This window comes from Vanellus vanellus (assembly GCF_965231255.1).
Source record: "Vanellus vanellus genome assembly, chromosome: 2".
Classification (NCBI taxonomy): domain Eukaryota; kingdom Metazoa; phylum Chordata; class Aves; order Charadriiformes; family Charadriidae; genus Vanellus; species Vanellus vanellus.
The window spans coordinates 4,625,439-4,769,617 of record NC_138906.1 but is presented as its reverse complement, the minus strand read 5'-3'; the positions used below and the strand labels follow the sequence as shown (position 1 = coordinate 4,769,617).

Sequence of the window (144,179 nt, the reverse complement as noted above, 5' to 3'; positions counted from 1 at the left end):
AGTCAAATGAGATCTACCTATTTCATCTAAATTGTCCAGACTGAAAAGAATATGCAGGCATGTCTGACTGCACGTCCAAGCTAATCCGTATCACTCTCTTTAGCAGCATGTTCAAACTTGCATTTTTTAAGTCAGCTTTGAGAGCTTTAACCCAAAATGTTACAGTTTGTGATTCATGGGCTGGTTCCAACCTGCAAAATTTTTCTACGCTTTCCTCTGTGTCCTTGCCGTTTCCAAAATGCGTCACCCCAGCGTGCCACTACTTCTGTGTGACTCTGAAAAATCTCCTGTTGTAGTGCCTCAGTATTTACATTTAGCCTGCAACAGGTAAAAGATCAGACCAGAGATCATAACATGTACTACAGAAAACAATGTGCATTTGAATCAGGAATGATAAAGATAGATGACAGACTTGAAGATGGCTGAGCCTATCTTGCTGTTTCACATCTCTGCAGCTGCCCTCAACACATAAAAAATTCCATCTTTCCTTAAAATGCATCTCAAGATTTAGCTTCCTTGGCCGGTGGAGCAACTTAGATCAGAATGTTGTCCCATCATTCCTCTGCCCTGACTTCCAGCACTTCTAAACATTACGTTAACCTTTGTGGCAAATTTTTCTCCTCTAAGATTAAGAAGGCTAAGAAAAGCGACTGATGCAAGGCAACGTGAAGAAAGAAAAAAAAAATTAACATGCTCTAATTTGAGTCGGTAGTAGTGGCATCATCTCAAGCTGACCTTAGCCTTCAGCAAAGAGCTAGTCTCCAAGAAGAGTTAGTCTCTTAGAAAGACTCCTCCATACTCAGCGAAATGACCATACTGATTTTCCAGCCCATTCAGTAATCAATCAAATGAGCAAAAAAGTAAACAAATGCACATTCCTCCAAGTACTTCCCGCTCCCCTGTGGGAGCCGTGGGCCGTGGGCCATGCTTGTTCAGTGCCCTTTTTGCATTGTGTCCTATTTGTTCAATTGGGATTCAGCCTCTTCTTGCCAATGCCATGACTTCAGCCAACGTTAAGATGAGATCCATGGCTGGTGGCTCTGTATTTTCATGCCCGGCATTACAAAATGTTCTATATGACTCCACATCTTATTCTTTATCGTCTATATCAGCAGACTGTTGTCTTTTGTGACCGATAAGTAATAATACAAAGCAGGTGAAGTACGCCGTGACTTATACTTTGCTCCACCTGTTGTTTTGAGGTTTCCCCTCTTAGCTTCCTGTGAGCAGCTTTGGAAGAGCTCCTACGTAATGTTTCGCAATGAGCTAAGGAACGAACCACTGTTATTAATGTCAGCAATGTTGACATATTTGTCAGATAGATTCTTCCTACTTGTTGCAACTTGGCCTCACTACAATACCATTGAATCAACAAGGGATGACCCGGATTTCTTAATATGTGTCTCGGCAAATATTCTACCTATGTTCTCTGAATTCTTTTAAAATAAATCATTTAAATTAATCACTCTCTATATTGAAACTTGTTTGTTCATCTTGGGATTTCTTCAACACTTTGCTCCAATAGCAACGGGGCTCTGTTGCAAAAACACAACACCCTGCATGAGACACCTGGAGAACGTACAGTTTAAACAGATTTCCACAATATAACTGTATCTGAGATACACCTAAGGAGAGTAAGAATATAAGATTCAATTCTTTTTTTCCCAAAGCAGTAATTTCAAATAAAACAGAAGACTTGTGCCCCCAAATGGCCTTTTTTCTCCATTGTCCATTAAGGGAGTCTGGGATGACTTAGTTATCTATAAATATCCACAAAGTATATGTCTGAAGTTACTGGAGGGAAATCCACTTTGATTTGCATAAAGTTATGTAGAAAATTTGAAGAAAAGTCGACAAATGAGTACAATTTCTCTGAGGTTTCATATACTGTTGCTATCACAACACTCTTCTAACTCTCCTCATGAATTTACAAAACAAAGACCTTCCATGTCAAGCGTGGGACACTAAGGTCAATAGATTTAAAGTAAAAAAGAATATAAAAATATTTCCTTCATAGGTTTACAGAATTTAAAAGTGAATACTTACTCTTCTTCTCCCAAAGGATTTCTTAAAAGTATCACTGTCATTATCCTAAATTGGTAGTTAATGAGGAATGATCTGAGGAAAACTCACAACCTCAGAGAGCTTGTGTGCTCAGAGGAGCACAGGTTCATCATCAAACATTTAACAATTGCTTAGCTTTTGCAATGCACCTTTTTATTTTTATGATATGTAATGACAGAAAATTCTGTTGTCTTTTTGAGATAAAATAAATCTTCCTTGATGTGGAAGAAACTGTTTTCAGTAAGATCTGTTCGGCAACGGTGCATTCGCTTGACTCAGCACTGGCATGAATACCAATTAGGCTGGAAATGGTTAGGAAAACAGATATTCTTTTACACTGCTTTAATAGGAGAAAAACAGGAAGAATTTGCAGTAACCCAGGAGAATGTGATTTCCAAATAAGTTGCTCTCTACACAACATTTAATAAATAAGATATCTAACAAATAAAGGCCAACACCACAATTACAAACACTGCTGAGGGAAAATCATGGCCCGGAGACTGTTTCCACAGGCAGTTTGATGAGGCCATTTTCATTTGCGGTAAAGCAGTTTAGCAGAGTGGGTCAAAGTGATGACTTGCTACTTGCCCTCAAGGCCAAGGAAGGGTCCCAGACCTGACGTATTTAGCAATGTAGTTGTAACGTTAATGTCCATTTCTTTTCCTCGCCCCTGCTATGAAACCACCATTGGTGGTTGTCGGGTGCTCAGTTCGCTTCCTTATGCTCCTTCGTATTCACAAACAAGCTGACGAAACACTTCTGATACAAAGGTGGGTGATGAATTTACCGTCAAAGCAAACCCTCCCGGCTGGCTGGCTGGACAGATTTTTACCTTGATAGAGGATTGCTCAGTGGTTATTGAATTGTTGCCATTGACAGATGGATTCACTGTGGTCCAGCTGTTTACTTGCACAGAACAGCTTTGCTTTTAGACCTTTTAAGCATTTTTTTTTTGTCTACAGGCCACACAAAGGAGAGTTACAGAGAGCCAGATTACACTTTTACACAAGGGGAAGGGAAATAGAAGACTAGAGACTGTAAGCAGCTAGGGACACAGCAGAAGTAAACTTGTCTTTGGGGAGATGTTCTGGTTCTCAGATAAAGATCATAGAATCATAGAATGATTTAGGTGGGAAAGGACCTTGAAGATCATCAAGTTCCAACCCCCCTGCCATAGGCAGGGACACCTCCCACCAGACCAGGTTGCCCAAGGCCACGTCCAGCCTGGCCTTGAACACCTCCAGGGATGGGATCTCAACAACCTCTCTGGGCAACCTGTTCCAGTGCCTCACCACCCTCACAGTGAAAAAATTCTTCCTAATGTTCAATCTGAACCTGCCCTCTTCCGGTTTAAAGCCATTCCCCCTCGTCCTATCGCTACATGCCCAAGTAAAAAGTCCTTCCCCAGCTCTCCTGTAGGCCCTTTGACACTGCCAAGGAACCTTAGAAAGTAAGATCTGACATGGACACCTGTCAGTGGTAACGAGAAAGCATTTGTAAAGCTCAGATGCTCTGAAATGAATTTATGTTAGTGGAGTCTTTCCACGTGTTCCACTTGGCCTGTTGTCTCTAAGTCTCGCCTGAGTCCTCCATGATTAAAACAAATAATCCTGTTCCCTAGTTGCTGCCTGTTATAAGTGATGTCTCTTTTCAATGAATTTAGCCATGATTTGCTTCTTAGACTATAGCAGAAGTGGTGACAAAGGGTATATTCATGCATGCTCCTGTTTGAATGTATTTCAGCGGAATATGCCATTCTTTGGGATAAAAGGTACTCTACAACAGTGGAACACATTGGCTGTGCTGATGCTGAGAAATTAAAGACCACCAGTGAATATCCTGGACCTCTGGAATTCGCTTACTAAACTGTTATTAAATTATTACTAAATTAATGCAAATTATTTGCATGGCACGTTGAATGGGTTTGCAGACAGGTCAACTGTAATTCTTATTTACAACGCTTGGTCACAGTTCAGAGATTATCAAAGTTCATCATTCCCTCTTGGCAGTTTGCAGAAGGCCACTGTATTTGAAGCGCTAAAGCGGTTGAACAACATATACGTGCCCTGTTTGCCCCGATGCAAAAAAAGCATACATCTGAACTCTTGTAGGGGAGGTGGGGGAAGGGAAGGGGAGGTGAAGTATGGGTGAAAACACCATCACAAGAGAACAGACAAAAATTTCTGTCCTGTGCCTCCCACATTCCCTAGCTCCTGTTCTATTCTAGGTCTCCTGGCAGTGCTGTTAGGGGAGTATCCTAAGGCAAAATCCCTTAGCTTAGTCTTGGCACTATGCTTTGATGTCTCCTGTTGTGGCAAGTCTGGACTATGGCTTTTCCGGAGCATCAGAGTTCAATCTCCGCATGAAATAAGGATTCAGCTGAGATAGAGCAGGAGAGAGCTCCTTTGGTGGGCAGACCTGATTTTCCAGAGTTGGGAAGTGTGTTGGAAGAGAGTGTTGGCTGCACATCAAAGAGTCTGTATACTCAACTTGCAGATTCCTAGGAAGTCGTTTCCTTAGTGACAATAACAAGAAGAACAATTTTAGAGTATTTTCTTCATGTCTGTTTTTAGTGTTTCAGATACGTTCAGAAGTCAAAAAGTACAACTGGCACTTCCCTGCAGAAAGCGAGGTTTTTGGTTGTTTTTCTTTTCTCTTCTCTTTTGTAGCTCCCACCGACACATAGGAATTCTTGCTTATAACAGGGATCTGTCCGTCTTAGTCCATTGGCATTTTTAAATCCACAGACACCGTGGCAGCTGAAAGAACAGATCTTGCAACATTCTTAGTGCGTCTTGTAAACGGTAGCAAGTTGGGAAGTTATCTCTGCAATGTGAGTGCTGTGGGCCATGTAGGGTAGACACACCTTAAAGCCCACCCAGCTCCAGTGAGAAGGTACTCACCAACTCTCAAACCCAGGCTTGTAACAGGAAGGAGTAGGAAAACGAAACAGAGAAAACAGCAGTAAATTGTGTTTGAGAAACAAATCTTGACATAAGCCAGCAACCTCCGTATTTAACACGAATTATGCAATCTGATTTGGGGAAAAAAAGGAATTAGTTGCAGAATGGGACTTCTCTAGCAACAAGACTGGTGTTTTGGTTTAGGGTTTGCTGAAGAAACCCTGTAGGATGAACACCCACTCTGCCTCCTGACAATTTAAGACCCTGAGTACAATCAGCGGGGTTTAGCTTTTCTTTTTCCAAGAAAACAAGACTGACTGAAACCAGCACAAAAACGTACAGATTGGAAGCAGGGAGAAGTTTTAGAGGTCACCAGGTGCTAGTGAAACAGAGGTATAACAAGGAAAAAAGTGAAAGGACTTATGAGCTATGGCAGAAGGAAGTCCTAAGAAGTGAAAGCATAAAGATGTAGAGAAAACTCTATTATCATGCCTGAATTAAGAGTGCAGTTAGTATAGGCTTCCCGGCTTCCTCTTTAACTAAAGAGAACTAGACATCTGCCAAGAGTGACCAAAGTCAAAATATGATTCATGCAATGGTGGTGTCTGGCTCTTTTTATTAGCAGTAGAAAAAGCTTGAAATATCTCTGCTTGTAATTTAAATTTTAATAATTAACTGGGGAGAACTCAAGCCCTGGTGACCAGAAGTGGTGTCATCAGTTCACTAACACCATATGATACTTTCTTTGTTCAGGACATCATATAATTATAAATAAAATACAATGTCACGAGGAACTTTATTTTTCCTTCCACAGGCAGGGAAGTGGGGCTTAAAACATTGTGTGTATGTGCATTTCCAAATGTGTTTCTAATTTCTGTTCAATTCTGACACAGTAAATCATGATTAAATTATGAAGTGTTATAAAGTAAATTATATGCTGTTGTCTAAAATAGCAGAATGGATTTAAGATAGTAATTAAAAATATACATCCACATAAAGTCTTTCTTAAATACCTTCCCCAGTTATCAAAAAGAATTTCCAAACTATGTGTCCCGAATCAGTTATAACCAACATTTTTTGGGGGGGAAAAAAAAATATCTAAAAGTGTAAATGACAAACCGAAATAGTACTTATGATTAAAATATAGATTGCCCATTTGCTATTTTAACAGTTTGATTTGAACCATTAATTTAAATGGAAATCCCTGATAACTGAGCAGCAAGGTTAATTAAACTCAAAGTCCCGCTTTGGACTCAGTCAACTGATATCTACATTTCCCTCCCCTGCCGATTTGGAGCCAAATTTCAGTCTTTCTAGTGAACTTTTCCTTGTCCTTATGCAACTACTTTTTTTCAATAACTCACCACTGTTCAGTGGTTCCAGCCTAGACTTGAATCTTTATCCTTTCATCAAAACGCTGATCAGGATTGACTCAGCTCTGAAATGCCGGGATGATAAAATCTAAGATCACAAACTGTGCACTGCATGTGTATTTTACATTAAACCACTCAGTAGTATCTAAGAAAATGGAAAAGATTTTTCTTAGCTTCAGCCTTCCAGGCCCTTTCATGGCTGAATGTATTAAAGCAGAATGCCAAATTAGGAATTAAAAGATTTACTAGGTTAAATCAGAGAAATCCCACATGGATGCAAGTGATATGTTGGTTATGTACTGAGGGAGGGGGAAGTAAGGGGGCTGAAAAAAGAACCACAATAAGAGTCTAACAGATTAAACTGACAATGTGCCATTTAATGCGCATGATGAGAATACATCCATTAAATGGCAAATGAAATAGCAGGAGAATTTGCTGCATATTTTCTTACTGAAAAATGTTTCTCATCACAAAATCAGAATATATGCATTACTAAGATCCATTTTCACCTGCTTCGTCAAGAGTGGTGGAATTAATCTGTCAGTTGATAGTTAAAATTATGCGCGTCCAGAGTGAGGAGCAGTACATACAAGAAAAAGGAAAAAAAAAAAAAAAACAACAGTTGTGTCATAAGGAGATGTCGGGTTTATGAGTTCTGCAGTCTGAAGTCTACACAACTGCTGTGAAGTCCTGTAGCTGTCTGAAGACACCACCACCTCCAGCCAACTCCACCATCTTGTCACCACCTCTTGAAGCTGCCGGCAGAGCTGCTTGCGAGAGAGCTCTCTAACCTGATTGTATCACATTGACCTTGGTCAGCAAAGCCTTATTATTTAAGCTAACCCAATTTATTTGGAGTCAATTGGGTTAGGCAATGCTCGTACGATCTGCTCGGTGGGCAGATCGGAGGCACAGATTAGCATCTCTAAGCTGACCGGGAGTAATGTTCTTTTCAGCATGGCTACAGCTGGAGAGAGATGTCCACAGCCTCATGCAGATGTCAAGAGCTGGCAGCCGTTCGTAGCTCTCCAATGGGATTTATACACAATGGTGGGCATTTCACGTCTACAGAGGATAGGCAGAAGGAGAGAATTCATGTATTTTCATGAAGAAATCTCGAATACCCTTCGGCTAATGCAAACAAGGTATATTAACTTGCTGGAAACAAGTTAAAAAGGAAAACACTGTGAAAAAATAATAAAGATAATTTGGTTGGTTTGGTTGGTTCCCTGCGTTGGTGATCAGAGGAGATGGAGCTGGTACTCGGAGCTAAATTAATCCTATGTATGTCTGTAATATTGGAGCTATTGATACGAAGTACTGAATGCCCTCATTTCTCCCTCAAGTCACTCAGAGCAGAAGCTGCTACTTATGTCTTCAGAAATGTGGGCCCTTCATTAGCTTTATGGCTTCATTGGTATGCAAAATAGGAGTGGTAACCCTACTGCAAATATGCGTTATATCTTGAGCAGATGTTTCTTTGCAGGTAGAATAATCCTAAATGATTAAGATTGCCTTCAGGATGTCTTTACGTATGTGAGCAAACTGGGGCATTTGGTTTGCTTTGGAAAGCAGATTAAAAAGACAGAGGAGAAAAAAACCAAAACACATTAATTTCTATTTTAGAGACATGCTGATTTGTTTTAGAAGACAGGGAGGATGCTGGCCTTTTGGATTGGAGCTGGATGGCTGACACTGAATAATGTATTACTGTACTTAGGGTTTATTCACTTATTTATGACTTGTAAGGCCTAACGTCCTGGTTCGGTTTTGTGGTTTTGTTTTTTTGCTTTGTTTTTTTTCATGTTTAAAAATCCTGATTTAAAATTATGATTATTTTCATTACTGGCTTGAAGATAACACAGAATACCACCACTCCTTTGCAGAACGTGAGCCAGAATTATTTCTGTGAAACCTGTGATTATTGCCCATCAAGGAAGATTTTGTCATCAATTAGAGCCAAGCAATGCCGGATGAAATTAAACAATACAAAGGACATCTAAATCCATGACACAAAATTTTGGTTTCATCTAAGTGGGAGACATGCACACACCCAAAATGTGCAAAATATTATTGGGAAAATTATTCTCTGCCTCACACGACGTTTTCATTTCATGGCTGTTCCTGAACAAAGCATTCCTCAATAAAATATCCAATTCTTGGAGCATGTCTAATGGCAGCCAAGCTGTGCCCTGGAGAGTCCTCTAATTCACTGCACGGTGACCGTGCGCCACCCTATCGAGACTCCATCACAAAATTGATTCTGTTTGCCCGAAACAGCCTCACACTGTGCTGACTTCAGGTTATCAGACTTTTCATTTTATTTGCCGAGAGAGGATCGTTGTCTTCCTTTCCCTCATGTGTCCCCACCCCGGGTTCCCCAGTGAGTTACACATTTCAGAACAACATCCAAACTCATCCCATGCTTCATTTACTCCAGCTGGCAGCAAACTCCAGGGACAGAAGTGAACTCTGGGACATGAGGAAAGAAATGCCATAAAATGTGGACTCACCTTTTCTACTGCATGTGGAGGATTTTTTTTATTGTTGTTTTTGGTGTTTTTTTTTGTGTGTTGTTTTTTTTTTTTTTTTTTTATTGCCGGGTGCCTCAAATGAAATGCCGGTCTTTGCTGCAGAATGCGCTCCCAGGGGACAGACAGCAACAAAAGACCCCGAGATGTCAGTTCACCAGACTGGGCAGAGCCAGAAAATAAATGTAAAGGTAACTCAGAGTTATTCTGTGCTACCGCTAACTAGTTCCTGAGATTGTTTAAAAGCACAGATGTCTCAGAGTTTATCAGGCTATCAGCCAATGCACAGATAAACCGTCAAACTTTGTCCCATGTTTTGCTAGCTGACCCTCACATACCACTGGTGGTCTCTCCTTTATTTTGTTGTCCTTTAATTCTCTCTCTTACCAGGGATGAGAAAACCCAAGGAGGCTACTTGCATGTAGCTCGCTCTTTGCCATCTGCAGGCATGAGGGTTATTAATAATGCAGCCCGCAGAAACGAGGGCTTTGGGACATCTTTATTTCTCTTCTTAATAAATTGCATCCTTCGGAGGCTGCCGAAGTGGATCTCCCAGTGCTGGAGATCAATAAAGCTTTCTCTTTCTTAGGTTGCTTTTCTTTTTAGAATGTTTTGGCCAAATGCTGGCTAGGATGGGCAGGTACTGTGTTTCTGTCAGAAGCCAACCTGTGAAGCCGTGCCTGCCTACAGCAATGTTATTGTAGCTATTTGAAGAGACAAGAAGAAATCCTCTCCACAGAGCCTACAAGGAAATAGCGGAATAGGGGATTAATGGAGAACTGCTGTATTATACACTACAGTGAAACTGGGAAATCTTTGGCCAAAATCCTTTGACCTGATGAGTTTTCAAAGGGTCAAAGTTTCATCCCCAAAGTGCTGGAAAGGCACATGATGATGATCATCGTGATAGAACCATACCAGTGCTTTAAGGCCACAGATTTTAGTTAGCTTGCTTTTTTTTCAGCAACTAACCTAAATAATCTTTACTTTGCATGACTGCTCCACCTGCTTCTCAAGCCAATGTTTCTTCGGTGTCATTTCTGCTGAGCTTAAATTACATATTAAACTAAAGGCGGGTGCAAATGAAGATGTGAACAGAATTTAGACTTGATCTAATGTGAGGAAAGTAAAGGCAGGAGGTTGGAGCCACAAGAAAATGCTTCTGTTACTGAAAATTTCACGTTTATTTGACTTTAATTTGCTGCCTAATGTAAGATGCTACTGATCAGCTGAGTGTAGCTTTGGCAAACTTTTACCATTTGGGCTAAAAGTTTTTATGCTGTGTCTGTCTCAAATTTTCTCTTCCTTTCTCTCGTTCCCTCCCTCCTTCTTGACAGAAACTATAAAGAAATAGGGTGCAATTCATCTGATGCTTTGAGACACATAATTTAGGATGATTGAACTTGTGCTCTGAACTCTACTGGCTATGCTTGCTATGTCTCACAGACTATGCAAGTAATCTGTGGAAATTAGCTCGGTTTTAGAGGTATACATTTTAATGAAATGACTTTCACCCAAGGTCCTGAAAGACCACCCGTGGGGACGAGGCATTTTCACTGTCTCTTTGAAACATGAGTCAACCTGTTTAAAACTGAGCAGTGGGCATTTTGGAGATGAGGGATATTTCAGCCTGGTTGAATTTACATCCTTATATCCTAGGTTTTACTGGTATGCATGACAATAAAATGTCAAAGTTATTCAATGGAATGGAATAATATTTCGGGTGTCTTCTGGACCACATGGAATATTCCAGTTCCACATAATTTCTAAAGGAAAATGTGAACCATACCAAGTTCAGTTGCATCTGAGCTCATGACCATACTGCCAATTTATAAACTTAATCATCACGCATCTTAACATCCATAATCAGGGTTTTCAGCTTTCACCGCAACATCCACATTCAACATAGTACATTAACCCACTTTTTTATAGATCCCATTGACTCCTGTTCACACAAGTTCTGTATATCAGAATTCTGTTGTAGTAAATTTGAGTTCCACACAAATAAACCCAATGCTATAATGGATACAACGAATCTCTCCTAGTTGTGTTTTGATGGGTTTGGTTTGGTTTTTGACACCTCTTGAACTAATAAAAGAAGAGAATATATCATATCTCAGCCAACAAATTTTGCATGTATGTTTACGCGTGTATGTATATTAAACTGGTTTGATCCTGTATAGTTCACACCTTCCCAGGTATTCAATTAAGGCCATATTCTCCCACCTTGTAGGGCTACTATAGGGCCACCTAATAGGGCACCATAGGGCCAGCTTATCTTCTAGATATTTAGATATTATCTTCTAGATAGATATTATCTATCTAGATATTATCTTCTAGAATTGTCACGTGGAAATCCATGAGCAGATCAGGAAGATGAATACAGAAATCATTGGCTTTAATCACAGGCTGAGAAAGTGACTACACGGGAACTATTCACTTCCATTCATTTATATTTACTTTTTTTTCCTAGAAACACAGTGGTAGTGCTGGTTTATTCCGAATAATCATGAAGCAGACTTGAGTGAATCAAGCTGAGTATTTACACTGTCTGGATTGTAGTTTTTAAAAAGTAATGCCCATAAGAAGCTTCAGTGTTGTAAGCCATGGCTATCCATACCTTTTTAAGGCATTGGGCACTCTGAAATGTGACCTCAACTAAGACACCGTGAGTGCTCTGAACCATGGCTGGGGAATTCAGTTTTATAGCATGGAATAATTTCGCAAGGCCCCCCAAGATGTTAGGACTTCCAGCTTTTTCAAAAAATGGACTATCTAGAGACAAGCTAAGGCAAAGGGATGAAAAGGTTGGGGTTACCTGCAACTTTCTCATCATTGTGTCATCTGATGTGTCCTTGCTTCACGAGACAGAGTGCAAAGGCCTTTGGGACCTGCCAAAATAAAGTGCATAAAAAAAAAAAAAAAGAATCCCACAACATCTTCTCTAGACTCAGTTTCATTTCCTGCTATGCCAGACCAAAGGAAACAGGCTTGGACTGCCCTTTGCGTGAATAGAAGTTGTTCTTCTGAGGCCTGAATGCCTCCTGCCTGTCCCCGTCTGTCTAAGCTACCATCACTCTCACCACCCACTACCAGGAAAAGCTCAGCTGCCTTCACTGCTTCTGGGTCAGTGGGAGCAGAAAAGGCCAAGAAAACATTGCAGTTCTCTCCCTGCTCTTTCCTCCTGAGACACGAGTTCACTCCATGCTTTGAGGTGACTGGATGGCAGTCAGCTCTGAGCCGGAGGCCATGGGGTCGGGAACTTCCGTCTATTTGCACCGCAAAAATCCATGCGTCAGAGAAAGTGATTTGCAAAATATTCACATTATAGAGAGCGCTTTTAAAATTGTAACATTTTTTGACTATCCTCCTGTTACTGGAAGGCACTTCCAGGGCCTCTGTCTGTGGATGGCAGAAAGCTTTCTTCTAATTCCCATCTTACGATCTTCTCGTCCCAAACCTGACTTTAACTTCAATTGCTTTTCTTTCTCCTTTGTTTATATTTCTGTTATGCTCAGGGCTTTCCTTACTCAACACAGATTCTTCTGAGCTAATCAAACTGGTTCTCTGCTTTATTAGCTCTCTCTTTACCAAGATGAGCCACACATTGTCCCAGAGCAAGGCAAACCCATGTGCTGCTGAGGTAAATTGTTCATCTTCTGTTCACTATGAAGGGAGCTGAGGGAAACTAGCTTGGATAGAGATATTTCACTTTTAGACAGTTAAATTTATGTGACATGAATTCCATCCCTGGTGTTGCAAGAAAATGTGATGTGGAAAGTCGTAACACTGTCCAAATGTAATGAGTAACGTCTTGTAACCCCAAGTTGGGACACAGCTGGGTGAACTTAGGCTGCTCAAGGCGCAATAGAAAAAGAGGACAATAAGAAATGTGGGTGGAAAAATAATTATGCAACTTTCTAGTGCTTATGGAGTGACTTAATCTTATCTTTCAGTGTAGGAATGAAACTGTTCCAAAAAAAAAATGTTTTCGTCTCTCTAAGGACAGAAGAAACATCATTGTAGTCCCAGGCCTGTTCCGGGATACATTTCCCCGAGAACTGAACAATATGCACTTGAGGAATCACAAAAGTAGGGGAATAATTTTCCTACTCAGTAAGGAATCAGGAAACATATTATTTCTGTTCTTTTTTTTTCATCAAGATGGGCTGAACTTTGGTCCATGAAAGATTTCTATGTTGTTTTTTAGAATTGTGGAGGAGGCCAATGGATATTCATCTGGGACATCACCATAGTTTGCCAAGTCAAAGTGCTCAGTGAAGTACAAGCTGTTATACTCAGAACAGCTCTGCCGTTTGCGTTGGAAAATAACAAGGAATTGTACAAGTAAGGCAAAGAAAGATAATTTTGTCGTCCTCTCTGAACACCTCGGCAATTTTTCTACACTTCCAAGCACCCTTCTGTTAATGCCAAGGTTATGTCAGACAGTTTTCTGCACACCGTCAAATTTATTAATTTGGCATCAGGCGATTGCTCATTGTATTTACCACCTTCCAAAGCAACAGATAACTCCCTTTCATTGCTTATTTTATTGCTTTAGTTCGGCCTTCTGTTGGGAAGGGTAGCCCCGTTTCTCAGCGACGCTATGAGATTGGTGTGCTGTTGCTGGAGTTCAGAAACTGTGTGTTGCCCGTGGGTCCATCACCAGCTGCGGGGCCACTCCTCTGGAGCCTGCCTGTGCTAGATTATGGAATGCCTTGCTAAAGATACTCCTGGTACTTCCTCACAGCTGAGAGCATGCAGCACCTTGCACAGAGGCAAGCTTGGGTCTAGGGAGCAATGATAGCTACACAATGACAGCTAGATCTCAAGATATTCAGTTCAGCACACCAACAGAGTTAATGAAGGGTGTTAAGAGTGGCATCGCATTCCAGTAAATTTATTTTTTTGAGTTAAGGAGTTGGTTTGGGTGTATTGTACAAGTACTGTACTTGAGATGATCTTCAGACACAATGGGAATAAAGGGCTCCGGTCCAGAGCTGTGTTTTTCTGCTCTTACTCTTTCCTCTGGCTGTGATGGATGTCTGCTCAACAGTGATGCTGTTTAGTAGTGATATATCCAGCCAGATGGGTTCAAAGCAGAGACCGATGGCAATGTTGATGGATAGGTAACAGAGTCCTTACGAGCTCCGGTGTAAACAGCAGTTACAGCTATAGCCGGAGCAGGAAATGCAGACCACCAACCAGTCAAGGAAAGAAAATTAATCAAGCAGCTCTTGTAAAACTTTCTTATGCCAGATAGAGAACGCAGTTTACTGTTTGTGGAGTAATGATTTTGAAGGACCTCACCAAGCAGCACTTAAAGCTCTGCTGGAATGGAGCCGCACATAGTTATCTTTATGATCCCATATTAGTTGCATATTAGCTATGAAGTACCGTATAGATCACAGGTGCTTCAAAATGGTAATTGACCTGCCTGTGAAGATAAAAACTTCTCACATCACTTTTTACTTTGCCTACTAATGCTTCTTAAATGCACGGTAGTTTATAAATATTTCCCTGCAACTGAATATCCATGGTCTATAGTTAAAGAAGTCATGCCATTTCACCAGGTCTCTGGGGAAGTCAACAACGTAAGGGCACAATAAATCTGATAGATAGAAAATCGTGCCAATCAAGGCAAGCCTTGCTGGATGAATTTTATGGGTGACTTTATATGGGAAATCTGCCAAGAATAACAGCCCTGTGCACAAGGAGTTACGAATTGTATTCCATAGTCTCTGCTTTCATAAGTCTATAACTCCTATAGTAGCAAAGATAAGCTAGAAAATCTTGACCTGTAGATGAATGTTCCACTCACATCCCCCTAAATTTTCAGAGCGCCTGAAGCAACAGTTCCAACACACATGCTTCCAAAGTTGCCATAATGTCAAATACTCAGATATCCACAACGATCCTTTGGATGTCAGACACCTTCAAAGTTTAATCATACCTATAGGGGTGAAGCAGCATAACATGAAGGAGAATAATTGTTATATCGTGAAAAAAAATATTACTTATAAAACCCAGGCATTTTAACTGGAGTTTGAAAAATCAAGTGTTGGTTAGTTTTATACACAGTGTCCTGAAAGGGCATAAACTTTCAAAGCTCAGGAAAGGCTGGGTTTATTAATGGATGGGAAATAGTGGATTTCGATTTTCAAAACTTTTTTGATAATGTCCTTACTGACGAAAGATTCTACCTTGAAGGAAATCAGGCATCAGCTGAGGTCAGAAGAGCTGAGTGGCTCAGACATGACTGATTTACCTTAATTTAACAGGTTTTCACACATCTGCTGGCCTATGGTAACTCCTTTTGTGTATTCTTTTCCTACAGTGAACGCAGGGCAATGAAACTTAGCTTGCCGACAATGAAAGAGAACCGAAACAAAATTATACTGCCTTGAATTTGGCATGAACCAAGAGAGGCATATATACTTACTGCGTATGAGCTGAGATGTAACAACTTTGTAAGCCGTAAAAATTGTATTATGTGTCTGAGCCTTAAACACAGAGAAAACAAAGCATCAGGAGTATACGATTCTTTCTCAAAATTAATAGTGAGTGCCACAAGGAACTACACTAGCCTAAGCCGATGTAAGGTCCGCGAGTGAACAATATGTTGGCAAAATTTGCAGAAGATCAAGAAATGAATCTGATCTTCAGAAAGTGTGAACTGGGATATCTTTCTTGAATTGACTGAGCGACACATTAGAATCCATTCTAGAATAGTTTTGAGATGTTTTTTTGAAATGTTAGGAACATTCTATAAAGCTAGAGGACTAGGAAATACAAGACCTGTCAGGTTATACAGAAATGATAAGGAATGTACTTTGTAAGGACAAATTATAATACTCTTACATCTTCAGGGAATTTCAATTTAATTGAAACCACTCAAAGGAAAAGAAAAAAAAAAAAAAAAACTTCACCAAAATTATAATCGGGGACAGCTGAAGTAAAACATGCACGGAAGTTATTAGGCATAGTTATTAGCAATAAAGATAGTACTGCAAGTAAGAAAAGGCTGTAACGTAGACGGAAGTCAGTGCTGTGTTTTGCTTACCATTCGTGCTTTGGTGTCTTAAACTTTGGGATGGAATTTTCTTTGTTTGCTCTTGTCAGCCTGAGTAAGCAGAGGGGAAAAAGGCAGACTCTTTCAAAGCAGTAACTCACTTTCTCCAAAATTAGGCATCTAGCATTAGGGTATAGAAATTTGTCCCTGAGGATACTTACCTTTTCTCCACTAAGTGTAAAGAGAGCCTGGGTCGACTGAACTGCACTATAAGGGTCTAACGTTTGAAGGAGACCAATGCCATTTAAAGTTTACGTTAATGACGAGGATGATGGGGCAGGGTGCACCTTCAGAAAGTTTGGAGATTACACAAATTTGGGAGGAGTGGTTGATAGACCAAGTGTTTGGTCGTGCTGTTATTCAGACTGGACAGGCACGAGAAATAGGCAGAGGAGAACGTCATCAAATTCAAGTAAGAGAAAGGCAAAGTCCTACACCCGGAGAGGAATAACCCTAAGCACCAGGGCAGGCTGGGGATCAGCTGGCTGGAAAACAGTTTTGCAGAGAAGGACCTAAGGCTCCTGGTGGACACGGAGTTGGTCCTGTGCCAGCAATTTGCTTTTGTGGTAAAGAAGGCCAAAAGCATCGTCAGCTGCATGAGCAAAAGTGTTGGCAGCGTGTCAAGGGAGGTGATGCTTTCTCTCCCTCAGCCCTGGTGAGACACATCTGGAGTACTGGGTCCAGCGCTGAGCTGCTGGGTACAAGAGACATGAACACACCGCAGTGAGTCCTGCGAAGAGCCACAAAGGTGATTAAGGAACTATGAGGAGAGACTGAGAGATCTGAGGCTCTTTAGCCAAGAGGAGAGAAGGTTCAGGGGGGTCTTCTCAGTGTGTAGGAATATCTGACGGGAGGGTGTAAAGGAGATGGACTCAGGCTCTTCTTGGTGGCAACCAGCAACACAAGAGGCAACAAGCACAATTAGAAACATAGGAAATTTAACTTAAAGATAAGAAAATACTGTTTTATTGTTAGAATGGCCAAATAGTGGAACAGGTCACCTGTGGAACTTGTGGAGTCTCAATACTTGGAGCTATTCAGAAACTGATGGGAAATGGGTTTTGAATAACCTAAGCTATCTGCTCTCACTGACCTTGCTTTGAGCAGGTGAGTTGGATGAGACAGTCTCCAGAGGTCTCTGCCAACCCCCAATTCTGTGAATCCCCCTCATAAGTTATTCTTTCTTCTTGCAAAACCGCATTGCTCTGATTTCTTTCCTACACAAGTCCTCATGGAACCCAACGAAATCGATAATCCTAATTCATGTAGAAACATTCAAACACCTGGTCTCTCATTTGCATATGGGAATCACAGCATCTGCAATTTACCATTTCCTATTTTTGTAATCATACCTTTATTTTAATTTTTAAATGGGGAGCTCTAGTAAAATTCATAGGTGTTTTCTGCATGTTATGCAAGGGGAAAAAATAAAAGAAACTATTCCTCCAGATAGAAAAAAGACTATTACTGAGTATTGTTGACAGATTTGGTTGCTATTTAACACTGAAATGCCTTAGCCAAGCAACAAGTTGAATATATTTCTTTCAACTATTTGCATGAAAAATTACTGCTAGCTTTGTATCAGCTCCTTCTTAAAATTTTGTTTCCTGAAGTCAAAAGCAACAATTATCCTGAAACACTGGATATTAGAAGAGACTACCTGATTGCATCCGTCATGAATGGACATTTTGCAGCACACGACCCCCACGCCAGTTCTTGTGTTAGAACGATGGCTGGATATCCTACAGACCGCATCCTTCCTTGTGGACAATCCCGTGACAAAATCCAGGTTGTTGGTCGCCAACTCTTTCAGGCAGAGGTGTGGCATTTCTGCCTGAGGCCCTCAAGACATTCATGTGTTGCTGAAAAGGGCTGACTTGTCCCTTGAAGCGGTAAATCCTTTCTCAAAATCCACCTCTTAGATCTCCTGATGTAATTACCCTTCGAATCCTGTTTTGTCGTTGACAACAGACACGGTGAGTGGAAACAAGGACACCAGGGACTTTTCAAGTTAAACACGCAAGGGGAAAAAAGGGAATAAATGTCGTCTTGGTTCTTAAAAGAAAGATAGGGCCAGATTCTCAGCTGCTGTGATCCATGCAGATACTTTAATTTCAATGAATTGACAAAGATTATTGCAAGTAAATGAAAACAACCCAAAATATTTGAACTCCAGGAAATAATAAGTGGTATATTAAAGATAGTAGAAAGGCCATGTTGTTCTTTTTTTTTTTTTTTTTTTTTTTTTTTTGCCTTCATAGGATTGCTCTTTACAGATGACTTTCTACAGGAAACTTTAGAGGTCTTACTGTCTGGCATTTGGTTAAACTTTCTTTTAGTTTTTCTGTTACCTCAACTTATTGACACCCTAAACAGTCTAATTCCTTCTCAAGCCTTTGGTGTAGGTCAAACTTTGCTATTTTGGGTTTCACATTGCTGATCCATATACTTCAGAAGAGTCTGGAGGTGGGGTTATTCTGTCCAAATTTAGATATCTACAATGTAGATGTCAACATATGAGCTAGCTGTTAAGAATTCCTTTACACTTACGGGAGAGAAGTACAAAGTTTAGAGTAGACAGTTAAAATAGGTCAGACAAATTGCTTTCTTCATATGTCTACTCTCTGTTGACTGCATAAAAAGAGACTTGACAATGAGCTCATACGTGAGTATTCGTCTTCTAGGTTTCTAAAATTAGGTGACATGTCCTGGGTCACTGAAGGGTTGCTTCCCCAACTCTGCTTATTTCTTGTCAGCAAATGTCTCAGTTGACATGAAGAAGGTTCACCGTGCCCTCTCATATAAATTATGAAGCTGATGTAGTACATTTTGGAAGTTTTAGGAGGGAAATAATAAAATGCACTGGATTTCACACCTTGTGTTGAAAGCCTGAAGAAAGATAGAGTGGCAATTACATAATTATCTGTTCATATATAAGCCAAAGATGTCCATCTATCAAAATCTGTGTCATAATCAGCTGTGGAGTTCCCTTCCCTGGGGAGAACTCAGAAGTGCTGAGGGAGTGGTCTATGAGCCAGACTCACTGGTGACGGCTGGAGTATTCTCGGCACCTTCTTTCTTTGGCACCCCATCATTCTCCAGCCATGTTTACTCTGCATAGGGAAATATTCTTCACGTCACTAGGAAGCACTGGGATAACTGTGCATGGAGTGGGTGACTTTGCTGCAGTGTATTCAGTCTGCAAAATCTCAATTGATCCTGCATGTTGTCAGAAGCTTTCAGATTTCCACGCTTGAGTAGTAGCTCGGTCATGGTGCAGGAGAAGGATGTGGTGGGCAGCCCTGACTAGTCACTGAATTAAGATTAATTAAGTAATTTGAACACCACTGGTCTAAACCACTGTGGAGCAGCTTTGAAATTTATTATTTTCCTTTCAAACCACTGGCACACGTCCCAGAGGACCGTATCAAGGAGCCCAGCAAATCAGGTTGTTTCTTTCTTTGGGGGGAGATCTCAATAACAGCTCACAACTGCCTTATAAAATCACTAAAAATCCTCTTTAATTCATCCTACATGGGTACACTCTATCTGACATGTTGTGTAACAATTCCACCCATTACTTGATACAGTGAGGTTTGATTCTTTTAAGCAGTGATTCTTTTATGCCTCCCTGGGAATAAGCACATCCTACTTGGAAAGGACTCACTGTCTGTTTTTGTCGGTTACTGAGATCATACTTACGCTTGGCACTTATGGGCTTCTCCTGGTGCAATTCTCCTCACCAGGCTTTAGGCTTCTGTTACATAGTCCACATATGAAATAATCATTCCAGAATCCCTTTTTAGATAGGAGAAAAAAATGGGCACTTGCAGCAGAACATGTTTTGCCGGAGCTTTTCCAGCCTGCCCTTGAAGTACCCATGATTCGCCACGAGGTAACACAAAGAATCTGCTGTGGCACTGAAAGTGTCTACAGTGGACAGATGAATCCACCTTCATAGATGATGAATTACTTAAGTCATTAGCTGACCGAAACAAGTGTATTTTTTTTTCTTCCTGTATTTTAGCCGTGCTTGAAATAATCCCCTGAAGCCCATTCCATTTCAGTAACAGTCAACTGATTTTCAGATTCTCAGAGACTTCAACAGCCCTTCTTTTTCACCAGAGATAATTGAAGAGTTTTTTTTTTATATTGGAGAACTGAAACATATGCATAATTAAAAGGTACAACCCTCATGCTATTGGCTAACTTCACTAATTTTAATTACAGCAGCAGATGCAAATAAAACAACAACACGAAGCACTAGTATCTCTAATTTACTAATGAAATTACGGGATTTGGCTACCAGTGACATCAGAAGACAATATGACAATTCAAGCTTCCCTTCCAAATCCTGTATTCATAGATCTATTTCTTTTCTTTGAAATGGAAATTGTCATATTTCATTGCCTGTATTTTTAAAAAGTTCATTTTTCTGATAAAACATAGCTGATAGATAGTACCTGTTTGTGAGATAACCAGCCTTTTGCTGGTAATAGGTAGAACCTGCAGCTGTGTCTATCACACATGCTAGGAGCTGCCAAACAATATATGTAGGTTCCGCTGCAGGTCTGGGACATAAGTTGACAGAACTGGTAGTTGTTATTGCATAATAAACACTTGAGTCTCTGTGGACAATATGAAGACCTCAGCCCAGTTTTTGATTCAGGTTTCCATGACTACCTTGAAGGCAAAAATGAAGTCGATTCTTTTACTTTCTCTGTAAAATGTGAAAGAAAGGCAATGAAATGGTTTGCAGATGTTCTTGTTGTCTCTTTAGAAGCTCCTTTGAAAATAAGATAAAACAGAAAACATCCACTCTCCACTTTTCAAACCGAGTGAACGCCAGGTTAAAGTAAAAATGGGACTTCAAATATTGCAGAGTGTATTCTAAATGTTACCACTTTCCCACATGCTACCTTTCCATCTGTTTACTCAGACATTTCCCACCCTTCCATTGTATTTAAATCTCATTTCTGCACCGTATTTAAATCTGCATTACAGCGGCAGAATCCAAGGATAGAATTCAATCTCCACACCACTCTGGCCCTTCTGGACTGGCCTGCACACAGGAGTGCAAATGATCAAGAAATAATTTCAAATCCAATGTCTGCTAATGCGTCTGTCTGGTTTTCTGTTGCCTCTGTTAATGGAGTGACTTTCCTTTTCCAAATCCTCACTGCTGAATGTCACCACGGATGTTTGCTGTTCTCCTCAGCTGAGATAGTATCAGTCCCTCATTATTTGATAAACCATCAGAAATACAGCTAAGTAATTAAATTCAGTACTGGAGTAGGGCTAGAGTGACTGATTGAGTGAGGATGGAAGAAAGCAGATCGGTTTAGAGGGAATTTTATGAATCATTGTTCTCCATTTAGTCAGGGTCTGGATACAGAAGACAAAAATTTAGAGAGAGCTTAATTTTCCTTTTTTATTTTTTAATTGGAAGGCTCTATACTTTCTAAATGCTGATATCTTGGCAATATATTACAGTAAGTATAAAAATTGTGTCCCCTGATTGTAAAATTTCTCTTACATTTTCCTTTGTCATTCCTTTATTTACTTTCTGTCTTTGGTCTGTTTTCTTCTCAGTTTTTTTCTCCTTTGTTATATTTCCTCACATTCCCTCTGATATTTTAAATGTTTTTTCCAATACATCCTTGCTTTATCCTTTCTCTAATTGTTTGTGTGTCTTGTATCCCTGATTTGTTATTATGTATGATCCCTTTCTTTTCTTCTCTCAAACATTTACTCATCTGTTAAAACACTTCTCCAGTTGTGAAGATGTATGTCAGTTGTGGTTTTGCCCACGGAGGTGATAGGTGGTGGCATGTAGGAAACCTACGTTAGACAGGAAGATTTTAAAAGGGGCCTTGGTTTTCAAAGGCTTCGTTTACACTTGGAAATACAACAGATGAGACACAATTCTCTGACTATGAGACAAACTGGTGTGGCACAGCTCATGTCCATGGGACTAAACTCTCATACCTTCCTAAGCAAAGAGTTTGCGCCTACACTACTGTAGACATTGCCAAGGGACCTCTGGCTGAGCTTATCTTAGAGGAATTAGGTCTATAGGGTAGAGATACACTGAAGGGGTGTGGCGTGTTAACCTTGGTTGGATGCCAGGTGCCCACTAAAGCCGCTCTATCACTCCCCCTCTTCAGCTGGACAGGGGAGAGAACATATAATGAAATAAGGACAGGGAGCCATCACTCAGTTATTACCATCATGGGCAAAACAACTTGGGGAAGTTAGTTTAATTGATTACCAATCAAATCAGAGTGGGATAATGAGAAATAGAAACATATCTTAAAACACTTCTCCCCCACCCTTCCCTTCTTCTCGGGCTCAACTTCACTCCCGAATTCTCTACCTGCTCCCACAGAACGGTGCAGGAGAACAGGGAATGGGGGTAGTGGTCAGTTCATGACGTGTTGTCTCTGCTGGTGCTTCCTCCTCACTCTCTTCCCCTGCTCCAATGTGGGGTCCATCCCGTGGGAGACAGACCTCTGTGAACTTCTCCAACATGAGTCCTTCCTGTGGGGTGCAGTCCTTCAGGAACAGACTGTTTCAGCATGGGTACCCCACAGGGTTTCATGTCCTGCCAGAAGACCTGCTTCAGTGTGGGCTGCTCTCAGACCCACAGGTCCTGCCAGGAGCCTGCTCCAGCGTGGGCTTCCCACGGGGTTACTGCCTCCTTCGAGCATCCAGCTGCTCCAGCGTGGGGTCCTCCACGGGCGGCAGGTGGATATCTGCTCCACCATTATTCTACAGGGGGACAGCCTGCCTCACCATGGTCTTCACCACAGGCTGCAGGGGAATCTATGCTCTAGCACCCGGAACACCTCCTCCCCCTCCTTCTTCGCTGACCTTTGTGTCTGCAGAGTGGTTTATCTCACATCTCACTCCTCTCTTCCAGCTACTCTTGCACAGCATTTTTTTCCCTTCTTAAATATGGTATCACAGAGGTGCTACCACCGTTGCTGACGGGCTCGGCCTTGGCCGTCTTGGAGCTTCCTGATATTGGCTCTGTCAGACAGGGGGGAAGTTTGTAGCAACTTCTCACAGAAGCTACCCCTGTAGCCCACCCCCCTACCAAAACTTTGTCACACAAACCCAATACAAGGGGATCCATCTCAGGTGAGGGACAACTGGGGAAAGAAAACCAAGGAATATGAAAGTATATCTCCATGCTAAAACTTGGCTGTAAGCAGGGTGTCAAATGAGACCTCTCTGATACACCAAGGTGTATCAAGATCTGAGGCAGAACTGTGTTTTAAAAGGTAATGAGGATTGGATCCAGCCAGAGATTGGGACAGAGGTTCTCTTGAATGCAAAACTGTTTGAGGAATCATCATGATTCGAAGCCGTTGGGAATTTTTAAACACTGGGCTATGGCAGGAGGTACTACGATGGAGCTAATGTCAGGTATGCAATTCTGTTGATGTCCTGACCAGCTGCCTAGCTCCTTGGCAGAGCCCTAGCAATGGAAGTCACAGACATGCATGACACTGTTGTCCTTATAAGGCAATCCTGTCTTATGTCATGGGTGAATCTTTAGCCTGAGAGTACAATTCATTCCTTTGCAAATGTATTCCTGAGTTCTCAAAAAGCTATCTGATTATTAACAACTCCAGTCACAGATTTTGTTATCTGGACAAGTGATCTCTGGGAGTAAACCAGCATGTCATACAGTCTCCTAAACCCCCCCCAGACAGTTGTGCTTTTGAGACACTACTGAAAATCATGAAGGTCAGATAATGAAGCAGTTCTTTTTCTGGTTCAAAATACTCCATCCTACCTTTTCTGTTGGGTACAATTTAGGTCTTTGCAGCTACAGAACCTGTTTCAGTAGTTTCTGTGATACAAGTTACTGATCATACAGACATGTCCTCTGGCTTTAAATTAAGTCTTTGAGACCATCTGTAATAACTGCAATCCAGACAATCGTGGCTGATCTCTAATATGTACAGCTCACAGTTCAAGTATTGGGCTCTCTGTTTTCTGTCCATTTCTTTTTCACTCTCTTGATGTTTTCCATATTTCTAATAATTTTCCTCTTTCACTGCAGAGATCTGAGCCTTGACGTGAAGACCTTAGTCAAAAGATCTGCCAAGAGGGTGTGCTTCAGCCCTAATAATAGTGTTAACAAGCAGAACCTGACTAAAGTTCAAAATTAAGAGAGAAGATGGGCACCAGCTGGAAGATCTGCTTCTTCACTCTCATATTGCTTCCCATGGTAAGGAAAGACATTTTTATTTACATTGATATAAATACGTGTTCTCAAGGACAGCACTTGCTAAGAGTGAAGGATCTGTTGCTGACACTGATTCTGGCTTTTTCTGTGTGGCCTCATAGGTTATGTTAAGGCTTTTCTAATCTCTTGTGGATGCGATAGAACTGTCATCACTTCTCATCTTGTTAAAGGGGAAGTCAGTTCCTTGAGGGGATTTGTTCACTGTTTGAGATGAAAAAGAAAATAAAATACAGTAATTAAAAAAAAAAAAAAAAGACAACAACAAAACGGGGCTCCTGTTTCAAATCCATTGGTTTAAGATTATTTCTTTCCAGGTAGAGAGGATAACGCTAGAGATTGCCATCAGCCCTGTGAAACCTAAACCTTGGGATACTTCGGCTAGTGCTTCCGCGTGCCTCCGTTTTCAGAGGGCCAATTTTAAAAACTCATACAAGTGGGCCTCTAAAGATACAGCCACTTGAACTCTTTCATCACTCTGCTGAATCTCTTGGACCCTTTATGAAGATTACAGGGACTTATTTTCACCATAAGTCTATACTTACTACGTAACATGTTATCCCATGAATCACTCGGTCTTAACATGTGTCTGGGGATGGTAACTCTATTCCTGCCCACTGTCCCCCTACGCGTTGTGGCTGTATGTAGCCTCACGTAACAGCCATGAGACCACTGAATAAAGTGTGCTTTTTCACCTCGTAACTGTGAGCATCACCGCCTGATCCCCAAAATAAACTCATGTTGCATTTCAACTCAGTTTTTTTTTTTTTTTGCTAGATCATAACTGTGCTTTTCATCACTTCTCAAGAAGCGTTGCGCAGAAGGATCTTGTAGAAAATAGCATAAGTATTTAAATCCTCTATCTTGTTCTTAATAATAGCCTTCTATAACTTCGATGCAAATGCTTTACAGTTGCTTCACGTACTGATATTCTCATGTTACTGCACGTTAATAGCCAGGTATTTTAAAGCATTCTTGACATATATTTTGCTTTTGTTTTTAAATAAGAACTATTTAATATGTGACCAGAGTATCTTTTAGCAGTTTTTACAGTTTCCTTCTTACGTGCGACCTGTCTTTTACAACGCGTAGTGGTCAGTCTACAGGGCTCATCTTTATTTTGGCAGACAAAAATGCATTCTTTCCTCTTAGGTCTTATTTAGAGACCACTTTAATTAACTGCATATCTTAAATGTAGCGTTATTCAGCTAAATTCTGTAGAACAGAATTGGAACTGGTAGCATACTTCCGTTCTTCCAAATAACTGTCTCTTACCATACAAATATGTGGTCTTCTTTGAATTTCTTTTTTAGTGCATGACTTTTCTAACTATTGCCTGGCTTTTCTGGTCAGTTAGAAAGTATTACATAGTAAAAACATAAGTATGTTTAATTTTTACTCTGTATCTCTGAAATAGTTACACTAGACTTCATCTAAGCTATTGGAGGGGGAGAAAACCTCAACATTTAACCTGTTTTGGATGCTCATATTAGTATGAGATTGCTGTCTTCTTGACTATAAGAGGAGATTAGCTGAAATTCAGATACCGTGGTTTTGGACATACATTAGATTACAGATTGCTTCTGGTTTGAGACCCAGAAATGGCAACTGTCATGTCTCAGTCTCTTAGGAGCTCCCATATTGCAGCTAAGCCTGGGACAGCCTCAATGCTTCCTCATCTGTAAGGGTTGGTGAGATGCACCCTACACCAGGCGAAACTGGAAAGCAGGTTGGTAGAGCTGCTGAACTCCTGGGTATGCAAACATATTTTTCAGACTGGAACAAAATTAATTAAACGGTCATACGAATGGAAAGGCAAAAGGCATTTTCTTAAATGACGGAGATTTTTGGTGTTCAGCTTCAGACAGTCAAAAGGTGCCTTCTTATTTAGAGGTGAATAATTTTTAATTAAGGGAAATAAATGTGACTGAACATATCTCTTAAGCTTTCAGATGGATGACCTTCCTGGCAAATGTAGAAGGACAGCAAGTTTCCAGTTCCTAGCATTTCAGGACGTAACTGTGATCACTGAGCTGGATAATTAGTGATCAGCTCCAGCTTTTGGAAAGAACAGCTCTCCAACGAAATACTATGAAGCAAACTAGAGCTAATAAGAACAAATATGCTTTTATATATGCAGCTTCTGCAATGTTTATGAGCTTGTTTGTGAGTGCAAGGTTTTGTTATAGTCTCCTGTGGGAATCCAGGTGCTAAAATTAACACTTTTACACACATGAACCTGTGTGTATGCACACACACTTCTTTGGTCAGTGAAGAGACTTATGCCTATGACATAGATTGAACCATAATTTGCATATCATATTCTTTCTTTATTATTTCCCTTAAGTTTCTTTTCACAGACTGGAGCTCAGGAATGCTATAATGTTATTTATGTTTCTTCCCTTTGTGACTCTTTTGTAATGCTTGTGGTAACACATTGTCTCTCCATTGGGGGACACACTTTCTCTTGAAACCACCTCTAACGTGCTGTGCTGATGTCCTCAAGTTGGTACTTTTCTATCATACAGATTTGCAGATTTTCTACCAAGGGAATGCATGTGACTTTTAAAAAATTTAGAGTAAATTTAAATGTCGTCCTAGCCTCCAAGATGTGCCTGAAAAAAAAAAATCTTCTTTTCCATTGCTTTCCGCTAAACACAACTAGTACTGTTCAAGAAATCTTGAATTACTCTCAAGGAGAGCTCCTGTTCTCAGCAGTTGGGACTGATCCCCATTTTGTCGCACATGTCTCCATCCCCCGCAATCAGTGTGGCTGTATTAGCTCCTGAACCTCTACACATGCTTGAATCTGCAGTTTTTTGGCTTCAACAATAGACAGACCCAGTTTACCCACAGAAAAACGAAGCACCTGGACTAAGGTCCTCATTCATAAACAGAAAAAAAGAAGACAAAGTGCATTAATGGAAAATTCTAGGTGGCGTCAGGTATAAACTCACACCAGAAAACAAGAAAATAATATTCTAATAAATAATTAGGAAAGGACATGTTAAGGCGATTCTAACTGGCAGAGACAGGCGTGGTCAGATTTTTCATGTGTTTAAACAGGCTGTTCTGTGTTTGCCTGCCACAGAGGCGTTCCACCTTCTTATTAATCACTTGGGACTGACCTCAATGTCAAGGTCAATGAGACCTGCTAGATCTTTTAGAGAAATTCTTGAGCTTTATTTTTTGCCCCGTTTTAAATGCTTTCCTAGCCTTGAACATCTAAATTGCTATTTTAGCTGGGTTTAATCTATTTTTTGTTAGCTAGCCCGCTTCTTTTCAATCACTCTCATTCTTTTCTTCATTTGGTCTGATCATCTCCTCTTTTCATTTGAACATCGGTTTTCTTCATCCTACCTGTTTGCTGCTTCTGAATTCACTTTCACTGCCATTTTGATTGATTTCCCATCTATGATGGCAGTGGGTGTGGTTTTTTAATAGGAAATATTAAGAAAAGTCATCATGAAATTATTGAGGAGATAGGATCCTAAACCATCGTTCCCTTGTCTGGTTCCAAATGTACTTGAGAAACAATGAAATTCATGACTCACAAAGTTGGCTTAGTGTATGAACTGAATTTTAAATGTAACTGCAATGCAGGTGTTCTAACTGTCTGTAATAATTCAATCATCAGATGTATTTCTTCATCTAATACTTGGAATTTCTTGTGGGTGCATTTTTCATATTGCTAAGCTTAAATATTTCAAATTATAAGATATTCTTTGTAGTGTTTCATTAGGTGGCAAACATATATTCGCTGACTTTCTTTAAAAAAAAAAAAGAGAGAGATAAAAAAGAAAGGTGTAAATGATGTCTGTTGTACACCAACACTGAAGTGTGATCACTGTCTGAGGGTCAGATGGGCAAATTCAGATTTGGATGCGCCGACAGCATCTCACAGATCAGAGAATGAAACCTCCATCTGATTATGTTTAAGCAATTCACTAAGAGGTGAAGAGAGAAACTCGATCTGCTTGCTCAGACCCTGTTTACTGAAGGGGGTAATATCGCTCAGTCTTTTAAGGGTGTGTATAGTCTACAGAGCAAAGAGCTGTCTGTATCCTCCATTATTCATCTGGAGCTGTCACTACCAGTGGCAGGCAACCTTCAAATAGGATCATCTACATTTCAGTCCCTGTCATTTTTTTGAAGATGAGAGGCAGTGTATTCAGACACACACTACTTCTAGTTTTTCTCCAGCCCTGTTATGTTTGTTAGACCATCCATTTTCTGCTGCAGCCCCAAACGTGAGGTTCCTCAAGCACAAACACAGATGGTTGTGTTGGTCCCTGCTCTTTAAATAACCTATTTTTTCCATGCAGGACTTAATGAGACAGCTTTTAATGAGTTTATCTGCATTATGATTTGTAACATCTCATAATGCTATTAGAGAACTCAGGTTCTCTGTAGGACTGCAACCGTCTCTGACATAATGCAGTTACATGGGACTTCCCTCTTACTTATGTAATGTAAATACAAACACGTACAAATATAGCTGCGGAACTGCTGGGAATGTTCTCCAGATGAGAAAAAAACTCAGCTAGCCAGGACTTTACTGCTGCTATAGCTTTTCCTTTTTAATATAAAGAGATAATGCTGGGGGCAATCAGCAGAATATAACAACTTCTTAAAAGCCTATGCCTTGTTTAAAAAAAGAAAAAAAAAGTCTCAGGTAGTGTAATATTGGGTAAGGTAGTTTCAAAGAGAAGGTTCAGAATTTCTGGTAAGTTGCGTCACAAAAAGCATCTAAGAATATCAGTGTTGCAAAACAGTGAGAGCGTCCTTGATACCAACCGACTTCAAGCACCTGTCAGAGGCACAAAAATTAGGATCCTCGGTTCCAGATGGTCGTTAGCCTGTCAGCTACGTGAGATAGGTACTTGCAGAGAGTGACAAAGTGATCGATAGCTCAAGGCATATCTCCACCTGACTTATAGATAAGTCCCTGGGTTTTTCTGAGGAAGCCTAGCGTGATGACACTCCTTTTGAAGATGCCTGAAGCTGGCAGGAGACCTTGATGTTGTGTTGGTGCTCTGTCTAGTACAGTGGCACTTGTAATCTCACGCTGGGCACGTCAGGTGTCAGTTACAGTTATTGCAGAAGCTGAAGAAAGACACACTTCGTTAAAACGTTTTTAAGCTTATTAAGCTTATTCGCACAAAACATGAATGACAACCAAAAAAGAAAGTCTAGAAGCACGCATGTCCTACCAACATGTGGTTCACAATGCTATGCACGAGCACAGGTATCTCCGTGCAACTAAGATATCCTGGTCTTAGAAACGCATGGCAGCAGGTTACAAAGCAGAAAATAGTTGCCCTACATTAATGTGTTCACTCTTTTGCCCTCTGGTAGTAGCAATAATTTCTGTGACAGGCAAATAATATGATGACAACACTGATTTAAGGACGTTAATATGATTCTTTTCCCTGCTGGTTTTGTATTCATGAGCTCGGAGGCGCGCTGGACGAGCAGTCAATGAACAAATTGGGAAATAGAAAAAGACCTCTTGGAAAAGGAGCCTGTAAAAAAAATAACAGAATTGGTAATTTTTCATGTTGCTCAGCTATTAATATCCGGTACCCGGAGGGATATTATTCAAGTCTCTAGCGAGTGTGCTGCTGGCCTGCTCTTCCTTGGGTTTGCTGAGTCAGCAGCCTAAGATTTGCTGTGGATTCAGCTTGAAGAGATAGATAACTGCGATGCAGAAACAAAGCTACATTAAAAGGAAGGGGGAAGTGGAAGTAAAAGAGCAGGAAGAGAGGAAAAGAATACAAAAAAGCGCTACATTTACATGACTACACTGTTAAGGATTTGGTCTTTTATATGGCCTCCTGCCCCTCTCACCATGGCTTGTAATAACTCGTTCCTGAAATAAACTCCACTGCTTCTGAACGTACGTCCTACGGCAAGAGTCCGGGCCTTCCTGAGGATCAAGGAGCTATGCTGTAGGCCTGCCTGGGGGGACCACACAGGATCAGTGCTTGCCCCAGGGTTACACACCACAAGGCCCTCCAGGTGAACTGTCCAGAGGTTGCCTATGCCATAGCCAGAGGGTTGGGAAGTAGATGCACGGCAGCGTACAGTGCTTAAGGCTTCTGCTAGGACTTCTTTTTCAAAACTATAGAAGCATGGCTATTATTTAATGAAAATCTATGAGGCCCAGTAAAAAAACTGCCAACCATAAAGCCAAAGTGTTGCTGTCATTGCAGTCCCCAAGGGCACAGAACCCAACTCAACAAAACACTCTTTCTCTGGGCAAGGGGCAAATAGCTCACTCCAGGCAAGCTTGTGCTCGTGTTCATGAACATCTCAGGCTTTTTTTTTTTATTATTTTCCATGTGGAAATCACTTGCAAGTGAGGATTTTGGAGATATGGGTCCCCTTCTATACTAAAATATGGTGATCTCTGTGATATATTCACTACATGCTGTATAACGCTAATTGTGTCCAAAATGGTGATCACTTTCCTAATGAATGGGATCTGCCTGTGTACTTCCCTGTGTGTGTTAGAGCTGAGTTACATACCTAACTGATGTCAGAAAATGTACTTAGGCTAATATTTAGCCACCTAAATGCCGGAAGCCTAGATTAAGATATTGACCTATATTAATATATACTAATGATGTTTCTATAGTCAGTGGCAAGGGACAGACACCTCTAGCTATTGGTATAACCCATCCTAACCCCCCCTAGTGCTCTCCTTACTGGAGGGTCATCAAAAATTAGCTTAGAGTAGACTTTGGTTTCATTAGTTTTTAGAAACCTCATCTTTATTGAGCACTATGTTCCATTTTATGAATGCCATGTGGATGATGAATAGATGACAGTAAGTCACTGTCGCCAATTGATTGTCTCGCATTATCAACATCTTGGGACTCATCTTCATAGGGCGGCTTGTAAGATTAACACAAATGCTGTTTACTGCCTTTCCTGGAATATGGTTTTAAAATCGAGTATAGAACGTGTATTCTTGTATGGGTGAGGGCAGATGCCAATGGACCATTGTGTCTGTAGTAAAGAAAAGTAAAAAATGCATACCGGTAAATACTTCAGAATCTTTAAAAAAATGAAAGAAGATCCATTTTAAGGAGAAGAGGAAAAATATTTTCCATGCATGATAACTTTTTAAAAATATTTTGTAGTACTTGGATAGAATTATTCTTTCCGGTAAAGTTTAAAGAATTTAACTTCAATGTCAATCACTTTCCCCCCCTTTTTTTTTTTTGTATAAAATAAAATTCCTGAATAAATATTGTCTGCAAATAAGACGCTTACAATGTGGAAACTCCCCTCCTGCCCCCTCCCTCCCCCTCTTTTAAAAAGGAACAAATGACACCTTCTTGGGGTTTTTGTTTTTTTTTTTTTTTTTTTGGTTTTTTTGTTTTTTGTTTTTTCTACCATAGAATCCTCTAGGTTGGAAGGGACCTTTAAGATCATCAAGTTCAACCATCAACCTAACACTGCTAAGTCCACCATTAAACCATGTCCCTCAGCACCACATCTGCCTGTCTTTTAAATATCTCCAGGGACGGTGACTCCGCCGGGCAGCCTGTGCCAGTGCTTGACAACCCTTGCAGTGAAGAAATTATCCTAATATCCAATCTAAACCTTCCCTGGCACAATGTGAGGCCATTTCCTCTTGTCCTATCAACTGTTACTTGGGAGAAGAGACTGACCAGCACCTCTCCACACCCTCCTTTCAGGTAGTTGCAGAGAGCGAGAAGGTCTCCCCTCAGCCTCCTCTTCTCCAGGCTGAACACCCCCAGTTCCCTCAGTTGTTCCTCATCAGACTTGTGCTCCAGAGAAGGGCAACAATCAATGTTTTAGGCTGTAAAATTAATCAATATGTTGTTTCCTGGGGGAAAATAGTCTCAATGTACGTCTTTCAGTCAGATTTAATTTGTGTTGGTTTGTGGGTTTAATGGTTTCCCAACCTTTGTACTGCGTTCACTGTTCCAATATACTTATATATACGTACGCTTATGCTAAAAAGTTCTGTTGAGGCTTGCAAAGTTTTTTTACTGTTTCTGGCCTGCCCAATAACACATTTATGCAATGTCCTTTTCTGTCAAACACCCCTCAGTAGCTTCTTTTGGAGCGTAAAATTCCTATTAATTCTCTAAGAGCTTTAGATGGAAAAATAAAACACTTTGGCTTCTGTGTACTCTTTTCAAATGCTTTCGGTATGACAATCTCACTCTGACTCAGCATCTACGGCCAAAGTGTGGTATTCAGGGGTTATTTAGGCTAAATACAAGCTGGTGATCTGGTGGTTTGAAGAATCCTAAAACAGTTTGTCAATAATTTGCGCTACTGGTATTTGCAGATTTGGAAAGGGAAAGTGCATAGATTGGGTTTTTTTGTAATTATTCCTTCACAATAGCCACATCTGAGAACGTTGCATATTTTGACACAAAACTGTTTTAGACCTTTATTTTGGCTTTCTTGTTTGCTAAGGGCTTGCCAGATAACTGGTAATCCAAAGTGCACGTTGGATAAGATTAGGGATATGCTGAATCTCAAGGGTATAAATTTCTGTTTACTTCCTCACAAATATTAAAATGTTATTTTTTTCTTGGTGCCCTCTGGCTGAGCTGGTTTTAGTTATTATATCTCTGTTAGCCGGTTTTATGATAATTTGTTCCATTACTTAAAAACCGTAACAAAATACATGACATTTTTGCACTGCAACAGAAACTAAATTCTCATGCAACTATGGGCTGGGCTAGTCCATTTTAGTACCTCTTCCAGCAATGTAGATGTGCATAATCTAAACCTTTTTCGGCCATCCTGTTTTGTCTATTATGTCCAAATGAATGCAGAAACACCAGGTGAATAAACTGTGTGCTAATTTAAAATACCTCTTGAATCTCGCCACGTGTTTTCGGTCTAACAGCTTTGGCATTGAGATTGATGAAGTTACTGTTCCTTCTGGAACTGACCACAGCTGTAGGCGTTCCCTTGCACCCTCCATTTGCAGAGCAGTTGTGGGAGAGTCAGGAATTTTGTACAGGCAGGCAACATCGGCGAGAACAGGCTGTAAGATGCTGAAGGGCCTTTGACACCCTGAGGAAAACAGATTAATGAGATCACACCTATGCATATGTATTTATTTTTCCCTTCCTCCAGGTCATCTGTCTCCCCCCAAACCATGAATGCTATGGGTGGTTTCAACTAAATTTGATAGAAGGACCACCTTCTCAGACAAATTAATTTTCTAACAGTTTCATACGAATGTTTAGACAAAGACAGATTTTGTTAATTCTCTACACAAAAATGAACTTCAACATAAGCTCAAGCCTCGGCAAATGGCAGAGCATCCAAACAGGAGCTATTCTAGGAGACACTAATCCATGTGATCAATGGCTAAAGCCTTCTGATACTGCTCACAAAATTCATCAGCTTTTTTTTTTTTTTTTTTTTTTTTTTTAAATCTAACAGCTAATTCAGGTATATGGCAATTCAGGGTCACTGGCAATTAGGCATGAGATCTTGACAATCAAATGTTCTTATCGTGCCAGATTGGTACTTGATTTGAGCCATGCTCAGCTTCTTGTTCCTCAGTTCTCTCTGTGTCAAACAAGGCCAGCTGCACTGCTCTGTCTTTAAAAGGTGTGGAAAAGATAAAGCCACTAAGGTATACTCAAGAGTGATCATGCCAAAGACAGATGTCTGAGTTATGAGAAGTTTTGTTAATCTCAGTGCAGCACTGTGGAGAAGCACATGCTGGTGAGCTCCCTGAAGATCTCTGCAGGGCAAAGGAGCTCCGTGAGACACCTGGCTTTGAGACCTTCTGAGATCTAACCTGAAAAAATCTTGTTGGGCTCTGTATTTTGTGTATTTTGCAGCTCAAACCATAAACAAAAGCAAAGAATCATAGAATCGTAGAATGGTTTAGGTTGGAAAGGACCTTGAAGATCATCGAGTTCCAACCCCCGTGCCATAGGCAGGGACACCTCCCACCAGCCCAGGTTGCTCCAAGCTCCGTCCAACCTGGCCTTGAACACCTCCAGGGATGGGGCCTCAACAACCTCTCTGGGCAACCTGTTCCAGTGCCTCACCACCCTCAGAGTGAAAAACTTCTTCCTAATGTTTAGTCTGAAACTGCCCTCTTCCAGTATAAAGCCATTCCCCCTTGTCCTATCGCTACATGCCCGAGTAAAAAGTCCTTCCCCAGCTCTCCTGTAGGCTCTCTTTAGGTACTGGAAGGCCGCAATCAGATCTCCCCAGAGCCTTCTCTTCTCCAGGCTGAACAGCCCCAACTCTTTCAGCCTCTCCTCATCAGTTGCATGAGTGAAACACGACTTTATTTCACCAGTTCATTGTACTGAACTGATGCTGTGTGATCAAGCATCCCTCTTCTTCTGACTTTTTCTCACATTTCTTTGTACATAACCAAGTATCTAACTTATTCTCACCCATGAAATCCATATATGTGCACTGACAGTGGATGGCATAGCAGCTGTGGGGCACCCCTGGTTGCTCTTGAAGAACACAGGTGGGGATGGCCACAGTGCCTCCTGATTTTCTAACCCTGGTGTGAAGTCCCACGTAAATCTTCATCTGATGAATGCCTTCATGCTTGCATTGACCTACTGTCATGATTTGGGCAGAACCAGCTACTGGGTAGAACGACAGATGTTCTCTCCTACCTGTCTTCAGAGAGGCGGGAGAGACAGAGAGAGACGAGTTTAGAAGGAACTATAGTACTTTAATGAAATATTAACAATAAAAAGGAAATAATAAAAAATATACAAAACCATGTCAAGCTCCCAGGATGACGATCATGTCACCGGCTGCCACTGAAGAAGTCTTAGACTGGACTCTGTGATGGATGGGAACTGGATTTCAGATCTGGATTCAGGATCAGGATCAAAGTTTAACGAACAGTCAGAGTCCTCCTCAGATGTCGGCCATTGAAGGAAGAGGGCTGACCCTTTGATCCCTCAGCTTTTATACTGAGCATGAGGCAGATGGGATAGAATACCCTCTTGGTCAGTTTTGGGTCACCTGTCCTGTCCATTCCTTCCCTCAGGTGGGACACCTCTACGCTTTTCCATTTCCAACCCTCCAACGGGGCAAATAACCAAGTGAGCTGCCCTGGGGGGTTACAGCAGTAAGTGTGAGCAGAAGCCTCTCTGCATACCATGCCTGGGCATCAGCTATAAACATAGGTCTTACTACTCTGAGAACAAACAATTTTTGAACAATAAGCCATTAATTTCAGTAGTTAGAAGAGGTCCAGCTAAAAAGTAAAGTTACTGAACAAAATTGGTCCCGTTTTAGCTCAAACCAGGATGCATACTTACTCCTCCACTTCACAGGAGAATATTTGTTCTATTTATCCAAATGTTCACTCACTGCTTTTTAATCTTTTGGGGACTTTTTTTTCTATGAATTAAAGGATTAGATGGGGACCAGAAATGACAAGGTTTATTTTGCTTTGGTTTTCACACTGTGACCTATTGGTTACACCATTAATTCTGCGGATATTAAATTGCAGGACACAAAGGTGGAAATTCAACTTCTTTTGCCTTTTTTGTCTATGTATTTTTCCTGTATCTCTGTTAATGAAATCCAAAATAACACCTGGTGGGTGACAATTAATATTGGAGGGACAGGTCATCTTGTACTGAGGTCACCTCCCACTACATGGCCCTGCTTACACAGGGTGTTGAGCAACGTGAAGTGGCGATCTTCCAGCGGTGTTCATGGCTTTGGGAAAAAAAAAAAAAAAAACAACAAACACCAAACAGCTGCAGAAGCTAGAAGGAGCCTTTGAGAAATAACACCGTTAAAATTATGGAAGAATGAAATCCTGAGTTTAATGTAATGTAACAAAAAATAAAGGGAAAGTGACAGGGATGTGTATGAATAATGCTAATCTAGGGAAAAATCTGTTTTCAGTACTGATTGCTTGCATTTTGAGGCAGTGATTTTTATTCAGGGTATTTTTTTTTTTTCATAAGTGAAAATGTGAAATATTTATATCTGTTGTCAAAGTTGTAGCATAGAAATCCCGATCACGGTAATCTTGAGGATCAGACAAATGACAGTTAACGTATATTGGAGTCACCCAGAATAACCCACGAGGGACAATATGAAACAGGTTCCACCAATTTTGCTTTCAAGTCTCTGTTTACCTTAAGTATGACAGCAATTTGCTCTCGTGGCAGAGGAATCTCTTCTCTTTCTCTCTCTTTGGTACGTATTAGACATACAATATTTAAATATGTTAATGTTTTCTTCTAATAGCAGGAAAACCAAAGCAGTCTGAAATACCTGCCCCCATTTCTGACCTTACCTTTCTCTACGGAAAATGAAACCTATTTCTATTAACTTCAATCTGAACCAAATGGCAAGATTACCGCAATTTAATGTTATCATTTCAAGGGCTTCAGAGATATACCTTTTTTTGTTGTATAAGTCATACTACAATCCAGAAATCAGCAGAGCTATGAAAATTTAGACAATTTACCTTACAGGAAATGCTTTGCACATCTTTATTCCATTGCATATATATGGCTGTAGGATGGGCAATAAGGGCCTGAACTCCATGAGAAGTCAAAATAGTATAAACGGTGGAACTGAGTTTTCTGTAACTGGGAATACATTAGCAGAAGAGAAATCAACTTCTTGGAAGGAAAGGGTATGAGCAGGGAGCTGAAAGCAGAGCTGTTAAGGTTAATAACTGAGAAATTCTAGCCACTTCAGGGCCTGGGTAGGCATTCATGTGGGGAAATTCATCTGAACCCGAGCAACAACCTTTTCCGAAGCTTTTGGCTTACTAAGAACAGCAATCAAGGGAAAGACACAGGCATGAACCTTGCGCAAGGCCCCTTTTCTGAGGTGGTGTTGCATGTACTGTGTGGTGCTCAGCAGCCACCACTGTTAACTATAGAGACAAAATTTGGCTTGTACTTCTGGGACGCATACTAGGTCAAGACACATGAAGACGTGTGGGAGTCTACGAAGCCCGAAGATTTCAGAACCAGGTGTCGGTGAGGCTGTGATGTGGTCGTTGTCACAGATGAAGAGATGAAGTAACATTCAACATTTTCAAGCCCAGATACATAACATTGGGCTCTCTTAGTCAACATGCAAGGATCCTATTAAATATGGCCTGCATAAACACCCCAGCAGAACCCTTACCTCTTTCTCCAGGATGACAATTTATTGGCACTTCCACCCATTTAGTAAATTAAATTTGGGTAGAGAGGCTTGAACATATTGGCCAGCGCTTATTGTCTTTAGTGTGGAGCAGTAACCATGTATGCTTGGGCTTTAAAGCCTTTTCTTTTTCCTTTTTCTTTTTTTTTTTTTTTTTTTTTTTGTGACACTGAAAAATTGTCTCCTGTTTAAATATGCAAAAGATTCTGAGTCCTAACTGCCTGCGCATTGCAGTCAGCTGCAAACAGCACAGCTGAAGCATCTGTCACCCTTGGAGAGAGCCCCGGTGCCACCGAGTTCTGCACCAAGAGTGCCCTTGCACCGGCCAGACGAGGTGACTGGCTTAACACTTCAGATGCCTGCTGTATTTTGTTGGGGCTGAGAACGACAGGAGATGTACCATGGGGGTAAAAAAAAAAAAAGCATCCTGAATCTGTCCTTTTTGAGTAGGACATCCCTTATCTGAGCAAATTTCTCTACAGTAGCAGAGCAGAAAATGCTGGAGCGGAATCTGGGTCATGACAAGACTCTGAAAGTGAGACCTGTGGCTTATCTGTCAGGGTCTGAAATGCATCCAAGTCCTGCAGGTTTATTTGGAATGAGGTCACCCTTTAAGGGGGAGATCTGTCCTTAGAAGAAGACCATATCCATCACTGCGCGTTGTCCCTCCTTAAATCGAATCATACCCTGCAGTGATATAGGAATAAAATAAGAATTTGAGAGAGGGTATGCAATCTGGCACTGTGTCTTGTTGTTTTGTTGTTTTCTAGTAATTTTGCAATGTTCTTTTCTAACACAATGTATTTCTCAACTTCTTGAAACCTGCTTGAGGTTCAGCTCATGAAATATAACGCAGTCACTGGTAGGATTTTCTATACAGCTCATGAGCAGTGCGTTTGCGATAAATTCATTGCTGCAAGCATTTTATGCTGCTAGCGGAGCCATTAGCGGATGAGGTTCTGGGTCCCACCTGTCTCCTACCCACGTAACGGTCTCATGGGCAGTCCCTGTGCAGTTTTGCTGTCCTCGCACCAAACGAAGCAAAGCATTCGGATAAGGAGTCCTGCAGGGACAGGAATCCCACTTTTTGCCAGAGAAGGTAGCATTCTTACATCATGGGTCGTAAGAATTTTGAGTTAGGGTTTATAATGACAAAGTATTCTTGATACAGCAACTGGTAAATAACAATATAAGCACATAAAATGTTCCCCTCCCTCCCCCCCCCCCCCAAAAAAAAAAAGAGGAAACTTCAGGAAGGAGAAAGAGGGAGCTGTATGTCTAACACACCTGTAGCTAGGAATGGTCTCAAATGTATCGTTCCATGGCAGCCCAAACTTTTTATACAGTGTGTTACCCTTCCAAAACACTGTCTCTACTTTTGGGGATCCTATCCCACAGCAATGGCAAAAAAAAAAAAAAAAAAAAAAAAAATTAAAAAGCAGGAGTGTTCAGGGTTGGGGAAGATTTACTGGGCTGTAAGAAGGCTATAGTTGCCCCACTGTTGGTAGGTGGCATTGCTGAATATTCTGCCCAGTGCGTGATGGGGACTGGATATTTTGTCACGCACCGCTGGTTCCTATCTCTGCTCCCTCCATATAGCTGCTGTTCTCAGTTCCTCAGGAAACGAATTTACATTGGTGGGTCTGGATTTTTCATAGTGTGTAAAAAGAAAATCCCGGTACGTGTCACACCTCATCTGAGATGTTCTAGAGTTCAACCCTTGGGACTGAAGAAAGGAACTGGGTGTGATTGTGTTTCTGTATCTCTTAAGCTCCTGTGAAAAAGTCAATTACTGCTGTCTGCCTATTGTGGTTCTAACGTGGCTAATACGTGGGTCCCTGCTGATAGTGAGTCTGGGCATGTGCTTGTCTTTTATGGCGTATATGAAAGAAATATGTTTTTATTGTGCCTTTGAAATATCAGGAATGGGCAACTGAGGTCTGAAAATGTACTCTGTCACCTGTTCACTGCATGTTCTTGAGTGGGGCACATCTTAACTTCATTCGAACCACAAGGCATGGTCCTAGTTCAGAGCTGCACGTTCTCAAGTTCTGAAAATATAGGTTATAGAGTGAAAGAAAAAGGCCAAGGCTCCAACTGTAAGTTATTCTTTGTCAATATACATTAGTTGAGGAGCCGACTCCTTTACTTTAACGAGCTAAATACTATACAGCAGGTAATGTGGCTTCATTCAGATTCCCATTCAGTGATGTCTAAGGAGTCTTTAAACAGGTATAATTTTTCAACTTACGAATGCCCAAGGCAGAGATGTTGCATGTGGCTAAATTACTATGAATCACAAACGTACCAAATACTGTCTGCTGCATCAGTGGAGGGAATTGTGTTGGTGGAACTGATCGCCCCTTTGCGATGATTTGTCTACCCAGAACTTAGCTAATCACTATCGTGATATAACGGCACATCACCAGAGATTATGTTTTCTGAGAATTACATTTAAACGTAGCTGTTGAAAAGCTCTTGCCACGTATTTAAAGACTGGTGATTGGCCGTGATTAAATCATGTGCCCAATGACAGTGCGATACTTCTGCTGGCCTACAAAATCTTGGGTGCTTAAGGTGGAAACGCAATGCACAGATAACCGTATCCAAGAAGCAGGGTGGGAATGGGATTCATTAGTGCAATATCTACAGCTCCACAAGTCACCTTGGGCTCTCATTTTTGCTACGAACAAGAAACAAACCCTGACACTGCAAGTCTCTCTCCATAGCATGTTTTTCACCCAGAGAACTTAGGCCTTAAATATTGACCAACACTCAGTGTCCATACCATTATCTGGCTGTGAGAGGATTGTCTACTGATGTTTTTCAGCAGCACAGTCCTAAATATAGAGATAAAGTATCCATCATTAGGCAGACAATCATAATAGGAACCCTATTTCATTAGGTAACCTAATAAAAGTAGCTTCAGTACCATTTTCTGTGGTATAAACCCAGACTGAAAGATTACAGTGGTTAATAATTTTATACAGGCAAATTTTGGAATTTTCTATCACATGGAAAACTCAGTACTTTCAATATCTTTTGTTATCCTACAGGAATATGTTCATAGATCTGGACTTCCACCTCCCTTCCCCCCGCAAACCTCCACACGCCCCCAAGCAGTTTCCATAGATTGCATTACTTTTTTTAAAATTTGATTCCAAAATAGTGAAATATTGCATACCAACATCTTTAAGCAGAGCACAAACTTTCCTTACCCCTGAACTGGATTGCTTGAATGACACCTGGGTTCCTCAACCTACCAGTGCAACATTTGATGTCATATTTTGTATTTGTATCAATGTTAAATGGCTGTGAGCGTGGCCAATGCATGGGAAAGCACAGCTACATCATACATCTTCACATTCATAAGCCGAGACGTCAGAGGAACAAGGCAGCTCATGCGCCGTGGCTTTGCCAGCAATTTCCTTACAGCCATTGCGGCACTTTCCTGCCCGGCAATGTCTACAGCCCAGGGACAATCCAGTCTGGTCATAAATGCCTCTTAAGATGACTCGTTTCTTCCTCTTAAAAATGGTAATTTTGTGGTGGTGGTGGTGTTTTTTTCTGTGTATGGCCTCAGTGGTCATCATTAGGAAGTTTTCCTGCACTGCCCCTCTTCCTTCCTAATGCCCTCCGCTCAGGTCCACATTGGCTCCTCTCACTGCGTTGGGGCTCTGACACACCATTCAGCCTGCTCCCTCCTTCATGAATACGTACTTTATTCCCCTCCTTGAGTTTTTTACAGTGAAACAGTGGTGAAACTCTCCAGAGCTGGGAAGGAGGAAGCGTTTGTCGAGAAAGTTACTCTACACACAGTCTTTTGTGCAGAGATTTGATTCTTTGTGGGATTTGAGTGGGTTTTTTTGGTTGCGGGTGGTTGTTTTTTTGTTGTTTTTTTTTTTTTCCCTCCACTTTGGCACAGTATCTAAACCAATGTCTTTTACCAGTGAAAGGAGAAGGAGGTAAATTGAGAATGAGCTTGAGTACTTCCCATTACCACTGTTGTAATGAGCTCTTTGCCTCCGTTCTTCAGTATTCTCCCCAGTCCTGAAGCCCCTTTGGGGAATATTAGAGTGAGAGCTGCAGCACGACGCGCTTGCTGGGGAGGAGTGAAAGGGAGGAATGTGTGTGATAGTTGAGGGCAAATAGCTTTCATTTAATTAGCAGATTAATTAAAGCTTTCCCCCTTGGGTAGGGTATATGTGTGCGTGTGTGGAGAAAGTGTTGCTGTAGCCTCCTGTAGCTGTTCATCACGCATTTCTGTTCCAAGTGTGACTCAGACGGGGTTTCTATTGAACTTGCTGGGAGCCTGCACAAAACAAATTTCCTGCCTAAGATCTTTTCTCTTCAGGGTTTTCTTTAAATGTAATGAGGTATAAATGGGCAAATAATAACAACGAGTAATAACAAGAACTTGCTTTGCAAATGAATGTGGCATCCGGCAGCACGACAAATGCAGAACTCCTGAAAGCTTCTCTGTTTTCCAAAGTCCCCGCAGTGAGAGAAGTCTTACGCTAGCACAGATTCCCTCAACCTTCTATCAGTGAAACTCACCAAGAGTTTTTCAGTGTGATAAACCACTCTAAGATACTTGATAGCCTTGACTCTGCATACGTGACACAGGTCCTGATGAAAGCAGATTAAATCCGACAGTGTGCTGGGCTGTATTAGCAAGACCATAGCCAGCAGATCCAGGGAAATGATCACACCCTTCTAGTCAGCACCTGCTGGAACACTTCTAGGATACTACATCCAGTTTTAGGCTCCTCGGCATACTAAAGATGTCAATCAACTGGAACAAGGTCAGAGGAGGGACACCAAGAGAGCCTGTGAGAAGAGGATGAGGAAAATGGGCTTGTTTAGCTGATGGAAGGAGAGAGGCTTTCGGGGCAACCTAGTAGCAGCCTTACAGTTCCTACAAGGAGACCATCAAGAAGAAAGAGCCAGGCTCTTCATTGTGGCATGTGTCAGGATAACAGTGAACAGCCTGTGTCAAGAATTGGAGAGTATCCTTGAAAGCAATTGGTGGTGAACTCTGCAAGCCCTACACCACTGATGTCCTGCGGTGGGGCCACACAACCAACTTTTGCCCCAACTAAAAATTCTCAGAGGGGTGAGAATCTTCCCATGAAGTTTCAGTCAGATTTGTAAGGGGGTAGACCCTGATTTGGATGCTTAAATCCCATTGCTCTTGAACACTTTTGAAAATAAGTGGGAGTTGCAGTGTTGGCAGGAGTCTGTCAGCTTTTCAGGCCTAGGATGACCTCTGAGGAATGAAGGAGGAAGACATCTAGCATGCGTTACTGGGGGTTGTACTTCTAGCAGTTTTATCTTTGGGGGAGAAAGTCTCAGGAACAACCAGAGAAAGGCATTTTACGTAATACAATCAGCAATCAGAAAGAGCTACTGCACCTTTAGTTTCACCTCAAGGACATTACGTCTAGTAAGATTTTTAAACGCTTTTCCAATGAGCGGTTGCGTCCCACCAGTACAAGGCTTCGAAAACCGGTGTTTGGTATTGCCTTCTATCAGAGATAGTATAAAGGTACACTTTGGTTTAGCTCAGGATGTCAGTTCCTGGGAAAGTCACCAGCTGTACTGAGAACGCCTCACCACGCTCAAAGAGAGATTTTTCAACTGATCTCCCAGATAAAAAGCCAGTTAAGGCAAACTCAAAAATAGGTTTACCCCACGTTGCATAACACATCTTTTGTCCAGAGTTACCACTTCAGAAGGTATCCACTGAGCGAGGGAAATGTTGATTATGCTGCTGCTATTTTCTAATCTGCAGTGAGACGTGCATCTCTCCAGGAGCCATCAGTGTTAGAAGGTAACCGTATCTTAAATTCATGTAAGCCGGTTTGAAAGGGATCAATGCCTTTTTTTGGCAGTGTGCTGTGTTGATGTTGTTTTTTTTTTAGTGCACAATTTGCTTAAAGCAAGGCATTGAAACTATGCTGCAGATTGTACAGTTGTGGCTTGGTTTGGAGAAGTTTCTAATCGCTTTACCCTTTTATTTTGTCTAAACTGTTTTGAAATTACAGTAGTTTGGGTGCCATTTACACAGGGAGACAAAAATGCAGTCAGGTAACATCATAAGGCCTTCCCAGAGACGACAATTTGTTCAACTCCCAAGCCATTGTTGTGGGTACCGGTAATTATGTAAATCAGTTCTGAAAAAATCCAGATATTCAGAGCTCCTTCCCAAACGTCTATTTTTAACACAATGTTTTGCAGCTGTTTTGACCAGTTGAATCGTTGCTTGATAAGAACAGGGATTAAATCTAGTAATGTTGTTTCCATGACAAAGTTAGCTTCTTTCAGCAATGCTCACATAATAATGTATCTTTTTTTTAAGACCACTTTTTAAAACTGAACATCATAATAGAATTAGTAAAAAGTGTAGTTCAGTATGAAGTGAATGATCTAATATACCTGGTGGATTAAACTCCTCTCTTGCATTAGAGACAGCACAGACTAAAGGTGAGACTCTATTTCATCTCTCTGTTGATGTAAAACACTGTCCATGAGGAATCTAATGACAGTTTTTTGTTGTTGTTTCTTTGCTTTTCTTAATCTGTATTTCTTTATCCCTCTCCTTATTGTCATGGTGCCCAATATAACATATCCTGAATGGAGTGGAAATATTCTCTTTCCTTTTGCAAAAAAAAGAATGAGGGCTTTACAGGCGTAATACAGAAATGCAGAAAAGGAAAGAACAGCCAATGGTACTGAATTGCTCTATTTGATCAGGGCTTTGTAGAAATGAAAATACCAAACGAATCACACAGTTCACTATTACATCTTTGCTATGACTTCAAGGCATATTTTCTGATCCTGGAGTTTCTCAAGAATACTGGTGACTTTTCTCATTTCTATAGATCTACTGACTTGTGTAGTGAAATCACATTTTAAAGCAATTGTGAATATTATGACCGTGAGTAAAATGAGGAGAACAGTATTTTTTTGAATGACGGTATGTGGTCAAAGACACTTTGGGTTTCTCAACTAGAACGTTCTGCGCTGTTGGCCTACAGGATGATTAGTCTGGATAACACCGACACCTTTTTCGGTGCCTGGCTTTGATGTGTTAAAAAATTTCCAGATCCTTCCACCACCCAACTACCTCTCCTCTGCTCAAGTCTTTATCAGTGACTATGAACCCAAGGATAATGTCCCATTCATAGAGAACATCCTGATTTTCCTTTGAGAAGGCCTCGATACCACTGAGGAAATGATTCAAGTGCCGAAACATAAATATCTTTTGCCTTTGGAGATACCCTACGGTGTCCAAAATATCCTGACAAAAGGCAAACATAAAGGCGCACGCAGCCAACAGCAACTGGAGGTCAAGCGAGATACCCTAAGGCACATCAAATGGTCTAGACATCTGTGCTTAGACTTCTCACCTACTCACTTTGGGGATAGCTGTACGTCCATGTTGTATACACAGCGTATAAGTTAGGGCAGATACCTAAGCGTGGTGTCCAGTTTAAATTCATATCCCTTGTTCCTTAGCACAAGCCGTTAGGAAGCATCTTCTTAATGCGGTCCAGTCCTGCTCTCTCAGCTGCCCGCTCCCAGCCTTGCTTTGTGCTTTGTTGCCTTTCCAGAATAGAAATCTTTGGGAAAGGAAGAAGTTGCTCTTGTGGTTACCTTCACCTCGCCTTTCTCCCAGCACTTGATATACTTGAACCAAAACAAGAAGAAAGAGAGCTTATTTAAATTTCCATCTGGAATGATCCAGCAACAAGTGTTTATTTCCATGAGCAGGGAAGTGTTTGGTACCCTTCTGGTCTGCACAATTCCCCCCATGTGGTTCCTTCCCTGGAGCATCCATAGGTTTAAGTAATGTCTTGCTTAAGCACATGACTCTAAAATTTGCTAATTGATTTACACATATAGCTAAGGGCAGGTCCAGACACAGCACAAATGTGTTCAACTGGTTCTCCGCTCAGGTTTATGTACTAACAATGGCTTTCTTAACGGAACGGCTCACAATAAAGCAGCACCTGGAGAGTACGTGTGAGAGAATATACGTAGGTTGTAGCATAATAACGTGATTGCTGTTAATATTACCATAATGTCAAGGGAACAACAAAGAGTTAAATACTACAAGTTACACAGAGCACATGCTGCTTTATCTCTGTGATGGCCACCTTAATAAAAACAAATGAAGAAATATGAAAGCTCTCAATTTGTTGCATAGCTTGTCGTAGGCAGCTGCTTTGGTCTTTTTATGTTTTCTCAAAATTAAACAAACATTGACTGTATTTACTGTCTTCATATCTATACAAATACATGCCTTTTCAAAACTGATGTGAGTCAAACTCCTTCACTCCATTGCGAGTAATAAATTTTTTAAGAAGAATTAATGTCATGCATTTGGTTTCTTGCCTTCTTGATTTTTCTAGCATGTGTCAGAATGTTCTTTAACTGCACATATCACTGATATCTTCCGGGAAACTGAAACCAGACCGTCTCTACTGAACTCAGGAAATTGCAAATGTCCTTGAGGCAAAAGAAATGAAATCAGGAGGCCATGGAGTTCCAGCTTACACTTCCATTTGAATTGTGCTCTGCCGTTCAGTTCTTAAAGACTGACTCGACAGATTAAAGGCTCTACCAGTGCGTAGTTAATGGAGAAACGTGAAACATGTGGATCCTTTCAGGAAAACATGATAACGTTAATGCATCTCTGCATTCAACAGAGAAACCCTTTGTTTTAAACAATCCAAATCTGGTTTTATTTTCTCAGATACGGCATTGCTAATTGACAGGCAGCTTCTCTTCTCTCATCTGGCACTGAGGTTACTGTTTCCTCCCTTTCTTTGTTTTCTATCTCAGTTTCTGGGTTCCCCAATATTCATTTTTTTAAAAAAAATCTGTTGATGAAGAGTGCAGCAAAATGGCATAATGATGGTTATGGGAAGTCACGTCAAAGCATCCTGCCAATAGTGAAAGAGTAAGGAAGGCCACAGGGACGGGTGAGGCACATCCCAGTAGCCTTCTCTCTGTGCCCAGCTGTCTGCATTTCACATTCCTCCTGAGCCGGACTTACTCAGATAAATTGGCTAAATTTAGTCAGTTTAGTCAGATACGTCTCACTTGATGTGCCTCCCCGCGAGGAAAACAATAAAATCTGAGCTTTTAACCTCAGGCTTTCTTTATAATCAGTCGTGGCTTTGATTTAACCTCTACTAAAGAAGACAACGAAAATAAGGATATATCACGTTGTTTTGTCCTTTGACTATAGATTGAACCTAAACCACCTTCTCAAAGGTCTAGGGTTACCTCATAGGATATCAAAAGTTGGGCATGGTGGGTTTCTTAGTGTTTAGTATCCTTTGATGGACTTTGCATACATAGATACACATATATATATATATATGTTTTGAACTCCTCTAACATTTAACATCCACAATATCAAGATGAAAGGGGTTCTGCAGGATAACATTTCCTTTTGCTTATTTGTATTCTGCTTGTGTCGACAATATATATTGTAACTATATTTTTTTTATTATTATTATTATTATACAGCTTTTCTAATCTGCATATACTGAACTGTATAGAAACTGCCACGTTCATGTACTGAGACAACCCCTGGACTCTGTTTTCAGGCCTGGGCAGGGCAACTGTGGAGAGTAAACCAGTATGAGCAGCAGAAGCCTTATTTACTTCCTATTTCCCTTTTATCTTTTTAAAAGATATTCTAAGAACTTGAATGTCAGCCAATGCAATTTTCCCAGTCTTTGGCGAGGTTTAGGGGATGATGTAGCAAAAGCCCTTATGTTCTTGGGAGATCCCAGAGATCTGTGACAATATATATTTTCCAGGACCTTGGGGAGCCCTTAGAACAGAAAAGTGTTTGTTTTGAAGATAAACAAATTTAATATGGTTATGCCTGGTATATCCCACGGGGAAAATAGCTGAAATTTATTACTGGGATCTTGGAGATGAAACTGTGTTAGCGTTAACAGTTCCTACAAATGGTGAGTAACGCTTTCCAGTAGAGGGGCATTAGGAAACCCTCTCTGTCTTTGAAATAGGGGTGGTGGCTTCTAACTGTTACAGGGTCAAAAGCGTGCAAAAGGCTCCATGCCTCCCAGCACACGCAAAAGCACCACCAAACTAGGATTACGCGTGCCTTGGGATTTGCTGTAAGTGTGTACTGAGTGTGTGGTGGTAGTTCGATGCATTAGCGACCCAAACTGTTCACTCCATTCCCTCTATTGGGATGTGAGGGAAGGAGTTGACCGGTGAAGCTGGGGCTCCAAAAATAAACTGAAGCAGATTGAATTCAGGTATTGCTTTCCCTATTTGCTTGTTCTTACTTAGCAGGTAAGGGAAAACAGACGACTTTGCAGGTACATCCTGCTTCCTCTGTAGTGCTCCATCGCCAAGAGTGAAGGAGATGGGATGGCAAATGTGAAAGAGCAAAATTGCTTGCAGAGAACCAGGGTGACCTACCCCATCTTCAACCAGTGCAGTGATTTTCACGGTGCTTTCCACACAGCGTGATTTGAACCTTAGCAGTGCCCCTATAAAATGATCTAATTAAACCTGAGTTTCTATTATTGTATTTCCCCTGAATTGATATACCCTGACCACTTTATACCACAGGAATGAAATCTTGTATTGATTTCTGGGAATGGGTCCCATTCTTACTTTGTTGCTGCTTTGGGATTGCCTATATTCTGTTGGCTGCAATGTTCCTGTTACAGACTCATTTATCTCCTTTTTTTCTATTTTCCTTTTTTTATTTTTTCTTGCAGTGGGCTTAGAGCCTTAAAGTTAGAAAAAAAAAAAAGGAAAAAAAGATTTGGATCAAGTCATCTCAGTTTAATTGGCATTGCATTCTTTTTCTTGGCAAGAAAGCAGACTTTTATTCACTGGGAATAAAGAAGGAAACATTAAGGAATGGACAGGGTGAAAGACTAAGAGAAAGAGCTTTTAATTTAGTTTTGAGTCCTGAGTGAGGTTAATGGATTGTGCAAGACTCATAAGAAACAGTTGGAAGATCAAAGTTAGGCTCAATTGATTTCTGAATTTCTGATTCCTCTTTAAATTAATTCTTTAATTAGAGGTACCTTTGCGTCATGTTTATATAAGGAAAGGAATAAAAAAAAAAAAAGTTAGAAATTACACTTTGACAGGGCAACATAAACTCCCCCCAAAATCTATGAGAATTATAATTCTATAGTTTGACTTTAAGCCTCCTGTAAGGAAAAGGAAAAAAAAAAAAGACAAAAAAATAGCAAGAAAAAAAGAAAAGTTTGTTTTAATTTTCTCTCATCTTCCAAAGATGTTTTTATTTCTTTTAGCTTTTGAAACAGGACCTCAAAACTTACTGATGTTTCCTGATAAACTCACTAGCTATTTTAAATTTGTAATTGTTCTTTCCCCACATTTTTTCCCCACATTTCAGGTTATGGCAACCCATTCCAACTGCATCATTAAAAAGGAGCAAGAGACATGTCTGGAGAAGATACGGAGGGCAGCTGCCCTGAACCCTCTCAATGACTCTTCTCCAGGTGAGTTTCAGCTGGGGATAGATCACGTACATTGAGCTGATGGTTTCTAAACCTTTCCTATCGTGTCTGCGGGGGTTTTTCAGCAATGTCAATGCAAACAGCTTACGGTAAGAGGTGCAATCACTGCAGCTGAATGATCTTAGAGAAACATTATAAGGACAAAAAAATCAATCAACGGGGACGTACCAGAACAATTGCTGGTTATTATCAGGTCAGGAATTTGCTTCTGTACTTTAGGTGATGCAGTGACATATATCTACAAAATTAAACCGGGGGGTGGAAGAAAAAAAAAAAAAAAAAAAAAGGAAAGAAAAAAGAAACAGTGTGCCTGGAAAGGCCTTGATAGTGTTTATGTCTTCTGCTGGTGCAGGTGGCAATAGCTATTGACATAAGACTAAGTGCATCACCAGTCTCTTCTGCAACAGCTCATTCCCCTTCATCAGCTCAGTAATAATTTGTGCCTCTTTCTCACATGATCTGAAGACCTTTGCAAGGGATTAACATTGCGTTGACTGTAATCTTGATGAAGAACACTTGTGCTATTGCTGAGATAAGAAACTGAGGCAGCAACCAAAGAAAATATTAATAGTTTAATATCCTGTCTCATTTCCCACTGACTGCAGCAGGAGCTGCCTATGGCCAACACCAATGAGAGAAGGGCAAAGAATGACAAAGAAACTAATTGGAAATCAGGGTCTATTTCCCGAGTCTTGTCCAAACTGCTTCTACCCTGACTGGAATTGGTAAAACTGCAGAGAAAAGGGGATAAAACACATTGAGTGTGTGATAAAAAATGGGAGATTTCTCTCCCCTTTTCCTCGCCACACGTTTTAGCCCAGAAGAAGGGACAGCAGGATGCAGATCTCTGTGTCACCACAGCATCCTCTGAAGCAAGCCATTCCTGCATTTCAGCTGCTAGGACTATTTCTATCACAGTCCTGCTCTTTATCTCATGCATAAGCTCATTTTTTGTTCTGCTTCTCAGCTTTGGGCAAATGACCTGTGTGCTTTGGAGGAATCGAGGAAAGCGTGTACTTCAGGCAGGTCATTTCAGCCCCAGGGGCGTGTTTTTGAGACCCTCTTTGTGCATTACAGAAGAGCTTCCCAATTCTTCCCTGAACCAGAAGTGGCATAAGTAAGGACAAAAGGGAAAAAAAAAAAAAACAACTTTCTCCTCCCCTAACCCCAGAATGATGTCACAAGCTGACCACGAGCCCTACTTCTTATGATTATGAAACAACTATTATTTGGATTCAAGAATTCACATATTTTTCTAGGTCAAAAGAGACTATTTCAGCTAGTCTTTTCTTTATCACTCAAATCCAGAATAACCCTGGTATTTGGGGGACTATTCAGATGGAAGTCCCATCCCCCCCCAGCCTGTTCCGAATTCAAAGAGCACAGCTCAGAGATAGAGGAGGTCCAGAGCCATTGGAAAGGCTTTTTCATCTCAATGTGATTAAAAAGTGTCACCCACGCAGGCAGGAAAGGACTGAATCCTTTCAAGCACCAGCTTAGCAGCAGAGAACCCAGCTGCTCTTCATTCTGGTCCCCCAATATTTTTGTATGGAATCACTGTAAAGATTTTCCCAGGCACACTGTGCATCTTTTAGTTGTTCACCACATCCCGTGGCACCATGTTTACCTGGCTTTGGGTAAAGAAGTCACGTCCCCTCAAAGACATCTATTTTCCAGTGAAGAATTCTGGCAATTTCTTTTTTGAAAGCTATTTCATCATGGATCCTGTTTGTTGCCCTTTCTTTCTACATTTTTTAAATTATTGTAGACATGTTTTACATATATTTGGTTTCACCTCCAGGACTCCACTCTATTCCCGTTAAATCTTGACCTTCCAGGCTCACCTTTCATTACACGATACTTGTTTCAAGGTATATCCCGCCACCCTCGTTCCCAACAAAGCCTTATCTCCATATTTAAAGGATGGGACATCAACAGAGTTCTACCACCTTCTTACTGTTTGCTCTATGTCATTGAGATACTACTTATTCTGTTTTGAATGACACCTTATTGCTGCCTGCTAAGGAGAGGATACCAACACAGGATACTCCGCACATGGTTTAATTCACACTCCGCAGAATATGAGTAGATACCACAAGTATCTGTTTTCTCCAAAAGCACTTTTGCTCCCGGTCTGTTACTGGAATGGAGCACTATTCACCACAGCTGAGCCTGGCTTTTAGGATAAGTTGTCACGCACTATTTGGAGAAGTTTCATTACGAAACTCCCTGAAGAAGTAGTAACTGCAGTCAGATTTGCAGTGCGTTGATTCCTCCCAATTTTCACCTGCTGCAGACAACCTATTTTTCACTTGGGAGAAGTGAAAATTGCCCAACATTTGGGTTTTGTTATTGTTCTGTAGCAGTAAGACTTAGTAATGATGTCAGGTAGTGGAGAAATATGTTATTAGCTTGCTTCCCTTCAAAGAAAGAGAAACATAGGAAATAACTCCCTTGCTTGTCAGAAACAGCTGAAAGAAGGAAGAAATCCCTCCTGGCTGATGAGTAAAGGTCTGTTTATTCAAGAGCAAGGAGAAGCATAAAACTACCTCTTCCCCCTTTTGATTACTACTGCATGCAAATTTCCACAGAACAATTCAATATATAAATTTTCAGAGGATTTATTTCTCCTCAGAGGGGCTGCAGGGTATAAAATGGGAATGTCAGGTTTTAGAGTCCGTAGGCACATGTTCAGGTTACTCTGGCTTAAAAAAAAAATAAAAAGTCCTCCAAATCAGCTGTACTACAGTAACTTCTGTAAGCGAGGTAAGTCCACATTCTATTGCAGGTGACACAAAGTCAAATGATCATGTATACAACTTGAGTCTGGGACATGAACAGTCTTTGTGATCTGTATTTCTACAGTATCTAGAACAATAATGTCACAGAACACGAATCCTACTCCAGGGAGCCCACATGGTGCAAAAAAAATAACAACGGTAATAGTAGGTTCTCTGCTCTTGTTTAGAAACCTTTTCTTCTGCACTGATACTTCTCCTGCCTCAAAATACTGCAGGGAAAACACTGCACTTTGAAGTCAAAAGAGGAAGAACATCTTATGGGTTCCTACATTTTGCAGTAGTTCAACTCTCCTGCCTTTGCTTTGCCCCCTTGCTGCGTTCAGCGTCTGTGAACACAGACATAAACTAAATGCTTCCCCAGAGCTGCTCTGGGTGAGGTCCAACACAAGCAGAACGTAGATGCTGCAACCGCAACCACGGGTCTTGAAGAGCAAGGCTGGCACTATATTGTGGAAAGCATCCATCCCTGAATTAGTGCTCTGGTGTTTTCCCTTTTCCCTTCCCCTCTGCCTCTCATGCCCAGATGTTATGCTCATTACTGTTTTATTCTTCACAGCACTGTTTCCCCTCCTTCTGCTGCTCTGTAATGCCTATAATGCTTTGGAGACAGTGATTGCCTTGAGAATTTCTGTTCCGTTTTTCTTTTCTATGGGTTTTATGATGGCTTCTTCCTCTTAAATGCTTTAAATTCTTCAGGAGGCTTTATATAAGAAGAAATAAGGAACGTGTGCTGACCCTGTGTGTCCATCCCTGTTCAACCGTCACCTACAGCCTGAATGAAAAAGAGAATTTGAAGAAAATGAAATCTCGGCAGGACCCAGAATCTGACTCCTTAGCTCTGGAGACAAAATTAAAGCCACGAAGTGAAATAACGAAAGCCAAATGCAAGAAAAAAAAAAAAGAAAAAAAAAAAAGAAAAAAAAAAAAGAAAAAAAAAAAGAAAAAAAAAAAAAAAGAGGGGAGTGATTACTTCATACTCAACAACTTCTCCAGGCAGTGGAGCCTGGCTATTTCTTAGCTGTAAGATGTAAGAAATACATCACTGTTTTGAATCTCCCTTTGAGTTTTTTTCCCTGTTCTAGTGCAGAGCTGCCTCAGTTCCTGTTGGACCTTCTTCCAGCTGTCAGCAGTCCTCAGGGGACTTTCTGCCTGACAAGAACTGATAAAGCTCACTGCTGATCCCTATGCACACTTTTTCATTTTTATTTTTTCCCATCCAGACTGTTGACCTGTTCCCAGCCCCGCGGCTAGGAAGGAATGGCATAGGAGTTACTCAGATGCTGAACGACAGTTTCCTGGGTCATATACACTTAACATGGGATTCATCTAATTAAGTGTTGATGCCTGCAAATTCATCTACACTACAAATGAGCGATTCACCCGTCTCATTTTGTAGCTCTGAATTTCTAATAAGTAGAGCCTGAGACATACATCATTTCATCCTCAAAGGAGATTAGATGAGTCCTTTTTTTCTCTGCGGAAATATACGGAAGTAAGGGTGACCATCTCACCTATATATATTTACGCTGTAGATGTCTACATTTTATCCGACAAATCCTACCTTTAGCATCTGGCTCTGTTACACTGACTAGGTCATGTTAGAGCTCTGGATTACCCAAAATAATACGGACCATGATTTTTACTATGGGATGTTTTGATATGTAGGTGTCTCCTTCATACCATCCACATACTTAACTGTAGTAGATCTAGCGTGAGCAGGTTTTGCAATCAATGCTTCCTTGAGTGGTGAGCTCGAAATACAGGCAGGTGTTCAACAGCCTGCTCATTCACACTTGCCCCATGGAGGCACTGACAGAGAGAATATCCCAGCCGCCTTCTGCTTCCAGGCACGCTTGTATCTCGTGTAGTTGTGCCTCCAAGGGCCTTGCACATTTGTCTGCCTTGATCTGGGATCTACTGACCAGTTGCGTCTGATACTGTCCATGGGGGCACCAGGTCACAGCCAGGAAATACACCACTCGAAGAAATCTCATGATAGAAACACCCCTGCTAATGAAGTATAGAATATTTCTCCATCTGTAGGCTGGCCTGATAGACTTTTACCAGCCTGTTCTTGCTTTCCACTGTTGGAACTTGATGTTCTGGATTTCTCCCTGAATGTGGCTCTCTCAGTGCCTAAAATGGACTGGTCTGGAATGACTTGAGACATGATTATAGTGAACACAGCACAAGAATTTGAATAGAAATAGAAGTGATGAGGACTAATTGGAGATTATGTGGTTCACGACTCACTGTCAAATTAATCTTCGACTTGTAATCCTAGTTAGCTAGTCCCATTCCTCCTGTACTTCCTCTGAAAAACACTGAAGGGCAGTAGTATTGCCAGGCAAGCCAAGTAGTTCAAATGAAATAAATATTTGCAGGGATGTGATGCCTACAATGATCTTAGTTAAGAGGAATCCTGTCAGCAAGTTACCCTGTAAATCAAAAGGAAAGAAACTGGTAAGGGTGCCAAGGGGGGAGGAGGTGGTAATTAGAAGGTAATTGTTGTAATGCAGGGAGAGAGAAAATCACAGCAGACTTTGAAAAATGTTTCTGTCTTCATATGATGATGGAGCAGGGTTTTGTAGTTTTAGACTTTTATTGGGTGTCTCACCAGCCTCCTGTTCTTTCAGAGCCTTTTAATCATCTGCTCTTATTTCCCTTGACACCACTGGGAAGACATTGCTTCATTGTGTGCCTGTGTATGTGTGCGTGTGTCTCCCTTATTGATGCAGCTGTGCACAAGAACAATAGGACTAGGGTTGTTCTTCTCACACTCAGCTTTTAAAAGCTATTGAGTTCCTACAGTTGGGAGGTTATAGTCAAGAATACGTCTCTGCACCTAAATGTTTTTCACTTGGCTCCCCTTTGAGCCAGGATACAGACCTAGATAGCTTTGATCTGCCTGAATACATCTGTCTTTGGTCAAAAATACTTTTTTGCCCTGATGGATTTGTCCATGTGACACGGCATAAAATGTCTTCTACTAACCTTATGTTAGAGATGGTAGAAACAAGCAAGAATTTGAAGGTAGAAGTTAGGGACCATGTGATACCACGGTTAGGATCCGTGCTCATTTCAGACATCTATACTGTAGGGGTCTCTATCTCAACAAGTCACCCATGCAACACTCACTACCCAAGTTGTCATCAAGATTTACTCTTTCTCAGGCAAACACAAGAAAAAGGGCTTCACTAATCTACTAATCTCTGTTTTCCAAGCATTGACTCATTCTTTAGCTCTTTGCTGAATGTCTCTGACTTTATAAACACACTTTTTAGAAGTCCGTTCATGAGATACAATGGATGGATTCATGTCACCTAAATGTGGTTGTAGAGAAAAGAGAGGCCTTTATTAATGCTAGTTATTTAGACTGTGTTTATACCGAATAGACCAAAATAAGTACTTAGAAGTCACTTACGCTTACAAGTACTTACAGGACTTAAAATCTCCCTATTTTAAACATCCATCTTAAGTTGAGAAGATTGTATGACAAGTGCCTGTTTCTCTCCATTGCTTATTAAAGCCATCATTATGGAGGTCTGAAGCTAGGTGATATGAAATCTGTCGCTAATAACGCAGCAGTACTGGAATGAATGAAACCTTCACAATCCAGGCATAAACCAAGCTTTAAGCTATAAAGAATCTTGTTCTCAAATAGAGCAGCAGCAGCTAAAAGGGATGTTGGGATCCTACTGTGAACTCAGTCACAGTAGTGAAGCTGAAAGCCTGGAAGCGCAATGTCATTGAAAAAGTTCAGGATCAGCTGTGGCAGGGGAAAGACGCCGTGCTGTGTCACAGACAAACTGCTTTGGAATGACCTACAGAATTATTTTTTTTTTGCCAATCACAGCTGGAGACGGGACAAACCTCCAATGAGTGAAACACCGGTATGTTCCTATTTCTAGGCAAAGCCTCCAACATATTTCTTTCTCATCCTTCAATAATACACTGCCAAGCTATACTTATATATATGGTCTGCCTGGGAAGAAAAATAGTATAGTAACAATAATTTTACTGGTGAAGAATTCCTGGTAACAGGGAGTAAAAACCCATCCACATTGGGTAGAATCACCTCATATCCACAGGGAGATGATTCTTCCTCTCTACTCTGCTCTGGTGAGACCCCACCTGGAGTACTGCATCCAGCTCTGGAGCCCCCAGCACAGGAAAGACATGGGCCTGATGGACCGTGTCCAGAGGAGGGACACAAAGGTGATCCGAGGGCTGGAGCACCTCTCCTATGAGGACAGGCTGAGAGAGTTGGGGTTGTTCAGCCTGGAGAAGAGAAGGCTCCGGGGAGACCTTAGAGCCCCTTCCAGTACCTAAAGGGGACCTACAGGAAAGATGGGGAGGGACTTTTTACAAGGGCATGTAGTGATAGGATGAGGGGGACTGGCTTTAAATTGGAAGAGGGGAGATTTAGATTAGATATTAGGAAGAAATTTTTCACTCTGAGGGTGGTGAGCCCCTGGCGCAGGTTGCCCAGAGAAGCTGTGGCTGCCCCATCCCTGGAGGTGTTCAAGGCCAGGTTGGACGGAGCTTGGAGCAACCTGGGCTGGTGGGAGGTGTCCCTGCCCATGGCAGGGGTGTTGGAACTCGATGATCTTCAAGGTCCTTTCCAACCTAAACCATTCTATGATTCTATGGTTGTACCCTAGACATAATATGAAGATGCACACAGTAATGCCGGTAATGTCATTGTAGCTCTCAGCTGAGACATTACTCCTGGGAGCAGAAATAATTTGCTGTGGGGCGGTGCTGTGCTACAGCTTTTGCTTCCAGATCTAGCTGGGTTGCCATTAGACTGGGCTTCTCTGTACCATTCTTCATTAGGGAACATGGGACCCTTGGTAATCCTATGTGTCTCTGTGTCAAGATAACCTTTCCTTAATATATTACCCCTTTCCCTTCAGTCCACGGGCCACCCACAGTACAGTGCTAAGCCATGGCAAATTGGTGGAGTGTGTAGGGCCATAGGTGCATCATGTGGTACCAGCACAGTATTCTACCATGGATTTTGTACAGCACATATGATAGGTATGGATACCTCAGTCTCTGTCCTGAGTCTTAACCCCAAATCCTACCAGGTTTTATTTACTATTTTGTCTCCAGGGGTGTGATTTTTCTCTCTCTATTTTAGTAACACCTCATTTGTCTAGTCTCAACTAAGTCTAAGTAACCACTGAAGAGCTGTGGGTTCTTCCTTACAGCTAATCCTTCCAAACTCTTGTGGGTTCTTGACATTTGTGGAATAAATTGATCCCTAGAATGGCCCTTTTCTCTCTACTGACTCAAGAGGGAAGCTGGAGAGCAAATTAAGCTATACAGACTCTCTAAGATGGTTAAAACTTAGGTGAGGTGGTCATCAGCCTGGCAATGGTCAGTTAAGATGACTCAGAAAAAAGACGCAAAAATCGCTGTAATGGAGCAGAAACTTCTATTATCTCCTTGGGCAGCATGAAAACATTCTGCCAAAACATTCAGCAGCATTTTGTTGGTTTAAATGAGGACTACCTCCTTTGCAAGCCCTGCTAATAAATCCAAGTTTAGCCATCTTCTCAGCATTTGCTGGACTTCCATTCAGATATGAAATGAAGGGAAAGTACTGGAATTTAACGCCTACAGCTCTGAAAACACCACTAACTGCGAAGCATGTTAAGCAGGAAGAGTTAGAAACTCTTGTTCGGTCAGGAGATTATGATCTGGTGGCAATTACAGAGACATGGTGGGACAGCTCACATGACTGGAATGTGGTCATGGGTGGCTATGTCCTTTTCAGGAAAGACAGGCCAGCCAGGCGAGGTGGTGGAGTTGCCCTTTACGTGAGAAAGCAACTACAATGTACCGAGTACTGTCCACGTGCAGTTGAGGAGCAAGTTGAGAGTCTGTGGGTGAGGATTAAGGGACAGGCTGGCAGGGGTGACACTGTTGTGGGTGTCTATTACAGGCCACCAGATCAGGGGGAGGAAGTTGATGAGGCCTTCTATGGGCAGCTGAGAGTGGCCTCACAGTCACAGGCCCTGGTTGTCGTGGGGGATTTTAACTTTCCGGATGTTTGCTGGAAGGACTACACAGCCAGCCAGCCTCAGTCTAGGAGGTTCCTCCAATGCATTGATGACAACTTTCTGATGCAAATGGTGGAGGAGCCGACTAGGAGAGGTGCACTGCTGGATCTCGTCCTCACTAACAAGGAGGGTCTGGTGCAAGGAGTAAAGGTTGAAGGCTGCCTTGGCTGCAGCGACCATGAGATGGTGGAGTTCATGATCTCGGCTGGTGGAAGCAGAATAGCAAGCAGAATTGCAACCCTGGACTTCAGCAGGGCTAACTTTGGCCTTTTCAAACAATTACTAGGGGAAATCCCGTGGACAAAGCTGTTTGAAGGTAAAGGTGCCCAGGATAGCTGGTCAGCATTCAGGGACTGCTTCTACCAAGCTCAAGATCAGAGCATCCCGACACGTAGGAAGTCAAGAAAGGGAGCCAGGAGACCTGTGTGGCTAAACAGGGAACTGCTTGGCAAGCTCAAGAGGAAGAAGAGAGTTTATAGATCATGGAAGGAGGGGCTGACCACTTGGGAGGAGTACAGGGCTGCTGTCAGGGGATGTAGAGAGGCAACTAGGAAAGCTAAGGCCTCCTTAGAGTTAAACCTGGCAAGAGGGGTCAAAGACAACAGGAAGAGCTTTTTCAAATACATGGCAGATAAAACTAACACCAGAGGCAATGTAGGCCCACTACTGAATGGGGTGGGTGCCCTGGTGACAGAAGATACAGAGAAGGCAGAACTATTGAATGCCTTCTTTGTCTACTCTGTCGGGGGCTGTCCTGAGGAGTCCTGTTCTGCTGAGACCCCAGATGAAGATGAAGTCAAGTCAATGGATGGGTTTGCCTTAGTTGATGAGGACTGGGTCAGAGACCAGTTAAGCAACCTGAACATCCATAAATCCATGGGTCCAGATGGGATGCACCCGCGGGTGCTGAAGGAGCTGTCTGAAGTCATTGCTGGACCACTCTCCACCATCTTTACCAAGTCTTGGGAAACGGGCGAGGTGCCTGAGGACTGAAGGAAAGCAAATGTCACTCCAGTCTTCAAAAAGGGCAAGAAGGAGGACCCGGGTAACTATAGACCGGTCAGCCTCACCTCCATCCCTGGGAAACTGATGGAGCAGCTTATCCTTGGTGCCCTCTCAAGGCATATCAAGGATAAGAGGGTTATTAGGGGCAGTCAGCATGGCTTTTCCAAGGGGAAGTCATGCTTGACCAACCTCATAGCCTTTTATGAGGAAATAACGAGGTGGATGGATGATGGCAGAGCGGTGGATGTGGTCTACCTTGACTTCAGTAAAGCATTTGACACGGTCTCCCACAGCATCCTCATGGCTAAACTGAGGAAGTGTGGACTGGATGACCGGATAATTAGGTGGACTGCGAACTGGCTGAAGGAGAGAAGCCAGAGAGTCGTAGTCAATGGGGCAGAGTCCAGTTGGAGGCCAGTAACCAGTGGAGTGCCTCAAGGGTTGGTACTGGGGCCCATATTATTCAATATATTCATCAATGATTTAGATGAGGGAATTGAGTGTACTATCAGCAAGTTTGCTGATGACACTAAGCTAGGAGGAGTGGCTGACACGCCAGAGGGCTGTGCTGCCATCCAGAGAGACTTGGACAGGCTGGAGATTTGGGCAGGGAATAACTTAATGAAATACAACAAGGGAAAGTGTAGGGTCCTACATCTGGGCAGAAACAACCCCAGGTTCCAGTATAGGATGGGGAGCTACCTGTTAGAGAGCAGTGTAGAGGAAAGGGACCTGGGGGTCCTGGTGGACAGCAGGATGACCATGAGCCAGCACTGTGCCCTTGTGGCCAAGAAGGCCAATGGCATCCTGGGCTGTATTAGAAGGGGGGTGGTTAGCAGATCGAGAGAGGTCCTCCTTCCCCTCTACTCTGCACTGGTGAGACCGCATCTGGAATATTGTGTCCAGTTCTGGGCCCCTCAGTTCAAGAAGAGAGCTGCTGGAGAGAGTCCAGCGTAGGGCAACTAAGATGATTAAGGGAGTGGAGCATCTCCCTTATGAGGCAAGACTGAGGGAGCTGGGTCTCTTTAGTTTGGAGAAGAGGAGACTGAGGGGTGATCTTATTAGCGTTTATAAATATATAAAGGGGGAATGTCATGAGGATGGAGCCAGGCTCTTCTCAGTGGCGACCAGTGATAGGACAAGGGGTAATGGATTCAAGCTGGAACACAAGAGGTTCCACTTAAATTTGAGAAGAAACTTCTTCTCAGTGAGGATGACAGAGCACTGGAACAGGCTGCCCAGGGAGGTTGTGGAGTCTCCTTCTCTGGAGACATTCAAAACTCGCCTGGACGCCTTCCTGTGCAACCTCATCTAGGTGTTCCTGCTCCGACAGGGGGATTGGACTAGATGATCTTTTGAGGTCCCTTCCAATCCCTAGCATACTGTGATACTGTGATACTGTGATTCCCATCCCATAGTATATTCATTGTAATAATTCCTACCTGGTTCTCTCAAAGCTATTACTGTTGTAATCTTCCGAATTACCAGGAAGTCTTTCTTTAATAACTGAGGAACAGAAGTTAAAAGAAAACAAAAGGTGGAATGGAATTTGTCCAGGCAACCGGGTGAGATATTGACTCAGATAAGATTAGTTTCTGGGAGCAGGACTGAACAAAAGTATTTTTCCACAAGAAGCCTAGTCATTGAAAAATGCAGGTTGAGGTTAAATTTTTAAATAATTTAGGCTGAAATATAATACCTATTAAAAAATTTGGAAAATAAAAATGTACTGACATTCCACAACAGAACATGGTTTCAAAAGTATTGCTAATTGAATCAGAAGTATTGCTAATTAAATATAACAAGGGTTAAAAATTAAAAAAAATGCTAAAATTAAAAATAAAAGCTAAAAATAAAATTTGCTGTCTGCCTGTCCAACTCTCTGTATTTTATGGCAGTCAAAAAGATGGAAAAAAAAATCTTAACTGAACAGAATGTTTTTTTTTCCTTTTTTTTTTTTTTTTTTGGTTTAACCATTGAAACAAAATATCAATTATTTACACAATTCCACCTGTGAGTTCCTTGTTTCTATGGTGACAGCTAGTTCATTAAACCACACCACCTCTCTTTTTTTGTCTGGATTGAAACAGTATCAAGAAGCTCAGTCTTACCTTCTGCTACACAACATAAACGATGTGCAGTAAGAAGCTGATCAAGAGTAAACAGGGACAGCTTCTTTATCGTATACGCAGAGGCTATCAGTAAGTGAGGGTTTGCCCCGTATACTTATTTACTTGCCTTTGTTTTTTTTGACTTTTTTTTTCTTTTTTTTTTTTTTTTTTTTGTAATGCCCATTTTCAAATGCAAAGTGTAGTAGATGCATTTGCATTTTACCTGTGGGGCAGGGGGATTGCTTTAATTCACGTCACCCCAAGCTGCAATGGTGAGCATTACATGTAATGGTAAGCATGATATACCAGGTCACTGCAGTTAAAAAATGATCAACAAATACAAGTAAAACTTCTGTAAAGAGATGGGTGATGGTCTTTCCTGTGCTGCTGTGATGTGCCAGTATCTTCAGAGTCATGGACAGCTGGAAAATGTGACAGTTTACAATCATTTAGGTTTTTAATGTCTATAGTACCATGGCATAAAAAATCCCCAAAAGACTACTAATATGTCATCTGAGTTATAACTGAGTGACCGTCTGTGATTGTAGTATGATTCTCATTGGATCTTTGCAGCTCCTTTTAGACCGTGTGCTTGCGCCCTATCCCATCAGGTAGCTGCTGCAGTCTTCTGCAGAACTGGATATATTCCCATGGTGAATTGCAGCGTTTCCTTGCACGAAAACTGTGTTTTCATGAAGGTCCTAAAACCACATTTCTGTAAAAATGAGTGAGTCAGGTGTTGGACAACTGGAAATTCTTTTAAAAGATAATTCTGTGAAAATGTTCTTTTGTTCCTAATCCCATGGCACATTCTGTGGCTGTCTGCCGTATTTTCTGGCAAAAGTGTCTTTATTGCGTCTTTAGATTGTTAGACTCACTGAGAAAAACACAGCGGTAAGAGAGTGAATTCGATTCTTGCTGGAATCAATGACACAGTTGACTGGTTTCTAGGATCTTTATTTCTAGCGACGGAACATGGATTAAGACAGCATTGATTAACTTTGAATTTCTCTGCACTGGCAGTGACTACTATTCAGGGAAATCCTAAACGAACCCTCGACTTTGAATGTATATTTCGTTCTAGTGTCCAAGAAGTTCCTGGAGCAAGAGGATTAGGGAATTACTTTGGAGATTTTTAGGATCAGATTCAAGTGCACATAAAGAGCGAGTGTCTCTAGATTCCTTAGGGTTTCAAGAGATTCTGACATGGGACCTACAGAAGGTCGGTGTCTATCTGGACTGGCAACTTGGTCCCCTGAAGCATCTCAAATTGCACTAAAATTGCTGACCTTTGTGAAAATAAATTAAATCCTTACAGTGGAAATACCTGATGTAGCTACCTACAAATTCCACGTTCGGTCCAAATTAGTCACCCAGGCTCCCTCAATCATCAATGACGAAAAACAGAAGACTTCTGAGTGCAGACCGTTACCCACAGTCGTCTTCCTTTTATCACTGGAATTACTTTCATGGCTTCAGTAAATATATTGACTTTGTGGGCTATAGTGGAAGGTGAGACACTGGGGAAGGGGGTTTATAGTGTAGAGACAGATATCTGATGCCATTTGAGACACCTTGGGTATCTGAGACACCCACACAGGGCTGGAGGATGTGGCACAGACTTAAAGGAGTAACAATATTGGAGTAGAAGCAGGATGTCTGGTAATAGCTCAGGTGGCCCTATTGACATGTACTGAGGCAGCTGAAGCCCACCTCAGTTTACATACAGACATATATATTTAAGTTTCTTACTCTGAACCTAAAGGACTTGCTGAATCAGGGTGCTGAGACACTGGCCCAAGTTGCCCAGAGAGGTGGTAGATGCCTCATCCCTGGAAACATTTGAGGTCAGGTTGGATGGGGCTCGGAGCAACCTGGTCTGGTTGCAGGTGTCCCTGCTCATTGCAGGGGGTTGGACTAGATGGCCTTTAAAGATTCCTTCCAACCCAGACCATTCCATGATTCTATGAATCACTGTGGAAAGAGATAGGCAGAGAACCAGTTGTGTTCCCTAAGAGAGACCTCTAAAAAAATAAAGTTTGCTTGCTGCAGGATGTTAACTAACCTATGAAATAATGCCTATATTTTTGCATTGATTTTGCGGAGACAGAGAAAAGAAAAATGCTAACGTTAAGCGTTCTGAGCACTGACTAACAGGGACGTGTTTGGTTGTTTTTAACAAAGAGAATAGAGGATTATTGTACACACACATCCACCGGGTTTGGTTGTATTAGTTGAATTACCCAAAGGCAAGGAAAGGACAATACAGCAGTAATTTATGGTCTCTGCTTCAGCTTATAAAAGCCTAGGAGGATGTAAAAGATACCGGTACATATGCTAATAGTTAATAAAGACAAAATACAAATGTTGATCCTTTCTGCAATTCCTCAGGTTTGGGCTTCTGTTGCTAATGAAATCATGAAGTATGGCCAGCGACTATAACAGGAGCTACCAGTACAGACGGAAAGCAGCATTCTTGGTTGTGTTAAGGATATGTTTTATCTCCCTGGTATGACGAAGGGTTTGTAACATATCTGCCCATTCCCATTCTACGCCACAGTAGCGCCCCATATGTAATGAGGTTTCTTGTTGCTGGTAATGACTATCAGGATCCTTGTTCTTTCTTCTGGCTCTGCGTTGGGAAGAAGCACCAAAGGGAACAGAGACACTAGAACAGAGACACAGTGTGTGACACTTTTTTTGTCAGCTGACAGGGCTATGGATTTGCAGAACGCACACAGCTTTTCCAACAGAAGTGTGAGCTGGGAACAGTGCTCCAGCCTGGGACCTGCTGCGGAGAAGCTCGACCAGACTCCCCTTTTTACTTATCCACGGGGACTGTGGTCATCCAGTCCATCATTTGCAGGAGACAACAATGACAGTCATCAAGTATCATGCAGTGTCCTTCCATTTCTGCCTTGTTTCTAGTCAATCCTTCACTCAGTCTCTCATTAAAGGTAGATTTAACAGGCTTAGCAGTGGCGCGGCCCAGGAATTGAACTGGTTGGACCTCATTTTCTGGGATATAATGGGGCTTTTGTGAGCTTGCTTTGAAGGCGGCATTGTTTGAACTTCCTTGGTTATTCTTCTGTACCTTGATGTGAAGATAAGAGCAATATCAGGTCGGGGAGTGGGGTGGGGGGTTTGCATAGAGACAGCATGGAGTTTTTCTCATGGAACCTGAGGTTTCTATGGCACAGATATTTTTATCTCAGCTATTGTCCAGAAGCTGCCTTCACAGCCAATGGGCAAAAGTTGGCTTTTTGAGGGAATGACTCATCAGACCTTTTTCAAATGTCTGCTTTCGGATGAGAGATGTTGTTCTCTAGAATTGTCTAATTCTTTATATTACTACAAACATTTTGAGAACTATTCAAATGTAGATGTTGGCAATTGGTCAGTTGAATCCCAGTCTGGCAAGCACATTTGCCAGTTAGTGCTTGCTTTGTTAATGGGAATGGTTGCCTGAACTTGGACCACTAGTGGGAGAACAGTAAATGTGATGGGAACAAGAAGGGGTTAGAACCAACTCCAATGGCTTTCTGTTAATAACTTCAATTGGAAGATTGTCTGTACACTCTGAAGAATCCCTTCCTTTTCACCAGTGTATTAACTTCTGGAGGAACGTTCTGACATACCACATTTCATATGTTTAGAATCACTCCTTTTGGCATCTGTGTGTATTGCAGGGTCACTCAGAAAGCTCCAGTCTTGGATCAAGGGTTGTTAGACCAAAGACTCAAGAGTCTTCTTAGGCTGTTCTTTACTGTGAAATGTTTTTTTCTTATGAGACTTCACCAAGCATTGATATCCTCATATAGGTGGCCAAAGACTAAAATTGCCCAACTGTACAATCTCATTTCTTGTTTCAACTTATTCTGAGCTACGTCCACTACTTCTTAATATACCTTACAAACTTAAGCCAAGAACTTCATTACAGGAAACTGCCTACTCAATAATACATGCAATTGGGTAAGTGTAATAATTTGGACTCCTGACAGATTGTGCATATTGATTTTTCCTCAGCAAAATAAAACTGAAGAACAGTAAGTTAAATCATCTTCAGACAAGCGAGCAAGTTACAGTACTATAACAAGTTATTAACTGCTCAGTCCGCTAAGCGGTAGAAAAATATCTGTATGTACTTCTCTCACCATGGCAAAAATGAGATAATTCAGTTTTACTTACCTTCAAAAGTAGAAGTGCAGAGTAACCTACACACATAATAACATCTTAAACATCAACTCCCTGAGCCCTTACTAAGACCTATTGTTTTCCACAAAGTTCTTCATATTTCTACTTCATTAGACAATTAAGCTATGCCCTTTCTTTTGTTGGAGATTACAATGGATCGGATCCTGATCTCCTCTGCCGGATGCTGAAGAGATTTAGAAAGTGGAGACAGCCATTTAGTATCTGCTGAACTTCACAGCTTCTTCCATCACTAGAAAAGCAAGGCAGTAGGAAATGCATATCCAATATTCATTGGATTTATTTTTTTTTAATTTCTGGGGAAGGGAGGATGAAGGTGGGGAAAGGGAGATCCTTGGCTTTGCCCATGAGCTGCTAGCCAGCACTGCTGACTCAGAACGTGCATGGTAATTTGCTCCTGGCAAAAGGAAGGAAAAGATGTGCAATTTCTTCCCCTAATTCCTCCCATGAAACAGAAGGAACAAGAAAGGGGAAAGGGAAAGATTTTTCTCAATTTCATGCAGTTTTACAGCTTTTTGTAAAAGAAATCACAGAACCATAGAAAAGTTTAGGTTGGAAGGGACCTTAAAGATCATTGAGTTCCACTCCCCTGCCATGGTCACCTTCCACCAGCCCAGGTTGCTCAAAAGCCCGTCCAACCTGGCCTTGAACACCTCCAGGGATGGGGCAGCCACAACTCCCCTGTGCCTGGTTCTCACCACCTTCACAGTAAACAATTTCTTCCCAATATCTAATCTGAATCTCCCCTCTTTCAGTTTAAAACTGTTACGCCTTGTCCTATCTCAACACTCCCTGATAAAGAGTCCCTCCCCAGATTTCCTGTAGCCCCTTTAGGTATTGGAAGGGCTATAAGGTCTCCCCGGAGCCTTCTCTTCTCCAGGCTGAACAACCCCAACTCTCTCAGCACATCTTCGTAGGAGAGGTGCTCCAGCCTTCTCAGGTGTTTTGTTTTGGGGGTCATAAAGCTTAACATGTTGAAATATTTCATTCTAGAGATATGAATTTTGCATGATACACTAGAAGAAAACGAACCTGGCCTGTCCCGCTGTTTTGTTTCCCAGCTTGAGATTTCATTTTCTAACATGAATTCCACCACAGAAATAGGCAATTCTGTGGTGCAGCAATACTTAAGCAACCGCATGCTGAAGGCTAAAGGTGAAATTAGTCTCACATTTGCTGGCTGAAAGCAGAATGTTTGCTTAAAGTGGACATGTAGGCTCCTCTATAGCAAAAAAAAAAAAAAAAAAAAAAGAGGAAAAATGTTGATTTTACCAGCCTTTGATATGTATTTTGATATATTTTGATTAATTTCAAACACTTCAGAAGTAGGATTGTATATCTTCTCTCCTATTTATGTGTGATCTTTTTATTTTTCTCATTTTATATCTACAGGAACATTGAAAGTTAGAGTCCCGTTCTAAGCCAGCTTTTGGGTTTGTTTATTTTTTTCAAATATATGCATTATTCCTGCAAGATAGTTAGAAAGGAATAGAACTTAGAAATCTTGCCATCCAGGCTTCAGATTGATCTCAGTTAAAATAAATGTTCTTTCTTCCTTTTTTTCATTTCTGAATTTTGCTCCCGGATGCCATGAAGACTCATGATTTTGACAGCTTGATGAATACATAGTGTCTTATAAATCGTTTACAGCTGAATCAAGATAATTACTTGCTTCTTGCATCATACTGTAAACAGGTAGTTTAGAGGGAATTTTGCTTTTAACATGGGTAGTTTTGAGCCTTGGGCCATAGGGAAATATTGAAGCAGGCTCACCTCCCAGCTAATAATATATTTATAGCTACTACCAGCTTGTTTTCTGAAAAGATCACTACGAAACAAGACTTTTAAGATTGTAATAATTCTTAAAGTGAACACACCTTTTACCAAAAGAAGTGCAGCAAATGCCCAGCCGGTGGTGGGAGCGTTCTGCTGTCAGCACGAGGAGCGGCTCCCGCCCTTCTCCAGTTGCAATTCCGCTGCAAACTACACCCCCACGGAATTCAACAGGCATTTGTGACACGTGTTTCAGAAAAGAGATCTAGATTTAGGGAAAAATGACCTTCTTGGGGAACAATTGCATCACTGGATTTTAGACATCTAATATTGATGTTGCTGTTATATTTATTATTATTATTATTGTTGTTGTTATTATTATTACTATTATTATTATTAATTATTGTTATTTTACTATGGACTAGTCTCCCAAGACTCCTTGTACAATTAATAGATACTGAGATTTACATTCATTTTGCACATTAAAACACTTAAATTAAGGTGTCTTAATAGGCAAGCTGGTTCCCACTCAAGCTGTACCACAATCTCAAAGAGTTTAGCTGCCTGTTTCACTCCCCAGTCCAGGATTTCCTCTTTCTCCATAATTCACATATGCTATTTTCTTTTCTGGCATTTTTTTTTTGCTTTTTCCTTTTTTTTTTTTTTTTTTTTTTTGAGTGAACCATGTGGAAACCCTACCCAAGTAGCTTTGCCAGGTCAGGCACATGTCTGAATTTAGATGCTGCTGTTTTCACCCTTCAGGAGCAGACAGTTGAGCCTTGTGGGCAATCACCTGGAGGTGCTCTTCTTATTGATCCCTTTCCTTGCCTCTCTGATTACCCTAAAAGCCATTTCAGGCTTCCCGAATGCCTGCCTTTCCCCAGCAGCTTGCGCTTTTGATAATCGAGCCATACATTTCGTGCTCACGCTGTTGCTAGAATCGATTGGTTTGTTTCCTTTGCAGAAAAACAAATCAAAGGAAGCACAATGAAACAACACAAATAGAAATCACAACGGAACAACGCAACTAGAAATCACAACCGAAACAAAAGGCAAGGTTAGAATAGTGCATAATTGAGTGGCTAACTGGGGCCTGTATGAAAAAAAAAGACTTGAAATGGAAGTCAATGCATAATTAAATGTTTTAGAAGAGAAAAACAATTATTAGAGTATGTAGCAAGAGTTTGCCCGAACCATGTAAAAAGAGCAGAGCCAAACCGAAATAATGACCACAAGCAATTAATTAAAATGCGCTGAAGGACTGTTGTATACGTTTTGAGAATGTGCCTCATCTTTGTTCCCAAGACATGAAAGTACTTGAATCTACTCCAGGTTTTTGGTCATAGAGCCAAATGACTAATATAATTCTACTCCTTCTCTGCTAACCTGCAAGCTACTTAAAACAGAACCCATTGTTACCATAATTGAATGAGCTAGATCAAAATTAAATACAGTACTCCCAGTCAGTAGAACTATTTCATAATTGTCTTCATACAGGATATACCAGAATCACTGATTTGTTTCTCATTAATCTTCTGCATTGAGAACTGGAAAAAAAAAAAAGTTCAGATGGTATTATTACAACAGCTGATCATTCCTGTTCATGTGAATAAGGTTTCTCGCTTGGGTTATAAATAGGGGATTTTTTGTGTGCTTTCTAATTTTTCTTCTACGTGTACACGTAGAAGTATGGACAGAGTAATCTATCTGAGTGTATATGTAAATATATACCTATTCTCTATACCTGTATAAACACATAGATATACCTATAAATAACTTCTACCTCTAACTGGGTTTTACAGTAGGGGTTAATTCTATGTCTGCTTAGTATGACATCTGTTCACTCTCAGAGTATCATGCAGAAATTTGTTACCACCTTTATATATGACGCTGATGCTATCACAGTCCCTGCAAGTCAAAAATTATCAAATGACTGAAACATGAAGAAGTTTCTGAACCTTTACTCTATAAATTAAGCATGCGGAATTATGCCCTGTAACATATTTTTCTCATTCTTTGTCCAGCTAATAAGAATATCACAGACAGTGAGAACTCCCAAACTTCCTTTTAGATATTTTAGTCATGGTTTATTTTGCCTGGGTGTAGGGAATAACCTCTATGACCTACACAGGTCCCTTTAGGCTTATTTTCTGTTTTTCCATAATTATTCCTCATTCCATTTAATACCAACGGTAAAAGAGTATTTATTATATGTATACAAATTTTCCTAGTTATTTATTACTTCAGATGGGACTGTAGTTAACTGCCCACACAAATTTGTGATCAACACCACAGAACAATTTCTCTTCCTACCAGGTCTTTAACATTTTCTAGCGAGAATAGAGGGAGAAGGAATAATATACTTAATTAATTTTCATATTTCTTTTTTAACCGGTCTCTAAATTCTCTAACCCAATTAGTCTCTGACTTATGGCAGCTTTATACGTGGAGAAACTCATTGACTTTCTTGGAATTAACTCCTCATTCACAGGAGTAAACAAAAGGAAAACTATGATCTGCAGAAAATTTTTTCCCAAATATGGTTAAAACCCACATTCTTCCCAAAATACCATTTCTTGAAATGACTACTGTAGTGGCTTTTATGGCGGCAGTGATGAAACCAATAGTGGTGGAGGTTTGATGCGTATCTGTTGTTACTGATGTTAGCGGTCCTCTACCATAAATCGTCAGGTAGTGATGGCAGCATCAGCACTCTCTAATGACTACTTCCCGCCTTTAGGCAAAGACGGACAGATCCACCACACTTGTTGTGATCTAAAGGCAAGCAAAGGGGAATTATTTTGTCTCTAGCGGTCCAGATTTTGCATTAACACCACTGTAATTTTGGGCCTTCCAGTGTCCACTTCCTATGGTTTTCTGGACATTTTCACCTGACGTGTTCCAAGTATCTAAATGTCAGGAATACTTCCGACCTCTTCCAATGCCTCATTATGATATTTATGGGTTTGGTTTTTTTTGTACTTTACTATAGACTGTTGGGAAATTTTGTAATTTGTAGATTACACAATACAGAGTTGTGAGCAACACAAACACTTTTTTTTTTTTTTTTTTTTTGATTAAATTCATATGGCCTCTGCTTGCTGGTGGTAGTGCTGGTCTGGGCGTGCACACCACCCCAGTCTACATTCCGTCCCATTACTTCCCCTTCTTTCTCTGCAAAAAAAATCTTTCCAGGAAAAACAAAAAAAGGAAAACATCCTGTCATACAAGTATCTAAAGGGTGGGTTGAAGGAGGATGGAGCCAGGCTCTTCAATGGTTCCCAGTGACAGGACGAGGGGTAACAGGCACAAGTTAGAACACAGCAAGTTCCGTTCAAATACACGGAAACACTTCTTTACGGTGAGAGTGAGAGAGCACTGGCACAGGCTGCCCAGGGAGGTGGGGGCGTCCCCTTCTCTGGAGATTTTCAAGACCCGCCTGGATGCAGTCCTGAGTGATGTGCTCTGGGCAATCCTGCTTTGGCAGGGGAGTTGGACTAGATGATCTCTAGAGGTCCCTTCCAACTCTGAAAACTCCGTGATTCCGTGATCCACTGTTCATTACCAAGGGAATGATCATGATAGTCTCCATGTTTCACTAGCATCTCCTTTGTCCTTCTTCATCATGCACTCTACCTCCCTTTTCATCTATTGACACCCCTCACACTGCCTTTTCACTGCCTTCAGATTGTAACCCGCCCAGATCAAGGCATATATCTTTATACACCTTTACTTTTGACAGGAAGGAATCTAGTACCCGGGAAATTACTAAATAATAACATCATTGCCTTTAGTCTCTTTCATACCAACCAAATTTTCCCAGGTATATGCAGATCCTTGTGAGGCTGGATTGCATTTAAATTTCGGTGTTATTTTTCCTACTCTCTGAATACATTGCGGGCAGTCGGAGACGTTCAATAGGAAACCGGAGACAGGCTGTCCTAAACTCTGACACTATTACTGAATCACACCCTGGCTTCAAGATTTCTTTTTCAGTTACTCCGAAAGCTTGAACAAAATACAGCTCCTGTCTCCCTGTTCAGGAGTATGAAATGCAGTGCGTTAAATGCCTCTTAACAGAGTATGAACTGCCTTTTTATAATGTATCTATTTCCTTTGTTTCCTCCACTAGATCATACGGTCTCATGGATCATAAGGTCCCGTGGGCTCTAATAAGGAATTGTTTGACTCACCACTAGAACAATATCCAGGAGAGATTATGGAATTTGCACACCGGAAGAAATTAAGTTATTTAATTCAGTCATTTCTCATTCTCAGATTTGAAGGAGTAAACAAGGAATAAATGCCTCTCGAGTATCCACATTGGCGTCACTGTGGTTAAATCAGGAATGAATTTGGCCCAAGATCTGTTATAAGTTGACTTCTATACAGACCTGCCTTTTCCACTGAGATAACTATTTATAAACAATAGAAAAGCAAGAAAGTGGGGACGACAGGAGTCTGAATATGAAGGGGCAGCTTGCTTCTGAGCTCCATTGCAACTCTTCTTCTGGAGACCGTTTAGCTTTCGATGTCAGCATTTATTTTTGGTTTGTTCTGTTTTGCTTTGTTTTCCAGCTGTAAGAAGAGCAGAAAAATCTTCTTAACCCTAGAGCTACCATGAAACCTATATAATGATAATTTGTAAATTCCTTAGAGGGAACTTAATATACGTGTAGCAGAATTTGATATAAATTCTGAAATTACCAGTCATATAGACTTGAGGTCAGTTGCTATTATCAACATCAAAGTTGTTTTGCATCTGTCTGTTTTGCTTAATCTTTTTATCCTTTAAGAAAGAAGTCAAAATTCTTGACAAATGATATTGACTAAGCAATTGTTGACCTCAGGCTTTGACTGAATAACTCCCGTTGAAAATCCTTCTACAATCCCAATCTACTACATTGGGATTTATTAAGATTGAAGTGTAAACCCATACCCAGAGACTCTTTCAAGGTCTGTGTCCAATTTTAGTCCCACTTCAGTGCTGTTGTGAAATTAGTTAGAAGCTGACAAATCAAAGGAATATATTATCATTTTTTTCTTTTGTGATAGAACAGATTTGAAGCCCTGAATTTATTGCTGGGAAACCTCGATGCTCAAGACACCTGCTACTAAATCTTCTTCTCATTTTCTTCCATGCAACTAAATCCTCCCTCCATTTTCAAAGGGAGGCAGACTCCAAAACATCAAAAAGACATGCTGAAAAAAATTCTGCTTTCTCTGTATCCATGGCAACTAGTTATCCTAGTGGTCTTTACAGATGTCTTCTTCACAGGACCATAAAACTCATAATGGGGCAAATGTCACTGCTCTCCATGAGCGGCAAAAGTGGCAATGAGCTGTTCAGCCACACAGCTTGGGAAGATTCCTTACCTACAGCCCTCTTGAAAGCCAGGGTTCCCTGTGAGGCATGTTAATACTCGTGGGGAAAAAATATATCGTATATAATATACATATTGTATATATAAATATGTATTTATTTCTATCCAGTTCCTCTATCGCCACAAATGATTGTAGGCTTAGTTAATATTGTTAATTGAAGCTATTCAAAAAGGTAAGACACAGCTGATAGTGCTCCACCCACCTGTCCTTAACCCCTTTTTTTGGGTGGGTTGTGCCTGTGAAGGGGAGGCTCCATATGGGTGGGATCTGACAGAGGAAGGTAAGGATTTGTTGGAGAGAAACACGTCTTTCTGTTCCTTGCTCCGTTGCTTGTTTCTCAAACTCGGTCTTAACTCTGTAAACTTCAGGTGGTATTTTTACTATGCTCTTCCCGGAAATGATTCTGAGCCCATTCATTAATTGACTAAAGTTTGTAGCACTGTGATGCGTGAAAAGCCTGCTAGGCACTGGTGGAATAGCCATCCTTTTCCCTTCTCTCTCAGCTTGGAGAATTAGCAGAAGATAGAGTCGATAAAGAAAAGCGCACGATCTCTTCTTGCCCTAAAAAGGGAAGGAAGTGAGTCAGAATGGTGCGGTGGTGGGGTAGGACGATGACAGTCATTTTGGCTGCCACCAGCGATGAAAGAAGTAAGGGGTACCAGCTGCTGCCCGGCAAGGCTGCCTCCAGCAGTACCCCATGATCTCACATAACCCGTGTCCGGAGCGATGCCAGATTAGCCGCAGCTGGTGCGCTTGGCACTGGCTCAGGTTCTGGCAGCCTCTAAGAGTCATTCTGTCCTCCAGCAGTGTTGGAATAAAAATCGCCCGTTTTTTCTTTTTTTTTTTTTTTTTTTCAGTAATTTCACAAAGTCTTTTTGCCTCCAGAGCAGCAGTGGTGACTTTTCATACAAGAATAACTAATCTTTTTTTATTATATTTAAAGAAAATAAAAAAAAAAAAAAACACCTCTCCATTATTGGCTTTTTACTCTTCTGTATAATAAGACAAATAAGTGTTCCAAAGATTTTGCCAAACTAAAGTTTTGCTTTAAAATTCTCCAAAGCTCACCTAACGCCAATTGGTTGGCAGCGCTTAAAGGATTCTGGAGATTTTCTTGGATGAGGTTTTCTTGGCAGTTAACAGTGCAAGAACAGCAATAAGTGTGAGTTTATAATGAATATCCTGTGATTGTAAAGAATTAAACAGCTTTAAAAGAAAAAAAAAAGGTTATACCTCTCTAATAGTAGATAATAGCTCCTGTTATTTGAAGGCTGATCTTTGCCATGTATAAAATGTTCAAAGAAAAAAAAAAAATTGGTATTAACCTTTCCTTTTGAGGTGAGTTGCACGTGAGACATAGACAAGAACCTTTCACCTTCTTGAGGAGAATAGTTCTAACGTTTGAATTTTTGCACAAATGAGAAGATCTTCATTCTTTTGTCACCTCTGAGACAGACCATGGTCACAGTGACCTGTGTGTGTATTTGTATCTACTTTTTCCCCCACCAGAATAGTAGGAATAAGGATAGAGTTTGAATTTATGATTTGTGAGGCTCAGTCCTAAAGTGGTCTGAAGGTGAACCAAGGTGCTTGAGTGATGCAGAACATCCAGACCAGCTGAAATCCTCTCTGATGAACTCTGGTGAAAAAAAGACTTGCTCCCAATCCTAAAGTACACAGTCTGTGTTTGGTAAATGCAGAGCATATGCACTTCATCTTTTGAGAGCTGAAGCCTGCTGTCTTCAGCTCTTATTTTTCTGTTGTTGTGCTATAAACCCCACCATTCCAAACAAAGAAAAAACAGAGTTTCTCTTTCTTTGATTTTTAGTTTTTAATATAATCTAGGATTAACTTGCTACATAAAAAGTGAAATATCTCAAATATTTATTTTTTTTTTTCCAATGTCCTCTTTCATAAATTTAGCTGATATTTGTAATAGTACTTTGAAAACTGTGCTGTCCTTAGCACATCTTAGATCTCTGGAAATGTCATCCTGTAAAACAACTCACTTTACTGATAGTGACGTACCAGTAGAAAATGCTATCACAGTTTATATAATTAGCGTTACATAAACAATGGACTCTAAATAGTCATAATACAGTGTTGCATAACTTTATAGCAGGGGCAGCGGTTATTTAGAGAAAGGTAATGGAAAATATTAAGGTGAGCCAACTGCTGGTAAACTTGACCGCAGTTTATTTTTCTTCACGTGCAGCCCTTGCCGAGTCACTTGGATTATATAAATGGAATCCCTCTGCTCTAATTCCAGCTGGTTTAAGCCTAAAATTAGGCTTTCTTTTGGTGCCTTTTCTAATCAGTGGAAGAAAATACGCATCTCCAGAGGATGATTTATCTCAGAAACCCTCTAGCAGTTCCCTCCAGAGATGTGTATTTAGCTTCAGGCACTGTAAAAGAAACGTAGAAGAATTTAACTCAGATTTACATATATAATGTTTCTACTGTTGAGGTGAATGAATACCACGTTAGACAATGCAAGGTGCATCTCGGTGCAGCAGTAGCAAAATTTGGATAGAAGAACAAATTCTCAGTGTAATAGCTGGTCTGGATGACAAATGCTGAAATAATAAATAGGCTTTGTTTAAAAAATTCATAAATCTATCGGGAACAGTACTGGAAAGAAAAAAAAAAAAACAACTTTCCCTTTTCTCTGCTCACCTTCCTCTTGTACTTGGTCTTTCATGCCTTATTTGTATATAAGATATTTTAAGGAAGGAATAAATTTTCTTTTTCCATATGCATGATCAAGTATTCTCTGTTCCAACACAGAATGTCTTCCTTTAGTGGTTTTTCCCCCCTTTGTGTTGTGGTGTGTGTGAGTTGGGTTTTTTTTTGGTTTGTTTTTTTTTTTTTTTCCCTTCCCCCCTCTTATAACTTACTCTGGAATTCCAGTTGATGTTTCTTTTCTATTCTCTTATGGCCTGGACTTTCAAAAGAGACTATTGACTCAGACAGGGTTATGAGTTTGCTGCCTAACTCAAAACACCTACAGAACCACCATTTCTGTAACAGGGCTTCCTATAAGATACTTTTGCTTTGAAATGTCAATTACTTTTGAAAATCTAGGCCCCATACCCAGGCCTCAGTTAAACTCTTATTTATTTTGTATTTACCTAGATTTATGAAAGAACTGAGAGCACCTATCTCCTCTCCCCCCTCTCTCTGAAAGGCTTTACATGTAGTATGCCCTTTAAAAGTTATTGTGCATCCCATAATTCAGTTTAATATGCTGGCTTGTAACGTCACGTTGCCTTTGACATTACTCTCCTGAAGGCAATATGACCTTGAAGGTGATATTTTAAACTAATAAATGAGGAGAGGAACTGAAAATCAGACTGAATGCTGTAAGTCAAAAGGATGGATTTCCATCTCAAACCCTTATTTCCATACATGAAAAATACAGAAGCCTAACACTTGTGTATTCATGTTTTTTCTTGATTTCCCAAGGAAACTGATTCTATGCAAATTCTGGTCTACTCCCTTTTGTCTGTATATGAATCCATAAATTCCTTTGTCCGTTGTCCTGTCATTCCTTTTTTCACTCCCCCCTTCACCCAATAGTTTTGCCTCCACTGAATAAAGTCAGCAACATTTGACAGAGGTACGCTAGTCTCAAAGCCGCAAATTCCTGTACGTTTTACGAAAACGGTGTGCCGAGTACATGCAAGATGACAAAGTAATTATTTTCATGCAGAGGGGGACAGGCAGGACTTACCCGGTTTATTAAGAGGTGTGAATGAGTGAGTAGTGAATTAGTACACAGGGTCTCGCCTTCCAAAAAAACATGTCTCTGCTTTTGCACCTTCTCCTGCCAAGAAGTTAGCAGAGATGAGGAGGAGGAACGTTGTATTAGGGACCGGATAATGACATGGGAGGTTGTTGTGGATACTGTTAAGAGGATTTAAATATAGAGAGTGTAAATGAGGGTATTGCAGTAGAGGCACCATGAGAAAATAGGACAAAAATCTGTAGAAAAAGAACTGCTTGTGCATAGTCCTGGTGACATAGTGACTCTGTGCTGGTGGAAGATAACAAGCTCTGTTCACAGTGGATTTAAAGTGAGGTCCATTCCTTGAACCTGGTGAACTTCAGCTATGGGGCTGCCTAAAATCTGCTTTTACATCTAGCCACTATCAACACTGGGCATCTCAAGGCAGCCTTACACAGAGCACAAAAAGAAGATAAGGGACCATAAGCAATTTCAGAAGAGCATTTTATCACTGTTATTCTGCCAGCATGGCTTGCTTTGGGGTGTGGGTTTTTGTGCTTTGTTTTGTTTGTTTTTTTTCTCTTGGTGCTTTTCCAGATAATTGGGGTAAGACGGGAGGATTTCAGCTGCCAGGAGTAGCAGGTTAGAGAGAAAGTGTTTTGCTCCAAGAGGCTTAATTTGAAGCGAAGGACAGGAACAAGGCTGACATGAACCTCCACGGAGGGAGGATGACCAGAATGGTTTTAGTGTTAGGTATAATTTTAAAATTGCATCAGAAGATTCGGCAATGGTAAATACCCGCGATTTCCTCCTTGTTATGAAATTTGACCTTTCTCTGAAGGAGAGGTTCTTTTTCAATGGCTGCCAGGTCAGATCCATCCTTAGGTATCTGAGGCACCCCCCTCAGCTTCAACGTTATTAAATTTAAACTTAGGTGTCATGGCCTTCATATGAAACTCATGTAAAATCAGTATTGTGGATTCAGCTGAAATCAGGACTCTTTTTTAATTTTGGGGTTTTTGACGTACATTTCACAAGAACAGTACAAGGTGGACGCTGCCACAGGGAACTTGCAGTCTAAACACAAGTTTTATCTCACGTTTACAAGAAGAAGCTTGAGACAGCGATGTAGGGATTGATCACGTGGCCTTTCATAAGCAGCCACTGTGGTTTGCTGGCAGTTGGAATTATTCAGGAGCTGCACAGCTATGTTGGCATCGTTCACAGCAACGTGTCCCAGCCCTCAGCTGAACTCCTTCGCTCAGGATCGGAAAGCGGCTAAAGGAGGCTGCATAGCCACTGGTCAGCCCTCCACCCAGAGGACAGAGCTGGTTCGTGTGTGCTCCAGAAGACCACGCAGACCCTATGGGGAATACAAGCTTCAGCCATTGAATAGGCAGCTGTCTAGGCTAAGCTAGTTCTTAGCCCTACTTCTTAGTGGAAGTACACTTACAGTGTGATTCACCACCACTGCCACCTTCAAATGGGATTATCCCTATCCAGAAAGTCATTCTCCATGAACTACAAAGAAAACTTTGCTTAGCCGAATAATCCTATAGTTGAACGACTACTTTGTGTTTTCTCAAAAGTCAGTGACAAGGGGTGGAGGCACCCAAAGGGTCATCCATCCCATCGGAGAGGAGGTGACTAGCTGAATAAGATGAAACGCTCTTATGCCCAGGCTATGAAGAGGGCATAAGTAGTAACTTGAGATCAGATGCCAAGCTTTACACCTTTTATGTTAACTGAGATGAATCATAGAATGGTTTAGGTTGGAAGGGACCTTGAAGATTCTCTCATTCCAACCCTCCTGCCATAGGCAAGGACACCTCCCACCAGACCAGGTTGCTCAAAGCCCTGTCCAACCTGGCCTTGAACACCTCCAGGGATGGGGCAGCCACAACTTCCCTGGGCAACTTGTTCCGGTGTCTCACCACCTTCAGAGTAAAAAGTTTCTTCCTAATATCTAAATCTCCCCTCTTCCAGTTTGAAGCCATTCCCCCTCATCCTATCACTACATGCCCTTGTAAAAAGTCCTACAAATTTTACCAAACGTGAATTTCAGTCTGCAGGTTGCAATGCGGACATGGGAAGGGAAGGCAGAGTTTGTGCTCTCTGCAAGGTGTCTTGTTTTCAAGACCACCCGTTAACAAGACCATCACTTTTCACTCTGGCCCAAATGAAATCTTATTCTTTAAAACTATCTGTTGTTATTACTGATTTCTAATGTGCTAAGAACGAGGAAAATTTGCCCACTTGAAGCTGCACCTTGCTGCTAGAAGTGTCTGAGCTAGCTTGGGCATCCCTACATCACATGGCAAAGGAGACATACCGTCAGTGCCAGAGGAGAACCCTGCTGTGCAGTTTCACACTCAAGTCACATTGATTTCCGTGGGCAGATTTCACCCAGCAGGAGTTGCTGGCTGTATCATGGTTTACAAATGTAAGGGGATTGTGCACACTGGCCTTTATCACATTTAATATCTTTTTTTTTTTTTTTCCATTCTTTTCTTTGTTCTTGTAAAGTGTTTGTTTCAAATGTGCTTCTCCAGGCAGGATCAGACAACGTTCTCATTGATTATTATTTTTTTCCAATCTCCATCACTCACTTATTTTAGTAACTCAGGCAAATTAGTTAATTCTCTGCTTGTCTATCCCTGTCTTCCAATGTCAGCACATCAGTGCTTTCTAGCACAACGAACTTATAATGTCTTTTTAAATGGGGCTATTATTTAGCTCTGGATGGTATTAGCGCGCACACACAAAAAAAAATAATATCCACCTGGTATAACTGAATTTGAAACACAGTGCTAGGAAATATTTATTCTCTGTCTACACAATGCAGTATGAGGATTTCCTTGCATTTCTCAAGGTTGGTTTTCAGTATCTATTGCATCCCAGTGTTTGGAAAATGACTGATGTTGAAGTAATAATAAGAAACAAGAGAGCTTTCCCTATTCCTATCAAATTCATTTAATTTAAGTGAGCAAGGCTAACAGGTGGTTCTCAGAAGATCTCATTAGCCACTTTTATTGCCTCTAACACCTCTTGTAAGCAAATGTCTTATTACCATGGATATTTACATATCCTTTACTTTCATATCGAGTGCCATACATCAGTGAACTATAAACCTGTTATAACATGTCTTCATGTTTGCATGGTCCTAGTGAGTGGACAGGCACCAGGTATCAAAGACAATATAAATGAAATAGCGCTCAATGTGATCTTGATTTCCATCTTTAGTACGCTGATTGTATCCTAAAACTTTTCAAACTCCAGTCTTTAAACCCTTTGGAGATGTTCTAGTGAATCACAGCATTCATACAATGAGATCCCCATTTGGCAAAGGAAACAACCTGGGGTAGGAGTGGAAGAAAGAGAGAGGAGAGGGAAATGTAAAGGATTCCTTTTTTTCCAGCTCCTGCCATGAATTAATGAGCATTTTTGAACTAATATTGTATTCTGGTGGGTCTGGAAAAGCTGAGGGATTTGTGGCTAATGGGATCAGGATTTTACATGGTTATTATATTACATGGTGTGATCTGATGCTGCATCATTTAATTTGAAAAAACGGTTATCAACTGCCTATCATACGCCGTCATTATAAAACCGTAGTAGTGTTGTTTGAGACTGACCTAATTCTTCAAACACTTTATCACTCAGAATTGCTCTATCCGCCACACGTGGTAGTAACTGGCTTGTATTTTGTGAGAAAACATAGGGCTTGATTCGCTGCCACTGAAGCTGATGGAAAAATTACACCAAGTCCAGCCCTGTGAGTGTACGCTCTCCAGGGATGGAAATCTGCTACTATCACCAAAGCTGATAAACCCCACACTGTTTTTACAAGTTGATCACCCAAACCTCGTTATTTTGTACTCGTGCCAGGCTGAAAGTACGACACTTTGAAGTATTATCCGCTTTTACTGAAGATCTTATTTTCCCTGGTACATAGTCAAGGAGGGAGTATTTCAACTGAAAACCTCTTAGAAAATCATAGAATTTGGGGCTTTTAACAATTGATAAGATTATGTGTTCGATTTCAACATCAAATGCAAATAAACACTGGAGATATTTAGACTTATTTTTTCATTCTTTTCCTGCTGAGATGATCTCCCTGTTTAAGATTCCTTCGCTAAGTCATTTTTTTAGACATTAGTAGGAAATTTGAGAGATTACTCTGAGCTGTTCTGTACGCCGGATAAATCTTCGAAGTTTATGAGCTAGTAAGATGGTGGTTTACAGAATTACAGGAGAGGTCACGCATAGATAGCTGCTTCCTGAAACTCAGTCATAGTTTGCCACAGTGATCAGAAAGAAGCAGGATATGGGCTCCTTTATTGTATTTACAATAGCACATGGGACGTCAATTTTTTCTGATATCCTAGGAGAAGACACCTCCCATCCACAGTCCAATCACCTCTTCTCTCTGCGTGCTTGTAACAGGAGGTTGGTTCTTTACCACTCAGGTCTTTTATCCCAACCTTTGATGAGCATTAGGGCCAACAGAAATGTATAGAATTTAAATCAAAGATGCCTAAAGGTTTAGCTCAGCATTACTTAAAGATAGCGAAATGATACTAAAAGATAGCTACATGGTGGTAGGGGAAATTTGTTTCTGGTGTATCTTGGAGTGATTTAGCTGGGACTAAGAAGTGTCATCTGCTGCCAGGGTAAAATCTGGACGTTATTGTACCATGCAACTACATATTTTATGCTCTTCCTATGAATGAATATTATTTTATTCCAGGGAAAGCTTATTAGAAAATGATACTATTATTTTTTTAAACAAGCACGTTTTTATGTATAGAGGAAAGAGCCAACTATAAAGTGCAATAACAGTGTGAAGAAAGGAACGGATTTCCCCCACTAATGTATTTTATCCCTCCTTCTCTTCTACAGGTTGCCCAGGAATGTGGGACAATATCACGTGCTGGAAACCTGCAAGTGTGGGTGAAATTGTCTTTGTCAAGTGTCCTGCACTGTTCAGATTTATCATCTCTGAAGATGGTAAAGTATTTTCTCTTTGTTTTTTTGACTCTGTCTGATAAAGCTGCATGGCCAGCATGAGTGTAAAACCTCACTTAGATACTCAGTATGGGGGGAAATCAAAGACTCTACAGAGGTGTGGAGCTGGGTTACAATTTAAAATAATGCTGTAGAAAACCAGGACCTTTGTGTGTAGATATGTGTGTGTGAGCAGGAGTGAGAGGGAATGTGTGAAAAAAGCCTTGACACACTATACAGTTTGAAAATATCACCAACTAATTGCTAAAGGGGATCTTCTGCCCTTGAGTCTCCATTGAAATCAATGAGAAATAAAACTCTTTGGGTCTTGGATAACTAATCAGCACAATTCAAACCTATTTTAGAAAGTTACTAAAACTCAGAGCTGGGATCTGCTTATGCCTAAGGACAACATAGGCATGAGATGACCAATGTGAGGAGCTCCCATGTTGGGAGTCCAGGGAAGGGTCGGTGGGAATTGAAGATTCCTGGAGAGATGCAGAAGCCCCATCATGCCTTTTTGTGGTCTGTGAAAATGAGACATCACCACCCTTCTGCCTCACGCAGCTGGTACTAGCAACCAAGCAATCAAATGAAAGTTCGGAACTTTGAACTGTTTCTGCTTCCAGCATGCATGGCTGCCTAACATGGTTGCCCCCTGTCTTGCAAAAAATACTGCACATGGTCAGCTAGGCTGGTGTATTTTGCTGGTCCTGCACCTGGGGAGGAAGAATGCTAGGCACCAGTACAGGTTAGGGGCGGACCTGCTGGGAAGTAGCTCTGAGGAGAAGGATCTGGGGGTTGTGGTAGACAGTAAATTATCCATGGCCCAGCAATGTGCCCTTGTTGCCAAAAAGGCCAATGGAATCCTGGGCTGCATAGGGAAGAGTGTGGCCAGTAGGTCGAGGGAGGTCATTCTCCCCCTCTACTCGTCACTGGTGAGGCCACAACTGGAATACTGTGTCCAGTTTGGGGCTCCCCAGTTCAAGAGGGACAGGGAACTGCTGGAGCGAGTCCAGAGAAGAGCAACTAAGATGATTGAGGGATTGGAGCATCTCCCTTATGAGGAAAGGCTGAGAGAGCTGGGACTCTTTAGCCTGGAGAAGAGAAGGCTGAGGGGAGACCTTATTATGGCGTACAAGTATCTAAAGGGTGGGTTGAAGGAGGATGGAGCCAGGCTCTTTTCAATGGTTCCCAGTGACAGGACGAGGGGCAATGGGCACAAGTTAGAACACAGGAAGTTCCATTCAAATACACGGAAACAATTCTTTACGGTGAGGGTGACAGAGCACTGGCACAGGCTGCCCAGGGAGGTGGTGGAGTCCCCTTCTCTGGAGATTTTCAAGACCCGCCTGGATGCAGTCCTGAGTAATGTGCTCTGGGCAATCCTGCTTTAGCAGGGGAGTTGGACTAGATGATCTCTAGAGGTCCCTTCCAACTCTGATAATTCTGTGATTCTGTGATTTTCTCTTTTCTTTCTTTCTGCTACCACTTTTGGCTTGGACCAAAAGCACTCACCATGCTTGGTAACTGAAGCCTGTTAGACTCCAGCTTCAATCCTTATACAACCCAGCTGCTGCTCTCAATGGAGTTGCTATTTAAAGGAGAACCTTCCTTAGCAGTGGTAATACTATCTGACCTAGTTATTAATATTACCTGGTGCTTTTTAATGGGAAGAGTCTCTGTGCAGGCTACTGTTTACATGATACCTTTGAAATACGTGAAAATTTTCTGGGTAAAAATGAGTTTGTGGACAGGGGGAAATACTAAATTGTTCACCGCAGATACATAGATTGATTAGAGGGTCTCTTGAATTCCTTTGGGTTTTTTTCCCACGATTCCATGAAATTATCTTCCCAGCTGAATGACCGTGAGAGGCTGTCTTCCCAGCAGTGTTAGTTACCGACAAACCTTTCCTGATAACTAACACAGATTTTTCCATCTCCTCCCAGCACCCACCAAGGCCACTGTAGATCACTTAATTAACACTGTCCGTTGATGATCAACTTCATCATTTTCCCCTGGGATCCTTTTTCGCAAAGATTATTTTACTAATGAATTATTCATTTACTATCTTGAGTCAAAAATCCACCTTCTCTCCATTGCCACACACAGAGCACAATTTGTAGGAGGACAGTGTTTCATACACAGCTCTGGGACCTTTGAAATCCTCACCATTAAATATATCCATTTGAACTCACCTAGACACCAAAGCAAGTGCTTGTGAAATGGAAAGGAATTTAACGGTAATCATTACCTCATCTAAACTTATCCATATGGAACTCGAGTGTTTTCTACACTTCCTCTACACTTCATCTGTAGTCAATAGAGAGAAAGAAGCCCACAGAAGGCAATTCATGTTATTCCGAGAGACATGAGGTGGATCATACCTTGGAGATACCTCTCTTTATCCAGAAAGTACTAAGGGGAACTCACTTAAACCAGGCACCTAATTTTTGAAAGGGGAAAAATAAGTTGCTCTTTAAATTATCAGGTATGAAAATATAATTACTGTTGTAATTCTATGTGCTTTAATTAGAGCTGGTATAATTAAACCTAATCTTTACTACTGTAATATTGGTTCAGTATTGACTCAGTGAGTACAACGGCACTTACTGAGCCATCCACGGTTAGTGATAATAGAAAAACCAAAAAGTCAGCATCCAGTAGGGTCTGTATCTAGCATGGGGAAGGAAATACTCTTCCCTCTTTAAGGTATATTTTTGTGTTTGGTTTTGTTTTGTTGGTTTTGTTTTGGTTTTCTTTTGGTGTGGTTTTTTTTTTTTTTTTTTTCAATTTTCCATGACTTTGTAATCAATTTTTGTCGACTTATTGACTACTTGTCATTCATCCCAATCGTCAAACCAATTCTGGTCGTCCTTTGAGCAGGATATACACTCAACCAAAAGTTTTCGCTATCCAGTTTTCAGTGATGCTTACAGCCTGCAGGCAAAATACTTTTTTTGTTATTTACTGTGCATCAGCAGATGGCTGATATAGTGTTATCTTCTGATATAACTGCAGGAAGCCTTCTGCTCATACAGCGTCTGCCCGAATTTCCATTAAGACCCCTCCTTTTTGGTGGCCTGTAATCTACTTTGCCTACATACCCTCCAGCTACAGTGTGCTCACGCACGGTGACATAACATACCACTTTTCTCCCTCTCCCTGCTTGTTTTGGGTACCACGCTCAGGGATATCGCCAGTGTGATGCTGTGGGGAGTGGTGCCACGTACATCTAGAGTGTGGGAAATCTGCCCCACTGCCAACCTGCCCACACACCTCTGCCATGGATGTTTTAACTATTCTTTATTTCGAGGGTTATCTCGAACGCTTCTATTTATATCCCACAGAAATACGGTGCCGTTTCACTTTTACTGATGAAATTTCTTTTCCACGGTGTTATAATTTCTGAAGTAATTAAGTCTAGGAGGACTCTTGAGAAATCATCTAGTCTGTCTCCGTCCTCAAAGACAAAGTTAGCTCAATACAATCTGTTCCAGCACTTAACTAACCCTTAATGTGTTAATGGGAAAGACCTTTTTTTTTTTTTATTTTAATAGAAAAAGTAATATATGTTTTAGAAAAATAATAAATATTTATATATATATAAAATGAAAAGCTCTACTATAACTAGGGCTGTGTAAAATAAAGGACTGAAATAATATTTTTAAATTATTTGCTGAGGATTTCCAGACCTGAACTTCACATTTGACCTGTAGCAGGGTGATAGCATGACCCTGGGGGAGGAGTAGTCCATCCGGTGTAAACATATGTCCTGCTTTTTTTTATCTCCTTACAGGATCACTTACAAAAGTGACAGCTGTTACCTCTTGTAGTGTTGGGTTTGAGGGGTTTTTGGACATCTGTTCAGCAGGAACAAAACCAAAATCCATAATTCATTAGATAAACGAATAAACATTTAATCTGGGGTAGTTGGAAATCTCTACAGATCCAGCTAGATTTGCACTAGTGACCCCAAGGTGGAAATATCTACATCCATAATCACTCTCCCGGGTGAATCAGCATGAGTTTTCACCATCATTGCTGCTAATTTTAATTAGCCAAGTATACTTGTTTCAATGAGGGCTTAATGAAAAAAGTCACATATTATGGTGGTTCCTTAAAGAAAGGGTTATTAGATAACTAAAATGTTCCTAAGACACAGCTAATCACATTTTATAGATTGTTACAGTATCCTCTGGCTGCTGCTACGTTTCTAGAATATGTAACTAGGTTGGCACTGCCACTACTATTTATTAACAGCATATTCATTCTTAATACAGCAAAATTTTTAGATGACCATAAATCATTTTTACAAAGAGCAGCAATAACTTTAAATTATACTTTTAAAAAGTTTGTCCTATAAAGCGCCTGTAGGTATAACTGCTTGTATAACAACAGGCAAACCATATGATGGGGAAGTGTTAATTTTGAGTAGGGGGTAGGAATTACCTCACTTGGCTTCGGATATCTAAAAGTTATATGTGTAAATCTGAACTGATCACACGGATTTTTGGTTCAGTAAATGGAAAGCACTGGGTACTTGTAGAAGATATTTCCTCTGACCTATCTCAAATGTTTATCTTGAGATGAATGAAGTCAGTGGAGAAGGCTTTTTTTTTTTTTTTATGAATTTCAGAAAGGAATTTGACTTCCTTGACTTGGATGTCTGATTTCCATATGCAGTAAAAAGAGAAAAAAAAAAAAAGTGCCATACTACAAAATATAAATTAACCAACTAAACCGTCATCTGGAGAGATGCTTTGTTGAAAAACTTTCTATGGATTTAGCTAAAAATACCAGCTGTTGCTGGTTTTAATTTGAAAATATACTCTGCTCTAACCTTCACTGCAATTGAACAGAGTAACATTTGAACTGCTGTGAACATCGTACAGAAAGCTGCGTGCTTGGTGACCCTTCCTTGTAAAATTTCATTTCGCCTCTCTGCTCCTCCAAAATCATCAGAATTTTTCGTTTCCTTTAGATGCAGGCTGTGAACAAGAAGATAATTCTCAAAATCTCTCCACATGAAAAAAACATATTAGCTCCTGAGTCTTTTCTAGTCTAGTAGGTTAAGGATTTACAGTGGTTTTCCTTCTGGAGCGTTCCTAAATATTAATTTCTTTTCTTCTTCAACATTCATTTCTTTGATTGATGTCCATCAATTCACAAATTTATTTTCACTGGGAGCTATAACTTCCATGCTGTTGTGTATTATGCTTTCTACAGTGCCGTCCCAGTACCAACTCCAGAGAGAACCTCTCCAGAGTGGAGAATATTTTAAGCATTCTAGGGTACCTTTGCAAACAAAGAAAAAAATAATAATAATGGGTGCGTCAAGCTGTGATGTTGCATTTCTGTATGACATGGCAAGACCTAGAGATGACCCCAGCATAGTGATCCGCCCTCCCAACTGGAAAATTTTCTCTGTTTTGTCCTTTTTCCCTTTTTTTCCAGACAGAGGTGATGCTGTCTGGCAGTGGAAATCTGCAGAAGTCTGTGCTTTTCTTTCTTTGTCTTGCGCAGCTGAGATATTCTGGAACCTGTAAAACCACATTACTCAGATGGACCATTGAAAGAAACCTAATAGCCAGATCAGAAATGAGCATGTTTTTAGATCTTTGATTTGCAGTAAAAACTAATACAAATGATAATAGACAGTTTCTGAGTATTGCCATATGGTCCGCATTGAGAAAACGTTTTCATTCACAAATCCAAATAACAAATATGATTAGCTCTTACTTGAATCTTCCAGTAATTCAGAATGTTTATCTAGTGTTAGCCTAGGACACTACCTGCTACACCCAAAAAAGCATTATTACAAAGCATGGTTTACTATGTAAGATGGAGAAAATGCACATCATTTTTACCAAAGACACAAAACGCGTGCTATGTTGACACCAGGATTAAGAGCTCCTAATTAAAACTCAGTAGAATAAAGAATGTATCCAGGTATTATAGAGTTTAAGAGGGAATTATATCCTATGCCCACGTTTTTGAACCAAAGTGTTTGGCTTGCTGCTACTCTGGAATTTATTACTCCAGTGCTCAGCCAACACACTTTATTGTCCCTGAGAACAAGAAATTGAAAATAGTCTGTTACTGATCCCATTAAAAACACAGAGTACTCAAGTACTTTGTCACAAGAACACCAAGTCTCCTACGTTCTGCGCTAGAGATATCATGGGTGGACAATGGGATTTATGAATGCAGGGTTAATTGGATTTGGGAAGCCGACTCTGGTTTTTTCCTCCTGTCTGAGTTTAGATATTACCCCTAATCAAACAGAATAAGATGACAAGAGAAGAGCTAATGAGAGGGGAAGCCGCACTCCACGTTCATATGTGGAAAGCCCTTCTGTGTCATTTCTGGGGAAACAGTGCTGGTAAAGCCATTAAGTGCTGACTAAGTACCACTGTGAAAATGGTACATAACTCCCAAACTGGGTGAAAAGACAGTAAGAGTCATTGTCTTCCCGAGGCGAAAGCTGTTGAGAACATTTGCAAGTTACGGTTTCTATTTGTTTGGGCTGTGTATTGATACTTTTTTTGATATAGAAAAAATGAAAAGGTGACTGTTAAAGATCAGGGGCCTTCAAAACAACAAAATGTGTCTGTAAGAAGGTGCACTTATTTTCTACTGAAGTAGAAGATGCAGGATTTCTTTGCTACTAGCTGAAATTAAGGTCAGCATTGCATCAGACCGAAATTGGAAATTACATTTACCTGTCAAATAGGCAAGGCAAAAGATCAACGCAGAAGTCTAGATATCTCACCCCTGGTGGGTATTTCAACATCCTGCATGAAAACCAAAGATAAAAAAAAAACACTGGAACCAAGGAGTAGTCTCTGAAAAAATAGACATGGCCCATCCCATAGTGTTTCCATCATGGGAATAATAATGAGCTAATGCAGCTAAATTAGTCATTGAAGCAACCAGGACTCTGTGCATACCATAGTTTCAGCCTTCGCTTTATATAAAGATCCTATGTAGTGTTCAGAAGCAAGTTCAGTGCAAGGGCATCTGGGTTTTATATATATATATATATATATATATATCAGCTAAAGGTTTTAGACAGCTTTGAAAGCTGTCTGCAGATTGCATACAGTGTTCAGCAAGTCCTAGAACGAATCACAACATAAAGAAGGGGCACAAGAGACCTACCAAGTGTCAATGTTAGAAATAACGTTTTGCCAATGGCCAAGATAATAGTGCTTTCTAGATTAACAAACCCTCTCCCGCTGGTTTTCATCACTAGGCTTTCCACAGGCAGTAAAGCCGTGGGACTGCTTCAGGTTTTCCAAAGTGAGGAGGACAAGCTATAATTAAGGTTGCTGCCTCGGTCACAGCATCATAAAGTCTATCTGCACTGCAGAGGGAAATGGGAAGAAAATATTGCCATCAAAGAATAGTAACGGTATCTACATTTCCAATCAAGTAGTTAAGGCCTCATAGGTGTTTTTTACAGGAAAAGGACATTTTATGGCCTTTCCCACCAAATTATGGGGATATAAGACTTTGTGCCTCTGATACTCAAACGTACAACTTTTAGCATTTCAGCTAAAGATTAAGTCCTTGGTCCTTTGCAAGATGACATCCTGCAGTGCCAAGGCCAGGGGAAAGCTGTAATGCAGTTCAAGACTTTTGACAATATGATCTGAAATCTAATTTGGTGCTGGAAAATAAAATCATGCTCCTCTGGGAAGCATGCAAAGGTGGAAAACAGTAGTGTGGAGAACCCTTGGATAGCAAAAGGTAATACAGTGACGTATCACTGTAGGCACAACATGGGCAGATGCTTCAAACTTTCCTAGTAGTCTTTGCTCTATTCTTGTTTCTCCTCTTGACTCTAAATAACTAAGAAAGGAGTTCCAGTTGATTGCAAGATTTTAGGTGTAGTGGGCCCACTTTCATTTTTGCCTTTAAGCAAGTGATTTAATATGCTTTAACATTTCTTTTTTCTCTGAAATATGACCCCTGCCCTCTTCAGAGCTAGGAGACCCTTCAATAATATTTGCATTAAACTTGCCCTCTGATGGATGCTCCTGTAAGAGCCTGTCTCGTAGGAAGGATACACATAATGCTTAGATGGTGCCTAGCAGTTGCTATGGTGACCTCAGTCCAGTGCTAGTTTCATAGCTTTTGATAAGAAAGAGGAAGAAAAGAAGAAAGTCATAATATCCCTTATGCGTTATTGACCATATCTGTACATCAGCCCCGCTTCAGCCAGCCCTATATACTATGACCCTTATCTTCTCCATATGGGACCTCATTGGTATTCTCCCGCGATTTCCAGGCATGATTCACTGGATCTTCTGGTCTTTATGTTATGAGACCATGTGCCCTGAAATTAGTATGGGATATAGGAAGAAAGGACACATACATCAGTTCCATCACTGCCTCTACTGCAATGTGGCCAGTAGGTCGAGGGAGGTCGTTCTCCCCCTCTACTCTGCACTGGTGAGGCCACAACTGGAATACTGTGTCCAGTTTGGGGCTCCCCAGTTCAAGAGGGACAGGGAACTGCTGGAGTGAGTCCAGAGAAGGGCAACTAAGATGATTAAGGGCTTGGAGCATCTCCCTTATGAGGAAAGGCTGAGAGAGCTGGGACTCTTTAGCCTGGAGAAGAGAAGGCTGAGGGGAGACCTTATTATGGTGTACAAGTATCTCAAGGGTGGGTTGAAGGAGGATGGAGCCAGGCTCTTTTCAATGGTTCCCAGTGACAGGACGAGGGGTAATGGACACAAGTTAGAACACAGGAAGTTCCGTTCAAATACACGGAAACACTTCTTTACGGTGAGGGTGACAGAGCACTGGCACAGGCTGCCCAGGGAGGTGGTGGAGTCCCCTTCTCTGGAGATTTTCAAGACCCGCCTGGATGCAGTCCTGAGTAATGTGCTCCAGGCAATCCTGCTTTGGCAGGGGAGTTGGACTAGATGATCTGTAGAGGTCCCTTCCAACTCTGAAGATTCTGTGATTCTGTAATGTTTTGCACAAACTACCAGGTAACAAAGATGTTGCGGCAGCTAGTTCATCTCATCCTATGGTAGATGCCTAAAACAAATCACCCTCTGCAAGCGTCAGTCTCTTTGCCCTTTATGAGAGGAGACTCAAAAACAAGATGAACTTATCTTCAGGTGGGTAAATTGGGTGGGATCAATTTGCCCCGCAGGATCAGTTCCTCAGTCCTTAGTTCTTCTTCAAACATCGAAATATAAACCAGGCTTCCTAAGCTTACCCTTAATTTTCCTCTGCCTCAGTTTTCCAGATTTCTAAATACGGTGAATGATACCACTTAATTTTGTACTATCTCTGTATGAGCACCATGCTCACAAATCTCTTTGACCAGACAAATGGCAATACACAGGAAATTCCAAGTGACTAGTGACTTTCAATCTGTAATGTAAAGTATTCTCTATGGGGCATGAGGCTAGAGAGACCAAAACCCCTGGAAAGAGTGAGAGAAGCACACAGGACAGGGAAAGCTGTGGGAACCTGTGAGGCCATGTACTCTGTAACCTTGTCTGGCTGCCATGTTCTACAGATCCTGTTAATGAGATTGTAAAGGCCTAACACCCAATTCTGGATCACTTTCCCCCCCAAAAGAGAGTCATAATGAAGGAACAGGGATAATGTGCGTATGGGATCGTGTATGCCAAGGTACAAGAGTGGGCAGAGGGCATTCCTGGGGAGGAATAACCCCATACACCAGTACAGGTTAGGGGCTGACCTGCTGGAAAGCAGCTCTGGAGAGAAGGACCTGGGAGTCCTTGTGGACAACAGGATGCCCATGAGTCAGCGATGTGCCCTGGTGGCCAAGAAGGCCAATGGTTTCCTGGGGTGCATTAAAAAGAGCGTGGCCAGAAGGTCAAGGGAGGTCATCCTCCCTCTCTACTCTGCCCTGGTGAGGCCACATCTGGAGTATTGTGTCCAGTTCTGGATCCCCTAGTTCAAGAAGGAAAGGGAACTACTGGATAGAGTCCAGTGGAGGGCTACAAAGATGATCAAGGGAATGGAGCACCTCTCTGATGAGGAAAGGCTGAGAGACCTGGGTCTGTTTAGCTGTGAGGAGAGAGGCTGAGAGGGGATCTCATCAATGCTTATCAATATCTAAAGGTTGGGTGTCAAGTGGATGGGGCCAGACTCCATTCAGTGGAGCCCAGCGACAGGACAAGGGGCAACTGGCACAAACTGGAACATGGGAAATTCTTTCTGAACATGAGGAAAAACTTCTTTCCTTTGAGGGTGGCAGAGCACTGGCACAGGCTGTCTAGAGAGGTGATGGAGTCTCCTTCTCTGGGGATATTCAAAACCCACCTGGATGTGTTCCTGTCCAGCCTCCTCTGGGGGAACCTGATCTGGCAGGAGGCTTGGACTAGGTGACGTCCAAAGGTCCCTTCCAACCCCTGCCATTCTGTGATTGGAAGCAGAGGGCAGAGTGTGCAAGCAGTAGCTGTGTGGGGAGCTCAGAAAGCTCCAGGAATGCTGCTAAGTAGAGTGCTGTTCCCGACTGCGGCTTTGCCAGCCGGCTGAACAGATTGCCGGTGCAGGAGAGCAGCACGCAGCAAGAGGGAAGGGAGCGAAAAGGCATAGCGTGGTCGTGGTAGATGCCGCGGAGTCGGGCGTGAGAGATCACTGATTTATTTCGTATTTACACATTAAATGTTAGGCTTCTAATCAGTGCTATATAAAACAGGGAAAAAATGGATTCCCACCTAAACCAGCTTATTATCCACATAGGCGGAGAGCACAGTAATGAGTGATTGTAGGAAATGTTTTTCCATAACCTCTCTCTGCACTTTCTGAAGGGACAGAATCAACATGCAATAAAACCAGTAAAAACCTTTGCACATTGATCTCAGTGTTGTCAAAATCCAACCTTTTGGAGGATTACCTATGTGTACCAGTCCTCCAGCCCGTAATATTAAGACGGGAACAACAGGAAGAAGGGGAAAGTGTGGGCAAGCCGTTTCAGGACAGGATAGTTTTGGGAGCCTTTCATTCCCCTCCTGTCACTAATAAGGGACAAACGCTGGAACAAAAGGGTTAAATGCAAGTTGTGCTCAGATAAACAAATCCATGGGAGATAAAGCAGTTGCCATGCCAGCTGACACCGAAAGCAGCCAGCACACATTTGGCACGTAGGAGAGGATCTAAAAGGCTGCGCTGAGCTCCGAGGCTCATCGTACACAGGCCGTTTCTTGGCTTTAGCTTTGCCCGCCCTGTTCACTTTACACCAGGAGCAACAATTGTTTGCATCGAATTTTTCATCCGTCGGAGAGGGGTGAGGCGGTGGTTACGTTTTCTGGGAGTCAGCACATGAAAATCAAGAAAGTCTGATAAACGTGGAAATAAGGGGCATGAAATATCTGGGTCTCTGCCACTAACTCTACGGGTAGCCGTTGGCAAGACCTTCGATTACTTTTTTTTTTTTTTTTTCTTCTCTTTCACCTCTTCATGTAGAAATTAGAAATAAGCAATATATTCTACTTTCCGTATCTCTGTTTGGTCTTTGGAACCGACAATTCAGCATTCTGATGGATCTTCTCTGGGGTCTCTAAGCAGTACTGCAAATAACGTCTAATTAATAATGACAGTTAAAGCACTAACGGAAGATTTGCTTTGCTTCCCTAAGAGTGACACTTACCTATTCAGTCTGGTCAAACAGTGAACAGCGCTGTCTGTCAATACAGTGGGTAACCCACCCTTTGTCAAGGATAACATTAGCTTCCTCGGGAGCTTATTGACTAATGAGAGCAACCATTGATTTTAAAAATGATGTTCTAAGAGACTGTTTAATAGCTGCTGTTGGGTCCATCCGTCTGTAGTTTGGGCTGTGCTGTTATTTAACTACATGTGAGGAGCACAGGTGTCAATGTAAGTCATGAAGGCTATCCTTGATTTAAAATCCTGAAAAATGGGTTTCTAGTCAAAATGCAGATGAAAAGCGTATTTTATTTACTCCTCATTTCTGGGAAAGTAATATATTTCATCTAGCCTGTTGCATGATCATCGTGATGGGCTTTCTCTGCTTCATCAGTGAAGTCTAATGCACCAGTTTCTCATCATTTATGTCTTAACAGTAAAGCAATGAGAGGACTTGTGTGAAAGCCCATGCACTGCAGCGCCCTACAATTTTGCCCATTACAGCACTGGCACCAGAGAAAATTTGCTGAGATCTCTTTAGAGTTGGAAAGGCAATCAGGTCAACAACAACAACAAAAAAAAAACAAACAAGAAAATACCGTTTCAGGGTAACAGTCTGAAAAACGGGAGGGACTTCCTTATGTCTGGACTTGCTACAGCCCCAGCTCCAACGCGAGCTCGGGCTTTGTCCCGATATATGTGGACACGTTAAATGTTAAGCACAGAAAGGATCCAAATGAACGCCATCGCCGTCTAGTACGCGTGAGCAAACATAGCCATTGGCACAGTTATCTGTCATGTAAACATCCATATTCTGGTGCAGGGTGCGTAAACATATGGTGTCAGAGAGAAGGGCAGCAGCAGCGTGCAGGAATGTAAAGCCAGATGGTGGCTGTACGTTCCCTCATTGTGTGCTTTTATATACACATATATATGCATACACATACAAATATACTCGTGTATACTATCCCAACACTCAAAGGCGAATTTTGACTTTTGGTTGTAATTCAGGGCACAGCGTTCAGAGTAAATCTAATTGACTCTCCAGTAGCTTAACTTATTAGCGAGAATTAGGTTGATGGATCAAGCCTAAAAGCCTGTATAGGGAAAGGTTGCACTGAAACTTTCTTCAGTATATCAGCACGGACTCAGATGTAGAAAAATACGTTCATAAAAGCAAGTTTGCTCCTACAGTAATCAGAAAACACCGCCAAAAATGCGAATCCTTTCATAACCTCCAAACACATTTAAAATGCAATAATAATTTGGGTATATATATAAAAAAAATAATATAAAAAGCCTCTTAATTTTACTAAACTACACTAATATGATGTTTTAACTGCTATTACCGATGTAATGAAATTAAAAATGAACTAAAATCTAATATTTTAACATCAGAGTGACTAACTACCACCCATATTTAAAGTGAAATAACGGTAATTTTTAATTCATCATTTTTAGATAAAAATAGCTACATTTAAAACATTTAAATTTCAAAAAAAGGATATTTTTCTGAGCCATCAGTGCAATATGCCAGGATACCAGGAACATCAGGCTTCAATCTACTTAGCATTGGCCTGGTCTTCCTCCAACAAGAATTCTGGAAAGTTTGTAATATCGCATTTCAGGATTTAAGCCATACTGTACAACTAGTAAAGTAAAACTGGATTTTTATGAGTCAAAAAGTTTTTTGGAGTTTTTTTGCAGCTTCTTCTTAACCTGCTTCTGCAGGTAAGGTTATTGAGTGAGGTGACCGTGTGTGAGGAACCAATTCTATTATGAGCTACTGCTCTGAGTGTCAACAGGCTATGAAAGACACTGTGAAAGACAATTTTTACCACGGGTAAAAATTCCCACAGGTTTATCCTAAAGTTGCTATTCTGAATTCAGATTTTAGCAATATAGGCATCTATATCTGAGCTATATCCCTGTTAGTAAACCTGGGCTTTGGTAGGCTTAAGAGAGAAACAGGTCTCTCCAAAATGTTCTGCAGAGGCATCTCTGTTATTCTGCCAAGAATCTGGAGCACAGTCACAGCGCTTCTGCAGCATCTGCTAATTTTGCCTGATGTAGCAGGTCGGACAATCTTCGCTGGAAAATGTTTGCTCAGAGCTTTGCGGACTTCTCTTCAGAATTAGTACACCTGCCCAATCATTGCAAACATCCAAGAATTCTCATATGCGAAATCTTGAAAGCAGCTGGAGTTGGTCAGAGAAGCCAGGAGACCAAGGGTCTTCTCATCATGGCTTTCAGGATTAAACCTCCAGCGTAACTGGTGGGTTGAATGTGTAGGTTTGATGTTGAATACCTCCATTCAAAGACACGGTACAGCCTACCTGATGCTTCAGCTTAGCTTTCTAGTCTCCCACCATCATCTTCACACTAAATCCTCTTTTTTTCTGTCCCAGAAAATCAAAAAGCACATCTGATTTATTTTAGAGGAGAGAAATCGATGCGTTTTAAATTATTACATGATGAAGAATTTGAAAAAGTATAAAATATAAAATGCTTTTTATGCTGTGCTGAAAAGAATCTTTTTAATATTTTGTTTTCTTAGATGCTGTCTTTCTCCTTCCCCATAGGATCAAAATCAATCGTCGTTTGGCTTTCACTTTTAATAAAAAACCCTCTCATACAAATCAGTGAACGGCTTTTCCAATCCCTGGTTAAGATTTCGCCGTATGTTCAGGGTTAAAGAACAACAACCTGTAGCCCTGTGGTTACTCCAGGGGATACAGAACTAAGCTAATCTAAACATTTAACCTACCGTAGCGGTCAAGGAAACATTGGAATCTTTTTCCCTGCTCCGTAGGCCACTGGCAGAGCTATTTGCAGACGGCTTTGTCAGGTCAGGCTCATTGGCATCTCTCTCTCCACGATGCAGCAGCACCACTCGGTGGCTTAGGGCAGCTCCTCTTTATGCATTCCCCAACACCGAACTTGAGCCAAAAATCCACAGAGGATTCAGGAAAAGTCTGACTTCGGTGCAATTCGGGTTAAGTTCTTAATAGGGTGGGTGGGAGATTGGTTTGAGATAACGCCAACGTTTTATTTTGCAAGGACAAAAGGAAGGAAAAGGAAAATTTTTAATGCAAACACGAATTTTTATGATTTCTCATTGTAACATTTGTATTTTTGGTATACGAATCGGCATGGGTTTCAGCATAATATTTTTGAAATGTGTGTGTTTTTCTTATTTTGGACACTCTCCCCCCTCAAAAAAAAAAAAGAAAAAAAGGAAAAAAACAGCTGACGAAAAAGCTCCCTCAACTCTTTTTCATATCCTTCCTTGAGTTTGACGAAACTCCATGATAACTGGAGATTTAACAATACAATGCAATTGACTGTCTTCTGAAAACTACTTTTCAGCTATAAAAATACGGTCTCATCTTGAAAAAAAGGAATTAAACAAAATTTTCTTGCAGTTCTTCTCTGGGCACTGCTACATCCAGTCCTCTTATGGGAAGCAAACTATTATCAAAGTTAAATTAATCATTTTTGTTCTTCTAATTTCAGGTTGGGAAGTAGATAACTTGGGGCAAACTCATACAGGTAAGAACCAGTTGTGATGACTACCTCCTATGTACCTCTGTTCTCAAAAATTGTCTGTAGAGCCCATAATAACATCAGATTATTAGAAAGTTGTTCATGTATCAACCATTATGATAATTAATACACATAGTTCATTGTAACACGGTGATAAAAAGTGAAAGTAAAAATCTGGTAAGTGTCTAAAAGTTGATGTGATCTAACCTAAAACCACAAAATTAAACTATCTTACTTAAAACCAATTAATTATTGCCTTTGGCTACTGATGAATGGAAATAATTTTTCATTAATTCTGTGAAAACTGATCATACTTCAATATCTAATGTTAATAAGTGTAAATTTCTGAAGATCTAAAATTTGACTTCAATATTTTTTCAATAAAATTGGTCCTAGTTTGATTTTATGTGGTTTTAGCCATGTACTCTCTGCTTGCAGTAGCAATTTTTAAATTTTATAGGTCCAGCTTTGATTTAAACTCGCAAGTAAAACTGTGTTTACTTCCTGAAAAGACAAAATCAAGTATTTATTGCCTTTGGGCCTGATCCAAGCAAATAAAAATCAATTGGATCCTATTTACTGATTTCCGCAGATGCCAGTTTGGGTCCTAATAGAAAACACAATCAAAACAATTTCATACCAAATTTCCACTTTTATAGGTGATTATGACCCGCTGCAAAGCACAGCCCAGTCTCCCCTAGGTAAGAAACAGAACCACGGAATGTTTCTCTTTTTATTTTAACGCTATTAAAAAAGGAAGCTCCAAGCTTTTTCTCCTGCCATTTAGGTATTATTTTCAAATGAGTTCTAATTATGGTGACACATTTTCTGGTGTGTTACTTTTAGCAGTATTATGCAAATTTATTCCTCCGCTATTGAGTCTTACAATCTAGCAAGTATGTTGCTGTAAATTATATCTACCTGCTTAACAGTAATTACTAAATGGTGTTAAGGAAAGTCAACACCATGATTAAGTGGTTATTTTCCATAGAAAACTAGGAATGAATGCACAAGAGTAATTTACCAATATTTGCCAAGTAATGCAATATTCTTAAATGAATGCTGTGATTAAATAGATGTATTCTGCTGCATGGACGGCAAACAGATTCTCTAAAAATAAGGTCACTGCTAATGTTATGAGCTACTTGACTAAACTGCTTGAAGAATGCGAAGCAGCACAACCTTATTAAAAAAAAAAAAAAAAAAAAACAACAACAAAAAAAAACATGGAAATTTCCATCAATTTTTGTCAAGGTACAGCTCAAACTCCCAAAACTGTAATAGTTCGAGAAATGGAAACGGTGCTATTGTGCTGGAGAGGAATAAGTGCAGCCAGCAGCTCAGCTCTAATTTTTCAACCAGGTCACTGAGCTCTGGCAAGAGTAATGGTGCTTAAAAAGCGCACCACGGGGGCCGTCCCACCTCAGGCAGCCTCAGCAACAAAGTGAGTGTCAAAAGACACTTTCCTCTTCTACCCCCAAGCTCTTCTTTCCCAATACAGTTTTAAGCCTTTTGACTGTGTCTGTGACAGCCGTTTAGGAGCTGGTGCTTATATGAGATTAGCCAAGCAATTAGGGTAAAAAGAGAGAAAAAGAGAATGAGTTTTGAGCCTCCTTGCAAACACTCGTTTTAGGGTAAGGTTATAAACTGGGATTGGAATGAAAAATAGGCAGAGGAATGTGAGAAGCTCTGAAAGAGGTTTCCAATTGTCAGCTGAAGCCACACTGGGCATCTGGAGATGTAAATGAACATACTGCTCTGAGGACAGAGGCAGGGGTGGGATTCCCACTCCATCTTTCCTTTATTTTCCTACAGACCCTTCTCACAAAGTCACTCTCAGATCAGAGCCTAGGCTTGAAGATGAATGAGTGGCACCCATGTTATCTGACTGCAGGAGAACAGTCCAGCTGCCTCGCCATAGACACATACTGTCTGTTTTACCTATCCTACAGTATCCCGCCTGCATTCCAGCAGCTGCTGCAAAAAAATCACGTCAGCCTTGTGTTTTCTTGCCAGTCCCACGCAGATGCCTCAGATATAGATTATCTTAAATAGCACAAAGTGCCTACCTATATTTAAGCACTGGACTTAACCTTTAGCCACCTCAAGTGTAGATGTCTGCACCAAAGCTGTGTTCCTTAGATGCCTTTCGGAGTCAGTGGAGAGAAATGGCCATTTAGCTGACTCCTGGGTTTAGGCACCCACTTGGGAATGGGGTCTTTGGTGACCTGGAGGCACTGACCGTACTGGTTAAATCTTTTTTGCTCTGTGGTGACCAGCTGTAGTAGTAGACATCCGTGGGCACCTAGTGTAGGACTGGGTTATTAAAGATGTCGTTAAAGATACCATTAAAGTATTCTATGGATAGCCAGATAAATAGTACCCCAGTGGTACTGTGGGGTTTTCTTTGGTCATGTACCAAGGGGAGGAAGGGTACGTCCTGTGGTTTGCTTCAGCAATGTCACATTCCCAACTGTACTTGACAATAGGGGACATCAGCAGAAACTGCACTGAAGATGGCTGGTCTGAACCTTTTCCTCATTATTATGATGCCTGTGGCTTTGATGAAAATGAAACAGAGTCCGATAACCAGGTGGGAACTAATCTTATAATTAAAAACAAATGAAGGGGGAGAGCAGCAGGCTGCTTTTTGTGCAGCCTCTGGCCGTGTTCAGATTTGATGGTGATTAGAATGAAACAATCAGATATTTATGGGCACAAAAACGTGAGAAGCCAGATTTAAATCCTTCCTAGCTCTATACTGAATATTTCCAGAATATGACTGTTTACTGTTGATATAGCTTGTAACTTCTAGAAGCCCCCGGTTCTTCCCCTGTTGACTGAAGAATCCCTTAGCCAATGAATATTTTTTTTTTCTACAGATGCATGCACAGTGGTCAAAGAAATATAGACAGCTTCTGCTAGCTCACTGACATATGAGCTTCACAGTTTGCAGAACCAAGGGCATGCCAGCCGTAGAGTAAGGCTCTAATATACAGCGAGATCTCGGGGGAGCCAAGAGGGGAAAACAACCAGGCTGTTGGAGAAACAAATCCTGCCTCTGGCTCCCCCTGCATGTTGACGGGGTAAAGAAGATGTGACCGTAGATGAACCGTTTAACTGTGTGTTGTTTGCCTCCCAAGGATTACTACTATCTCTCTGTGAAGGCTCTGTACACGGTCGGATACAGCACTTCTCTTGTTTCCCTCACCACTGCCATGGTTATCCTGTGCCGTTTCAGGTGAGTCAGGGCACGAGCAGTGAGCTGTTCTGTCACGGGAGGAAAGAGACCGGAGCTCATCGGCCCAAAACAATATTTAAGCTTTTATCTTACCAGATGTGGAATAAGAGGGAGACAGCCCTTTAACAGAGCTGTTGGACGCACTCCAGTAGCCACATTTCAATACACTGTAGATGCCACTGCAGGAGCTGCATTGGACTGAGTCTATTTTACGCTTTTACAGGAAAATCCCCAAATCCTCCTCTTGGTCAGGTTTAGGGTCAGTATTATCCACATTCTTGACTTTCAGATGTTGCTATTCTTATCACCAAGGTGCTAGGAGCTCTGGCCATGTGTGCAGATAGACCTAGTGTGCTATTTCCATAAAAGAAAAGTCTTTTTTTTTATTTTTTTATTTTCCTCTCCCTTGCTCTTTCACCTATAGGAAGCTTCACTGCACTCGAAATTTTATCCACATGAACCTCTTTGTTTCCTTCATCCTACGTGCAATATCCGTATTCATTAAAGATGGGGTTCTTTATGCTGAACAGGACGGCAACCACTGTTTTATCTCAACGGTATGTAAAACCAAAGCCAAAACCTTTTCCTTTTTTTTTTTTTTCAGCATGAGATAACAACAAAATAGTGAGGCAGGCAGCAGTCTGTTGGGTATCACAGGCTGAGAAGCTATTGGGAGAGAAGGTAATTGGCGGTAAACTTCCCTCCAGCAAAACTGTGATGGTATTGCCTGACAACGTCATCGGTGTCCAGCGGTCTGTCCTTTAGGACAAACCTACAAGTTGCGGTTTCTGACGCTACTCGAGTTGTTTCTCCCTTTCAGAGATCGGCAATAGTGATAGCTGGGATGAGAGCAGACGCAAGCAATTTCCTTCATCTAAAGGTCTGGTTTTTCTCCAGACCTTTATTTGTTCTGGATGTCTGGCAGAGTCACGTGTAAAGGGAGTGACCATTCAGACATTAAAAATACCCCTAACAGTTATACTCTCAAAAAATTAGTATTAGCCATGTGTTTGTCCCTAAAGTGTGTGGTTTCATGGAAAGCAGTCTCTTCTGCAGATGTATTTAGCTATATATTACATGTAAATCCCAATTCCTCTCACATTTACAGCTAGTATTTGATTTGATAAATCAGCTCAACGGCTGTAATTATGGTGGAATTACAGTGAATTCCCCAAATGAGATCTCCTTTATCCATCCAGTTAGGAGCTAAATTCCCTATGGGCACCTTCCACGAGGAAAGTGCAGCTGTGTAGTTTCTTAGTCAGCCTTTTCTTTGTCATTGAAACTAGTTTTTGCTTTTAATTCTTCTCCATTACAAAGTTGAAGCCATGTTAAATCTGTAGCTTGTTCACAACAGTCTTCTAATAGTGGCACCTGCCTCTTTGTTTTGAAACACCTGAAGCATAAAGCACATTAAAATGAGGCATCTGATGACCAGATCTTCAGCCCTGATAGAGCTTCCATTAAGAAACTCAAGATCTGATGTTTTAAACATATTGGTTGCAGATTTGTCCCAGAGGATGGAGTGCAAGTGAGAACCAGTCAAAATTGTTAGCCTCCCACTGCCCCAGGCGGGAGCTTCCAGTTTATACACTGTTTTTGCTCTGATTTGTTGAAAAGTTCTGCTTTTGTAGGACTAATAATGTCTCACTGGGATGCAACACTGGAAAGACAAGTGTGTACTACTCTCACAGAGTCAAGGTAGAGCTTGGTTTCCACCTAAGGCTTTTATCAGAGAATCATAGATTCATTTAGGTTGGAAAAGACCTTTAAGATAATCGAGTCCAACCATCAACCTAACACTGCCAAACCCACCAGTAAGCCATGTCCCTAAGTGCCACATCTAAATGTCCTTTAAATACCTCCAGGGATGGTGACTCCACCACTTCCCCAGGCAGCCTGTTCCAATGCTTGATAACCTTTTCAGTGAAGAAATTTTTCCTCATATCCATTCTAAACCTCCCCTGGTGCAACTTGAGGCCGTTTCCTCCTGTCATATTGCCTATTATGTGGGAGAAGAGATCAACCTCCTTTCAGGGAGCTGTAGATAAGTTCTCCCCTCAGCCTCCTTTTCTCCAGGCTGAACAATCCCAGTTCCTTCTTTTATTTTTTTTTTCCTTTTTTTTTCTTTTGTCCACTGCTTTCCCCCATAGTAAATGAATGAAAGCTTCTGTCGTTTTTTTTTTTTTTACAGTAAATCACTCTGCTTTCTTTACACTTAGGCTTACTTTTATTTTCTATCCCTGAGTGACAGCACCTGCAAATGGCAAGGAGGTACAATTCTCAACTGCACACAGGAGGGTGCATCCTTTCTGATCCCACTCTCAGGGCTTTCCACAATCGTCATGCCATTTCCCATCCTTCCTTAGCTTTCTCAATACACAACTGGATTCTTTTCTTCTCTGCACTTAATCCCTGGAAGGGGGCTTAAATCTAGCAATTAGCGTCCATTGACGATGTGAACTCCCACTAATGCGAGACGTTCTCAAGCTGTCTGCAGACGCTCGTCGACCACCTCCCACTGGTAAAATTGGCTACCTGCCCTTTCAAGCTTCCCTCTCTAAGTGGCACCTCACATTCTTCTCATGCTTTTAAAACTTTACTATTAAAAGGCCATAAAACCCGTCCCAGCTGTGTTCTTTTCCAATAAGAGATTTGGAGAGGTTGAAAGCATTTTCTCTACCTGTTAGGCGGAAACAACATGGAAATAACTTTGTTTTTCTTGATTCTCTGCAGGTGGAATGCAAAGCAGTGATGGTGTTTTTTCACTACTGTGTCATGTCCAACTACTTCTGGCTTTTCATTGAGGGATTGTACCTTTTCACTTTATTGGTAGAAACCTTTTTCCCAGAGAGGAGATATTTCTACTGGTACACTATTATTGGCTGGGGTATGTGACGTTTCTTCTCTAAAATGTGTCTCAGTGTGCAAGACAACTCCATGAACCATCTGATATTTCCACATACAGTTCCAAAATATAGTTTTAGTCTTTGCATAGAAGTACCACTGCAGACTGAAATGTGTTGTGCTTTTTTTCTGAAGAGCCTTAACATGAAACCTGGAGGACACCACATCCCTTGCAGAGATGTAGTCCACAACCGAGAATTGCCTTCTATAAAATATGACCTTAATGCCAAGTTCTTCAGTTTAAGCAAATCTGCAATGTTAAGTCTAGTCCGTTTTCTAAGACTTCATTTCTGCCTTTCTTCCAGATAATAGCTAAATTGAAAATGTATCCAAAGGGTATCCACATACGCTCATCCTACCTGGATGGGAAATGGAAACTTGCAATGGGAAGAAACAAGATTTTTTCCAGAAAGGCCAGTTGTGCAATGATAACCAGCGTAATTATTTTTTGTTCTGGCCTTCTGGATATAAATTGATTCCTGCAACATGTTAACTCAAACAGTTCTTTGCTGTCGTTTTTGTGCAGAAGTCAGACGATGACAGCAGAAGAAAACATTAATTTTAAATGTACCCTAGGAAGGTTAAGCTCAATTTTTATACTTAAAAAAACATACTTCTGAAATAATCTGGAAATAATCCTGTATGTTTATGTGTAAAGTCTACATATAAACCGCATAACTCAAACTATTCTCTTCTGAAAAACACATACTCGTGTAACCTGAACCTTCAAGTAATCCACAGCTGGTTTTGTTTTTTCCCTCTTGAGGCAGCTCTATATACACAAAAATTCTCATCTCCTGGCAAAGACTTAATAAAACAGGAGCAAAAGTATAGAGAAGAAAGAAGAGAACAAGCAATCAGAAATAACCAATGGCATATAAAAGCGATTGGAAAAGGATGACTGTGGGAAAAGATTATGGGAAAAGAAACTATTGGAAAAGGATATTGAAAGTTCCTTCTGTATTAGGCACAGGTGTATAATCACATTATAGCTGGGATATAAGGCTGCTTTCAAAGAGAACTTGGGGGATACGTGCGTGAAAATCTGACAACTACAAAAGAAAACAATGTGCAAATCTTTGCAGTCTGAACCTAAATCAAAGGTTGAATTCCTTTAATAAAGTTTGCACAAATTTCATATCTTTATGTTTGTCTGAATGTGAGAAAATTGCGACACAGCATATTAACTGAATATTAAAAAAAAAAAAATCAGTCTCTGTAGTGAAAGAACTACCCAGATGGACTCATTCTATAATGCAGCCTCAAAATATTTGGTCTTAAGTTGAATACCATAAATGAGTTCTAGCTGTTCAGCTTATAGACATCACTTCGTATTCAAAGCAGTATCAATAATATCCATTAATAACACTAAGAGAATCTCCAAATGTAGATGGTTTTGTTGTGTTTTAAATGCAATATTTTCTCAGCTCGTGCATATTTCAACTCGAATAGCAGTTTCCCCGGCCTGGTAGGAGCAACTGGCACTTTGCAAGAACAGAAACTCTTCCAGACTCTGAATGCAAAAGCATTTCTGCAGCCCAGAGCCGACGGGGAGGGAGCTGCGCTGAAAGCAGCAAGAAGCAAAAGCTCAGCATTTTGCGGCATCTGGATGTTTACCTGTTTCTTAAAATGTGCTGAGCACATCAGTGTCCTCATTTGATTAATGACAACTACATATGGCTGCGTCGATCCAAACAATTTTTTTCCTCTTAAATGTGCAACGTGCTGTTAGGATCTCCGGATAGACTGCTGTCTTCCTGAGATCTCTCCTAATGCCTTTTCCTTACTCGGGGCAGAAACACAGTCAGCAAGAATAGCCCTTCTCAGCCTCTGAGGTTTGTCTGTTTTCTAATGTTACTCAGAAGCTGAAAAGAAAGTGATGAAGACATATATATCTTTTGATGTAAAGCAAAGTAATGTGAGTATATGCATATTCATGTAGCAGATGGTTCTAAACTCCAAGCTGACCTGAAATGTGCTTTTTTACCTATATTGTTACGACACATTTAGTCTAATTCTGCCTTCCTGCCCGTGTTTCAGACTTGGAACACTATTCATACCATCAAAATTTATATAGCGCAAATCAGTGCAAACTAGGTAGCACATCAGATCCATGATTGACATTTAAAGATCATTTTTATTATCGTGCGTCTGCTAAGTTCACAAAGATCCCGATGTTATTTAAGTATTCTCATGTGAGAAAAGCAGACTTCAATTTAAATTAAATATGCATGATTTCTTCTCCCCAAAGCCTGTCATTTTATTTCTTTTATTTTTTTTTTTCCTTTCAGATATTTCTGTGTGTGCTTTTTTAAAGGAGGAGGGCTTAATCACTCATCTAAGTCTAACAGGGATATTTTTATTTCTGATAGCAAGAATATGAGATTTGACAGAGACTCACTTTAGTGGATTCAGTCGAATGACTAATTAATGTGACATCAACACAGCCCTGCAAAATGTATGAAACATAATTGTTCCTGTCAACTTATGACACTCTCATTCACCGCTGCAAGCTGGGGTTGTCAAGGTCCTTGTTTTGTTTGCTTTTTAGCACTTTGTCTTTCCAGTGCTGCCTGAATAAACATAGGCAGTTTCATAGTCAAAGGTTTTATTTGTCATAAAATGTAGACTGAACTTACCCAGAGTTTCCTTGCAAGACTGTGTTTTTTTATAAAAATAATTCCACTGAAAACCCACACTTTTAGTGTTTTCGGAAAGAAAAGTAAATCGAGGTTTCTCAGTGGATTCTTACTGTTTTGATTTAATATGTATTTTACAAGCATTTTTTAAAAAGTAAAGAAATGTCTGAAATGGAAATTAAATTCTTGCTCCCAATATTCTCTTTTGGGGGTTCGGGGTGTTTTTTCATGAAAAAAGTGAAATACTCTTGTGAGTAATGGAAAACTGTCCTCTACTGGTTACTTTTAGTTGAATAAGTAAGGCAAAATCAGCTATTTAGACAGTAACAGAGAAAATGCAATATGTGCAAATAATTCACAACAAAACTACATAAGAATACAAAGAACACAATAATGCCATTACAACTCAACATCTGCCACTCTCCAATTATTGCATAATTGCAGGAGCTCTAGACACGGAAGCTGATGTCACTGCTTTTATTTTGTACAGACTATGTTTTAATGTTCATGCAACAAGACGCGGGACAACAACTTTGAACAATAATGACCTGAAATGAAATCGTTCCTTCTTGTTATCAGTTGTGCATCTGCAATCCCACCAAGCCCAACCCGTCCTCGGACTGGGACAGACTTTTCTAGAGCTCCGAACTAATGTAATGATCTGCATTGTTTCGTGCGCGAGTGCTACTAGGAAATAAAACCCCAGTGGAGAGGTTGCAAAAAGTGCTACTTGCTGAGTCCTAAATGTGCCTAGACTGCTAACGATATCACCGTCTTATCTTCTGCAGGTACCCCGACGATTTGTGTCACTGTCTGGGCAGTGCTGAGACTTCACTTTGATGATACTGGGTAGGTATCGCTGCGTGGGAAATCATTTCATGTGCATTCAGCACGGTGGCAAGGATGAAACAGCAATATAGTCATCAGAGGACATGAGTAATTTCTCCTTCCATTTCTGACATTGATTTGTGTGCACAAGTAGTTTAGGTCCAGTGCTCAGCCGAGAGTGCTTTCCTGCTCAGATGTATAAACGGCCATAGTGCGATCTTTATGTCCCTGTTGCACTGGTGAATTGGTGAAAGAAGATGCAGGTATCTACTCTGCAAACCAGCAGCTGACCCAGTGGCCCTCTGTTCCCCGCTCAGTTAAGTTAGTGGAGTCCAGGATGTGAGTTATCTCATGGTAAAAGAGCTGCCAGGTGAATCACACCTCTGATTGTCTTCTCCTTTCCAACTGATCATGAATGAAGACAAATGTAATGGGCTCATCTGTAGAAATTGTATCGCAGATGTTTCTTACGTGATGAGCGAAATCTGCACAAGGAGTTGCTGAGCTTTGATTTACAAAGGCAATTACGAGTTTAGCTTCCCCTTGGAGAGTTTTTTTCCAGAAATCTAGTGGGGGAGAGGAGTGGAGGTGAGACAGAAATCCGCATCCTGTCTTCTCTGAAAAAAAAAAACAAAACACCGAGGAATGGAATAATTTCAGAAAGAATTCAAGAGGGTAGTTTCCATACCAATGGTCTCTTTCTCTGGAAAAACAAAACAAAACAAAAACAAACAAACAAACAAAACAAACAAAAAAACAACAAACAAACAAACAAACAAAAAAAAAACAAACTGCAAAGATTCTGTATCCTTTTCTAAAGAACCAGAAGGAAAGGCTGCTCCCAGAGATGGCCCTGTACTTCCCGGTAGTCAGTAGATTCATTGGTCTGATAGAGCAGCAGACACAGCTGGTAGGAATGGACATGAAAATACACCTTGAATATACGAACTTAGCAATGTTGTTGTTGTTTTTTTTTTTTTTTGTGACAGCTATGCTTGAAATTGGTAAAGTGTTAGGAAAAATGCTGGGAATGAGGAAAACTGAAGTTGGACTAGACGATCATTGTCGGTCCCTTCCAACTGAAATAGTCTAGTTCTTTTCTGTTTTGTTCTATTCTATTCTATTCTATTCTATTCTATTCTATTCTATTCTATTCTATTCTATTCTATTCTATTCTATTCTATTCTATTCTATTCTGTTCTAAAATTTGGAAAACCCAGCAGCGGTCCTTTGAAAAACTTGATCTGAGTGAAAGGCTTCATTGTGCACCCAAGTGCCATTTCTGAGAGACCTAGGCTTATGTTTTAATTTTGCCTTATACTAGAGATACCTGGATCCAAAATTTGCACCAGACTCACTATTCTGTCAGGTTTTCCTCATCCTCGTTCTTTCATGCTCTTTTTGGAAAGTACATAAAGCCTTTCCTCCACTGGGGATGCCAGTCCTTTGACCCAATGTTCTATTTTGACATTAAGACAAATTAAATCACTTATTTCCATGCAAAACAAGCCAGAACCCCCTGTTGTGTCCTTATGATGATTACAGCACTGGTCCTAAATACATTAATCTCTCTTGGGAGTCTGAACAGTCCCTGCATTTTGCGGGTAGGGGGAATGTCTCACAGAAGGAAAAAGAAGAAGAAGAAAAAAAAAACCAACAACAAAACCCCCTTTCCTTTCTTTTAGTTAGAGAAGCTATTTAACATGCAACACATTTAGACAGATTCTAGCTAAGCGTCTCAGCGGTTACTTTTTAAAAATCCGTTCGCATTGTTCTGGGGGTGGGGGAGAAGCCAGCGTGAAAGCCAGAAAACATTGCAGAAATTACTGAACTGGGAAAACACAGTCGCAGAAGGCATGGACTAAAATACAGACTCGGAGTCTGAGTCTCCTCCTGTTTGCCCCTTATAATACTGGCAGAGCTCCCTTGGCTTCAGCTTCTGATTCACATCACTGTAAGTGACATGTTTGTGGAGATAAATGCAGCTGTCTGTTTATCCAGAGCTGTGCTACTGAATTAAATGGAGTGATGCCAGATGTACACCAGAGACGGAACAGAGATCAGACTCTGGCCTTTTCCAATGGAAATCGCATCCCTCCCCCATCCCACTGGCTCCCTTCCCTTCACCCATCCTGAAAAATAGTCCTGTGTGTCCGACCTCCGCTGTAGCAGTGCATTTCAAAGAAATTAGGGAGACCGTTTGCGTAGTACAGCCTGTTGGCTGATATTATAGACTGTTTTTTGTGCACTGATTTTTTTCTTTTCCCTTCTGGTCATGTTCATCTGAGGAGAAGATTGTGTTTCTTCCACCACATCCATCCTATAGGTGTCACAGGGACCAGACCGAAAAAAGTCCTTAAAAAAAACCTTTGTGTGAGATTAATTTGATTAATTGTTGACATCTACAAGGTAGACATTGGCAACCGAGCTTGCTGGGGACACGTCCTGTAAAAGGAGGGGAATAGGTCTAAGGAAAATAGGCATTTGTAGGGGATGATGTATCACCCCAGAATACACATTTAAAATACATCATTGCAGGGGGAAAAAAAAAAAAAAACAAACAAAAATAATCAACAACCTCCAAGTGTCTATTTGTTCCAACCAGAGACCGGGATAATCAGCGGGGCTGTAGGTGTCTTCGGTATAGATGACTGGAACTAGAGCAGGTGGACTCCATCCCCTGTAATTTCTCACTTCTACACAGACAAGTTGCCGTACATCAGTGCCTGTTTGTACAGCCAGGTTAATATTAGAACGTGCTCAGATTCTTTCCATATTAGTCAACAAACTAAAGGCTTTCAGGGTAGATTCAACATGCATCTCAGAGAGGTTGAGGTCTGCAAATGCTGGTTAATTTTCAGAAAAGGACACCTGATTTATAAATGCATACAGAGAGTTCAAAAATAATTGGTGACTTTAGGTGCTTTTGTTTTGTGGCGTACAATTGCTGATAACTGAAAAGAGTCTGATTTCCACACTGTGGGTGAGAAGGAGTTCCCTCTGAACATTTGTTCCCTTTGAAATATTTTAAGTTGGACATCCAAAGCGAGGTAGCTCAGAAATGTTACTTTGCATTTGAAAATCTCAGCCATCACTCCCACAGATTTGGGGGGGATTTTAAGTTTCTGGGCTTTGTAGATAGAAGAAAAAATATGTCTTTTGGTGCAAGTTTGACATCCCAGCTCTAATTTTCTCTCTTATCACCAGCTCTACCAAACACACCCTTATGGTTGGTTTTATGGCAATCCACTAAAATATTGCATATATAAGTTCAACCAAAATTTCTAACCCGGACATCACTCAGCTGCTTGGGATTTCTCTCAAATGCACTTTGATGATGGAATTTTAGCTCTGCCTCCTCACAATTACACATATATATATGTTTTATTTAAAGTAAAGGTTTTCACTTTCCCCCCAGATGCTACCATTTAAATGACACAGAAGTTGCATTAAGCTCTCATAAGATCAGCAGTGATTTATTCTCTATGCTCTTTCAAATGGTTTCTTGCCATCTGACAAATGCGCCATGACAACCACTGCTGGGACTTTTGGCTGTTGTCCCAGTGGGAGGGAAACCCTCCTTCTCAGAACTGCAGGTACAAAGTAGACATTTTTCTGTGATTTTATGTTTTGCAGAGGGAAACACGAGGGGAAGAAAGCGGAGACAAATAGAAGACATTTTTTAACTGACAATCAAGTTTTTAATGACTTAAAATAGTGAAATAGTGTAGTGGGGGTGGTGTGGCAAGGGAAATAAGATTTTTTCATTCTTTTTGTTTTTCTAGCTTTAAAATGTATGTTGAAGTTAGAAAAAAATTATGTATATGGGTCCTGTAGTTAGCTTTCGCTACAAATGAATGTCCAAATGCATCTGTATGGAATGAACTTCAGCAGAATTCTTTGGTGAATCTGGAGGAAGATTTTAAATGCTGGAGTAGAAATGCCATTTTAATTATGATCACTCACTCCCAAAAGCTCAAAAAAAGGAGCTGACCCCAACTGGTGTCCAGTACTTGAACCTTCTTAGATGAACCCTTGCTCCTTGATAGGACTTGCAACCCAAGGACTGAAAAATCATTCCTATATGTGAATACAACCAAACTCTAGTACATCCTCATGTACTAGATATGTGTAAGAATCCTCATGTCAGGGTCAGGAACCAACATTCATATGTGTTTACACTGGAAGAGTAGCTGAGACATCAAACTTCAGAATAACTATCTCTTACCCTTCAAGGTATCCCTGTCCTTTTTTGCCTTCTGCTGAGACGTTAGTTTAAAGGGACAGTTTTACAGTTGTACTGTCTGTAGGCATAGAAACACACGTAAAGGCATGAGGAAGGACCTTTTACAAGGGCACATAGTGATAGGATGAGGGGGAATGGATTCAAACTGGAAGAGGGGAGATCCAGATTAGATATTAGGAAGAAATTTTTCATTTTGAGGGTGATGAGCCACTGGAAGTTGTGAAGGCCCCATCCTTGGAGGTGTTGAAGGCCAGGTTGGATGGGGCTCTGAGCAACCTGGTCTGGTGGGAGGTGTCCCTGCCCAGGGCAGGGGGTTGGAACTAGATGGTCTTCAAGGTCCCTTCCAACCTAAACCATTCCAAAGCGGTTAAACTGTTTAGTAAGAGCTACTGCTGAAATTGCCACAAAAATACTTATTTTACTTTCAGGTAAGTTAGATAAAGGCTATAAAAGAAAGCTACAACAGGGACAGAGTGAAGAAATAGTGCCTTTGAACCCAAATAAAATGATTTAGCTACAAGACCAATCTCCCACTCTCTGCCCCCTTAAAAATTGTTGTAAGTTTAACGTCATTGTTGTATCTCTTTCTTTCTCTCTCTTTATTTTTCTTTCCCCACCTCATTCTTTCATTAACAACTGCAGCTGCTGGGACATGAATGACAACACTGCCTTGTGGTGGGTGATCAAGGGTCCTGTGGTTGGATCAATCATGGTAAGTGGCACTTGGAGGGGGTGTTTCCTCAACGCTTCTGAGGGTGAATGACCGATGCAAATAGTTTAAAATGGCTTTACAAACTATGCTGCATCAGCTGTGCTGGAGTACTGCACAGCTTGTCTCAATGTCCACCATTTGCCATCCACAATGCTAAGTAATTCCGTTGTTATAAAGGAGGTTTAGTACAAGTTAAATGATGGTACACTGCCTGCGAGCAAAAACTGTGCAGACAAGGAGTTATTCAGCTGCTTAAACATCGATACCAAATGCCATAAGTAAGTCCTTAGAGCATATGGAGCATCTGCCTGGGGCTGGCAGATATGACATGGGATGTATAGGTATACTGTGCCATTTGGGGTGGAAGCTGAAGGCCAAGAGGGACAACCCCGGGCATCTAAAACAATACTAGATGCCAGTGACCAGGAAACTGGACTGTGTCTGTTGAATGGAATTAATTTCACAGGTACATTTATTTATCTAATATTAGCATTATAACAGGATTGTGATGCGGTAGTGTTAATAGTGCAAGATACTCAATTGTCAACAAGGTATCTAAGCTCTCTTTGGTTGATGGAGGTCTTGGATTTGACTCAAATGCTGCTAGATACCTGTGTATGGATGAATGACGCTTTCTAACGTACCCTGTTTGGGCGCCAGATGCTGTCCCAAAAGAATAAGGGAATTTTAAAATGGTGTTGGGCTCCTCCAGTTAGGAAATGAAAATATGTCGCTAGACAATATGGTTAGTGGCACCTGAAAAGCTGTTTGGCTTACCACACGTAGGTGTCTAATTCTGGGCATGCTAAGTGGCTCTCCATACTCCAGTGACAGCATTGGCCAGGTCTTTGTTGACTGTTGCGGGATTTTTAGACATCCAGCTCACAGGTGGTGATATACATGTAGGTGCTTTCATCAGGTTCGGTGCTGCTTCTTTGAATTATTTGGACAGCTCTCTAAAGTACAGTAACCTTCAGACACATTAAAGGTGATTCAGCTAAGAACACTGAAGCGTATCAAGATGGGGAGCGTCCAACAAGCTGGGGATTTTGTGATATCAGTGTCTGTGAATTTCCAGGCTTTGGAGACATATTCTATGAAGGATCACATTCGAGCTTTGGGGAATCAGTTTTACCTGGCTTCTGTTGAAGGCATTAAAGATTCAAGCAACTATCAAGAAGAGACTGTGTTTCTTCATTCATTTGTACTCATCAGATAGAAAATTCTTCTGAAAGAGATGCTCACATCTAGTTTAAGTACTTGGTCTCCTTACAGGAGTAAAAGTTTGCATAAGGGTTCAACTTAAATTTCCCACTCTCTTCTTATGAGGTTAAGATGCTATGGAGTTGGTGACAGCCAAATCTGAAGCCAAAGTATTGAAATAAACTGATTTTATTAATCTCCAAGTTTTTAAAACTATATCTGTAGTGACAATATTCTATGGAAGAGAAGATGCCCAGGATGACATAAAACTAAAACACGTGAAGGTGAACTTTAACACCCACGCCCCCCGCACACACACTCCTCCCCTCCCAAAAACATTAGAGACCATCCCACCTTGGGCCAGATTAAGGTGAGGAGAGGGAAAGTGACACAACTTGGGATTTTCAGGAAAAGGGAGACACTACATTGTGACTGATGGATACTACTAAACTGAGAAGTGCCGTAGTTCAAAGAATGGGAGTTAAAGATGCTTTTACTGTTGAGATCTTTGCTTTCCTTTTATTCTTTGCGCTGGCGGATAATGAAAAATGTTGAAACCTTTTCACTTATGTTCATCGTAACTGGTGCTTGGGACTGGAGAAATTCTGCCTTACTGTAGCTGTTGCAAAGGAGATATATTTTCCTGGAAAAGGGGTGATAAGACCCGTGTAAACTTATCCCATTACTCCTGACACTATGGAACTTCTAGACTGCAGTTTGGAGAAGAATAAGGCAATGGAGCCAGCAAGTCACTGTGAATGTCTCATTCTCATACTTGAAAAAATGCACCATTGTCACCATTCTTTCCTTTCTTTTTCCCCTAGATAAACTTTGTGCTTTTTATTGGCATAATTGTGATACTTGTGCAGAAACTCCAGTCACCTGATATTGGGGGCAATGAATCCAGCATTTACTTGTAAGTACAAATAAAGCAGTAATAAATTTAGATCTCTAATATACACATAGGAAAAAAGACAAAGTCAAAAACGCACCTCAGCTGAATTAATTTGATTTTCAAAAGGAGTCACAGGATCTATTAAATTACTTCAGTTGATTTTTACTTTTTTTTTTTTTAAATCCATAAGCCACAAAACTGCATTTTAATGCCAGCTTTCGCCTTTCGTAAAAGGCCTAGAAAATACATGTAAATACAAGATTAAAACAAAACAAAAAAAACCCCAAATCCTTAATAGGTCAGTTATCTGGAAATTAGCATACTGACCAGGCATAAATATTATTATACTCATGGGACAGTCTGCTGTGCTTCATACGTTCCACGGACATGGTCCAAGGTTCATTGAAAACAATGAGATTTAGTGAAAAGATTTCATTAACTTTGGACTGAATTCTAATTTAGGAAAATCTCCTAAAGTTGCTTATGTTTATGTTTCTTGTAACCTTGAATGCATTCCATTTAAGCCAAACAATCCCCACCACCACCACCCAGAATTGCTTAAAAATGCACAACAAATCCTAACATTTTCCTTTAGAAGTTTTAAAACTTTGTGATTTACATTTTTTTTAAAGCCAATACCCCTTTTGTTAGTTTCCACCTCATTAGATGACAGAGATTGGCCATTTGAGATGGTCATCATTTCCATTTTGAGTGCCTGCAGTCGTTCTCCATATAAAATTCTACAATCATTTTGAATAACCAGGATATGTGGCAGCACATTCGGTGTTTTCTTGGCTTTTCAGCCCAAACATCACACACATTTGCTTCACCATTTTTTTTAAGCTTTAGTGATCTAGCACTCGTAAACATACGTAAGAGTATTTCATTTAGCACTGGATCCCTGGTGAAAAGAGGCAAGTCACAAGCCTTAAATAAAAATAAAAGATGTCAGGGTAAAGTAGGAGATCCTCATTTGTTGTGCTTTTTTAAAAAATTATCCAGTGATCAGTTTCATCCTAAGTAACCACGCTCATAGTATTTTGATGTCATCCATCTAAATCACAATTTTCAGGGAAAAAGTATGTCCTCCAGCTACCTATTTTTCTTCCCTTCTTCCCTACTGTCTTGTTTACATTTACATGAAATGACAATATTTTACAGATCACTTTTTCATGTCTGTAGTCGGACATCCACGTAGTTAAAGCACTGCCCTCGAAGCTTGCTCTAAACCCTGTTCCCACAGACAAAAAAGACGCTTTAAATTCATTCTGCAGGTGGATATATCTCAGAAGTAAAACTCAGGAGAAAGCGTAGTGAATAGGTTAACTGCGCGCATGGTTTGCCAATGGCTTGCATGAAGATTTCCCATGTATGTGCTGCTGGGAAGTCGTCCACCGAATCTTAGATTGTAATTAGCACCCAAGATGTGCAGAGCTAGATCTGATAATGACCTGCTAAATGCATGTTTGGTGTCTGCTGCACATCTCTCACATATGAAGCAAAGCATGCCGTGGACTCCAGTGGTTTAACTCGAGTATGAAACATCCTTGTCATTTTTGATCAATATGGTGACTGGGTTTTACTGATATTTTTCCTATGTGTATAGTTAGCCACCAAAACCGAGAGAAAACATCATATTTTCTGTTTCATTCGCTGCCATTATTTTTCATATTTTTTTGCAACTTTATAAATGGGTGTGTATAAATTGATCTTGCATTTATGTATGTGTTATGAAGTGGAGTGTTGTTTATCCAAACAGATTCGACAACAGAAAAGTCGCACATAAATGATAAAAAGAAATGAAATGAATAAGTCTCTGCAGATATACACCAGGCATATTCAATATTTGTGCACACATATCATGTAAAAAGAGAGGTGTTTTAATGAAGAAAAAAGATAGTTCATAGCATGGTTATGTCACCATATTGAAATCTCTGTGGCATTTAGAACGTGGTCCATGTTAAGCATTTTCCATGTCCTATTTTGCTGTTTAAGACTATTACACATCATCCCATCAGACTAAATTCTCCATCCAGGTCTTTATTCCACAACATATTTAAGTATTTTGCCTTTATTACATGAGACAGATCAGTTGTGGCTGAGGAAGGGTGTTCAGCCTGTTCCTGAAGGTAATATCACACGACATCTGCCGTAGCGATTGAGATTTACTCTGCTATCGATAATCCACTCTTTGGAATAACACTTTAGCCAGCACTTCCATCATCAAAAAAAGAAAATAAAAGACCCTACAAAAATTTGGTTATTGATTTTAAGTAGGATTTATTTTCTTCTTATATGTATGGTACATGTTTAGGCTCAGGCCCATTTAATAATCATTTTTGTTTGGAAAATCTGCCTCCAGTTCTATTTTATAGACACTCTGGTCACGGTTCTGCAAATGACTTAAGCCTGTACTTGGCTTTATGAGCCTTGGGGACGTGCTTAAATTCAGAGATTAATTATATATTGTTACCACCGTGCACTCATTATTAAAAATTCCCACTACTGGAGTCAGCTGCGAGCTATGACAGGAACACAACAGAAGAGTGCACTACTGGGGAACTAATGCTTAATTAATATAGTGCAGCCAGTAGAGATTGTAAGACTCACTTTAAAAAAGCAAACAATAATTTGTATAATTTACAGCACAATAACGAGTGCTTTACTCCCATAAAAAATCCGAATTTTTCTCTAAATAACCTGAGGGTCATTATACGCGATAGCCTTTGCCTTTAGACTGACAGAACCTTGGGAACATGTAGCTGCCTCCTAACAGTGTTCTGCAGCCGTCAAATGCTTTAGTGATTGCAAACTTCCATTTTATCAGCTTGTATGTTGGGTCATTCATTTACCAGTCTCATGCGTAATCGACCTTTCTTCGCACATTCGGTTTCCCCCTCAAAGCTGCCTGCACGCTGCTGATCCCATTTCAGACCGAGCGGCTCAAAACACGTCAGATTGTGGGAGCGCAATAACCCCGTCCTTCTTTTACTGGTGTTTTAGATAGAAACTTCTCCTTATGGCTGAAATGATTGGGGGCTAGATTCATCAAAACTATCTAAGCAGTTGAGGTAGGAATTAAAAAGGAAACAGAAGCTGCGCTTTTTAGTATTCTTTTTAATTTTATGATTATTTGGGTTTATTTTTCTGAGAACCTTAAGCAGCTTTCATACTTCCTCCCAGTAGTCATCGTAATCATTATTTACTTTTTAGTGTTAGGAGTGAACTGCCAAAGGCATAAAAAAGACACAACTTTGTTTCTTGAACCATGTTCGGTTTCAGTTAACCTTGTGTCAGTCTGGAATAATTCCAGCAAATTAAACATCAAGCCAAAGCAAGTCCAGTGATGCAAATGCAATAGATTTTTATCTGAGCGAGAAGTTCTGAGATCCTCGGGTGCTGGGGAAGCATAAAGTAATATTGATTGTATTCCTAGCGTAATTGAGACACCTATCTGCATGGTTCAGAGAGGTTTCTTGCCCCGTTTGGTGAATGAATTGCATAAATGCCTGTAATTTGCCATGGGCAGGGACACGACGTACTTAATCCTATAGTACAAATGACAATGTTTTTTATTTGTACCTGTATATTCAGTCCAGCTAGATTTTACTTAACCTGCTTCCAAACAGAAAGCACCGCCTGATTTTTAGCAATCTCCAATTGCATAGTTCATAAATATTTCGAAGCGGTAGTAGATTATTTAGGGATAATGTTACACCACACGCTGAAGGCCAAGCAGCTCCACATCAGAAGTCCATGAATCCAGTGCGCGCTCACAGTTCTGGGGACTGGAAACACATATTCACAACCAGCTCCGGCTGGTTAAGCACATGGCGTGTCACATCAGGCCCACATTATTGACATTGATTTTCATACATCAGTCCCTCTTCTGGAGTTTTAGGAAATGGATAATAAGTTGACCTGGTAAGGCTTTGTTGTTTTCCCCATGAGAAATCCAGCCAGTAGTGTGTAACATGGTACGTCAGCGTCTGCTTTGAGGCATCCTGGTTTTGGTCAAGTTGTTGCAGAAAGAGTACCTTCGCACACACCCCAAAAAAGATATTCCTATAGGAACGCCTACACAAAGCTTATATCCACGCTATTATTTTCATGAGCATCGCTGAGAGAGTCGTAATAGACAGAAGATCATCTAACGGTATCACTTCCATAAGCCACGACAGCAGTTGAGTAGGTATGCATGATGCAGATGCATGCTGGAATAACCCTTAAGTTTAAAAAGGCCCACACATTTCCATCAAGTCTTTGCTTATTCATTCATTTCCAAGGATCGAACACGTTTAACTGAAAAAGCTTCCTTTTTTTTTTTTTTTTTTTTTTTTTTTTCTTTAAATTATTTCCACTTTATCATGAATAGTATAATTTGGGAGGGGGAAGCTTGTTTCTGCTTTTGCTTTAACAGATTCTTCATAAATTTTGTATCACATGTTGAAAACTCAATGAAAAGAAAATAAACCCCACATATACCTAGCTAATTCAGGTCTACGTCATTCCTCCACTCAGCATCTTGCTGGAAAGAAAGGAGAAACATGGCATATACCATAGGTAGGTATGATTTTACATATGGTGCAACCTAGAGGGTCAGGGCAGGAGAAGCAATGTTGTAACACAAATGTTTTGGTAAACAACACTCCTCTACTGTTCACCTACAAAGTCACCAGACACTCAATGATTCATTCTGCTACCGCTTTGTCTTGCTGCAAGTGCTCAGACTGCCAGCATTGATAATTATCGGCAGGGTCTTCACGCCAAAAGTCTCGTTTTTTACAAGAAAATGGCAGATGTTTGATGAACGGTGTATTCTTTAGCATGGCGCTGTAATTTCTTAAGACCAGGTGCTACCAGTTGAGCGCTGGAGTGCCCACTAACCCAGCAATGAAAAGGAACATGTGTCCCTGGGTCAATCCTTTTCTATCACAAGAAAATACAATGGAAAACATAGACGATGATCATTTGATGTCAGTGCATAATCAGCGAGGACCTAATTCTCATTTCTAAGAAATGCTAGGAGAGTAGATGTTTGCTACTTGGGTTGACACTAATTCTCGACGGATTTGTTTAATGCTCTAGAGAAAATGTTCTCACTCACAACTACTATACTGTTCATATACATTTCCCAGGACAAGTTGTTATTTTGGGTGTTGGTTTGAGGGTTTTTTGTTTTCTGTTTTGTTGTTGGTTTTCTTTTTTGGTGGGAGGGAGCGGGGTGATCTCTGCCGAATCTTTTCAGGTAGGGATTGGAAAAGAATTGAGTGTATTCCTTAGGAATGTAAGTTCGTGCAGGCTGTGTACCATAATTAGCAAGAATATAATTACACAGGATTTTATTTATTTTCAGACAAAGCTATTGAAATCCCTATTCTGCTTTGATTATCTATCTATAGGTTTGCTGTGGTCTCAACTACCATAAAATCAAACAACACAGAATATTTAGTGAGTTTGTAATGTTCCTGTGAGCTGTTGTTCCTGTTGAACAGCTGAGGGTATGATGCACAAAGGGGGCTACTCAAAATCCTCCCTCCCCCCACCCCGGGTGCCTGTAGCAGGTAGAGGAACATGAACATCTACCCTTGGTTGTCAAATTTAGCTTCCTAACCTAAAAGCTGTCTTTTCATCCAATACGCATCTTTTAAATTCTTACAGTGATGATGGGGTCAGACCTAAAACCACGTCCACCTTGAAAGTGGTTTTGTTATTTCGTGGGCCACTTGCCAGAGGGGTATTCCAGAGGAGCAAATCAATATTTTGAAAGGAAATTCCACCGATTTCCAATGATATACAAGTGCTTTACTGGAGCTTTGACAGGCTCTGATTTTGAAATCATTGATGACAAAACTTGTTTCTTGTGGTTACAAGATCATCTGTGGTGAATGCAATGTTAAAAAGTGCTCAGCTGCTGTTATTTTGAAATCCTTAGAAGGTGGTTGGCGTGCAAGTCCATTGTGCCTTGGCTTGCACAGACGATGTCTGTATGATGGAGGCTGACTCCTGCTATTTTCTATTTTGTAGTAGTAATAAAAAATAGTATGACTTTGTCTTTAAACACTATTTGTGCACATTGCTGTAAGGTATTTTTAGGGGCTATTTTATGGTTTCAATGGATATAAGGAGAGGAAAGGATACAACACTGATTTAAGTGGTTGATGATCTAGCTGACTCTTTTCAAATATGCCTAAGTTTCATGCTTGAGTTTTCTAATGGTGACTTAAAATTTCCACGTGACTCCATGCTCTGTGGCAGCCTGAGAGAATGAAGTTCTTTGTCCACAGATTTTTTCCCCCGCACGTTACAAGAGCAAGGCACAAACTGAAAAAGAGCATGTGGCCTTGAGCAACCTGGTCTGGTGGGAAGTGTCCCTGCCCATGGCAGGGGGGTTGGAACTCGATGATCTTCAAGGTCCCTTCCAACATAAACCATTCTATGATTCTATGTTTGCATTAGAGGAGAAGCCATTAATAGATGTTCCATCTCTAGAAAGATCAAGGAGGTGTGCAGGTCAGTGAGGGAAAGAACAATGCCATGTTAGATTCAACAGTGGGCTTCTCTTCATAGAAATGTTCCTTCTGGTTTTTTTGTCTTTTTTTAGAAGAAACAGGAATTCACTCTCAACAAGGGGTTGGAAGACCGTCAAGGGTTGGATTAGCCCTAACAGCCCTGCTTCTGAGGAGGTTCAGGCACAAAAGAAGGCTAAATAGTGTCTTATGAATTCCTATTGAAATGTTGGTAGCATATATCTGGATATTTCAGACCCAAATGTCTTTCTGAGCCAGTACCTAAAACATGGTGGTTTGATTGCCATAAGTGGTATGGAACAGCACTCACAACATCTGAAGGCTCAAGCCAGCGTGATTTCTATATAAGTGTTTGCGTCTGTGCTTGTGTGCCTGTGTAAATATAGGGCTTTGCCTACACATGTACTGTCTGAAATGCTATATATATCTAAAATTGTTCCAGCATTGCTTTTTAAAAGACCACAAATACTTTAGCAATGTGCACAATATAAAGCTTCTTACTTTAATGTGAAGCTGACTACACTTAACTAAACGCTCTGTGATATTATAACTTCTGCCACACGTTCAAGCTTACTGATTAGCAAAATTAAGGTAGCCTTCCTGAAGAAAATGGGGTACAGAGTTCAAAAACGTTTCTAAAGTCACTGCACTTCATCAAAGTGGATAACCTAATTTTGATCTGTATTGATAAACTTCAGTTGTCATGGCGATCAGCAGAATAGAGAACATCCAGTGCCTAGGGCCACGCATCTTCATGAGTTACCCATGGATTTGGATGCAGTGTTGTATCCTTTATCAGGGTAGCTCACTTACAGGGAAAGGTAACTGTTTTGGAGATTCAGATAATTTTTCAGAAACCTCAAATTGAGAGCTAATTTGGGAGCACCCATCCATGGGTGTTTTCCCTTTCTCTCCCCCATTGCTCATAGCGAAGTTTGTTGTTTTGAATGCATTGTTAGGCTGAAAGGGATAGATCTGGAATTTTGTTTGTCCCTAGATCAGTTTTCACCTTTGTTTCTTTGAATCGGTTACTTAGTGTAAAGGTAAACGTGGAATTGAAGCAACTGGTCATGCAGCAGTTGTTGCGAGACTGCAGACAATGGGGAATAATTCTGACATCTCTGATCTCGAGCGTGCTTTCAACTTACATCAAAGCTTGATGCACACCAGCATCCATGGTCTTCCATTTACCTTTTGCTACCATACACATTTTTGCCCCTACCATACGAGAACAAAAGGATTTCAATTTCCCCTCAGTGTCTCCGCTTCTCCTTGCCATTGATTTCTTGTGTCTCACTTCAGCAACTGGCATGCTTCACATCCAGTGGTTTTGGTCTTACATCTGAAGAATTATTAGGATGTACTCCAAGCAAGTACATAGTTCTTAGAGCCTGAGGTATGGAAGGGGCAAGAAAGATGGTGCTGTTGCAGTGCAGAAGGTTTTTCGATCTGGAAGGCTGAACTTCTCATGAGGTGCTTGTAAATAATACTGTGCATAAAAGGAACTGTGCGGTGCAAACTGGGAAATCGGTCAATTGCCCGGGAGCAAATTCTTCCTGTCTCGGAGAGTACAAGTACGCACTCAAAGGCCACCAGGTTACAGTGGCTTAATATTGAATTAAGTCTCAATGAAGGTGGTTTAAACAAATATGTACTACCTCAAGACTGGACCAATCGAAAGTTGTGCGTAGGGTTATGAGTCTTAGTACCTCATTTGCTGTGCACCTGTATCATTACTGAGAGCTTTCCGAACTGTAATTCCTCTTATAGATTTCCAGTGAAAACACTGCAGTTGTTCAGCTGGTTAAATGTCTGCAAGCTCAGGCCTTTTCTACAAAGGCAGCGTTTTTTCATTAGGGAGGGCTATAGAGATGGGTTGAAACTTGGATCACCGTCTGCAGGGATATCGTATAACACGTGAAGCAGGCGAGGCAAAACAACATAACTGAAGCTTCAGAGCTGCAAATTACATAAACTCGGTGTAGCTATACCAATGCTGATCTCTGCCAGCTGAAAGGACTAAGACCTGTCTATAAAGCTTGAAAATCCACTTCTTATGGCAGAACGTGACAATAAATACCCTGTGGGTTTTGCTCATTTGTTTGTTTTAAGGACAATGGGCTAATCAAATTCTTGGTTATTTTATGTCTGGTTTTGGACATACATAGTCTTCATTTCAAACAGCAAACCTATATTCAAAACCATTTAAGAATCTCATTTGGTATGGTACATTTTTCTCACTATACATGCTATTGTCTTCTATGCTACAGTTATGTTACTGCACCTCCATCAGAATTATTCCATAATGCATGACATTAGCCTGTGGTCTGGAGTCACTGGGAATAATCTAGCTTGTTAAAGTAGGCTCTCCAGAGCTAATAGAGAGGCAGGATTGGGATGTGTAACCTTGAAGCTACAGTTCATTTAAAGACTAGTTTTGATGGAAGTATTCTGCTGTCTACTACCAAATTTCTTCTCTAGATCACAGCTAAATATTAAGCTTTATCTCTTCGTTATTTGATCTCTGATGGCTTTCTCCATCCTCATGTGTCCACCCTATACAAGTTAGCAAAGCCAAGAATGAACAGTGTAGAGATGGTTTTCGGCTCTCTTTGACCATTCTGTTTCATCTTCAAGCCTCAATTCTGCACAAAGTTCAGGATTATTGGACAAAAAGTTTCAGTTCAAATTGATTTTGTTAAACATTCATTTTCAGCCTCAGCTAGAGTCTGCAAGCAGTAATCCAGCTTCAGCCTCTGGAGAGGTGACAGTGTTTTCCTCATAGACATACTATTTCTGTGCCAAATTACTATTGTAACTACCATGTCAGCTTTCAGTTACAGTAGATTAAATCTAACTTTGGTGGAATTCAAAGTACACTCATGTAAAGTGTACAGGGGGCGTTGAATGTTCTCTGTAATGTGGGAGCTCTGAAATCCGTAGAAGACCCTCATGATATTTCCTACATACGTCCTAGTTTTTAGCTTGAAGTTCATCGACTTTGCAAGTACGCAGACACAAAAAAATGCAAATCTTCTTTACATTCCTCCGAGGCACTGGAAAGAAAAGCAATCCACCGAGTTGTGTAAGACATAGCTACTCAAAACAGCAAAGAGAAAGAAAGCCGACGTCTCACGTGCTAAACCAACGCAAGAGCCCTAGAAGGTAGGGACCAAAAAGGCAGATGAAAGAAAACTACTACCACCCATTCAAGTCAACTGATTTTAACGTGTTTTGGAGAAAGACTTTCTCTTTTTTTTTTTTTTCCCCAGTTTGTTTTCAGATTATTCCCAGGTGTCAGAAGATGATCCTGGAATACCTCAGACCCCTTAGAGTTGTCAGGGGAAAAGGGCTTTTGTCTGGTGGTTTCAGCAGTAAAAAGTAGAGCTATGGGTAACAAGAGTAAGACTTTGGCAAAAGGTGACCAGACCAAGACTTTTGGACTTGTTTTCAATTTAAGAGTAAAGAAACAGAGTTGCCTTTTTTTTTTTTTTTTTTTCCCCCCACAAAGAGTACTACAATGGTTGTACTTTTAGCAAGACAGCATGGGATCCACCTGATGTAATAAGATAATCATGCTGGGCTCCTTCCACAGTCAGTAGAGATCAACCCAGTCCAGAGAACGAAATCCTTGGTGCAAATTACTTCATTCTAAACAAGATGTTTAAAATAGATCAGATAAATCTCACTTCAGGGTCTGTTTCTCACCACTGACTGCAAAGCTAGCATAGGGCGACAAGGTAAAAGACATACAGCTGTATTGTTAACTTTGAAAATTAGATAAGGTGGAACTAAAGAATGACTTTGCTGAGAAGCACCCATGCTTATTCTGTGCCTGGATGAGAGGGGCGAATGTGTCTACCTGCACATAGTGGGTCAGGGCCCACAGTCACTGCGGCAGGATGGAATTCTATAGTTTGTTGTGGGCTCACAGAACAAGTTTGTTTTTCCAAACTGTTTACGTCTGATCTGTAAGTCCAGAGGGTTTGTAAATGTAGCTGGTGTTTTGGCCAGGAAACACGTCTAGCTTCAGGAAATCCTCACCTATTGAGCAGCAAGGAAAAGAAGTCCCCCAACCTATAATATCAGCTGTAGGTAAGTAGGCATGTAGCATAAACAGTAGATGGCATGGCTCCATTTTTCATTTTTTTCTCTCTGTCCCATACAATCTTTCTACTTTCACTTTGCTTAACTTTTTATTGTATTTTCAGTATTTTACTTCATTGATTTGTTTTAACATTCCTTTTCCTGCTACTTATATGGTTGCCAATCCTATTTGTAGTGAGGTTACATAGATTTACTTGAGCAAGGTGTACAAAAATTCTTACTGAGGCAGTTTTAATTTGTATGAATCAAAATCTGTCTTTATTGTGTTTCCCAAAGGATTTCCCTTCAGCATATTCAGAGACAACCCACAAACTCTGTCATTCCCTGTGTGCTAAACCTAGAACCCTGATCTTTTTCATTATGGATCTACACGGCCTTGGTAATAGAGTGTAACTTCATTCCCCTGAATCAGCATGCTCGTTTTACTTCTCTTAAGCACCTCTGATAAATCTGCAAAGCCTTTAGAATTGAATTGCGACTACTTTTGCCTCAAATTTGTGTACTCTCTCATTTGCATTAACTTGCCAGACGTCAAGGTGTTCAGTCTGACAAGGTGGTCTTCAGCCACATCATACGTCACTCATTTAATCCTGGGAATGTTTAACTTTTTCTTTCCCCTTCCACCCTAGCACCCTCCCTCTTCCTCCCAGATGCAGCTGCAGTCCATGCACAGGACAATTGCGGTGAGACTCAGCTTGTTTGCCTTTAGCTGTCTAAAGTCTCGTATTTAATCTAAGCAGTCTAGTCGTCGTCTATGGTCAAACTGAGAGACCAGGGCACCTCCGTAAGACAATGCATCCCATATGTCTTAGACGCCTCTGTTACACAGGTCAGTTCAGCTTCTGGAAGTGCCCGTTTCTTTCCGTGATTGAGTGAGTTAAAAGTGATAGTTCAGTTTAAATTTGTCTTAGATGCATATAGTTAGATGTGGCCAATTTCATTCTGTGTGTGCCTACAGAGATCTGAGGATCCTGCTTAATTCATGTAGTGGTTTGATATCCATAACCTCATTTATATTAATTTTCTCTTATTTGGCTATTTTTTCCTCCTTCCCATTTCTTTCTGGTTCCTGCTTCCTCTGTCTCTTCTCTCTTTCCGCCTTTTGTTTCCACCAGTTTCTACTTTGACCATAACTAACTAACTAACTAACTAACTAGTTTGAAAAAAAGAGGGAGGAGGGCAAAAAAGGAAATAAATCTTGTATCAATTCTGTACTCTAAAAATTTTAGGTCACTTCACAATATCTAACATCAGAAAGATGATTCTACCTAAATTAGACAGGATGGCAGAAAAAAGGGCAATAGCACTAAAATATTAATGTTTTTGTAAGAAGTGCTAGCAAAGTTTTCCGTCACAAGCCTGTGAGTAAACATCCCCTCACTGGGGGGGAGCAGTAGTTAATTCTTAGATACTATTTTCAAAATCAAGTCTGTCCTTTTTGGTAATTCTAGCAAATATCAAGTGCTGGCATGCTAGTTCTACTCGCTAGAAAAACCTATAAAGAAAATCAATACCTGCCAAAACAGGGCGTAAGAAGTAAAGGAAACATGGGTTGGGATTTTTTTTCCCAGATTACCATGGCAAGATTATATACGTCATTAAAGAACACAACGCCTTACAACACCCCACGACTAAGAGTTTTCAAAGTGATTATTGGTTTTTAGATGTTTCATTTTCAGGTTATATCCCTTAAAATGCGTTCATAAACACCGCTTTTTCCAACATATGCTGAGCCACCCTCTTGGGGTAAAAATTGGTCTGATAAAATGTGTTTCAGATCAGGTGATCAAAAAATGAGTGAGGTGCTCAAAATCCATAGTCACTTCTGAAAGTCTCAGGCATAGTAAAAAGGAACTGTCTCTAAAATTCCCTCCTTGTTTTTGATCAGTCTTAGCTGACAATTAATGCACAACTCTATGAAGAACAGAGGTGGTGCAAATTTTTATTACTAAAGTGGTATTGTAAAAGGAACAGTCATTTTCATATTTGCTTCCTTAGCATCATCCAAGAAATGACATTCATTTTGCAAGTTGAAACATGATTACCATTTCAATTTGCTGGATATGTGCAAGCCACAATACTCTCTTCTTTCCAGCTCTTACACCATAATCTTTAGTGACAATGCAGCAGTCAGGTTTTCATTACCCAAAAGGAAACAAAACGAAACAAAAATCTAGTAAATGGGATTGGCTTAAAGGTGTTAACAGTAGGGAGAAAATTAATCTGTTTTCAATTTATTCTATTTTACGGTTCAGGTTATAAACCGCATCTTCCGTCTATGGCTATGTGAACACAGAACATAGACTATGCGTATTAGCAGAGTAAGAGAACCACAGTTTGATTTGTTTGAATAAAGTTAGATGTCTACCTTGTAGGCAATTCCTTTAAAAATCACCATATTATCCTTTACAGTCAACAGAGATTTAGTCAGGGGTGTTTGGTGTGCTGTTCATCCCATCCTAAAGAGGACATCTAAAATTGGTCAGATTTCCCCTGGCCAGTAAGTGCATATTTCTCTCTTGACTACTTATTCTCTCCGATGATTCTCAAGGGACCAAAGATGTCCAGTTTACTTAGACATCTATACTGTAAATATCCCACCTTCCCTGAGGTGAACCCCACCAAAACAACCATGTGTTGAAAACAAAACGAACCAAAAAAAAAAATAAAACCTCCCCATGGAAGTCATCAAGAAATTACAAACGTCAATTCTCATGGTTTTGAGCCTACCGTAACAGATTCAAAGTCTTCGTCCCTCAGATCCCTCAAACTGTCTTCCCACGTTGTTTCAGATTACCCTTCTTGGCAGCTGATTTGAATTACCCTCTCTCTAGCTAGTTGTAAATATAAAGATCCCGTTCTCCATTAGCAGCTTTTTCTCGAATACAACATGTAGAGATAATGGTCCTGGTCCATAGTATATGTGCCTACTGCTTTTATGGCCACACCTGTCTTAGTGTGTGTGATAAAAAATAAGGAGTACCTCTGAATTACCAGTCAGACATGCAGTTTCCATACTGAACTCCCCTCCCCGTGCATCAAGGAATTTGGGCGAAAAACTGCTTTGGTGTCCTTTCTAGTACTCTTCACTAAAAAGGAGAGATCTACATTCCCTTGGGTACTTAGACGTGAAAATGAGGAACGTCTGGCCCAACTTCATCTTGGATTAATCTCCACCCTAGAAGTTTATGTTACTATCTAATTGTTCTCCACAAGCGTGCAGTCAACTTTCATTTAATATATTGTTCTGTTACCCTCTGTACGATACCAGACTGCAAAGGTCATGTGTATTTTGGATGCGTAACGCTGCCCGCCTGCCGCCGGGTTGTTCAATCTTCGCTTTGTCTGTGAATCAACACATCACAATTGCCAGCGACAGCCAGTGCATTTTAATTTTTTTTTGTTGTTATTGTTTCTTTTTGCTTCAGTCAAGCAGCTGGTTTGTGCCGTAATTTCATTCTGTCATGTCCGCTTTCCATCTTTGTGACGTGTCTCATGAAATGTGTTGAAAGTGACCTACCTTGGCCTGTTCACAATATGCTGAAAAAATTGCTAATCTTGTCATATTTAGCAGCTGCGTTCAGAAATGCTACTGTAAGCCTAAGAGGGCTAACCAGCACTCTTGCAAGATGTCAGAACTATCAACCATTACCCTGTAAGTGTACGCAATCCTGTGACGTTACTGTGTTTGTATGACGCATGTTGCAAGTAAATGAATGGATATTAGCAGAGGGGTAGTAACCAGAGAGCAAACATTCATTTAGTTCTTGTTGCATGTAGATTTTTTTTTTTTTCTCTTGTTCTGTGCTTTTGCTGATGCAACACGATCAAGGATTTTAAGGTTATTTTTTTTGAAAAAACAATGTAATTATGGCTGATGCTATTTATGGTTGTGGGTAGTGTCTGTACAGAAACTATTAATAGTTACTCTTTATTATGCAGCAAAGAGGTGAGCGCTGGTCATACTGAGAGTAAATGTTTTTCACCTGTTCGTTAGAACAAGGGCAGGGCAGGATTGAGTGAATCAGACTCCCGTTCAGTGTAAAATATGTTATGTCCATTGAACTGAGTGAAGTTGTGTTGGTATATCCCCAGGAGTGAGGAAAGGCTAAGGTTAACCCAGTATCAAAATATTATGTGTCTAGTCAGACGTCATCCTCAAAGATTTGCCTGTAGAGTGTGAGGCATCTAGAAAAGTGAATAAGTGCCGTTTAGTGTAGAGACATGTGAATTAATCACTTTCTCATAGTGCACCTCATTCTCTATTACTTGTACAAGAAACCCACAGGATTCGTTCAGGCGAGGCGTACCTTTTAGAAATCCATTATACAATTTTCCTGATGAACTTTGCCCCGAATTTCACAGCAGCCTTATGAGTGCAAACCAGCGCTCTCAGAGATGACCTGCCACAGAGATCCAACAGTCTGGCATTTTGATGCAGAATACTTAGTCGTTATCTTTGACGCTACTAAGGAAAACAGGTTGTTCTGTAACTTATAGCTGGATATTTTCTGATGTGTGTTAGCTAGGGAAAAAAAAAAAACACCAACATTTAAAACGTGAAAATAAATTTTCTCTGTGATTTCACATCTCCTCCAGGGATTTAAGAAATAGAACAATGAAGATGCTCAAAAGATTCAGTCAACAGATTGGCATTGTGCAAAAACAGATAGAAGAAATAGAGAATGGAAGAACAGTCAGCAGGTCCATATTTAGATTGGGAGAAGCTTGAAGTCTAAGAACAATTAGGTAAAACTAGGTCCTGCTTTTAAGAGAAGCTAGTTTGAAATACAGCATTTGCTACTTAGTCTAAAACCTGCTGCAGCATAGACTTTGTGTTGGGCCTTTGCAGAGAAACAAATTTCACATTAAGTAAGTGCAATGCTTCAGAAAGATGGCAGACCGACAACTGAGGTGAAATCCTCTACCTAGTCAATGGCAAGAAGACTTCAGGCTAAACAGGAGTCCAAAAAAGCTCTGTACACTTCCAGTAAACATAATTAAACCTTATTTTTGTGTTAAAATATGAAAGTCTCAGTAAACTTCTACTGTTTTTTAAGTCCGTAGTCTGAAGAAGTGATTTATGCATGGGAAAATGAAAAATCTGTAACCAATTCCTGTGTTTAGGTGTTACCTCAGGTCTTTGAATGTGATCCTACAGACGTAAGTAAGCTTTTGGAAAAGACATGTATGTGTCAGGGAGGTTACTGAGGTTCCCGAAAGTCACATGTTAACTACGGTTAGCATCCTTTTGATAAATTACGTTGGTTTATTAAACACGAGCTATATTAAGCACTTCATTACTAATGACATCCTATATCTTCGTGGTTTGCTCTTTATCCTTCTATTTGAAATATTATCATGATTGTTTTTTATACATATTCATCACTGAGTTCCAGCCAAAGAGATGAGATTCCTCTAATCTAAGCTTTACAAGGCAGCAGTCCAGGCAATTTATATGAAAAACTCAGTCCAGATTCCCTTTGTAGTCAATGCAGAGACTCAGGGTGTGATAAGGCCTTCCTTAGGGACAGGTGATTCGTCCTTGCTCGTAACTGCCTGTTTCTCTTCGTTGACGATAAAGGGAATGTAGGTGTGGAATTAATTTAACTAAAAATGGATGTCATTATTGCAGTTATGGGATAACTCTAAGCTAGTCACTATATACATCAATAGATGCATTCAGTGCATACCCACGGGGTTTACAACAGGAGTCAGCTCCTCTTAAAGAGACACCTAGAGAAGGCAAGAGTTATGCCCTATAAGTGCATTTTTATCTGTGTTGGCTTTAGAGGTATTCTGTGAATAATTTCAGTATAGATATCTACAGTATGCATGTCCAAACCTTGGTGAGATGAATGTTCTTGACTACCACAGACCTTGGTGGATTCACTGCAAAAGTTTATATTTGATCAAATTAATTTCACTTAAGACTCAACCTTTAGACCGAACAATTCTCTTACTTTGAAGAGGCAGGCTGAAATAGCAAAACAGCTACATAGTCTTCCTTCAAAGGCTATGGTTTTGCAGATCTTTTTCTTCTTTTGAGAGCTGGTCATATTTTGTCTCAAAAAAGTTGGGTGGTGAGAACCTCTAAGACCAAGGGAACAAACTTTGCTAGAGTACAAGTTATTCTGTATTTTATCCTTACCTTAATAGCGCATAGTGTCATCTGTCAAATCTTATGTAAGTTACAATGGCTTTTTTGAGCTTCACAACTCTGCAATTAGTGCAACAGAGGCAGCTACAGTCCCAGCAGAAATGGCACAAGACACACTTTCAGTGCAGTGGAGATATCTGGAACTGATGGGAGAGTAAGCTCTAAGCTACAGTTTTCACCGCTCTCTCAGAGACAGAAAAGAGATGGACAACAACATATCTCTTTACACAATTGCTCCTGGAGCTTCAGGTCCCCTGTTGTAGAGGACCCATGTTTTCTCATGGCCGCCTTGATTCATTCCAAATGACATCACCACATATCCAGCTCAGCAGTTCAGCAGTTCCTACAGTTGTACAGTCGTATCTGCAGGGTCTGAGTCTAGAGATATGTCTTTGTTACATCCTGTTCACAGAAACGGGAAGAACCTATTTGGACCATTTAGAAGCCATTGGTCCTTGTTCCCTACTGCACGGTTGCTCAAAATATATATTTTTTTTTTTTCTGATGTGGAGCTATCGTGTTTGTTTAGATCACAGCATTAATTTGTCTTCTAGAAACCTGCTTTAAAATGAGGAATAGGAACACACCGGAACATTCAGTAGAAATCACTGGAAATTCTACTCAACAACGCAACGGGATGTGTATTTTCATTTCCAATTCATGCCCAGTTATGTCCTAAGTGATATCCATGGACACTTCAGCAGTATCCTTAATAATTGTGGATATGAAATTGAAAAACAAAGACACAGTTCCTTCAGAGACTGATCAAAGTTGGAAAACTTTTCTACTTTCTATTCCTTTTACTATAAAGATGTCTTTCCATAATTCAATAGAGGAGTAAGAAAAAACAGAGGACACCATTATCTGTGTCTTTTTGTACTAACACTTTATGGAAAGGCCACATGCATAGCCACGCTATTGGAGAAAATCTTATTTTTGAACTGTTTTTAAGGAAAATAGCAGCTGAAAAATAGAATGTCAGCCTCAACAAAAATTTAAATACAGCTTGCTTTATTTTTTTTTTTTTTTAAGTAACTTTAAGACACTCCTCTACCTGTTGGAATGTAAACAAGGTTTTTTTCTAGACCTTTTGGAGAACGTATCTCTTCTAAACAGCCAGTTTAAGCCCAACTGGGTGATTATTATTGTCCTCAAAAGTTTTGGACACATTCCCTGGGTTTCTTGCTTATCTGAAAGAGTGTGGGAAGAAAAGAGGATGAATATCTTTGGCTGTTACACTCCTGAGAATATCGCTGTATTCTTTAACATCTTCATTTCACCATTGCACATAAACTTACATGTCTCGCAGGTATTGCTTTCAGTCTTCTTTCTTCCTAATGCTCTTGAAAAAACACAGTTCATCATCATCCACACAGTCATCAGTATCTCTCAAGTTTTTTCTTATCATTAAAATCTTCTTTTTGTCTTTATAGGTCTTAATCACCTATAAACTTCAGAATGTGTTACTTCTTACATTTCATGTACTTTCTTCCTGACATTTATGACAATATTGAAGACAGTATCTCAGATAAGTTGATGACGACATTATATTTCAAGATCCTACAAACTAATTGTATGATTAATCAGATATCATTAATGCCAGAAAACTGACAATAGGAAAAGTCTTCCTCTGCATCTCCAAAATTAATCTCCTATGACTGTGGTGAGATGCAACATATTCATGCAACATGCTAATAGAAAATTCCATTCTGACTTTTAAATCAAATTAACATTTCTCCTTTTGTTGTTGTTGTTGTTGTCATTAATTCTGAATATAAAGGGTAACAGATTTTGAGAGATGATCCTTCTTTTTCCAACCTTGTAAACCTACCTTCATTTGACTTTTTTTTTTAATTCCGTGGCTAGTTTAAGACACTTATGTTCTTTACATCCTTTTTGTTTATGGAGATAGTATTATTTGACCATCTTTTCCACAATGTTTCTGTTCCTTTTCATTAATCTGATTACACGTCCATAGAGAAGAAGGACTAGAAGGAACCTTGAAAGGTCTTTCAGTCCATTACACTGGGTCGCTCCTGTACAGCTTACTTTTCCTAGAGATAACCAAAGTTGGAGACTCCGTATACTCTTCATCAGCCTGCTCCAAGGTTGTTCCTCTCTTGTTAAAAAACTTTTGGTCAGTGCCTAACTTTGTTATTCACAAGAACTGTGTTCTCTGGTTTGTGGGGTCTTTCACCAAAACTTGAGATTTGGTGTGCATCGGACTAAAGAATTATGTACGTTATTGCAATCTCAAGGCAACAGCTGTGATGTATTTATCACCATTAGTGCACAAAGTATGACTGAGGGACACTGACAATGAACAGATGTCCCATTTCCAATTTAGTATTGGATAGAACAGCATATGTTCACAGCATTCTTGAATATGTATTAATTAAGTCTTCACTTCCAGTAAGACAAACACACCATTTTGGGCGTACTGTTGGGCATGTGTTAGCAAATTCAAATGTGTCTGCAATATACCGTATAGGTACAAGCTGAGTCAATATCTGAATTTGGAAAAGGATGCAGCTCTTCCAAAAATCTTTATGGCTTTTTAGCTTCCTTTGTCCTCCATCTACGTCCTTAACTTGCTTGAAGGAAACCAATCATTTTTTTCCCTTTGAAAATGTTCTGGAGGTTACTTTAGGCCACTTCATTTACAATAAAGCACTTGCCTTATTTTCAGATCAACATTTGCTTTCTCTTGGGTCTTTTTTGCTTCTCAATCAGCAAATGACACGGATCAAAACTGATGCGTAAGGCTGGACCCCTGCTTTTGGGGAATTTCACCCATACTCAGTTAAGTGCTTACAAGTACACACATTCATTTCCAGTCCTTCTGTTTATACCTACTGTGTTTATTCTGATGCAATGAAAATTAGTTACACAATGGAATCACACTTAGGTTTCCAACAGTATAAATGAGACTGAAATCAAGACCTTGAGGAACCGTTATAAGAACATACAAGGGTGTTTTAGCTTTATTTATATTGCTGTTTTGGAATTTTTTGCTATGCAAAAATAGATTCACACACACACACGCACACAAAAAGTTATTTCAAACACTCCTCTGGGTTTAGGCAATTGGGTGAGAGGTTTATTACTGTGCTGTGGTAGCAGTCTGAATCCCTTAGCAAGATTACCCTCCTCGTGTTTGGCACGGTGAAAAAAATCCCTGCTTATAATAATGCACATTAAAATAACAGTACAGAGAATTAAACATTACTAATGTGCTATTATTGTAGCAGTGTGAAGAAGTGGGAGCAAACTACAGTGTGTGTGAAATCACTGTTTGGGAACAAATGGGAATGTTGTATTTTTGTTTGTATAATTATACAGTGTATGTATTTCCCAAAAGGCAGGCAACAAAATATTTTCTGTGTTTTCTTCTTTAATTAAAGCACAAGTTGTTTATTACAAGGCTGCATTAAAGTTCTTTCACTCTATTATAACAGGAGACTGGCTCGCTCTACACTACTGCTTATCCCCTTGTTTGGAATTCACTACACGGTGTTTGCTTTTTCTCCTGAAAATGTCAGTAAGCGGGAGAGACTAGTGTTTGAATTGGGACTGGGATCTTTCCAGGTGACTATACAGTGAATTCTGCTTTTGTTAAAAAGAAATCTTTATTCATTATAACCACTTTGCATACACAGTTCTCAGACTGTGTGTTTATTCAGTTTTGTATATGTTTTGTGTACTAGGATTTGGGGTTTGTTTGTTTGTTTGTTTGTTTGTTTGTTTGTTTGTTTGTTTTAACTCCAGCTATTTTCTAGCATTTACTAAAGGATTTGAATTACATTATTTTTTTCTCTCCCATTTGCCTAGGGTTTTGTTGTTGCTGTTCTCTATTGTTTCTTGAATGGGGAGGTAAGACTTTTAATATTTAACCTCCCCCACTCACCACCCCCATCCCATTTCCTTGTGGGAGTAACTGCTATTCTGATCCTTCACTGTAACTCTTCATCTCCCATATTCCCTAATACCTTAGGCTGAATCTCACAATGTCTCAGCAAAAGAAAGAAGTTGTGTGATGTCTTTGTTAAACTAAAACGTTGGCCTTGCCAGAGATGATGTCTCAGATGATTGATGCTCCCTAACAGGGGTAGGGACTGTACTGGGCTCTTTGGTTACATCATCCCAGGAGCAGAACATTGCACTTGTCGTTGTTAAATTTCATACAGTTCTTGCTAGCCCACTCTTCCAACCCGTTCAGTTCTTTCCATAAGGTGGCTCTCCCTTCTGACATGTCCACCTCACCCCCTCATCAGCAAACTTCATGAGGGTGATTTCAATCCCATCACCCAGATCATTTATGAAGATGTTGAACAGTGTGAGGTCCAGTATTGATCCCTGGAGGACCCCACTAATAATAGGCTGCCAACCGGAGTAAAAAACATGGTTCACCATCCCCTGACTGTGGCCTGTTAGCCAATTTCCTGCCCATCTTGCAGACCGCCCACTCAATCTGTATTTTGCCAGAGAAGGCTGTGGGAAAAAGTGTCAAATGCTTTGCTGAAGTCCATGTAAACAATATCCACTGCTCTCTCCAAGTCAAAAGAAAAAGTTATTTTGTTGTAGAAGATGATCAGGTTAGGCTGGCATGATTTGTCTTTGGTAAATCCTTGTTGGCTTTTCCCAATCACCTGCTTCATTTGGTTTGTGATAGTTTCTAGGAGCTCTCATTCCATTATATTTATTCCCAGGGACTGAAGTGAGATTAGTGGGCCTGTAGTTTGCTGGGAATAGAATAGAATAGAATAGAATAGAATAGAATAGAATAGAATAGAATAGAATAGAATAGAATAGAATAGAATAGAGCAGAGCAAAACAGAGCAAATCAGAGCAGAGCTGAGCTTCTTTGGGGCACTTGTGGATGGGTATGACATTTGCCCTCCTCCAGTCATCAAGGATATCCCCTGATCTCCATGGCTTCTCAAATATTATAGACAGTGGCCTTGAAACACTTCTCTTAACACCTTGGGGTGGATTCCACCTGGTCCCATAGATTTCTGTGGGCTGAGCCCCTAGAAGAAGCCCTAGACCAGACCTTCCTCCATTACCAGTGAGTTGGCACATGTAGCTACTTGATCCTTTGACCTGGGGTCCAGCTGCACTAGTAAAGACAGATGCAAAGAAGACATTGAGATCCTCTGCCCCGTCAGCTTTATTAGTGACTAGTTTCCCTGTGCCGTTTAGCAAATAGCCTGAGTTTTCCCTGTGCTTCTGCTTACTGCTCGTGTGTCTGGAGAACCCTTTCTTGTTGTTCTTGACTTTTCTGGCCATTTTCAGTTCTAGCTCAGCCTTAGCCTTTCTGACTGCAACTTTGCATGCCCTAGCAAGATTTTTGCCATCATTGATGGGTATTTAGGTGCCTTTCCGTAGCTGGTGTGCATCTTTTATTTTTCTTTTAAGCAAAAGCTCATTGTTAAGACAGCTGGTCTCTTGTTCTGCCATCTTAATTTCCCTTTGTAGGGGATGGACTCTTCTTGTGCTTCAGGAGGCTGTTCCACAGCCGCCTTCCCACCACTCACAAGCTTCTTTGCCGTCCATGGATGCTTCCCGTGGAGTCCTTCGCAGCTGGCCTCTGAGCATATTGAAATCAGCTCTTCTAAAATCCAGGGTCTTTGTCCTACTACCAGTCTTCAGTGTGCTCAGCAGTACCTTAAACTCCAAAATATTATGATCACTATATCTAAGGCTACCATTGGTAGTTAGTTATGTTGTCAAGTAAGTCTTCTCGGTTTGTGAGCAGTAAATCTAGCAATCATAGAATCATTTTATTTGAAAATGACTTTTAAGAGATCATGGAGTACAATCATTAACCTAACTGCCAAGTCCACCACTAAACCGTGTTCCTCAGCACCTCATGTACACAGCTTTTAAATACCTCCAGGGATGGTGACTCCACCACTTCCCTGGGCAGTCTGTTCCAATGCTTGACAACCCTTGCAGTGAAGAAATTTTCCCTAATATCCAATCTAAACCTCCCCTGGTGCAACTTGAAGCCATTTCTTCTTGTCCTATTGCTTGCTACTTGGGAGAGGAGAGCAACCCCCACCTCGTTACAACTGCTTTCAGGTGAACAGCAATGCACTGTTCCTAGTTGTCATGTCCAGCATCTGGAGCAAGAATACACTCCAGGAACCTGATGCAGGATTTGTGTACTACTGTGTTGTTTTCCCAGCATATGCCTGGGTAATTCAAGTCACTCATAAGAACCAGGTTCTGCTGGCCTGAGACTTCCTTAAGCACCTGAAGTAAGGATTCATCAGCCTTATCATCCTGACTGGGAGGACAGTAACAGATACCTAACAAAAGATCATCCTTGAAGACCATTCCTCTAATCCTGATACAAAGGTATTCGGTAGAACTTCCGTGGTTTCCATAACTCACCTCTATTCACTCAAGTTTTTGTTTTATGCAAAGTGTAGAGTTTTCTCACCAAGTTTCTGAGTTTTCTATAATATCATAACTCTGACTGGGCACAGAGCTCCAGTTTCTCCTGTTTCCTACCTAGACTACACGCATTGGTATACACAATCTAAATGTGACTTGACTTAGGGTTCTTGCCTTTGGAGTGGTTTGGGAGAGCATTGCTCAGTACTCCGGTGGGTGAACTCATCCAAACTGCTGCATATGAATATGCAGATGTCACAGCTTTGGACACTACCCCCCAAGTTCATTAGTTTAAAGCACAATTCACTAAGTCAGCCAATCTGCTAGTGAAGATTCTCCTGCCTCTTCTAGGTAGGTGTATCCCATTTCTCCCCAATAGGCTGCATTCATTGAAGAATGTCCTATGATTGTAGAAAAAAAAACCCTGGCAATGACACCAGTCACAAGGCCAAGCATAGATCTGCAGGATGCATCAACTTCAGTCTGCACCCCTATCTCTGACTGGCAAGACAGCTGAAAATATCATTTGGACACATGTCCCTTTCATTTGTGCCTCCAGGGCTCTGAAGTCCTGCTTGATCTTGCTCAGGCTTTCCCTTACCGTGTCATTGGTGCCCACATGGAAAAGAAGGAGGTGATAGCAGTCTGTGCTTTGAACTAGTTGTGGCAATCTCTCTGTGACACCCTGGATCTTGGCTCCTGGCAAGCAACAAAGTTCACTTGACTGTATATCAAGCAGGCAGCTGGGTGCCTCAGTGCCTCTCCGCAGAGTCATGCACTACCAGCAGTCACCACTTCGTTTTGCAGCTTTCAGAATGTGTCACTGGTGCAGTTTCTCCCTGTGAATATTGCTCATTGGTTTTGTCTGCTGACAATGATTAATACGTGTTGCTGGCTGGTACATAAGGAGAAGGGGAGTGAAGTGATAACCTGCTTCCATAGGTTCCACCACCAGAGACCACGGTGCCTTCTTCTCCAAGGTGCTGCCTATTCGCTGTTGAAGCTCTTTGTCTAATAGTCTTTAGAAGTCAGTGCCACAGGACCCTAATGTTTCTTCTTGCTAAGTTTCAAACAATACTCTTTCAATTTCTTGTTCACCCTATCTAATATAGTGCAGCCTGCTAACTTCCTCCTGCAGCTCCTCCATCTGCTGCCTGAATGACTCTACCAGAGCCCACCATGAGCAGGCTGCAGCTTCCACCCCCCTCCACCCAGGAGGCAGGGTTTGCAGTCTTTACATTCCTCCACCGTAATAGCACCTTCCCTGGTAGGCAGCTCTGTCTGGGCAGCTGCCTCCACCCTCCCCAGGCTAGCCTGGCTAGGTAGCTGACTCCTGTCTGCTGCAGAGCACAGCCCTTGCCTGGTCTCTGCCACCATGCTTCCAACAACCTCAAAGCACTGCCTAATAAACCCTTCTAATTCCCTGGAGACCTCAAGCTGCTTGGTAGGCTTGCAGAGCCATCAGCTGGTTGGAGTGATGGAGTGGTTGGAGATTCAGGTGAGCAGAGCAGGCAGCATCCCAACAGCTGGGGGAGTGCGCCGCCCTTCCTACGTGAACTCTCACACAAAGTGCTGATCCCAACAGATGCCGTGTCCTGTTTCCGATGCTGCTCCCGACAGACACCATGTTTGCACTCCTGGTGGGGCATTCCCCAGGAGCCAGTTATACGCAGCTTCCCATGGTTTGACCTGGCCATGGGGACAGCCGGCACCACCCAACTGTTGCCCAGTCCTTTCGTGAGACCCAATGCCTCCTGGCTGGTCCCTCCACATACACAACCCAAGGGTGTCAGATGGCCAGAACCCCCCCCCACGCAACCCTGGGTACTTTGCAAGCCTCACACTCCTCTCAGCACATGGCAACTGCGGCTGCTGCTGCTAGCTTCATGTTCCCACCTTTGGGCTTTTTCTGGTTCACCCATTCTGATCTGCAAATCGAAATTCCCCTGCCTTTGTTTATCAGACTGAATAGCTGGCATAGTCATTTTCTCAATTAATGAAAAAAGACTGCCTCCTCAAGGCTGCCTTAAGAGGAATATCTACAGTTCATCCGTTCTCTCCTCCACTGATATACGTCTGTTGTGCAGTCCAACGGGAAACTTCTCCTAAAATCACCTTTTTTTCTTTTCAAGGAGGTTGAGACCATCTGTTTCTACTAGTTTTAGTGCAGTAGGTGTTCTGTGCTTGTTCACATACAGCGTGCAATAGCTGGTCTAGTACAAAAGGTGTCTAACTCCTTGGTGCAAGTGATTCCTTCTCAGATAACCATAAAAATATCTTCAAGTTCATTAAACAATCTTATAGGTCATTTTTTTGCTTATGAGCTTAGTCAAGGTGAGTGTTAAACACCTCATAGGGAAATTTTAAAGCATTATTTGTGGCTCAGTCCCATGTAGCTCAGAAGGTGAATTCTGGATCATGCCTTGCTGCAATTAGTGGTTGCATTCGTATTTCACCAGCTGGCATTACTGGATATCCACTTCTCCCACCTACAACTGTTGTTTCATCTATTATCTTCCACAAGTGCTAAAAGAATATCCAGAAGGTCTTGTCTAAAACTACTCTGGAGATAAGCACCTTCCGTGGTAACACGCAGAGTGTGTCAGATTTCCTGTGATCCCTTGGAGGCAGGGAGGGGGTGGTTCTTAGCCAAACTAACACAACCAGATTAATTAAAACCAATTTACCTCTCAAGACGTCAGAGAATGTCTTGTGCCTCCACTGAATTACTTAGGGTAGGAAAGGGTTCACCTTTGTTATATCACACTGTTACAAATGCAAACACTATTTTGTTTTTGCAGAGGTAATACACCTCCATACTCTATCTAATCAATATCTATCTTTATTTGAACTAAAATAGAAATTCAGAGGTACTAGAAGGAGAATGCAAGTTTTCCAGTTGGATTTTTCCTTCCTGTAGACAGTGTCCATGCAGTTGAAGCACTTGTTTAACACTTTGGCGTACGCTGGTCCATTTTAACAATTGTATTAGTCCAGGAAAATCTAGCAATGACCGCTAAAAACAAGAACACCTTTGACGCAGAAGCTCATAGGAAACTGGAAAAGTATATTGGGAAAATATGTCTACGTGTTTCCTTGTTCTTATGCTAATTCATTCAGAAATATGCTAGAGGCTGCTGTCAGGAATAATAGACCCAATAAATGTTGGCCTGAGATAGTACGATCTTTCTTATTTTAAACCTTTACTGTCTTATGTATATATGTACACACATGTACATACACCTAGCAAGATTGTCAGGTAATCGGTGATGAATGGAAAGTAGAAAAGCTATAGAATTATTTGCTTATTTTCTAAATGGACTTCTGGCCATGGATTGTTTTGCTGTTGGTGATTTCCTGCGAGTGCCCATGAAAAAAGGTCAAGGGAAAAGAGGGTGTCATAGATGTATGTGAACCCAAGAGCTGTCATCTGCTTAGACATGATTTGGAAGTACAAGGCAAAGTTTTCAGGAGACATCCTGAATCCATTAATGGCAGGTGAAAGACAAGCTGCCTTTGTGGGCAGGCTCTTTCATTACCGTCTAACACCTTTTGGTTGCTGGTTTCTTTGGCGCCTTGTTACGTGTTTGGCACTGGCCATTGATGAAAATGGGATATTTTTTTCCAAGAAGCTGACTAAAGATCCACGTTGGAGTTAGTGTTGAACAGGTCTTCTATGCACCCCTGGGCTGATCCTAAATTATCTGAAGTCAGAGACAGAACCTGGGCTGTCACTCCCACTACATGCCTGGACCTCTTTCAGACATGGACAAAACACTTCAGATTTTCTAGAAATGAGGAGCTTAATAATAGTCTTAAAAATTGTTCTGTCAAATTGTGGGTTTATTTTCTAAACTTGATAATTTGTCAGCATGTCCTCGAGCGGCTAAGTACATAAAAAATGACCTTTTGAAGTTTCTCCCTAAAGGTGCAATCAGAAATAAAGAGAAAATGGAGGAGCTGGAAAGTCAACCGGTATTTTGCTGTGGATTTCAAACATCGTCATCCTTCTCTAGCGAGCAGCGGAGTGAACGGGGGGACACAACTCTCCATTCTGAGCAAGAGCAGCTCTCAGATTCGGATGTCCAGCATAAATGCGGAGAACCTAGCGACATGAGCAGCTAAGGAAAACAAATCAATCAACAACCAAACCAAAAACCGTCCCTTTAAAAAGAAAAAAATAATAATCATAATTATGGTGGTGGTGTAGGTCCCTTTCCTTTCCTTTCCTTTTCCTTTCCTTTCCTTTCCTTTCCTTTCCTTTCCTTTCCTTTCCTTTCCTTTCCTTTCCTTTCCTTTCCTTTCCTTTCCTTTCCTTTTCCTTTCCTTTCCTTTCCTTTCCTTTCCTTTCCTTTCCTTTCCTTTCCTTTCCTTTCCTTTCCTTTTCCTTTCCTTTCCTTTCCTTTCCTTTCCTTTCCTTTCCTTTCGGTGAAAAATCAAAGGAAATGTGTGTATATATATCTTTTTAACAATCACTGTAAATACCCCACTGTACTCAAGGCCATTAATGGAAAAATGTTTAAAAGTTAAACAACGGGCCAAGCCCACCCACCCGGTGATTTACATTTCAGAGCATCTGCAAGTAATCCGTTGTCAGTCAAAAGTAATAAGTGATTGCTGTGCAGTTGTGATCCTCGGTTGCCAAACTGATACTAATCTGTGAATGGACATGATCATTGTTATTTTTCAAACTGGTTTTCATTTTGGTTTGGATTTGCCTTTTTTTTTTTTTTTTTTTTTTTGTTTTTCCTAGTCAAACATCTCTTAGCCTGTCCCTGTCTTTGGGCATGTGAATTTCTGCAGTGTTTCTCTCTTGAGTCTTAAGATGGAGCTACTATGCTTGGGTTAATCAAACCAGCCGGTTCAGGAAGAACTCCAGGAACTTAAGTTCGTGGCTGGATTTAGTCAGATGTAGCCAGTGGACTTAAAGAAACTGCTGTGCCAATGTGAAGCTGCGTAGCTGCCATCACTCACTGGGGGGACTCCAGGCAAGAGAGACGGGATCAGCTGTCTTTTTCTGTACCCAGGGACACTTCTGATAATGCTTTATGTTCCAGCTAAGCTGTGAATTTTCTAAAAGGGCCATGCACTTGAGATATATCTATATTTTTGGCATTGACTTATTGATTGGTAGATCGATTGATTGGATTCTTTGAATAAAAAAAAATAACTGTCCCCTCCCTCCCACCTTAAGAGCTAAAGTCCATTCCAGGATGGCCTTTCCCTCCAGACAACCTTGAACCCTCTGCGTCCGTGTCCAAACATGGCACGTTCTTGGGTAGTGCTGTCACACAGAGTGTGGTGCCTTTGAACCCAGTTGACTTCTGTGTGTTGACTCTTCCCTGCCAGAGCAAGAGGCGCAAAAGGGATCTGGCATGATCACCTTGGAAGGTAAAAGTCATCTGCATTTGGGGAGCAACTTATCTGAACAATAAGATGGTATGGAAGGAAAAGAGAAAGACTTTGGATGACTCCCCACACCTGGCAGTTTTCTCTCTCTTTGGATATTCTGTTTGTTTAACCATCAATGGTCTTACTGCTTTTCTTTGAGAGGAACTAAAATGTTCATTCAACCTTTGCCTTGTAGTTAAAGCCACAACTGGTACATATCTACTTCAATCAGATGTTGATGATGTCAATTCTTAAAAGTCTTTACACAGCGCATAGAGGCTTTGAGGACCGTCCTAGCACTCACTTCATTTTGGATTTATGAACTGATATATATATATATAAAAAATATATATATGTGCGTGTATGTGTATGCATATATTAAAAACAAAAATGACATTTTAAATGTGAAGTTTTGAACTGAAACTAATAGTAACCAGGAAATTCAAAATTCAGGCTTGTTCTTTGGTGTTAGTTGATATGATCATGAACTAAGAAAAAAGTGGAAGACTCAGAATTTTAGTGTCGGCTGAGTGTGAGCTTTTAATTTCACTGGTTTTTGTTAGTTTAGGTAAAAGAAAAAAAAGTTTTAATGTCATTTTAAACATAGGTTTTTAAAAATAATGCTATTTTCCTTATTTTTAAAAGGAGAAAAAAAAAAGGTCTCAGAAAGTTGTGACAGAGATATTGATTATAATACTTAACACTTATATAGTGCTTTATGGGACATAATCTGCTTTCAGCTGTAGCAGTGTAAATGAATGTAAAAATAATTTGAAGCAGACAGAAATATTGAGATTGACTTCCTATTTTTACAGGCTCATGCTCTTATGAGAAGCTTACACCCCTTTCAGGTGAAATCTACCCTTGCACAGAGGACCAGCAAAAAGTTTTAAATTACTTTCATTGTGCTCCGGTATTTTAAGTGCGAGTTAAATGATCCAGACACCTTTTTTTTCAAGTCTTCGGCACAGGTTTGCTGCTCTGAGAGCAGAATTTGTCCCCCTGTACCAGACTCTCTGCAAAAGTCATTATTTTTAACAGATAGATTTGAGCTTCCTCTCTCATTAGATGCTGCTAAAAGCTATTTTATAAAGCTTCCCAAGGAGCCATGCACTTTGCAGTCCAGAAAGACATGGGAGATGGGGAAAGTCAGATCTATCAGGTAAATGCGTATTTAGACATTTTTTAAATGGGACTATCTAATGTGAGATGAACAGGTAACATTCAGTTTTGTATTTTCTGTAGTATGGGCTTTCAGAAGGTATTACGTGGACAACACAGTAAGTGCACGATTTAAAAAAGGTCAAAAAGTATATTTTGCATGAATGGCTAGTAGCCAAATTTCAAGCATCAATAAATCAGAGCTTTTGAGAAAAAGGTGTTGAATAACTGCCTCTAGTTGGAGACTTTTTGCCATGTTTCAGTCCAGAGTGAGAAGGTGTTTGGACATTTTTTTTTATTCTTTTTGTTTTGGTTTGGGGTTTTGTTGTTGTTGTTGTTGTTGTTGAGGCTTTTTCTCAGCTTACTTTTGGATTCTGTTGTTTTCCTGGCTGTCCTACAGTGCTCTGCAATTTGAGTTGGTGGATCTCAGTCCAGTGCCTCGTGGGCAAGTGTCCACATCACCAAAACCACCCTCCAGTCATGCACACTGCAGACCAGGTCCTCAGCTAAGTTAAAAATAGTAGAGAAAACTGTTGTTATTGTTAGAACAAAGCCACTTCACTTTGGCTTGGGATTTGGCATCAACACATTACCATTACTAGTAGTTTTTGGAGGTCTCAGCAATAGAGGTCAAGGACTTGCCCCTTAAATTCCTAGAGCTATTGCTGAGTTCCAACAAAAAAAGTTGGAAGGCGGTGGAGGGGAAATTTCTGCTGCAGTCCCTCTTTTTCTTGTTCAGTGGACAAATTGAAGTTTTCGGTACCTTTCCTCAGCACTGAATTTACTAGAAGAAATGGTATCTCTTGAAATATTTAATATCTAATATATTATACAAGCAACCCCCTTCTATTATGATTCTTTTATTGGCGGTGTTGACGCACTTCCAAAAGTGGCTTTCCTTAGTCACTTGAACTTTCTCAGTGCTACTGGAAAGATCATACTTCAGGTGTGTATCTAAACCAGACTCGGATGCCATCGCACAAATTAGCTCTCAAGAAATCCTTACGTTGAATGTAAGCTGAAGATGCTGGACATGCACGGCCACCATTCACGGTGGCTCTCATTTCTATTTGTTTCAGGATGGAAGAAACCAATGGGTGGTTTGTTTCTAAGTGTGTGTAAATACCAACTGAGTGTAACAGTGCTTTGTTTGATTTTTCACTGTGAAATATATTTTGGAGCTAGAAAGGCTATGTTATTAAAAACAATACATAATTAAAAGAACAACAAGTGTGCAGTGCTCCTTGAGCCATTTTTTCTACCATGTCCATAATGTATTTTTTGTCTAATTCGCTTATTTTGCTTTTGTAAATGTACAAAAAATTTCTGTGCTGCAGCTTTTGTGACTATTTACTGTATCTAACCACTGTTTGATTATTGACTTTTCGATATGGAGTGCTGGTATTACAGGACAATTAACATCCCAAAATGAAAACTACAACCTATATTTCAAAGGACAAGGCTTGTTTCACTGCTGCATGGTCATCTCACCTCCTTTTACCTTCACTTGCATTTAGTATATCTGGAACTCAGAGCCCA

General features: G+C 40.7%; 1 protein-coding gene across 3 annotated transcripts; it reads left to right on the top strand.

Moving 5' to 3' along the window:
• Window positions 1–24,134: 24,134 nt before the first annotated feature.
• On the top strand, window positions 24,135–140,213 carry ADCYAP1R1 (ADCYAP receptor type I; the record flags this gene model as incomplete). Of its 3 annotated transcripts, XM_082480147.1 has the most annotated exons (16): window positions 24,135–24,185; window positions 48,808–48,913; window positions 80,919–81,026; window positions 96,189–96,224; window positions 96,878–96,919; window positions 98,708–98,811; window positions 99,362–99,459; window positions 99,884–100,016; window positions 102,196–102,349; window positions 105,794–105,854; window positions 110,722–110,791; window positions 112,819–112,910; window positions 127,098–127,181; window positions 133,145–133,274; window positions 133,518–133,559; window positions 140,017–140,205. In XM_082480147.1, the coding sequence occupies 16 exons, from the start codon at window positions 24,135–24,137 to the stop codon at window positions 140,203–140,205; spliced, it is 1,500 nt and encodes a 499-aa protein (XP_082336273.1). The 3 variants fall into 3 exon arrangements, with proteins under 3 accessions (XP_082336273.1, XP_082336274.1, XP_082336275.1); XM_082480148.1 differs by lacking the exon at window positions 127,098–127,181 and having other exon boundaries at window positions 140,004–140,213; XM_082480149.1 differs by lacking the exon at window positions 127,098–127,181.
• Between the last annotated feature and the right edge of the window lie 3,966 nt (window positions 140,214–144,179).